Here is a 121,896-nt window from a genome sequence, read left to right as displayed (position 1 = left end):
CATGTAAGTTGATGTAACTCGTTCATATTAAGTTACTGGTACTTATTGTTTTGAGTTATCCCAATTTGGTACTTTGTTACTTAATTCACGTAATTGGATCATTTTCTGCACAATTAGCAGTATTCAAATATTTATTTTTGTAATCAGTGCAAAATTTTGTATACTATAGCACACCTCTAGAAAATTATGCTAACCTAGGCTAGTTTCATTTTCTGAGTTGTAACAACTCAATAAAGTAAGTGCAAATGAGTGCGACCAACCGGGCGACCAACATAATGATATCGAGTCAGCGTTACTCAAAATTGTACGCGTTGGCATTACTCGGAAAGTTGACGCAACGATTTACATCAACTTACTGAGTAATGCCAACGAACAATTTCTATGAGTGTAGAAAGAAAGATAGAAAGAAAGATAGAAAGAAAGATAGAAAGAAAGATAGAAAGAAAGATAGAAAGAAAGATAGAAAGAAAGATAGAAAGAAAGATAGAAAGAAAGATAGAAAGAAAGATAGAAAGAAAGATAGAAAGAAAGATAGAAAGAAAGATAGAAAGAAAGATAGAAAGAAAAAGAACGAAAGAAAGACCGAAAGAAAGAAAGAACGATAGAACAGAAAAAAGAAAGAACGAAAGAAAGACAGACAGACAGACAGCCAGAAAGAAATAAAGAAAGAAAGAAAACCGATAAACAAACAAAAGAAAGAAAGAATTTGATAAGTATACATATTATTATACATTTATTTATGCTTATACTCATGAGAGCGAATCTGATTTCTTGTGACTTCTGCCACATGTTGTTTCAACCCATTAGACCCGGATTAAAACCAGCTAGTAATCGAGGATCAATCCGGTCTTGCCTCTCTCTAAAACCAAGAACTTCCATCAATAAACTGGCATAGTTTTTCGGCCATCCATTCCACGAATGTTTTTCAAGCACCTTGAGCGCATCGTCCATAAAATCCTCTTCTTCTCCCGCTGGTCCTTTGATCATATGTTTCAGACACATCATACTGGTGGTACACATGAACACTAGGATATAACATGACCATCTACCCAGTCGTGGGTTCTCGCCTTCTCGTATGAAGTTGGTGAGGATGTCAAGTAGTCCCAGCAGTCGTGCCTTCTCCAGATTATCGCGATGACCACGAATAATTTCACTCAATGATCGCAACACTTGCACTTTCAAAGGAATTTGTTGGGCGTTGTCAGGCTTTGTCAGGATGTTCACCAAAGTCTCCGTGAATGATCCAGCATATTTAGCTGCTTCAGGTCCACCTTTTGAACAAAATAAAACACAACAATGAAGGATGCTTGTGACAAATATAGGCTAACAAATATACTCTATACAAATTGTATCTTGAAAATGTATGGGGTGTTTTTTTTTGGTGCAAATGAGTGCGACCAACCGGGCGACCAACATAATGATATCGAGTCAGCGTTACTCAAAATTGTACGCGTTGGCATTACTCGGAAAGTTGACGCAACGATTTACATCAACTTACTGAGTAATGCCAACGAACAATTTCTATGAGTGTAGAAAGAAAGATAGAAAGAAAGATAGAAAGAAAGATAGAAAGAAAGATAGAAAGAAAGATAGAAATAATTTCACTCAATGATCGCAACACTTGCACTTTCAAAGGAATTTGTTGGGCGTTGTCAGGCTTTGTCAGGATGTTCACCAAAGTCTCCGTGAATGATCCAGCATATTTAGCTGCTTCAGGTCCACCTTTTGAACAAAATAAAACACAACAATGAAGGATGCTTGTGACAAATATAGGCTAACAAATATACTCTATACAAATTGTATCTTGAAAATGTATGGGGGTGTTTTTTTTTGGCGCAAATGAGTGCGACCAACCGGGCGACCAACACAAATTTGATGGTTCTGATGATCTTTGTAGGCCTATAATTTTCATAGTAATAGAGTTCTGTCTTTTAGACCAGCCTCGTTATATAAGGACCAAACTTTTACTTTTCTGTCAAGGTTTAGTTTTGCATCAGGGTTAAACAGTTGCCAAACACTTTTTTGTCAGGGTTTATGGTATTGGATGGAGGGCAGGGCTTTTTGGGAGTAAAAAACCTAGGCTAGGTCAAAATAACTTTTTGAAAACAAGTGAAAGGGATTTTCCCCGATTTTGTTTCAAAAATAATCGGAAAAACAAACAAGGTACCTTCACATCAGTAGGCCTATCACTTCCGTCACATGATCATGAAAAGATGATTGGAATTAAATTAGTGGAAAGTGACAGAAATAAGGGAAGTTTCTTTAAAAAATGCATGTTTTTGAAAAATTCGCCACTTTGAATAACGTTTCATTTATAGCCTTTTTTTTAGAAACCTACTTTTTGGGAAACATGGCAGAAGAACATGTAAGATCGTTGTCACTTTATCAAAAACCATTTAGATTACCTGTGTATGCTAGATGCCCAATTTTCCTAAGAGCTTCAGCTTTTGTTTCTGCATCTGCGTACTCAGCCAGATGTACGGAGTGCATCATGATATCTCGCTTATACAAGTTGTTCTCGTGATCCCAGGGTTTGTCGCCAGATTCCCCATGAGATGCTATCGTTTGCCACGTCTTCTCCACGCCTTCACGAACTGCTTTTCTCATGGACTGAAACATTATCGATGTTGTTAACAACTTTGAAAAGGAATTAAATCAGTGCGAAAAGTAAAAATAGGAGTAGGACCCCAGACAAACAATGAGTAGGACTGCTTTTGTTTTGTTTCAATCTGTTTTCCCGTTACTAAGAAGCGCGCAGTTGTTACGCGTGTTGCTCTCGCGTGAAATGTAATTATTGCGTCAACGCTTCTTGCATGGTTACTGCGAGCAACTTCCCGCCGTGAAAAAATCGCGCAAATTTCCCCGCCATTGATGTTTAGCTCATGTCAATGCAGAAACGTACACTGACCATGCTGACGAATGAAACAAGCGACTGATTTTTTCCTGTTTATATCTTTCTAACACTTTAACAGAAATAATATGTAGGCTAAAACAAGAACTTTTTAAGGTTTTGGTCAAAAGCCAATCGGTCGCTTATCGCTGGTGTCTTGAGTATATATTACTTTATGGGACTGGTTGACCAGCATGCTGTCGTTGGCTGTTGTCATGGTATTCAAAAAATAATTGTAGTTTTTAATATACTAGCGGCACCCGTCTTTCGCGGTTCGTAATTTGCAAATGCATACACACCACCCTCCGAGTATTTATTGCGAACATTTTTACCAACTCCGAATTTATCAACGATTGATGAGTCGCTTCATTTTGCATTTAATTCATTTTAATCAACTTATTCTTCGTTGTCCCCAAATCTCTCCTTCTTTCCTCTGTTCCCCCTTCAGCTCACATCCCTCTTCTCTCTCTTTCCTCTAATCCGCTCTCTCCCTCTTTTTATCTGTCCTATAGTATCATGCTTCTAGTTCCTCTTCCTCATCAGCTGGTAACAAATATGTAAATGTGAAAACATAAAATGTTTAATTTATAGATTTATTTAGTTTCTTATAAATTTTGAAGTTTTTGGATTCACCATCAGATTGATGAGTGGCAATGAAGTATAAAAGTGATATCCGAATAAAAACTAAACTAAAATAGGGTGATATTTGCCTGGTTCCCAGCTCAAATCTGAATGTCATCTTCCACATATGAGATTATTATTTAAGCTTCCTTTTGGTACCTCTCAGACTTGATGATAAAAGGAGGTTTCGTGAATAAAAGTAAATGAGAGATTCTACATTTCATCACGAAAGGCCTGTATCGAGAGAGTAGATTGTAATTTAATGATTTTACCGACTGATAACGTGTCTATTTATATACCGCTTGTTTTCAATTTTATCTATATAGGTTCTGTTCCGTGAATCTATAGTTAAAAACCAATTATGTGTTACAGACATGTGAGAATTAGATTTCCCATTGACATGATTGAGTCGAAATCGACTTACTCAAGAATAAGTGTATTAAAAGACGCTTTTTATATATAGAACGTGATGATTTATGTTGGGTAGGTAATAGTGTCTAAGATAGTTTTATCTACTGCTTAAAGTTTGTACCTTATAATGTTAAAAATAAGACTATAATATAATAATCATCTTATACTCTTTCCCTCAATTTGTTTGATAATCTCCCCAATAAAAATAAAATTATGTAATCTTTGTGTACTTATCTGCATAGTTATATTACAGGTGAAACTGGTTATAAGCATGGTGAATAAATAAATAAATAAATCATCAGGACCATTCCATTTACCTGATATCAGCAGTAGATATGGGTATTGATAAACTACCTGATATTAGCAGTAGATATGGGTATTGATAAACTACCTGATATCAGCAGTAGATATGGGTATTGATAAACTACCTGATATTAGCAGTAGATATGGGTATTGATAAACTACCTGATATCAGCAGTAGATATGGGTATTGATAAACTACCTGATATCAGCAGTAGATATGGGTATTGATAAACTACCTGATATAAGCAGTAGATATGGGTCTTGATAAACTACCTGGTATCAGCAGTATAGATATGAGTATACTGGTAAACTACCTGATACCAGCAGTTATTAGATATGGGTATTGATAAACTACCTGATATCAGCAGTAGATATGGGTACTAGTAAACTACGTGATATCAGCAGTAGATATGGGTACTGGTAAACTACCTGATATCAGCAGTAAATATGGGTACTGGTAAACCACCCGATAGTAGCAGTAGATATGGGTAATGATAAACTACCTGATGGCAACAGTAAATGTAGGTATTGATAAAATCTCTGATAGCAGCAGAGGGCAAACTCATTTCAAAGATAATGTGTTTGAGGGCCAATTATACACCCATACCTTTACATTGCACAGCTTTTCAAGGAATAACTACAATATTGGTATGCGGGCCGCGTCTGGCCCGTTGTTTTGCAAGGTAATAACAACACAGAATATTGGTATCTTTAATCCATGTATCAAATCATCCATGCATCCATGCAGACCATGCCTATTTCCTATTCCAAACAAACCTAAAGAAAATACCGCATTTTTTGAAAAGAGGCATCCCGTACATGTTAGGTTAATGATGCACACACTTCATTAAACTAAATTCGAAAGGGCAATAACCGAAAAGAAAATGAACGCTACACAAAAATATTGATATCCAATGACAATATCTTCCTGTTATCGTGGTCTGTAATGAATTCAAATGATCATGCCATTACACCTCGTACATAAATTTGATCCGCCCCATGCTTTAAGGGACGTGCCCAAATGGCAATTCGTATTCACTACAAGTACAAGTCGAATAAGTTATGTGTGATCTCTTTATTATGCACTACATGCAATAGAAATCGGTAAATGTATGTTTCCCTACCTTAGTTATGTGTCAGTTTAGTATAATGCCCGCTAATGTGTGCAAAATGTTACTTGCATTGCATCATAATATTGGTTTTATTATTGTACCCATTTTTGTGAGCAAATTAATTGGATCATTTTTGTCAAATTGATCTACATGTGCAATATTGGTTTATTATTGTGCCCATTTTTTTGCGAGCAAAATCATTTACTGGGTGGGGATTTAATGTATCTTTTGCCTACCCAATTATTTACCTCCCTGCTTATCAATAACCATATCTACTGCTGATATCAGGTAATTTATCAATACCCATATCTACTGCTGATATCAGGTAGTTTATCAATACCCATATCTACTGCTGATATCAGGTAGCTTATCAGTACCCTTATCTACGGTTGATATCAGGTAGTTTATCAATTCTCACATCTACTGCTGATAACAGGTAGGTTATCAATACCCATATCTACTGCAGCTGATATCAGGTAGTTTATCAATACTTACATCTACTGCTGATAACAGGTAATTTATCAATAACCATATCTAATGCTGATACCAGGTAGTTTATCAATACCTATGTTTATTGCTGATATTAGGTAGTTTATCAATACCTATATATACTGTTGATATCAGGTACTTTATCAATACCTATATACTGATGATATCTGGTAGTTTATCAATACCTATATCTACTGCTGATATCAGGTAAATTATCAATACCTATATCTACTGCTGATATCAAGTAGTTTATCAATACCCATATCTACTGCTGATATCAGGTAGTTTATCAATACCTATAATATCTACTGCTGATATCAGGTAGTTTACCAATACATATATCTACTGCTGATATCAGGTAGTTTATCAATACCTATATCTACTGCTGATATCAGGTAGTTTATCAATACCTATATCTACTGCTGATATCAGGTAGTTTATTAATACCTATATCTACTGCTGATATCAGGTAGTTCATCAATACCTATATCTACTGCTGATATCAGGTAGTTCATCAATACCTATATTATGTATACTGCTGATATCAGGTAGTTCATCAATACCTATATTATGTATACTGCTGATATCAGGTAGTTTATCAATACCTATATCTACTGCTGATATCAGGTAGTTCATCAATACCTATATCTACTGCTGATATCAGGTAGTTCATCAATACCTATATTATGTATACTGCTGATATCAGGTAGTTTATCAATACCCATATCTACTGCTGATATCAGGTAGTTCATCAATACCTATATCTACTGCTGATATCAGGTAGTTCATCAATACCTATATTATGTATACTGCTGATATCAGGTAGTTCATCAATACCTATATTATGTATACTGCTGATATCAGGTAGTTTATCAATACCTATATCTACTGCTGATATCAGGTAGTTCATCAATACCTATATCTACTGCTGATATCAGGTAGTTCATCAATACCTATATTATGTATACTGCTGATATCAGGTAGTTTATCAATACCCATATCTACTGCTAATATCAGGTACTTCATCAATACCTATATCTACTGCTGATATCAGGTAGTTTATCAATACTCACATACTGCTGATATCAGGTAGTTCATTAATACATCTACTGCTGATATCAGGTAGTTTATCAGTACATATTTCTACTGCTAATATCAGGTAGTTTATCAATACTCACATCAATATAATTTAATTTAATAGTCTACTATTGTATCAATGCCCGGAACTTTCAATGATAATATCCACATCTACTGCTAATATTGTGCTGCTTGACACTGCGAACCTACATTGTGAGGGAGAGGAGGCGGGACTTATTTGCTATTTTCCAGTTATACACCCTTACTTTGTATAGACCCGGGAGAATTGCTTCATATCTATTTTCAATCATGATAATCTCAGACAAATATGTTTAGTTATTTGTCTCAGGCACAATACTTATCAAAAATCGCGTCTCGCTAGTTTGATACGCTCCTGTTTACCTTTCTTAAAGCCCCGAGATCCCATTGCATCAACATAGCCAGAATAAATAATGCTAAATTCAATACGACAACTCCCCCAAAGCAAAAATGAAACAAGAGGAACACGATAGAGTAACACATCTTTTGTAAAATCGCATTATTTTAATATTTTATTTCTTATAACTACAATAATATCAAAAAACCATGGCCATATTTTTGGCAAACATATTTCCATCAAGATATACTTGATGCAATTGATGCTACTGGTATTTTGATAGGATAAATGTGATATGCTTTCTTATCAAATTCATATAAATAGTAGATGTAAGCTATACATTATATATATACATGATATTTTGTAGTATTATTCTTTTGAGAAACTTAATAGTATGATACCCGATTATACTACAATAAAAATAAGAAGAATATGCTTGACAGGTGGTCTCTAGTTAGTTCTTACCACGATTTATACTTTACTCGCGGGCGATAGTTGTGTATTCGCTTACAACTAAATCGTTTCCTTATACTTCAAGGTGGGTGACCGGATTGACAATCTCAATCATCCCCACTTTTCCCCATCAAAATGCTGATTTTGGTATCAGATGAAAGCTCATATTTTTCTCATAAACAAATCGGTATATTTCCGAAGAAATCATCAAAAAACTGTCTCAAATATGGTACACCACATTGAGACTAATTAGGTAGTTTTTTGATGATATCTTCGGAATTACACCGAGTTGGAACTTCTAATTTCAATATGTTTATGAGAAAATAGGGCCTTTTACTTGCAATCAATATATTACATGATCATGATGAATAATGATTATCATTAATAAAAACACCGTAGACTACCAATATCGCGCTGTATAAATGGCGGTAATTCCATTAGGAATTAGTCACATTTGCCAAAAACATTTACATGTTCTTTTTGCATGAGTACTTAAAAGGGATGACATTTTATGTTATAAGTAAGTTTTAAAGAATTTGATTTTCCAAATATATCAGGTCACCTTTCTTTAAGATTATTTTAGTAAATAATCGTCTTCGTAAAACGTTGGCGCCATGTTTGACACCATCGCCAATATCGCGTGGCAAAAAGCGATACAACGACGTCATAGATTTATAGTCATTCATTAGTCGCTAGCGACGAACAAATAACTTCTTGACAAAAGAATGCTCATTAATATTTCTTTTGTCAAATCCCAATCACTTGTTCTTAGCGGCTGGAGTGTGAATACGGTCATGTGTTAAGCTTGTTTACGTGTGATGTTGTGAGCTTTTTCCATATCAAAATATCCTTGAAGGAAGATACACTGTGTACAGTACACCAGGCACTCACTATTATTAATACCAAGAAATCAGTAAAACAGAACTAACCAAATAAAATATTTTGACGCCATGTTATGTATATTCTGCTTGCCCTGGGAAAGTAAATCGCACAAATGAAATCAGATGCAACAAATTATGAACTTTTTCAGAATGTTCCCTATGTTACCAGCACCATAAATTTTTATTTTATTTTTGACACTTGAGCTTAATATCTAAAGAGACATAAATGTTATTAGCAACTTTTATAGTTGTTTAAGGGGGTACTACACCCCTTGATAAATTTATGACTATTTTTGCAGTTTTCTCAAAAACTAATAAAACACTGGTAACAAAAATTATACATATTATAGGGGCAAGGAATTCAGTTACTACACTGGAATTTCAGTTACTCAAGACAAGTAGTTATTGATTTATTGATCAAATATTGGTTTTCCCTCATTTTTGACTGTAACTCCACAACTATTGTCTATGCTGAAATAAAATTTTCAGTGCAGTAGTTGTAGTCCTTGCCCCTATAATATACATATCTAACTTGTCACCAATGCGCTATAATTTTTGAGAAAAATGCAAAAATAGGCTCAAAATTGGCAAGGGGTGTAGTACCCCCTTAAAAAGATACTTACAAAATAAGAATGCATAATTTTGTTTGTTGTTCAAAATTTATACAGACTACGGCAATAAGTTAGTGAACTAGTGTAAAATTTGGTGATTTTTGCTTCGTTGAGGCAGTAACGCAAACGTATTAGCAGTGTTGAATCGCATTTATGTACATACTGGATTACTGGTGCGTACAAAGAAAGCATATTGGTATGTACACGTTCGACACCAGTGCGTCAAAACGAAAACGTCACTACCTAAAGGAAGCAGTAAGGACTAAATACAATATATATAGTTCCAAGTAAGATGTGTAATATGACTTGGGTATGTCACAAAACTCCCGTTTACTTTTGAAGCAAGCAAGTTTCTTTTAGAAACTACAAGGCGTCTCTAAAAGAAGTACCGTCGAGTATTTTTATGCCACAACAAAACAGAACGGAATAGTGTATGTAATTGCATGGTAATAGCTAAAGTTTGACATTGACGCCCTTCCGTTTTGAAATTATAACAATTTGAAAAAATACCCAGTGGCTGATATACTTCATGCATACCTACATCAGTGACTGTATTGGGCTATTCGATTTAAAATCCACACTACCCATGTGGAAGATTTAGCTGAAGTCTTCCACGAAGGGAGTTTAAGTTTCGAATAAAATAGACAATTGAGTAATTTCCATTTCAAATACTCACTCCAGTTATATATAAGATATAGGTAAAGTCATAATACAGAGGGAGTGTGGGTTTCAAAATGATTAACCCTGACCAAATACATTCGAAAAACATACTCCCCCTGTGGCAGATATTCTAAAATCTTCCACAGGGGTAGTGTTAATTTCAGGTGGAATAGCTCATTGCATCCATGGACAGGATTCAAAATGAACTGTCATCGTAAAAGTCTTATATTTCAAGAACGATTTAGTCATTTTCAAAAATGTTATTTGCTTCAGGAATTAAAACACTAAAATCAAAATACAATATCCTACGGTGAAGTTCTGTCAAAGATGCCCTGTGGTCTTATATAGTGATAACTAAGCTAAGCGCTACGTAAAATAAAAACCAGTATTTTAATAGTGGAAAAATGAAGTGCATGTAAAAAATACGTGACAATCTGAGACTATAGTAAACGACATGGTATGCCAATGAACAGTGATTAGGTGACTGCTCAGTGCCAGAAGTGGGTAAGTGCAATAGCTGCCATGTCTAGCTACCATGTGTAGATGAATACAATATATACTGTGTGTACATTGCCAAATGTTCACAGGGCAGCTATTGCACTTACCCATCACTTCTGCCACTGAGCAGTCGAACTATGCTATCTAGTCCCTTCACAGACTTCGCTCCACTGTATGGTAAAATAGATCCGGAGGCCATAAGATTGGTAAAAATTTGTTCAATTACTGCCTTGACTATTGAACTATAAATATCGGATTCATGTAAAAGAAATGTTTCATAAAAAAAGAAAGAAAAAACATATTGTAGCTAAGTCTGTACATAATGGTATTACCATAAAAAAGAGCATTTGCTGATTCAAGTGAATTGATTGAATACCTCATTTATTCGTCAACGTACTTCTCAATATCAAGGCTTACTAGACGTGATGGGATGCCTGAGGTGCCGCTAGCACTAAATCAGGACCCATGTTATATCACATACTCGTATCCATTTTTAGATTGAGATAGTTTTAGCTCTGGAACTCGCCCGCTAGGTCATTGCCTTATTTGTGATGAAGAATATTTCATTTCTAAATGGAGTCAATTTTCGATCTTACATGGTGGGAAATACCTTCATATTTGAAAGTTCATGCCGTTACCGGGAAACTTGAAGCATATAGCTCCAATCGTACCTATGGACATCCTTAACAATCCGTGTTATGTTACCTTGAGTCGGGTAGGGGTCCTCAATGATTTACTGGGTACCCATGCTGGATCCGGGTTCCTGGTGGTAACCCCTATCGAGGCTAGTTTTAAGTTAAATATACCCCCTAATGGAACCAGATTTCTGTAAACATATACCCCTAACGGGACTACAAAAAATGTAGTTTTCGCCAGGAGTTCCGGTGGAAGTCCTCCTTGCTAGTGCAAAAATACGACGACAATTATTGTACCAGAAATTACTTTTGAAAGTCAAAATGGGCATGGGAGTCTCAAAACTAGTGTTATATCTTTCTTTTTTTCGGATCGCGGTACCCGGTCAGAATTCAAGTAGGACTATAACCCGGGCCTTTAGTTTATCAAACACAAAATTATATATATTAATTCCGAATACGCTTTTTGAAAACTAATAACAAAAATATTAACTTATTTGTTCACCCTGTACCTCTTCTGTTTTACCTGTCTTGTCACGGCGTTCTTGCTACAATAGCGTCATCACATCACATTTACAAACAGACAGATGATTACATTGGGAGCAAACAACACCTGTGGTCCCAGTCAGGTAAAACAAGAAAAACACCAGTTAGTTGAAAAACGTTGTAATCCTTCAATACCCGTTGTAATACAAAAATATTATTGTTGAATTCAAACAGCATTTACACAATGAAAACCATTTTCCTTCCTTTACCTGAAGTCTATAAAGATGAATATAATACTAGAGTCAACAGACGCTGAGTACAAGCCGCAATTTGACCCCTATAACTTGACCCCTGGGGCACGGATGGGGTCAACTGCTCTTGCATTGTGCTTAGGATGTCATAAGAAATATTCCTGGTCAATTTCACCTTAATCGGAACTTATACATGGATTTTGATTTTTTTTAAATTTTGATTGACCTTTTGACCCCCTTAATGACCTTTGATCTCAATGAAAAAAAAACCTTATGTACACCGACAAAATGCATTGTTCCAATTTTATTTAAAAAATTCTAACATGTTCACTTCTTGAGAAAAAAATTCTTGAAGTTATTCAGCTAAAAACAGGAAGTGACCCCTTAATGACCTTTGACCCCAAAAATAAAAATAGCATGCATACATCAGGGAACACTAATTCATGTATGTTGGTTATATTATTCTGGTCTGTTTACATTTTGAGATAAAATTTTTTTTTTTTTTGATAATTTTGGTTTTTGACCGGAAGTAACCCTTTAATGACCTTTGACCCCAAAACTGTAGGCATCCTAAAGACCCTGGCTAGTAGCAATGCATGTGTGCTAATGGCGACTCTCTGCTATGTAATTTGTAAAGACAGTGATTTTTAAATATTTTTTAGACTTTGACCGGAAATGACCCCTTGATGACCTTTGACCCCTTATCTGAGCACACCCTATAGGCACCGACTAAAGTCGAGTCACATGATATAACCATGTTCTCATCGCATGAAATTTGTGGAAGGAGTAGCATTTTTTGTGAAATCACATTTTTGACCATTATAGCTAGGTCAAAGGTCACAGTCAGGTCAAAGTCAAATGAAACGTTTGACCTAGTCCAGTGGTCATTTGGCTCAAGTATGGTTGAAATCTGTCAAAGCATAAGAGAGCTAGGGCGAAACGTGGCAAGTCACGCAAAATGTCACGAGTTGCCAGAAGAAGAAGAATTGGGAAGAGACAGAACAAGCCGACGTTCGTCGTCGGCTTGTAAAAATGTATCGCCTTGATCGCTGCATATTGACGAATAGCATGCTCCAACTATAAACCGCCCTTATGTATTATATTATACGGTACTACAGAAAGCGACGTTACAGATTGTGGGTTTTTACGGTGCGTGTCAATTTTGCCATGGTCGCTATCGATCCGCGCTCGGCGAATCGCGTAAAGTGCTTCATGGATTATATAGGGATAGGTTATAGTAGACTGTTATTCGGTATTTTGCACAACTCAATATTGCACAGTCTTCAAAAAACATAATTGAGACAGTGACATTAACTATTGCAATGTGATCTATTCTCACAAACACAGGAACATGATCAAACAACTCGGAGTTCTCGGATTGATTTTTATCAGAATCATACATAATTTTATATGTAGAAACAAGTTACAGCCATATCTATGAGGAACGTGATTGACAACTAAACAAAATGTAATAAGCAAGATGATACTGAGCTATTTTCTTCAAGAATTAATTATAGATTTATTAGTAGCAATGGTTTCCCTATAGAGAAGATCATATTTTGGTTCGCAGCACATTCCAATATCGAAAAACTTACAAAGATTAAAAAGAATGTGTTTGAAAAAGTTTACTCCTTTCCAAATTTGAGGTGGGCCGACAAGTTCCTGGTTTTTGCGGGAAAGGGTCATGTACATAAATGTTTACGCGTACCTTACATTCAATGCATTACCATGCCATGTGCCTTATATAAACGTTTGATATTATATCCTTGGTCACAGTCCCGCCGTAAGACGCATGGCGTTGAAGCAACATCTGAACCCGGCTCATTGACGTAAGTTTGCTCCGTAAAATAGTAAAAACCATTACCGGTACGCTTTATTATTATCATTACTCTACATACTGCAGCTTTAAACAAATCCTTATAGTCAGGAACATTATGCTATTCCATTTAAAATCTACAATATTCCTGTGGAAGATTTTGGAAATATCTTCTACATGGGGAGTATGAATATCAAAATGGAATGAACACATTAACAGATCCGTTTGAAACTCACCATCCCTCAGTGGAAGATTCAAATTGAATCTTTCTCAGAGGGTGTATTAAATTCAAATGGAGCAGCCTAATGTGCTAATTCCACTTGAAATTCATATTCCCCCTGTGGAAGACATTTCCAAAATCTTCCACAGGAGTAGTGTGGATTTTAAATGGAATATTGTAAGGCTTAGTCGTTTTGCCTTAAAACCACACACTGCAATTAGCGTAACCCGGAAGTCAATATTTTTGACATAAAAAGATTTATAAAAGTCAAATGATTATTTCAAAAAGTGTTAATTTTGAGAAAGAAACTGATAAATAACTTAACAGATCGCTTTAAGCGTCTTTTTGTAGGTGATACATAATAAAAGAGCAGATATTGAATAGAGAATTCAATAATGAAGATGCTTTAATAAGAAAAACAAATGTAAAGTCATCTTAAACGTATATAACTGTTGTACATTGCACCAATTACAATATAATTACAATTTATAGACCCGTTGCATATCCAAGATAGAACTCTTTTACATAAAAATTTAAGTAAAATATTAACATGTATATTAAAATAAAGCAAACACATGCCATTCTTATAATAATTATTATACATTGGATGTATTCACAATTTTGTTTTGCATACATTAAAAAAGACTTCCGGACAAAGGACCTGTCTGTGCAAGTTGATCATCACGCCTTCTTTACTGAAACACATCGTATATATTGCAAACGCGACTCAATCGCGGTGTCTCACTATCATGACTATGAGAAAAGCACGTATCAAAGCCCGTATATCTATTCAAAATCCCGTCACAGGAGAGTGATTTTGAATAGATATACGTGCGTACGATACGTATGTTTGCAAATCGCAACCTCTATATTGACTTCTCAACGTCACAGTTCTATAACATTCATTCAACACTTGGTTGTTTAAACTTTGACTCAAAGTTTTGGAATCTGAATGTCTGTACCGAAAACGCATCTATGAACATACAAGCACATTTGGGTTACAGAACCATGTCTTGGCCTAAATATTAGCATATTTGGTAAGGTGAGTGCAAAATAGTCGTATGTGTAATAGCGGCCTCGTGTGAAATTTCTGAAATTGCATTGGCAGAAGAACTCCAAAACTACTTTAATGTTTATTTCATGAGTCATTGGGTTTTGAGATTGTGATCAGGTGACTAAAGTTGCTTATAGAAGCATTGCCAAGTTCCACTACCCTCAAATTTGACACCTTAGAGTGCTACCAATTTTCAAATGACAAGAGGGAGCTATTCCACACACGACATTTTTGCACTCTAAAGACGATTTGAGATCCTAGTGTACGTGTCTGTATGCAAGTTTTATCTTACACTTTGATAAGAGAAGGAATAAAATAATATAATGAACATGACGAATGGAACCTTTTCCAGCCGCGTAACTCAGACACGTAAAGTGTGATATGATGGGCCCCATTTCTGTGGCGTGCTAGGAATTGTTAAGTAGGTATTAGAGTACATCAGCAACATGTTTGCAGGATATCAAATAACCTTGCACCTTTTTATTTTCCCGCCTCCAAGACATGATTGCGTCATTATACATAAACAACTTATACTTTGATCAGAACCAAATAGGATGATATTTGCCACTCTGATGATACAGAATAGTATAGATCCACATTAATGCGAATTAATTTGTACTTTCCCGACATGCATTACTTTACGGGCGTAACGTGGACGTGATACTTTAATGCGTGGTGACTGCGTGTACGAGGCCGGTCGACTGCAGATCCGTAGGAACGCTTTTCAATACGGAATACATGCTAACCTCATCGTGACATAATCCAAGCAGAAAAGTTCATTTCCCATTGAAAAGGCATTATCCGACGGATCTGCAGTTGATCATTCTGGCACGCTACGCTCTCTCAGCAAGACTTTTACAATCACTTGACAAGTGTACATTGATCTGGTTTTCGGAAGTCCATATTGGGGCACTCTACACAAGATATCAAATTCGCAATATGTGGACTTACTTTCTTGATCCAATCTTTCTTAATACAGTCGTGCATTACGCGTGGTTTATTCCCTTTGCATTGCGATCAAATACTTTTTGATATCATTAATCGTTGCCAGATTAGCGGCAGAACAAATTTAAGATTCATTTGGTTTGTAAAGTGTCGCCAAATACCTTTTAAAAATCCTTACAGCTTTTGACAAGTTCACCTTCATGCAATGCTGAATTATTTTAACATATGATCTCAACACAAACCTAAGACGTACCTCAAAATCAACTTTGACCTTAATCACCTTTCAAAATTGTGAACCAAAATTTGAGATGCGAATTAGGATCATAGGTAAAAGTATGAAGTTTACCAACACAGATGACCTTTCATTCAAAGATACACTACCATTACATTCCTATTGTGGCCGCATGTACAGGTACACCGTCGCCAAGTACGCCAAGGTACTTGGCTGGTACTGTGCAGTACCAGCCAAGTATCAGAGTCGAGTAGTACCAGTGCAGTACCACTGCTGGTGGGTCCTGTGCAGTAGCAGCATTTGTACTGTGTATGTACTCTGTGCGTATATCAGCCAAGTACCTTGGCGACGGTGTACCTGTGCAGGCAACCGCAATAGGAATCTTGTAGTGTACTTGAGTCCGGTACTTGAGTATCATGAGTGTTTTACAGGTGTGAGATCACTGTTTTATACCAAACACGTGATTTTTGCAGGGTATATTGGTTTAATAAAGTACAATTTAATCGTGTAAAAAAAGGAATTTTAAAAATTCAGTGAGGGCGTCTTCCTCAGCAAATGTTATAATATGGCTTTAATTCCAAATATCCGCTCTCTCCATTACTTCATTTCAATTTCATAACCAATGACAAAGGCTTCGCCGCCAGTTCCACTTCTGATTGCCTGCATTATGATTGTGTCTTGACGCACTCGTCTTGACACTGCACTGCTTACCATTGAGTATTACGAGAACATGGTGAGGAATGTCAAACTACAGTATAAGTTTAATCAATATAACCTGTATTATCACAAGGTTTTGAATTAAATCAAATACGGGAACTTACATTTTTTGCAACTTGCTACGTTGCGTCTGAAACCATCAGACTTTATCAGGCAACTGACCCGCTGGGCTGGTCATGTGACACTTTGAGACTGACGGCTAGGGATCGTCTTGATGGCCCGGTCCCATGCGTGAGATAAGTTGTGTCTCAGTCCCCCTTTCTTGTTAAGTGACGGCTGCTCTACTCTCTCCCAGATGGCTTCCTTGATGCCTCTCCTATGCCACTGTTCCTCCTTATCGAGAATCACTGCGTCCTCGGTGTCAATATTATGACCAGTGTCTTTAAGGTGAAGGTACACGGCGGAGTTCTGGGCTTCGTTTGTACAAAGTGTCACATGACCAGCCCAGCGGGTCAGTTGCCTGATGAAGTCTGATGGTTTCAGACGCAACGTAGCAAGTTGCAAAAATGTAAGTTCCAGTATTTGATTTAATTCAAAACCTTGTGATTTTAACGACTGGATGACTGAGAATATTCACTATGTTAGTGCTTATCTTGCCATAGAAATACAAATAATCATTAAAACAAGTCAAATACGATATATATGAGTACTGAAACACAAAATATGAAAATCTTGAAATGTTATGATACATTGTCATAAAATGCACACATTTGCAATATATACTTATTTGTCCAACACTTAAAAGATGGATTTAGAATTTGTTTAATAACAACAGCAATATACATTGTTCAACTCACTTTGTTCTTTGAATACTGTTCCCATAGAAATTTAAGCGTTTAGAAACATCGCTTATTAGTATTTTCCAAAACACTATGTAGTCTTTATATTTGAATGATCGGCTGTATATTATGGTAAATTGCTCCCATTCCTTTTGTTAAAGTGCGTTATAAAATACATTCTATTACCCCCACGACCCATTATTCAAAATCGCGCACTGTGATTTGTTGAAACGCGTCACGTGACAGACCATTAATTAGCGATAAAGTGTCAAGGGCAACGAACTTTATGTTCTTAGCCTATATCATCACAGCGCACAGCAAAGCGCACAGCACACCTGCTTATGTAGGGGAGAATGGAATGCCAGGGGTGTGTTATTGGAATGTGCATACGCTTTGGCTACGTGTAGGCGCTACACCTTGAGGTAAACAACTTGAAATATTTGGGCAAAAAATGTGATATTTTCTCTTTAAATCGCACTATTTTGTGGTAATAGAATAGAAATAAAAGGGTGCAGCATTATCCTTTACACGCAAATAATGTGTCCTCGGCAGTAAACTCGTTTAAATAATGGGTTCGGCTGCGCCTCACCCATTATTTACGTTTTTACTGCCTCGGACACATTATTTTCGTGTAAAGGATCATACATTACCCTTTATTTCTTAAATAAAATACACATTTGCATTTCCTTTACGATTTCAAAATAACGCTTCGAGAGCAACATTATTGATAAAGGTGGTTATGAATATCACAAAATGTGTTTATCGATGGATTGTGGTGTCTGAAATTAATTCGTAAGGTTCGTAATAGATAGGATATTATTCATCATTACACAATTGTTTTAACAATATTGTTGCTCTCAAGGTGTTTTTAAGCAATCATTGGTATATTGGTAAGTATATTATTGTTTGCAATTATTACATAATCAAAGAAATAACCAAAATACAATAAAGTCCTCATTTTCAGATTTGGCATTGTTTGATCATGATTTGCACTCAGTACCAAATCGACATTTGAGCGACGAAATTAGGCTCACATTATGATCAAAGCTTTTCCTGTGTGCCAATTGCGCCTTTGGCTTATGAAGGGAGATTGTGTACATAGGTCTTGCTTTATTTGTGAAAATTTCTGAGGGCACTTGACCCGTTCTGACCATTTCTCGATTCATTATTCCAAAGGTTTGACCTTAATAAAACACTTGAACAACAATTGGACGTTAAAATAACATTACGACATTACAGTACTGAATTACTACTGATGCATTTTTTCACAAATCAGTAAAATCACCAATCTTATATTATTATAATACCAATATATTTCTAGGCTTTGAAATAGCCATCAAACATAAAACTCTTCTTCAAATGGTTTAATCTTCATTCCATTAACACGTCCGTTGCTATTTTTGACTTCCAACTCAGCTCCATCGCAAAAGTACTCGTTACCGCCCTTGGCATCATCAGTGTCACTATCTTTACTCGATTTATCTCCTCTCCGTCTTGTCTTCACCCTAAATTTGTGATACTGTCTAAGAATAACAGATAGCACTAAAATAAGCAGGACGGTAAACCACAAAGAAACCAAAATAACAATAGATGTTGGAGTGATCGCACCAGTACATTTCATGCTATCCAAGTTATTGTTCTTCAGAAGTGTTCCTCGCATTCCAAGCGGATACGTACACGTTGCATCATCAAGGTCAGTTTGTTGCGCTTTTCTTGCAGTCTTTGGCATCCACTTGATACCGCAGTCGCAATCCCACGGATTCTTGGATACATAAAGTGCTTTAAGTTGTAGATCAATTATACTAATGGGGAGAGTTTTCAACTCATTGCCATTCAGATACAACTTATTTATATTTGTTCCTTTAAACGCATCTGGATGGATGTAACTGATCTTATTCCGTGACAAATCCAAAATAGTCAATCTGGACAGATTAGCGACATTTGGTACTATTGGTAATTTATTATTCTGCAAATACAATTCTTCTATACTAAAAAGAAATAAGAAACTGTAATATGTTATATTGATTAACACATTGTCCTGCAATTCTAACTTCCTCAAGAATCGCAGTCTTGAAAAAACGTAGCTGTCAAGTTCCAATATGTTGTTGCTGGCTAAATTTAAAATTTCCAATTTGTCCATATTGGCAAAACCTTCTCTGGTCAAATTTTCAATTTGGTTATCTTCTAGGCTTAACTCCACCATTCGAAGACCTGTGCCTTCACTAAACAATTGTTCAACAAATGACTTGATTTTATTGCTTCTTAAGTTGATATATTCTAAAGCAAGATTGGGACTAAAACATCCTCTGGGTAAGAAACGTAGCAAGTTCTGACTCAAGTCTAATTCTCGGAGACTTTGAAGTGGCGAAAAGGCAAGTGGTTTTATCTCTCGAATGCCGTTTCCAGATAAAATAAGTGTTTCCAGTACCGGGGCTACCCCAGGAAACGTATATGCTGGTATGTCAACATCAGGATCGTTATCAATGTACATTGCTCTTGTCATATCAAGAATTGACAGATTTGAAGCACCTGTAAGCCAACCATTGGGTAAATCACGTAAAGAATTCTCCGATAGATATAGTTCTTCCAAAGAATCAGCACATCTAAATACTCTACTGCTTATATTTTGCAAATTATTTCTTGCTATAGAAAACACTTTTAAGCCTGGCGTATGTCCTAGAAACCCATCGGGTAAACTGTCGATGAAATTACCATCAAGAAACAATTTGGTCAGATTTCCTAATCCATTGATATCATTTGGACGTAAAGTATATATTGCATTGTCCCGCAAATCAAGCTCCAAAAGTGTCAGCAACTGCAACACCGCCCATGGGATCAAAGAGAGATTGTTTTGACTGAAGTTGATTTTGCGCAACTTGTCCAAGTCTTTCAAACTGTTATTTTCTACAGTTGCTATTTTGTTTTCTGCTAAAGAAAGCAGCAAAAGATTGCTAAATTTGATAAAAGTATCATTTACAATAGTTGTTAATTCATTTCTTTCAATCAGCAATTTTGCATACTCCTCTCTGGGACCAAGTTTCTTTGGTATTTGTTTAAGTGATGAATCTGAACAATTCAGTACCTGTTCAATATCCTCACAGCGACAATATTTTGGGCATTTTGAAGATTCTCCAGGTGATGGCGGCGAAAGTGCAGTAAGTGTTCCAACGGTGGCTACCACAATAGCAATAAGCAGTTGCGTCGTCAATTTATAACAATATAATTCCATTTTGATAGACTGTAGTACGTACTATTACCTGGTGCAAGTCCAATATTATTATCTAGTTTATAGCTCCTTCAGCAGTATTCACAATTCCATCTAAAGACAATTTGGATCGTCAATTTATTCAGACAAATATGGCACGCATCAAGTTCAGAAGCACTCGATTATTTCGTATTCTTGTCGCACTGAACATGTGAATGAACGTGTAAAGAAGTGACTTTTCATCTCCGCTTACGCGATATTTAAGAAGTGAGATATAATGACAGACGTGTTTGGTGTTCTTTCGCAGTCAGCTTTTGCTGCACACACGGGAGGTTGCTTCCCGAATTACATTTTCCCTCTTATAACACTCCACTCGTGACAGTTAGAAAAAAGATGAATCCACATCAGTAGGTTTTCACAGACGCATTTACCTGTAAATGAAAACAACAATAAAAACATGTTACATTCAAATTATGCTCCCGTACACACGACATACTTAAAATGTTAGTAGATATTTTATGACTTTCGAATTACCTGTTTAATTAAAAATAAACAGAAGATTGATTGTTAGTCGGCGCATTACATGGTTAGGTTGACAACACCTTCTGCTTTTTGCTAATTATTAACACTGTGATGTGATGAGCATACGGTAGCTGTAGCACACGACATTATTTAGTCCATTTTTATTCCATCGATTGTAACTTGATAGCATTTTACTCCATATCTATTTGTCCTGCATGACACTGTCAACATCATATTTTCATCGGTTTTTGATGGTATAAACTTCTATTATATATTACAGCGTTGAAGCGCTCCTCACGTTTCTGTATATAGAGAATTTTGAATAGGTCATATTCTACTCGCGCGGGGTTTTCGACCTGCGTTTAATCCACAATTCACACCTCTCGTGCAACGTGACCGATATATGGGGGTGTGAATTGAAGTTTCCCAGTGGAAGTATGAATACTAATATCTTATTGCAATTTTGGTGTAATTGTGAACAACTTGATCACGTTTATTGGATGATTTTCAAGCGGATGAGCTAACAGAAGGTCAGGTTAGTTTGGATATTTGTCTCAACTACACAGATCAGGGGTGTCTATTCTTTTCCCAAGTTCTACCACGGTAATAACATCCTTCCCCAGATCATTTCCCAATTTGAATCCTACACATATGATATAGGGCCCATTTGAATAAATATGTAAATTAACTTATATATCAAAATGGTAAGCTGTAATCTTTTCTTATTACGCTAATAAATCACAGAAAATAAAATCCCCAGCGTTTGTAGGTAATGACACAAGGACAGACACGTATGGATATTCGAAGAACGACGGAGCCAGCACTAGCTACCATTGTTTGCTTGTATTTGTAATATTTATTTAAGAAATTGAGGCTAGTTTAATTTTGACACAAATTGCTTGTTATTAAAGCTTACTCCAGTAGGCTAGGCTCAGTCTAGGCCAGGCTCATTACCCATCTATGGCACAGGTTATGATTTTTTGCTTAGAAATTTAACGCCCGAGATATTTTTCGTTTAAATGGGGTCAACAAAAACGTAGTGATTTTTTATTCCGTCTAGGATCTACTGTAACTTGATAGCATTTTACTGCATACTTAGTATCTGTTTGTCCTGCATGACACTGTCAACATCATATTTTCATCGGTTTTTGATGGTATAAACTTCTATTATATTTACAGCGTTGACTCGTTCCTCACGTTTCTGTATATAGAGAATTTTGAATAGGTCATATTCTACTCGCGCGGGGTTTTCGACCTGCGTTTAATCCACAATTCACACCTCTTGTGCAACGTGACCGATATATGGGGGTGTGAATTGAAGTTTCCCAGTGGAAGTATGAATACTAATATCTTATTGCAAATTTGGTGTAATTGTGAACAACTTGATCACGTTTATTGGATGATTTTCAAGCGGATGAGCTAACAGAAGGTCAGGTTAGTTTGGATATTTGTCTCAACTACACAGATCAGGGGTGTCTATTCTTTTCCCAAGTGCTACCACGGTAATAACATCCTTCCCCAGATCATTTCCCAATTTGAATCCTACACATATGATATAGAGCCCATTTGAATAAATATGTAAATTAACTTATATATCAAAATGGCAAGTTGTAATCTTTTCTTATTATTACGCTAATAAATCACAGAAAATTAAATCCCCAGCGTTTGCAGGTAATGACACATGGACAAACACGTATGGATATTCGAAGAACGACGGAGCCAGCACTAGCTACCACTGTTTGCTTGTATTTGTATTTATTTAAGTAATTGAGGCTAGTTTATTTTTTTGACACAAATTGCTTGATATTAAAGCTTCCTGGCTAGGTTCAGTCTAGGCCAGGCTCATATCAAAACCACTGTCAGAGCAATAAGTGGGTAATCTTTTGTATGCTTCTCAGCTGACAACTCACTTCAAAGTACGCCCTCTCATTTTGTGCCCACCATATTTCAAAAAGGCTTATACAACTTAGAATTTGGAAACATATTGTTTTAATGGTAGGCATCAATATACTGATATAAGATTGTAAAACAGAACATGAAAAATTGGACCACACCTGTTTAACTGTTACATGTATATACGTGTTGCTAGTGATACCTGTAAAGGGGACCGACAGCTTAATTTCTCCTCCGAATGACGAAGCACTCTCTTTTCCGAATCACAATTAAATGAGAAAGTGGTGAATATAAATATGTGATTTTATTAATTTTTTTATACTTAGAATTTGGCAAAAGCCGGTAGAATATAACAAAATCAAGAATTCGTATACTGCACCTTATGCACTTTTTTTTGTCAATTTCAAAATTGAGATTTTATCGATTTGTTATCTGATTCTGTATGAAGCAACTGATTGTGCTATATAATGGAGTAATTACATTGCTTTCAATAGAATACATCTTACTCAAGCTAGACACTCTCATACGCAAAGGATTACCTTTCATATTAAAGTAGATTTTCCAACATCCGGTCGTCCATTACAAAATAATGTAATAGTATGTACACAGTTCAAAGAAGCATGGTGTACGGCTAGACAGTTAAACAAAATTGTGCTATTTAAAAAGGTATGCCACTGCATGCGTGTTTAAGTTATATATGTACAATGACATTTACGATGATGATTTAATGGAATTCAACTCCTACGTTCATATATCATGCATGCATGCCCAAAACTAGTGCCTCAATAGTTCCTTAACATAATAACATAAGTCATGACTAACCAAATACAATTTACTGCCTAACTACAAGATCAAGTCTTATGGTGTGTAGAGAACAACAGTTATTCTTTATCCACTCATATAGACTCTAAATACATGATCCACTGCGCACAATTAATTATAAATGAAGAATAATTGTGTTCTGCATATTTTGATATATCATTTGGCATGATGCGACTTTATTTCCAAGTTATATCAGTATGAATGAAAACGGAGCATTTCAAAAGTGACAAGATTTACTTTTTCATTCAACAATGTTGGTATAAGTTGAGGAAATCGTGTCGAATTAGGTATCAAAATACGCAGAACAAAATATATAGACTACTTTATTTCATGTCCATAAGATAATTGCTGTTGTTTTAAGTGTACGGATACTTTTTTGTGCAGTATCTATGAGTTTCTATGGCGACATAGCTTAACCCTGTTATGGTCCTCATATTGAGTGATGTTGTGATGTGCCCTTAGTAATTTAATTTAATTATTTCACTTTGTTTACAAACTGAAAGTATGTCATGAGAAATATGAGACCAGGGGAAGCACCTTGGAAGTGATCATGCAAGAGTCTGTGTGTTACGACATGTTTTTGGGGAAAAACTTTAAATGATGTAAACAAAGTGAATCAGAGTTAAAGGAGTGTTTCGTGATCCTAGCATCCTCTTTTTATGACATTTTTCAGTACATATCCACGAAAAAAGCCTATTCCCCAAATTTCAGTTGATTCCGAAGTTGCGTTTGCGAGTTATGCATGATTATGTGTATTACACTGCTCCATAGACAATGCGTTGTAATTTCGTTCTGGTGCACCAGAACGAAATTCAAATTTCACGATATCTTTGCAAAACGAATTAATCTGCAAGAAATATTTTGTACATAAACATTATGTAGCCAGAGGTTTCCAGTGATATAAAAATCTCAACTTTTTTTGAGAAAAGTGGGGGATGAGGCTGTGGATCACGAAATGCCCCTGTAAAATATCATAGGGGATTTTCCGTATTGCTCAATGTTCAGTGCATAGTTGCACCATCACGGGAAGCCCTGATAACAGATTGTGAAATGGACATGATTTTGGAAAATCCCTCAGGAAGTAGATGTGACAAAATGGTCTATTAATAGATTGGCAGTGAGAGCTTGAGTTTGCTGATTACAGAATGTCATGGGAGATTGTAAACTCCACATGTGTGTGATGGTCTTCGTGCTTCAAAAGGAAGTACATTTTAACCAGTTTGTATAGCCAATAAATTGAGCTATTTTGATACAGCAACGAAGGAGATTGCGAGCACACAAATGTGCTCTTCTTCATCAAAGGATTAAAGTTCTTCTGTCGAATTGCTGGAGTTTGCTGGGCTTATGAAAACCCCACATCTGTCAAATACAGCAGAGCTGAGTTAAAGAAACCTGTTCCCTGGAGAAAGAGCGATTGGTGAAAGAAACACCATTTTTGGAGAAAGCAGCGCAAGGAGATATATTTTTGGAGAAAGCAGCGCAAAAGTGATTGGAGAAAGCAGCACCATTTTCGTGTGAGAATTTCATACGCAAGGATATTTATAAACGCAAGTGTACACTGGACTTCGCTGATTTTCGCAGGACAAGTGAATAAGGATATATTACATCAGTCGTCCAGAACATTGCAAGAACTCTAGAATCACCAACAAGAAGACCGCTGGTTAAGTACTGATAAAATAAAACTGTGATTGTGTGATTTTATTGTTTATGCAATTATTGTTGTTATATGTACCAGTCATACTTTGTTTTCAATTAAAGACTTAGATTTTGTTAGCTTAATCAAACAGTGTATTTGTGTTGTGCATTCGTGTGAGTTCGGGTAAAAGGTGATTTTGGCCTTGAGTCAAGTACGACTCGTAACAATGTGCAGAAACATTTGACTACCTAACTATTCCAAGAAATTTCAAATGAGCATAAAAAGACCTTTTAATGATAAAAGCGCATGCTTTTTCGTGAAATGTCTCAAACAACTTCTTCTGGAAGCGCTGATTTGCATACTGCAGTTTCCGAATGGTTTCCAAATTATATTCCATTGTTTCCACGGGGGTGTATTATCGGGACAAGAAACTAACACAAGTTCGGATTTCGTCTCTTCTGACACGAAAACAAGTTTCTAACTTATTCATTTAACACTGCCAACGAACGCAAATGGAAAACAAGTCCAGGGGAAGGAAGTGCTCTTAAATTTTCCGATTTGGTATTTAATCGATTTTCAATCTTTTGTCGAATAACTAAATCAATCCTTTCAACTCAATAACTTCAATAGCTGACAGATTTAGAACCACCTTTCTAAAAAAAAGCGAAAATTTAAATCATTCGACTGAATAACACTGTTTATACTTTCAGTCATCTGGGAAATGTTCAAATTGTGATTAAATAAATCATGTCAACCAGAAAAACTCACTTTTTGGTTAGATGTTATCACCGATGTTGAAAAATAAGATAAAATGCTCAGAAAAGCTTGGAATCTTATTCCAACGATGTCAAATGTGTATGCTATTAGGCAATACATTAGGGGTAGCCTTTAATTAGATTTTGAAATCAGTCACCAAAAATCAAGAGTCAAACCAAAATCCATGTAAAAAGATGTTAAAATATTGAAATATTTCAATCGTTCAATTTAAGAGAGTGAAGTTCTGTAGTAACCATGGTACCGGATCTCTGTATCTCTTAAGGTTTACCCAGTGGAATTTTGTCAGTATTTGTTATGTAATTTTCGTGTTCTGAAATCATCCTTAACCTTTCCATGAATCCGTGATTATCCGTGAAATTTGACAGAAAGCGACATTCTGTGGGCGAAAGGAATATCCCGTAATAAGTAGAGAACAATTTAAACTCCAGTCGCAGCGACGAACCATTAAGTTTAAATTGAATGTTAATGAAACAGACATAAGAAGAACACACTCTTTCCTTTGCAATGTTAAATATAGCTCACTAGATAATCCATATTGCAGTTAGCTACATAAGGGTTTTATCAGATCGAACGTGTCAAGTCATAGAAATATAGGTATAGTAGAAATAGTAATGGGTTTACATAGGACATGTCAGGAATATATGCATCAACATTATTACTAAAGGGAAGTCGCAGATAAGAGTGTTCGTAATGCGTTTATATATGATGATTGTATAAGCTCTATTCGCAAGGATGTTATTTCTATTACAAGGAAGACGAATAGTCTACATGTTGCTCTAGTTATTCAATAACTCAGGAAGCTTCTGTCAATTTGATAGAAATTTATGAAATTGCAGTTGCAAATAGTTTCATGCATGCATGCCCAAACTATTGTCTCAAAAGTTGGTCGATCCTTCATGTAATTATTTCGTGTAATCTAATCCTAACTCTAACCCTAATCCTAACCCTAACCCTAAGCCTAATCCTAATCCTAACCCTAATTCTAACCCTAACCCTAATCCTAATCCTAACCCTAAACTAACCCTAATTATAACCCTAACCCTAACCCTAATTTCGTGTAAAATTACATGAAGGAATAACCCAAAAGTTCCTTAAAATAATAACATAAGCTGTGGCTAACCAAAGACAATTTACTGTAAAACTACAAATTTAAGTCTTAATTGTTTGTAGTGAACAACAATCCACTGCTCACAAAAGTATCCGTAGACTATTTTGTCGAAAGCAATTAGGGACAAATCGTTTTTAACTAAATATTCAGAGAATGATTGATAATTTTTTGTTCTTTTTAATCAATCAAATGGACGGCGATTCTCAATCTGTTAGCAATTGAAGTTAGGGGCCCTTATTTTGATTGACTATTCAGGATTGATTTTCATTGTTTTCTAAAGTTTTTGTGGAAAATTCCTTTCCAATTAAAAAGAAAAGAAAAGAAAATGTCCACAATAAAAAATTTGAAACCTCATTCCAACGATGTCAAAAGTGTATGCCATGACAGTGCATTAGGACTAATCTAAATTGGATGGTGAAATCAGTCAAACAAAAAGAGTAAGAGTCAAACAAAAAATCCGTCTATTTTTGCAATCTAATTAGATTGATTCCTATCATCAACCGTTAAAAGATTGAAATATTTCAATCGTTCAATTTAAGAAAGTGTAGTTCTGTATATAGTAACGGATCTGCATCTCTTAAGGTTTACCCACTGGAATTTTGTCATTATTCGTTATGTAATTTTCGTTCTCTGAAATCATCCTTATAACCTTTCCGTGATTATTGAAATTTGACAGAAAGCGACATTCTGTGGGCGAAAGGAATATCCCGTAATAAGTAGAAAAAATTTAAACTCCAGTCGCAGCGACCAACAATTAAGTTTTTATCCAATGAGCAGGATCGTTCATACCAAAGTAACATGAAACGCACCCTCTTATTGGTTATAAATTTCTGTTTGAATTGAATGAAACAGACATAAGAAGAACACACTCTTTCCTATGCAATGTTAAAAATAGCCTACTAGATAATCCATATTGCAATTAGCTACAAAAGGGTTTTATCAGATCGAACGTGTCAAGTCATAGAAATATAGGTATGATAGAAATAGTAATGGGTTTACATAGGACTTGTCAGGAATATATGCATCAACATTATTACTAAAGGGAAGTCGCAGATAAGAGTGTTCGTAATGCGTTTATATATGATGATTGTATAAGCTCTATTCGCAAGGATGTTATTTCTATTACAAGGAAGACGAATAGTCTACATGTTGCTCTAGTTATTCAATGACTCAGGAAGATTCTGTCAATTTGATAGAAATTTATGAAATTACAATTGCAAATAATAGTTTCATGCATGCATGCCCAAACTAGTGCCTCAAAAGTTCCTTAAAATAATAACATAAACCATAACTAACCTAAGACAATCTGTTAGCTATTGAAGTTTGGCCAATTATTTTGATTGACTATTCAGGAGTTAAATAATTTTCATTGTTATCCAAAAAGTTTGAAATCTCATTCCAACGATGTCAAAAATGTATGCTATGGCAGTGCATAAGGACTAACCTAAATTGGATGGTGAAATCAGTAAACTAAAAGAGTAAGAGTCAAACCAAAAATCCATGTATTTTTCAATCTAATTAGATTGATTCCTATCATCAACTTTTAAAAGATTGAAATATTTCAATCGTTAAATTTAAGAGAGTGTAGTTCTGTAGTAACGGATCTCTGCATCTCTTAAGGTTTACCCAGTGGAATTTTGTCATTATTCCTTATGTAATTTTCGTGCTCTGAAATCATCCTTAACCGTTCAATGAATCCGTGATTATTGAAATTTGACATAAATCGACATTCTGTGGGCGAAAAGAATATCCCGTAATAAACACAATAAGCTTTTATCCAATAAGCAGGATCGTTCCTACCAAAGTAACATGAAACGCACCCTCTTATTGGTTATAAATTTCTATTTAAATTGAATGAAACAGACATAAGAAGAACACACTCTTTCCTATGCAATGTTAAAAATAGCTTACTAGATAATCCATATTGCAGTTAGCTACATAAGGGTTTTATCAGATCGAGCGTGTCAAGTCATAGAAATATAGGTATTGTAGAAATAGTAATGGGTTTACATAGGACTTGTCAGGAATATATACATCAACATTATTACTAAAGGGAAGTCGTAGATAAGAGTGTTCGTAATGATTTTATATACAATGATATATGATGATTTTTTAAGCTCTATTCGCAAGGATGTTATTTCTATTACAAGGAAGACGAATAGTCTACATGTTGCTCTAGTTATTCAATGACTCAGGAAGATTCCGTCAATTTGATAGAAATTTATGAAATTGCAATTGCAAATAGTTTTATGCATGCATGCCCAAACTAGTGCCTCAAAAGTTCCTTAAAATAATAACATAAGCCATAACTAACCAAAGACAATTTACTGCAAAACTGCAAGTTTAAGTCTAAATTGTTTGTAGAGAACAACAATCCACTGTTCACAATCAAATGTACGGCCATTCGCAATCTGTTAGCTATTGAAGTTAGGGGCAATTATTTTGATTGACTATTCAGGATTGATTTTCATTGTTTTCCAAAATTGTTATGGAAAAATTCTTTCCAATTGAAAAAAGAAAAATTTAAAGAAAATTTCCACTGTAAATAAGTTTAAAACCTCATCCCAACGATGTCAAAAAGTGTATCCTATGGCAGTACATTAGGTGTAGCCCTTAATTTGATTTTGAAATCAGTCAACAAAAATCAACAGTCAAACCAAAAATCCATGTATTTTTCAATCTAATTAGACTGATTCCTATCATCAACCGTTAAAAGATTGAAATATTTCAATCGTTCAATTCAAGAGAGTGTAGTTCTGTAAAAAAAATCTCTGCATCTCTTAAGGTTCACCCAGAGTAATTTTGTCATTATTCGTTATGTAATTTTCGTGTTCTGAAATCATCCTTAACCTTTCCATGAATCTGTGATTTTTGAAATTTGACAGAAAGCGACATTCTGCGGGCGAAAGGAATATCCCGCAATAAGTTGAGCAAAATTTTAACCCATGTTGCAGCCACGAACAGTGAAGTTTTTATCCAATGAGTAGGATCGCTCTTACCAAAGTTACATGAAACGCACCCTCTTGTTGGTTATAAAATTGTGTTTAACTTGAATGAAACAGACATAAGTAGAACAAACTCTTTCCTATGCAATGTTAAATATAGCCTACTAGAAAATCAATATTGCAATTAGCTACAAAAGGGTTTTATCAGATCGAACGTGTCAAGTCATAGAAATATAGGTATGATAGAAATAGTAATGGGTTTACATAGGACTTGTCAGGAATATATGCATCAACATTATTACTAAAGGGAAGTCGCAGATAAGAGTGTTCGTAATGCCTTTATATATGATGATTGTATAAGCTCTATTCGCAAGGATGTTATTTCTATTACAAGGAAGACGAATAGTCTACATGTTGCTCTAGTTATTTAATGACTCAGGAAGATTCTGTCAATTTGATAAAAATTTATGAAATTGCAATTTCTGAATAAAGATGTGTTGGGCTATTCTATTTAAAATCCACACTACCCCCGTGGAAGATTTAGCTAAAGGCTTCCACAGAAGGAGCATGAGTTTGTAATACAATGGGCAATTGAGTAAGATACAGGTTCAAGTCATATTGCAAGGGGAGTACGGGTTTCAAAATGATTAATCCTGACCAATAACATTTGAAAAACATACTCCCTCTGTGGAAGATATTTCCAAAATCTTCCACAGGGGTAGTGTGGATTTCAATAGGAATAGCCCATTTATGTATATTGCTAAAATTTAATCTAAACATTGTTTATGAAATTAAACAAAAAAGAAAGACAAAGATGTATCATGCGTGAAGAGCTGCAGGTGAAATGGTCAAATGTGATATATAAGACCATAATTATAATTATTTTCCGAGACAGACTTTTATCTACTAGGCAGGCTTCATTAATAATAAGACCTTGTTATTTTATAAGAATTGCATAGTTTAATCGGTAGAGGACGATCACAAACCAAGAAAACGACACTTTTGAGGAAGTGAACAAAATACCAGAAACTCAGGCTTCTACCGTCTAAAGTGTTACTTCTACTAATTCACTCGCATTTGGTCTAGAATGAATATTTCCGGTTCAAAATAATAAGCATTTTACTTTCGACCAATAAACTTCATCGTTATTTTGGTTTGAAACATACGACCAATTATCAATTGCTACATCGCCAGCGATCGAAGCTTTAAAAAAGCCTAAAAATCGGCAGCCGCATAAAATGCAAAGCCGTCTCAACCATGAAGGGATGTAGTATCACGTTCCCTGTGTGATGGACTGTCTTACAATATTGGAAATGAACCAGGAAAATAGCTGGCAAGGTAAACCATGTGGACATGTCAATGGCTTTAACCTCAACGTCTCTGGTGTCCGTGCCCACGTCGAAACTGGACGTTGAATACATACATTGCAAAGAAGCAGAAATACATATTAAATCGCGCAAAGAGTATATCTAGCCAATAATTACCCAATGAAAACACAGAACACTACAAGAATTGATGGGCTAATGCTTGGTTATAGCTAGGCAATATCCAAGCTTATCCAATGTCTTCAACAGTGCATTGGGTATAAATGCTATCGCACTGCTCCGCCTTTCTATGATTTTTACCCTTCCTTTATTGTGTGTGTGATCCACAAATACATAAAGAGAAGAAACACAAGAGTTATATCAGTTGCAGAAACAGAGAAGAAACATGTAAAAATTCAAAGTTCAGACTTTCCGGAATAGAAGTCGTTATTACTCTGAGTTTCACGTGTCCAGACGACACGAATAGAGGAAATTTGGCTGGATAACCATCTCCTTGGAAAGGGAGAATTTACATTCCATGGTGTCAACAGCCAAACTATTCCAGAGTCGGCCTGTACTATCATAGATAATCAGAGAGTGCTCAACTGCACATCAGGAGCGTACTATGAATAAATGTGGCTGGACGCGGCGAATGAGCCGTAAACTCGGCAAACTTCATTTCGAGCTACAGGTGAAAATATATGCAAATCTCGTATTTTGGCGAAGTTGAGATTTTTGCAGATTTTAAATGTTTAAGCTTTCCTCTAAACACATACAAAGTTTTATTTTAAAGAAATAAGTGGAAATATGAAATAATCTACATTTTCTGAGGCCCATCTGATGAATGGTCATTATGCTTCCCTAACTTTGAACGTGTTTTTCTCGGTTTCGTGTTTTGATTCATGACAACCTATAACAAGCCATAACTTCGCTTCTGATTGTCATATGAAGTTCATTGAGGTGTCATTTTAATCCCTGAAACATGCTCTTTGCAAATATGCAAAAAAGTAAAAATGACCAGAGGGGGACTTTACGGCTTATTCGAGGTGTCCAGGCACAAATGTTGAGAAGAAACATGTATGTACGTATTTAATTCCGGTGTAAACTTACACACCTTAGGATTCTAGCAATAAAACATAGAAATTTACCAATCTTTACACAAGCTTGTATAGGAACGAACTTCACGGATGACAATTTCCGACCAGATATCACAATATTACCCACAATGCTCAGGAGTCGATCGAGACAAGAAATTAGACCAAATCTTAAAACCCTTTGTGTAAATCATGTTGCTGATTCTACTCTTTTTACACAACAGCTTGAAGATAGATCGTTTTCTATAGAAATTGGCGCATTACGGGTTAAATGGAACAAACGGAAATACCTTTGCACCACGATTATAAAATGATCCACCAGAAGTCTCCCTAGTTGGTGTGATTCGCATTTGTTATTAAAAGCTTATAAATTTATGAACCAGAAACACGAGGAAGAAATGATATCTCTAATGAATGCTGAAATATTTAGTAAGAAAAACATAGTAGCTGATACTCCACATAGTGTTCTTATAGTTTGACGTCTTATAAGACAGAGATCCTTAAATAATAGATAGTAAACACCTTTGAGTTTCATAATAGAGAGACTGCAAACTGTTTTTCCAGATTGGAAGGTGTGATCAGAAGGAGCTAAGAAGGAGAAGGGCTATGGCTGAATGCTTTACGGGACATTGACATCTTTTTTGAGCTGTTTTACTCGCGCGGTTGGTAGAGTGTCCTTTCCGTGTGTTGATAATCAAATTATACTGTGTATTTGGCGGAAACTTATCGATGGTGATAAGTCTGGATTTCGTGATCATTCAATGTCGCAAACATCATACCTTAAGGGTGCGTAAGGTTCAAACACACAACATAAATCGATGGACTGAACATTAGCAATTAATTGAATATTTATATTTTAGACTTGGCATGAGTATGCAGCAATGCTTACATATTTAAGATATTTTCAAGACATTGCAGTTAAATTTTAGTACTTTAAAAAATCCGCAACAACTTGAAACAACCAAACTATCATCATTATCACATTCCAAACTTTTAAAGTTCATTCCCAGTGAGATCTAAATAGCTAACCTGAAAACTATATTTGTCCATTATTGAGTGGTCCATCGCTGTCGTCGTCATATTTTTTTGAAAAAACCTTTGTGCTAATACTAACAGCAATGTGCTCTTACGAAAACATGACATTTTTTCAAATACCCCACAACTCCCGTTTATGCATACCGGCATATTGACATCCATCATTTTAGCTATTTTACTTGTGTAGTTGGTACACTGGCCCTTCCGTTTGTTGCTAATCAATTTAAGTTGTGTTTTTTTGGCGGAAACTTATCGGCGGTGGTGATAAGTCTGTATTACCTTTAGGGTTCATGACATTAAAACATAACACTAATTGATGGACCGAACATTAGCAATGAAGTGAATAAAACATAACGTGAATTGATATGGACGGAACATTGGTTATGAGATGAATGTTTATATTAAGGTGAGTGACCAGAACCACCCCATTTATTGCGCGTGTACATTTGAGTGGCGCTGCTCCCCGTTCTGCTCCTGTCGTTGTCATACTTTATGAAAAGATCTTTATATCAACGCTAAAACCAATGTATTCTTACCGAAAACATGACATCTTTGACAGAACACTGTTTCAAATTTCCGCAATTTCCGTTTATGCAGTTTTACTTGCGTTGTCGATACAGTGTCCTTTCCCTTTGTTGCTAATCAATTCATACTGTGTATTTGGCGGAAACTATCGGTGGTGGTGATAAGTCTGTATTTTTGTAATCATTCAACGTCATAAACATTATACCTTTAGGGTGCATGACATTAAAACATAACACTAATTGATGGACCGAACATTAGCAATGAAATGTATAAAACATACGTGAATTGATATGGACGGAACATTGGTTATGAGATGAATGTTTATATTAAGGTGAATGACCCGAACCATCCCTTTTTTGTGTGCGTGCAATAACTACCGCACCATCAGTTTGATCAGTCATCCGAGCAAGATACTTCTCCGAATCATTCTTAATAGACTTCGACCTCAAGCAGAGAGAATCATAGCAGAAGAACAGGATTCTGAAAAGGACGCAACACAGTGGAACAAATCTTTAAACTGAGAATTCTGAGTGAGAAATTCCGCACAGATCAAAAGCCACTTTTCCACAACTTTATTGATTTAAAAAAAGCATTTGACCGTGTTTGGCAAGAAGCAATGTTTGAAATCCTAAGAAAGTTCAAGATTAGTAATGAAATTGTAAATGCAATTGACACTGCATCTAAGAGTGCAGTGCTGTACTGATATATGGAATCAGTGAGTGGTTTCGTACCCGCGTTGGAGTCCGACAAGGTTGTCTACTGTCACTAACCATCTTTAACATCTTCCTTGAGTATATCATGATGGAAGCTCTTGGTGGATTCGCGGGAACAGTCAGTATTGGAGGGCGAAGGGTTACTTGTGATTCGCTGATGATGTTGACCTCTTGGCAGAACAACCTGAAGAACTAAGTGACCTCACAAGAAGGCTAGATGACAGTGCAAGGCAACTTGGCATGGAAATCAGCGTTGCAAAGAGCAAGGTTTTGAAGATGGGTCTGATGGAATTGTAGAAGTTCATGTTAGAGGGAAGAACTTGAAACAGTTACACAATTCAAATACCTTGGTGCAACCATCACAGATGATGCCAAATCAGTGCAAGAAATCAAAATCAGAATTGCTGTAACGACATCCTCACTAGCCAATCTGAAAAACCCATTTGGAGAGACAAGAACATCTCAATGGCAGCAAGAATGAGCCTCCTGAGAGCATTGGTAGTTTCCGTCTTCCTGTATGGGTGTGAAACCGGGAAGCTTAATGCCGAAATGGAAAAGAGGATTAACGCGTTTGAGATGAACTGCATGAGAAGACTCCTCTAGGTCCACTACTCTACGCATACTATACCAACAAATAAGTAAGGTCAAAAAGATCACGACCTGATACAGTCACTCGACTCGCTGATGAAAGATGGAGTACCATCTGAAAATTCCGAGGTAGGAATTAATTCCTTGTGTTTGGATCAAAAGTTTAAATCAAAATCATGATTTATACCAACACAGATGAACTTTCATGAAAGTAAGGGCAATGATGGAAAGTTTCATTGGAGAGCATGAACACCTGATCGCCATTGTGAAAAGAAGACAACTCCAGTGGTTTGGCCATGTGATCAGATGGAAGAACAGTCTAGCAAACACCATTCTGCAGGGAGGTACAGATGTGGTAAGGAAGTGAGGAAGACCAAAGAAGACGTGGATTGATATCATCAAAGACTGGACTTGAACTTTGACCAGCTCATACGATCAGCTGAGGACAGAGAACTTTGGAAATTATGCATCTCTAAATCCATCACTACGTCGCCCCAATGGCCTCCTAGCTATGGGATATAGATAGATAGATAGATAGATCAGTACACAATAATGCTTTATCATATTGACAAAGATATGACTTTACAGAGACTCAATATTATTTTCAAGACTGTACAATCAAATGTCAGTACTTTTTTGAATCCTCTACATCTTAAAACAACCACAAACTATCATCATTATCGTATTCCCAAGACGTCCTCTAATATGAGGTAATTGTGTTTGCAAGATGACCAAAATTCTCTGTGTGTTTCCCATGACATTTAAATAAATTGGGGAATACGGTATACTAATTGAGTGGTTCTACGTCATACTTTATGGAAAGATCTTCATGTCAACACTAAGACCAATGTTCTCCTTCCGAAAACATAACATCTTTAACAGAACACTCTTTCCAACACCCCACAACGCCTGTTTATGCATGCCGAGACATTGGCATCTTTTTTAGGTGTTTTACTTGCATGGTTTTGCTAATCAAAGTATACGCGTGTATATTGTCGGAAACTTATTGGTGGTGATAAGTCTGGATTTCAAATATTGATTCAAATATGACATAGGCTACATTATATTATATGCTATTATACTGTATAGGTCTATGCCTTCAGGGTGTATAACATATCATCATCAGTCGGCTGCGGAGCAGGCGACTACAAGCTTTCTCCAACTAATGCGATCTTGGGCAAGCGAAACAATTTTGTTTGGCTGCAGCATCCCTTCAGTATCTCCCAGGAGGTGCTGGACATACTGTAAGATAATGTGAATTGAATGACAGAACATTAACAATCAAAAAGAATATTTATCTTTTGAAACTAACTGACCATGCTCTTCGATTGGTATCAGCATACAACAATACTTACATGTTGGACAAAACTTTGATTTCCATAAATAGATTCAATATCGTTTTCTACCAGGTTGAATTACTTTGTTCAAATGCTATAAACCATTGTAAAACAGTAAAATATGACATAAACACAAACCAATCCAATACCGTAATCTTTTACGTTGTATAATATTTTGATGAGTAAAATTGCTTACAAGATGCACACGATCCTATGTGCATTCCATAAATTCCATTTTAGACAAATTCTTGACGCATTTTAATTTCAATTAAGGACTCATCCTTTCGTCATCCTGATTTATGGACAGATCTTGATTTCAACTTCAGTACCAATGTACTCTTACCGCACACTGGCCGCACGTGACAGAAGATACCCCAACACCTGTTAAGATCATAATTGCGTCATCATTGAGTCGTGGTTGAGGAGTTCCTATTTTCATAGATTTTTTTCTTAAATATTACCTCGTTTTCCATTATTTATCTTTATTTGTTTTTATTTATTTATTCCCATTATTGCCTCATTAATTTTTTTTATAAGATCCTAAAAGATCTTTAAAAGTAATATCATCCTCTAATTAATATTGCCAACGATATTTTAATATTGCATTAATTTACCCTTTCCACTGTAAATTATTTTGCCTGATTTATTCCATTGAAAAGGAATCGCAATCTGAATACTGTATGCCATAAGTTATTATAATTCAAGCAAACAGATAAAAATAAGACAACACCCTCAGTGTACACAGCAATTAGCGTATTCAACGCCATCAGAAATAATGCATCAAAAGCAATATAAAATCTACATATTTACACTAAGATATACAATATCATTTTCAGAAATCAAAACTACATTTACTATCTAAAGCATTACTCCATGTAACGAATTCTTTCCATCTAACTATATATATATAACTATATATATAGCCTAGCATGAGATACTTATTATATTGTTAAAAGCATTTTTAAGTGCATGCTGTGGTTTTTCAATGGACATGCTTAAGCGATAACGAATTTACAACTGCCGTTTTCCATAGCTCTCTGCACACCGGTGCGTCCATTTTCTAAATTGACTTGGTGATCGAGCTCATTTAGTCATCATTATAGACAGGGCAAGTGGATCAAGGTACTAATGCCCATGGCTTTATTGAACATCTTTATATAAAGTCTTCATTCTCTGCACAAATTGACACCTAAGCTTTATCATCACGTTTATATATAGGAAGACCTGGGGTTCTAGGGTTTATTGTTAAATTCATTTGTTTAATGCGAAACAAATCGTTTATTTTTCCATGGAGTCTAACGGCGCCTCTCAATAATATGATATGGAATGAACTATTGACAACTAAATTGGGTTCTTAATGCTATTATGATAATGACGAATTAAGAAACGGTTCGTTTTGATCTAAGTTTGTTTATCAGCTGCACTTATTTACATCTATGCCTGACGACAATAAACAAACAAACAAAAAACGTTTCAAAATATGTGAATGTCTATACTATGTGCAATACCCTTCTACTTCTCAACGTTTGCATATTTTTTCTCTTTTTTTCCAATTTTATTTGTATTTTCAATTAATATGAAAAACATTGTTGCAACAAAATAATCAAAATATCTTTTATTCAAGATGATGCCCAGAAGCTCTTGCTGCGCAAATAACATACAAATAATTTAATTTCTTTGTTCACACGAGTGACAGAATTAAAGTTTGATTAAAGACTTCCATTTCCATCCAATTTGATATAATTAATAGGTTACATGTTAATTAAAAAACACTAAATTGACACTAAGCATTACCATTTGGCATAACAATTCATTTCTTCCTGTAATTTTTAATCAAGCGAACCGAATTAATTCACTGCTGTGAAAGCCATCCCTTCCAGAAGAGAATCTATCAATTTTTAATGATCCATAATAGATGCTACGCATATACCGTAAACGTTCGCCTAATGGCGCTTTTGGATTCTTAGAAATGTGAGAGCGCCATCCTTGTAAAATCTCAACAGCATTAAGGATACGTGTATATTAAATTGAGCAACCTGGACATAATGCCTCAGAAAAAAATATCGTGACATGACCCAATACTTTAGGTCACTAGGTTAGTTGCTAGAGCAGCAGATGTTTTGGGGTTTCTTCAGGTATTCTTTCTCAAAGTGCCATTTGACTTAATTTGTAAATCGATTCATACGTTATACCTAACTCATTTTGGTAAATCTTTTTATAACATTGTAATTTCTTCATATTTTTTAATATTCTTCAGTTGAAAATTACACCCTGCTATTGTCTGACCCGTTAGCTCAGTCGGTAGAGGGTGCGCCTTGAATGGTGAATGGTTCTTGTTCGAATCTTGATTTCTGCTCCCACTTTTATGTAAAGAAGGGTCAAGAAATGTTTTTGGATTTTGTCCCCATTTTACGAATGAATATTGTGATTTTTTTTTAAATTTAATTTTAATTTTCTTATTTTTTTATAGATAAATAGGCACTGCGAACAAACAGCAACAAAAACCGCTGAAAAAATTTGCTCCACCTGCTACCTATCAATGCGTGATATATTCCACTACATTTAACAGTTAAATGACCTTTGAAAAATAGAACGGCCTCAATGTTTCAAATTGTGTAACTACATTACTTTATTCATTTATGCATTATAAATGATCAGCTATTTTTCTTTTATTAAAAGGATCGAACCCAAGTAGATCAGACCATTGATCATATAACTATCAGACCACGAAGTAGTTACGTAACTCCGTGAGGGTATCGGAACCAATCACTGTTTGTATGTCGATCATTACGATCACGCTATTTTGGTATGCCTTTTTTCTGTACTGATTGTTTCGATCGTGGTTCATTACTTGAGCGCGTGATCCCGTTGACATAGTAACATTACGTAACTTCGATACCGGGCTTCGATACTGAATAGTTGTTGAGTGCACATAATATGGAAAGCCATTGGGGTATTGTGTGCCTTCCAAAGCGCCTTATAACATGTTCTCATTGTGTTGTGGAATCCTAGCCAGTATTCAATGATAGCTATAGCCGGGGGGGGCACTCAACACAAATGACCATACGGGTATGCTCCCCGGAAAGACCCCCTTTTGATGTGCCCCCCCGGAGCTATAGAGGCCTTGCGTTTATCGATTGGCTCCAAACAAAGGATTTGAACCGGTTTCTTCCCCGTAATCATGGCGCAGTGCAGTCCATTCAATCAAATGTTGTCATCAACCTATTTGATCGTAGTGCATTTTGTTATGTGTGTGAGACAAACTGTCGCGGTAGATGTAATCATGCTTTTGTTGAATGCATTTGAGTAGTCCGCCATATTTACGGGATGATACGTCATATGCACAGCCTCTATTCAGTTGGTCGTTGTATGATTTTGTTCATTCACTCATTCAAATTTTATTTATATCATTTGAAGACTGAGCCTATTATGATACATCCTCCGTGGAACAGTTTCAAACAAATATAGCTAGGGATTATTGGGGCAGAGGTTATCTTTTGAATCCTCTTAGAGGGCTATCATTTTTTTTTCGGAAGGGGGGGTCCCAAATTTACAAAAAGTCTGCGTCAATAAAATTGCGCACCCCCTATTTCGGCAACAAAAATTTTATGATCCCAAACCCCAAAATTGTATTGAAATCAGTCTTTTGAATAAAATAACACACTTTCTGTGGTCATCGTGTGACTCCTACATTTTGGTCATAAAACATTTTATGACCCCCCTATTATTCTTTCCAAGACTTTATGACCCCCGTATATTTGGGACCCCCCTTTCGAATAAAATGATATACCTCTTATGACCACTGATGTATCGCAAGGACACTCGCGCGAATTGAAAGACTTGTCGCACACGACAGTTCGTCTCACACACATAACAAATGCTTATACAATCAAATAGGTTCATTACATTACAATATTTGATTAAAATGAAACGATAAAAGCAAAGCATGAAAAAAGACACATACAAGATAAAATAATAAAATTATATAAACAATGTTAAAGATAAAATAGAGAATAAAATTTCCTCAAATCAGAAAAAAAACATTGACATACATCATAATCTGTCAGAAATTACTGCATGAGATTCGAACCATCAATCTTCTCCACAAGTTCTCTTTATCCTCGCACTATAGTCTAATGCTCTACTCACTGGGCCACAACGTATCAGGTGAATGATTACCGCATTATCATGAACAAGTTTGTTCGATCTTGTTCATAATCGTATGTGTCAATAGGTTTCACCCTTTAACTACACGTACCCTTAATGATCAGTGATAATAGTCGGCTTTTACAGGGATGGCGCTCTCTCATTTCCATGCACTCCATAGCGCCATTAGGCGAACGTTTACGGTATAAGGTTTGTATATCGATGGGAACTAATAAAAGCAATAACAACAGAATAAATAAAAGGTCATGAGAGGTTACTGGGTTGATGGAGCACCTTCGTGTTTTGTGCTTTTTTCTTAAAAAACACTCTAGGTAATATGCGAGGTTTGGAACATTTGAAGTGTTTCTAGAATTATTGAATGGGTAACCAGTTGGTTATATTTTTGCAATAAATGGTAATTCGTAATGTGTGATATAAGAGAATGGGTTATTCCAGTTCCTGTGGAATACATGATCTTAATCTCCCACACAGGGATTTTAAATGGAGTCACTTTTTAAGGTAATCATGGTAGCCCCATTTTAAATTCACACTCCTTGTGTGAGAGATTAAGTTTATGCTTTTCACAGAGGTTGTGTGTATTTCAACTAGAATTGCTCATTGGATTAATAATATAGCTCAGAATAGGGCCAAAGACAGAAAGAAAATAATAATTTCAACTAAAATCTCACTATATGGATCATGATGATTAGTTTATATTGATGCATTTTTTGTATTTTGTTTTTATATAATATTATTTGTATGTGTGAGTTTAGGTGAGTTGCATTGGAGCATTCCGACAGTGCTCTTTTGCGCTTTCAGAATTACCCGGCAGCTCAGCAGACCTCAATTTTGTGTTTTGTTCCAGTTTTGTTGTATTGCTAGATAAAAAAATAAAATAGATGAATAAAATAAAAATGAATTAAATAAAATACTTATAGCAATAACAACAAAACAAATGTTATAACATATCAGAGACTGTTCTACATGTGATAATTATTTTTTGATTATTAATATAACATTGAAAATACCTGACATTAAAACCAAATGCAACAATGGAATGGACTTGCATGCTATGAAATCCTCACCTTTAATATCTCGCTTTGTCCTATGCCCAGTGAGGCTATCATTATGTGGGGAAAAACTCCATACATAAAAATACATTAAATTTCTTTATCGTTATAATGCTCTCAGCAGCTCTCAGGCAGAAATCATTAACAATATCGCGATCCATGCAGAGTGCTGATTCAGAATAACAATATGATGAATTTAATAAATAAGGTTAAAGTGTACTTAGAACCAACAGTTACAAATTTCCCATTATTTCTAACTTTTTAATTGAATGATAAAAATTGTACAAATGTATTTACCTCAAATTTACCTCTAATTTACAACAAATAGTCTCCAGGGACAAAAAAAACAATACAAAAAACAACAACAACAACAAAATAAAACAACAACAACAAAAAAACAAAAACACAAAAACAAAAACGTTTTATACTCATTTTAATTGAGAAATGGAAGTGAAGAATATGCGCTCTTCCCTTTAACTAGATAACTACACTGTAAAAAATATTTCATTCAACATTGAGTAAAAAGGTCACAGCTCAACAGTTGAGTAACAAATTACTCAACATTGAGCTCATCTCAACAAACGAGTAAAAAATTACTCAACATTAAGTAATTTTTTACTCATTTGTTGAGTTGTGACATATAATGAGCTCAATGCTGAATAATCTTTTGCTCAACTGTTGAGTTGTGACCTTTTTACTCAATGTTGAGTAAAATATTTTTTGCAGTGTACATTTTCCTACAGATAGGGCTCTATCACATTTTAATGCATGGATATGGAAATATATACGATAATGTAAGAAGTTTGGATTGACAGGTTGTCGAGAGAAAAAGAGGGAGAAGATTAAGCACCTTTACTGAATGTTAATTCCTATCAATGTGCTATCGCTAGTTAGCCGGCTTCTAACACTTTCTACTTTTCACTCCGGGTTCTCCATATCAAATATTTCATCGTGATGAATTTTTCATGAGTTACTAGGTGAAAGGCTAGTATAAGCTTCACCAGGCGTGAACATAGGAAAATCAGCAGCAGTGCTCGGCATTAAATGAAAATAGATGGCCGATCTTTGGCATTAGACGGCTTTCATAGGAATTATTTAGTATCAGTGGAGAGAAGGGAAGGCAAGAAGAACATGATTAAAGATACAATGGTTTGGTATTGTAATGTAACACTTGCAATCACACCTCGAACAGACAATAATTATCTACAAAAATGTTTGCACGCAACTGAAGATTTTTTTTCTTAGATTATATGGAATACATTTTTTCCCGTTTTAGATAAAATGCTGCAGGTGTTTTATCCATCTAGTAATTTTTTTTCAATTAAAGGAGGACGTTTTGATTTATTTCCTCACATCATCATTGTCTTAGGAATTTATTCAGTAAAGAACCAGATTGAAAATAAAGACAACAAACGACATCGGCATTTGTGGGACTGTTTTGGCCAATTTTAGTACAGCAGAACTCTGACCTATCAGGATTTTTTTGTAATTGTTGAAAATTGTCTAAAAATGGTTTACTAACATTTGCAAAAGCACAAAAATATTTTAATCTCAATTATAATATTTTGGTGTTTTTTTTAAACAGAAGTAAAGCAGTTTAAGCAATATTGAATAAGCACAAAACTACAATATTCCTGATGGGTCAGAGTTCAGCTGTACCAAACCATCCCACAATGCATCAGGAATTTGTAATTTACCTTTTCGGTAAATCCCATAATTCCTTGCGGTTAGACCCTAGATGTCGCCATTTGACGCCGATGCGCACATCGTTTAGCGTACATCGTTACTGCGCATTGTAAGTCACTGTGACGTCAAATGACGACATATGGGGTCTAACAGCATGAATTTTGGGATTTACCGAAATGGTCAATACCGATATCATTTTTGACGGTTTGTTGTGAGTTACGAAGAAACCAACGAAGAGTTTAATAATTAGGTCACGACCCCAAGGAAGAATTGGTAAAAGAAGGATGGCCCAATTTATAGTATCATCCTCTCACCAGAATAGAGCTATTTCAACCAGTGGAATACCTCTATTTTTGCTTTTTCTTGCACGTAGAAAATTACTCCAGCTAGAGGCTGTTTTGTGTGGATTTATTAACCCAAATAATGTGCGTTAACCCATTTCACACACGTCTTCAATAGAACCGTCAAATGTTCATTTGCTTCTAATTCAAAAAAGATTGATAACGCACACACATGAGGAATAGTAGGCGGGAAGTTGGGTCAAGGTCATTCGACACAGTTAAAACAGCATATATAACCGACACATCCTCCTTAAATGTGTAACATTTTAGCTGCCTCTTAAAATCAAACAAACCTCATAATTAATCAACAAAGAAACTAAACTCCACAGTTTAGGAGTGTGATTGAAGGCGGAAACAGCATTTTCAAGAGCAATTTTATGTGTATTTGCCCGCTAGTATGTTATTGACACAAATGTGGTCATTAAAGTAAAACCATACATAGAGAGGCCCCGGAAGCGGGAAACGCATAGAGGCCTTGCATGCGACGTATCATCCCGTAAATATGGCGGACTACTCAAATGCATTCAACAAAAGCATGATTGCAATCTACCGTGACAGTTCGTCTCACACACATAATCCTGCACTACGATCAAATAGGTTGATGACAACATTTGATTGAATGGACTGCACTCCGCCATAACTACGGTGAAGGACACCGGTTGAAAACCTTTGTTTGGAGCCAATCAATAATTTCATGCAGGGCCTCTATATTAGAATTATGCATATTAATGTAAACAGTGTAATCGGTGTGATGAAGACAGTAGTGTTCACATGAATTGGTTTGAAATATTGAACAATTATTACATTGACACAATCAATAACCAAGTGTGAATGTTTTCAAGAACTTTTCAGCTTGTGAAAATGTCATCTTACATTATTGTTGAGGCAGGTTTTTAGTAGCTAATATATAGTTGATATTTTCAAGTCTTAAGATTAATAGCAATAGATTGAAGTAATGTAAACGATTTGCACGTAAAAGAGTGATTCAATATTGCAATTGGTGCATCTCATCTTTTCGAACAATTTTTATGCAAAGCTTAATTATTTGTTCCATTTAAAAAAAAATAGATATGACATTGAAGCAATTATCTTTAAGATACGGGACCGGACTGCATCAAACTGGTATTACCCATTAGTTGCAATATGCTTGTTTCAAATTAAACATTATTTTAATGACACAATCAATAACCAAGAGTGAACGTTTCAAGAACTTTTCAGCTTGTGAAAATATTATCTTAGTAGCTACTATATAGTTGACTTTTTCAAGTCTTGGGATTATTAATAATGGTTTGAAATAATTGTAACAATTTGTACGCAACAGAGTGTTGCAATATTGTTATTAGTTCACGTGATCGTTCTGAATAATGGAATAATTTTAAGTAGAACTTAAATTTGTGTTTTCATTTTCCAAAATAAATATAATATAGAAACTACAATTGAAGAGCTTAGTTTTAAAACCTCTTACATCCACTTCAGAAAATTTGAGAAAACATTAATAAATCATCCAAAAAAAAATCATTGATATAAGGGGTCTGCAACAAAAGCAGTTTTGGCGGGATGCCTGGGTAGGATGAGCATCCCGCCAAAAACTGCTTTTGTTGCAGACCCCCTTATATCAATGATTTTTTTAGATGATTTTTGATGTTTTCTCAAAATTGCTCAAGTGGAGGTAAGGGGTTTTGAAACTAAGCTCTTCAATTGTGTAATAATACTTTGTAGGGTACAGAAACTGAATATTTTAATTGTCGTCTGCAGTCGCTATCGCCGGGATAAGTATAAATGCAAAAGCGACGAGCGATGCATCGCAAAATTCGGTGATTACCCATCCCAAAAGCGGTGCATCGCAATCGCTCGGCGATCTAGTATAAATTCAGCTTTATAGTTTCATGACCTGTCAAAACATTAAACTACAAATTAGGTAGAACTTGTGGACACACACTTCCTGACTGGACCGGACTCAAGCAAAATGCTCAAGCCACGGTTAAAATCCTTTATGAGCATGCTGGCCTGTATGAAGAGAAAACTTGCTAGAATGAAACATAATGAAGAGTAAAAAAGGAAAGGCAACTCCCGACAAATCAATGGTACAATTTTGCTCTTAGTCTATTGGTTGAGAAATAAGAATTGGGTATTGTTATTCCGTGCCCCAATACAAATTTTTTTTTTTGAGTGACAAATATTTTAATACACCCTGTATATACCTACTTCTAAAGTAATGAAACTGAAATCCAAAGGTTAGGAGTCTGATTGAAGGTAGAAACAGCATTTTCTAATAGCAATTTTACATGTAAAATTGAAATGATATAAAAATATTGTACATATAGTAAGCATATACACGGAGGCCCCGGAAGTGAAAAATACACATTAGATTCATGTATATCATTGTAAACAGTGTAATCGGTGTGATGGCGACAGCAGTGTTCACATGAATTGGTTTGAAATATTGAACAATTATTACATTGACACAATCAATGACCAAGTGTGAATGTTTTCAAGAACTTTTCAGCTTGTGAAAATGTCATCTTACATTATTGTTGAGACAGGTTTTAGTAGCTACTATATAGTTGATATTTTCAAATCTTAGGATTAATAATAATATATTGAAGTAATTAAATAAAAGCATCAGAAAATAGTGGTGCAATATTACAACTAGTTAAAATAAAAAGGTCATTCAGTGACAGCCGCGTTCAAAAAGGAGGTCAACGTGGCCGATCATCTCCATCACCTATTTTCGAATGTGTCCCCGTAACCATGGTAACTGTATAAAAACAAGGGCTTCCAATAAATTTATTTGTCTTCTATCAAGTTTGTGTTTCCTTTGTTTATTATGCATCTAGGTTAATCCGTGTATAATACCAATTTCTTCATTCGCTATTGAGTTTATTATTTTGTCGCATATAGCGCGTGACTCTGTTACCTACTTTATACACACAAATGCATAATTTATTTATCACAATGTCTACCCAGTTTTTCCCCCTACAAGCCGCCTCATCAAAACGTGGCAACAAGATGACGTTCAGTCCTTAACTCTTGGGGACAGGTTTGTGAAATATGCTAAAAATTTGTTCTTCTTTCGGTATATTTCAGTAACTTTTCATCCACAATATAGAGCATAAGGAGCTGCATACCGAACATATTTTGGAGCGGTCAATTGCAACTCCGTCTTGATGGGAAAAACAATCTCGAGATCAGCCTGCAGAATTTTCCCGAAAAGTTTGAGCGACTTTGTGCCGGTATTATGAGTCGTAGGAAGCTGACTCTCTTCTGCCAAAATCTTTTATTAAGGATCGACCCCATTGGAAATAAGCCTAAAACATTGGCTTTTGTGGGTTATCCTGGTTCCTAGTGTATTTTTATCATCGCTTTTTATATCTGCTTCGTTTTATTTGCCTAGTGACACATGTATTGCATTTAAAACTTGTAGTAATATATATATATATTTATGTATTTCCTATTTTTATAATGCTCTGTTTTGTATGGAACCAGATAAAATCCATTAATCAATCAATTAATCAATCAATCAATCAATCAATCAATCAATCAATCAATCAATCAATCAATCAATCAACCAATCAATCCTCTGGACATTACACTTATGAGTAGTAAGCGTGAGACATATGCTACAGCTGCAAATAGATGACATCTACCTGAAAATCATAAGATCAATTAGCCGTAAATTAAAAACACCTTAAAACAAACAAACAAACGAACAAATAAGCAAGCAAAAACCGGACCTTTAAAACCATAAGAACATACGTACATGGTCTTCCAGCACAGGTTTTTGTAATCATGGCAACACGCGCACTCACACATCAATATTATCTATACATCAGTAGCAGCTTTAGACTATTCCCTGGTGACAGAGAGTGGTACATCTTGTAGCTTTTAAAGAAAACAACTAATGGCGTATATTGGCATTGAAATGTGGCAAGTATGAGGGTAATTGACGGGTTGCCGAGACAAAACAACTTGAACTACATAAGCTAAGCGTTGATAGACATGATGCTTTATAGTCAAGAATGGTTTATCTAATAGTGACGGAGAGACGATGTTTCCTTGTTCCTTTGACGCTTGCGATAACTCCTAAGTTTCAATGAGAACTATTGGTATTTGGTATAAGAGTGCTTTGAATGTAATGATGTTTTGAGAGTATAGTGTGTTTACCTGATAGAACACATAAAGGGTATACGATGCATTGTTGGTTGAAGCAGCAGAAAAAAGTAGTTCACAGCATCTTGCGAATGGTAGTGAGCTTTAGCAAAAATTGCATTGCTCAATTCATAGCGAGCGTGTAGAAGAATTCAAATATCACATATATACTTTTGTAGGTCCTGTGGTTCTTGAGTTATGTTGTAAAGAGGGCTGAAATAACAACACTTTTGTAAAACGTACATAACTCATTAACAGCAATAAATTAAGCAAGTTTTCAAAGTATATGATTTGTAGAATGAACTTTTGCAAAACATCAAAGTGTTATTTTTCAATAATATATTGATTCAGATAATGAAAATCGATTTTTTTTGGCTGCTTCGACCAACAACACCTCGTATACCCTTAAACTGTATTTTGTATAATAAGCAAAAGTTCTTGGATTTAATATTTCATCAGTTAATTATGCAGCTTTGAAACGCGAAAACAAATATTACGAGCATACACAGTGACTCAAACCATATAGGGACTAAACGGCCCTTTAAAAGAACAACAGATATTATGACTATCGAAGAAATAGAAAGCAGGGTAAAAGCGTAATGTGCAGTTGCTACGGGTCTATAATTGGATCTCTAAATACATCCATGCAAGAAATATATATAGGCGATAAACCCTTCTCGGTTTCAGGTCCTTACCCATGGAGCCCCACTTCCACATCAAGCAAGAGATGCAAGGTTTACTGACGTTTTTCAATAGCTCTTTTAACAGCTTGTCTAAAACGTCTCAAATGTATTACTCATGTTATTACTTGAATATGTGAATGCAAGCAATTGTTAAAATTTATTATACATTTAAACATTCAATATGTTTGTACAATTCAATGAAATCAATCAAATAAGCAAATCCCGAAAATTAACCAGTGTACTAAAGGTGGTTCATGTTGATCGATGTGAACATTTTTTTATTTAACAAAACACAATATAATCTGCAATTCTAGACTTGGCAGTACCTAATATGCGCAAATATTATTTTTAACATTAATTGTCCTTTCTTTATAAAAAATATTCATCCTCTTCTTCTTGTGTATTTTTATGGTAATTCTTTAGAATGTATATTTGTGTGAAAATTGAGGGCGCTATTTATACATTTTAAATTTATTCAGTCAAATAATATGACTTATTCTTTTCACTGTTTGATAAATTTTTTTAAAATTTTTCTTATATTGTGTTGTAATGGCAGTATACAATTGTCTGCCCCTTTTGAATATGTAAACAAGATTTAAGAGCAAAAGTGTCATCAGTGTTCGTATTTAATTAATAATTAATCATTAATAATCATTCTACTTTTACATGCATCAAACAACAGGTTGGTACTCCAGGTGGACTACAGCGATCAAACAAGCCACCCAAATGACATAGCCCAATATGGGGGCCATCCCGCCGTGCATTCATTTTTGCAAAAGATTTTTACCAATATACCACATGATCTGGGAAATGTGGAAAGCCCACTGATATATGTTTATTCGATGCATATACATTGTTTTTCTGTTGGAAAGATGACAGAATGAGTATTATCTAAAAAATGGTGAGAATCTATGCATTATTGTTTACTATACTCTGATTGGACTGGAGTACCTGATCTGGATCATTATTACAATCCAGATCAATGTGTATCGATTAATCGTATAAATAGCCACAATGTTGAGAGCAACTAACTGTACCAGGCAACTAGGTACCCGACTATCGCATCTAGGTTATGCAGGCTAAGCCAACACAGAGATCCCAATGTGTCGGTTTTGGCATACTCACAATATCGCGTACTACTTCTTGAGTAAACACACACGTAATGAAGATCGGTTTATACCTTATCGACAGACTTACCTTTAGTATACGTTAGTGACAAACCTTTGGCTTATTGCCATCTCAATGGTACAATTTCAACGAGTCCCATCGCGTACCAATGACTGAAGTATATAATTTCAACTCAATTTAGAAAGGATATGTATATTTATATTTAATTTTTGATGCTTCATATTATTTTGTTCATACAATGAGTATATTGCAATTTAGTACATATGAAGCAACATTGAAAACCATCAATCAAACGTTCGGACCAATATTGTATTGAAGGAATCGGACAGCCTATATGCAACAAGAACTATATAACGAATACATCACAAAGGCTTGACAGCTTGCTCCAATTAGGGTTTTGTCATAGGAGCATGATCAGGTCCGTATTTATAAACGTAATAATTCACGTAAATGGCGTTTACAAGAAAGAACAAAAAAGTCACTTTTAGGGACGTATTATTATAGCTTCTACAGTCGTATTGAAATAATGACAAAACATTATAACTACAAGCTTACGTACGTTACCTTTTTAAGGAGTCTTAGGAGCGTGTGACATGAAATTAATACGGTCATTCATAGAGTTGCAATTTACATTTTGGACGTCGTGACATTGACAAAGAAGCTAAGGTTTTCATGTCTTGCTTCCGTAGCCTATGTTCCTATCTAAATCACGACGTATTTGCTTTCAAATTAATGGCAACATTCAAGTACTGATAAATCAAACCTGTCATAAATAGTAATGAAGGCCTTGTACTTTGGAATTGTAAAAGGTACTTTATTAATGTACTGTACAGCAGTCAACACACGTGTAGACTATATATTTAAAATTCATTTCTCTTGACCCAAGGTTTTTTTCAACTTGAAAGTGAAATAATTTCTATATGTAGGTCGTGAACATACTATCATCAAATGCAATATTCATATCGGTCAACAATACTCACGTATTTATTTAACTACACGAATAACAAGAAAGCGGTAGCCCTTTGTTTGTTCGACAATCCACTAGTTCGACATTAAATGATTAAACCTGACCAATTACATTTGAAAGACATACTCCCTCTGTGGAAGATATTTCCAAAATCTTCCACAGGAGTAGTGTGGATTTCAATTGGAAAAGCCCAATTCTCTTTCATTAATGAGCATGATGAGCATTGTACATGGTTGTTGGTTGTTTGATTGTGGTCATCCACCTTATCCGGATGTTTAACACGTCTTTGTCTTTCTTTCTGATTGTGTTTCAAAAAAGGAATCCTATACCCGTCCTTACGTACGAACTTTTCGTTTGTGTATACGAGGGGGTATCAAAAAGTTTTAGAAATTGCCCAGAAGTGAAAAAGCTATATCAATGAAATTTTGTCAGGGCAATCACTGGTCCTTATGTACATTATGGTGCAAAAATGGTCTCATAAGTATGTTTACTTTTTTTACAGGAGCTAGATGTCACTACCTGCCTATGTAACCGCATAACCAGCAAAATGGAGAAAATTAAGGCATGCAGCATGATTAAGTTCCATTTTAATGGTTACAGTGCCCAGAAAATCTGTGATGAAATAAAATTCCTTTTCCAAAAAGCAACAGTGACATATCACAATCACCACCGAAGATAACTTTCATTTCATCATCAATTTTCTAGGCACTGCAACCCTTCAAAAGCAGGATCTTAATAATGCTGCTTGCCTCCATTTTCTCAATCTTGCAGTTTATGCGCAGTAATTGGGGCAGCGGGTTATTGGCATCTAGTACCACCTGTAAAAAAAGTAAACATACCTATCAGACCATTTTTGGACCATAATGTACATAAGGACCACTGATTGCACTGACAAAATTTCATTGATATAGCTCTTTCACTTATGGGCAATTTCTAAAACTTTTTGATACCCCCTCGTAACTATGGCCTCTTCCATTTTTGCGGGTTTGCGGAGACCACGATAGGCCACAATACAAGATACCATTATGCCTTTAATAATGATCTATTATCAGGTATTAAAATGAGCAAAAAGACCAAGAGAGCACGTTATATGACACAATCATTCATATGCATGCTGTGTGGACACTTTAATTTCAATGAAAAGTCACTCGCAACCTGTGAGTAAAAGTATATTTTTCCATAATTGTATTTAATTTAAGTCTATTTCGTGATTCTAACATCCTCTTTTTATGATATGTCTCTGTAGATATCCACAAAAAACTTACCCCAAAATTTCACTTGATTCCGATTGTGCGTTTGCGAGTTAGTCCCATAGATCACCTTGTCTGTCAAGAGAACATAAATACAAATTTGACAATTTTATGCTTATGAATGAATCTGCAAGAAATGTTTTGAACACAAACATTATAAAAAAAATCACATTTTGTTTTTAAGTGGCCAAGGGGATGAAGTTGTTGATCACAAAATGCCCCTTTAAGTCGAAACTTGACTGATATTTAGCGGACAGATACATTATTTATATCCGAGAAGATGTCAGATCTATCTTTCTTTGATTTCAAACAGTTGTTTGTCTTTATAATCTTACTTGTCTGACAATCCGTATTATCAATCACCATATTTAAAAGTAGAATATTGTGATGAATTGGTTATCTTGTGTTGGGTAGTTTATTTGTGTGTCATTGTTGCGGTGATCACCACTAAATGGAAATGAGATAGCCAATTTACAGTAGAATATCAGTGTTTTTGACTGAAAATCCAAGTTTGAAAATCAAAGGGTTATACCCCCATTTCTGTTTATTCCTGATTTAGCTTTTGCTGACCTTGAACTTACACAAAAAACTTCGACACTCAAAAGTATAAATATGACGTTATTATCAGGCTTTCAATATAATTACAAAGTTCACAGAAGGCTATAATCTTATTAACAGTAAAGAACATGTATAGGTTTAGTAGCTACTATAGTTGATATTTTCAAGTCTTATGATTAATAGTAACGAATTGAAGTAATTTAAAACAATTTTGCACGTAATGAGAGGTGCTAAAATTGCGATATAGTCAAAGTGTTATTCAGTGACAGCCGCGTTCAAAAAAGATGTTAATAATGGCCGATTATCTCCATCACCCATTTTCGCAAGTATGCCAGGAAAATATATAAAATACATAAAATCTAGAAAATGTTTAGAACTATAACATCAATTAAAACCTTTAAATTATTTGTCTTCTATGAATTTTGCGTTTCCTTTGTTTATTATGCATCTAGGTTAATCCGTGTATGATACCAATATCTTCATTTCCTATTGAGTTTATTTATTTTGTCGCATATAAAGCGTGACTCTGTTACCTACCCAGCAACCACAAAAACGTTTTAAAAACGTTTTAAATAAGTTTTATTTTGGCCTTTGGTTTAGGTAAAAACGTTTTAATAACATTAAAATGTCGGGTAATATAAAGGTCATGATAACGTTTTAAAAAAAAAAAAAAAAAAAAACACTACAACAATATTTTTAAATGTTTTCAAAAATGTTATTGTAAACTATTTTTGCAAACATTTTTGCCAAATATTGTGTCAATACTTAAATAACATTATGTTAATATATTTGAACCCAGCAAGCACAGAAATGTTCTTAAAATGTTTTTATCAAAACCTTTTAATAACATTTAAATGTCGGGTTATATAAAGGTCATGAAAACGTTTTTAAAACGTTATTGAAAATATTTTGGGCAAACATTTTTCGCAAAATATTTTTTCAACTAAAAATAACATTCTGTTTAGAATGTTTTGTATCAAGTTTTCAAGAATGTTTTTGGAATATTATTAAAACGTTTTTATACCATTTATATAACCCGACATTTAAACTTTTTCTGTAAAACAGTTTTGTTTGCTGAGCAGTAGATTATCAAAAATGTTTTTTAAGGTTATGAAAACGTTTTATACTCTTAATATACCCTTTATATAACCCGACATTTAAACGTTTTCTGACAACCTTTTATAACCTTTTGCGAATGATGTCGAAAACGTTTTGTGTTTGCTGGGTATACACACAAACCATACATAATTCATTTATCACAATGTCTACCCAGTTTCTGCCCCTGCCAGCCGCCTCATCATAACGTGACATTAGGACAACATTCAGCCCCTTAACTCTCTGTGGTAATGTTTTGAAATATACTAAAAATATTTCTACTTGCAATATGGCAGCAATAGGGGAGGTTGCATGCCGGACATGTTTCGGAGGGTCAAAATTTTGTCCCCTCATTTTGATTCAAGGAAGCTAACCGTTTCCCCTGGACATTACACGTATGAGTATTAGTGTGAAATCTGTAAAAGATGCAAAGTGTTAAATTTGACTTAAAAAACCACAAGATCTGTGTAAATTAAACAATCTTGTATCAAAAACGGACATTACAAACATACAAACCTAGCGTTGTCTTACTCCTTGCGGAGAGTTAAGGGGCTAAGTCTTGTCCCCTCTTGCTCCCCTGTGGGATGATGGCCGCTCTGATGTTTAAGGTATTTAGGCATTTGTTTGTATTTTTAGCCCATTTTTGACTATTTAAGCTCCCCCTTAAAAGTCATGGTCTCCTAACACAGGTTTTTGTAATCATGGCAACACGCGCACTCACACATCAATATTATCTATACATCAGTAGCAGCTTTAGACTATTCCCTGGTGACAGAGAGTGGTACATCTTGTAGCTTTTAAAGAAAACAACTAATGGCGTATATTGGCATTGAAATGTGGCAAGTATGAGGGTAATTGACGGGTTGCCGAGACAAAACAACTTGAACTACATAAGCTAAGCGTTGATAGACATGATGCTTTATACTAGTCAAGAATGATTTACGTAATAGTGACGGAGAGACGATATTTCCTTGTTTCTTCGACGATTGTGATATGGGAAATATTGGTATTAGGTACAAGAGTGCCTTGAATGTAATTTTACGATTTATCGGCAAGCTGGATACTGTAAAGCATGTATAATAAGAGACCGATCGTTATTTACGGCAGGGGGAATGTGCGTTTTAGAAAAAAATATCGACAACAAAATTGTTTTACCGAATTTCTTCATTTAAACTTAACAATCATGACAATCCCTCTCCTGGTTTAACAAAACATTTCACATTCCTCCTTCAAGACCCCCCCAATAAAAATTCAGGTTCCCCAGCAAAATGCTCATTCCCCTGTCGTAAATAACGATCGCTCCCTAAGCAAGGTTTTTGGTTACAATATTTTATGCGTTCATACAACAGCCTTGAAACGGGGATACAAACATTAGAAACACACACAGAGACAGACGCAAACTCAAATCAAATCAAAACTAAAAGCATTGACAACATTAATGACTCTTTAAATGAATTCTCGTTTACAGATATAAGAATATATAATAAATGTAGAGCAGGCTGATACGTCATGTACATTATTGTATCTCTCATCCTACAGGTCTATAATTGGATCTCTAAATACCTCTATGCAAGAAATGTATATAGGCATGTAGGCGATAAACTCTTCTCGGTTTCAGGTCATTCACCATTTCCACAGGATGCAAGAGATGCTAGGTTTGCTGACGTTTTTCATTAGCTCTTTTAACAGCTTGTCTAAAACCGTGGCATATGTATTACTCATGTTATTACTTGAATGTGTGAATGTAAACAATTTGTTGAAATCCATCATACATTTGGTAAAATGTACTTCAACAGACAATATGTGTTGTACAATATGTTTTGTACAAACTAACCCAAACAACCAAACCAACCAACCAATCAATCAATCAATCAATCAATCAATCAATCAATCAATCAATCAATCAATCAATCAATCAATCAATCAATCAATCAATCAATCAAACAATCAATCAAACAAACAAACACCACCAAAACATTTTAAAATGTCCAGATCATAAAGCGTATGTCATATCATGTCCTAGTGCCTATATGTATATTGTACAAAATTTAATGTCATAAGTTAAAAAGAAGTTGTTTTTAAAGGAAAAAATAACAATGTGGTAATGGTGCTTGGTACTCCAGGTGGACTAAAGCCACCAAATGACTTGGAACAATATGGGTGCCACTCATATTTTTACCAATAGACCACCTTCTCTGGATGTAGTTGCACCTTCTAGGGTTGTGGGGGAGGGGTTTGAAGCCCACTGATATTTATATATTTTGATATACAAAATATAAAGTTAAATATTCCGTCCTAGTGTACCCGAGGTTAAATGCTGAGATCACTTATCACATTGAGTATTATGATATTCTTCAAAATGTGATATTCTTAAAATGTTTTAGCAAAAGTTTGTCAAATCGTGTACCCATTGATGCTCTTAGAATCGACTACGTCGTAATAAAAATGAACTGGGCCGTGAACATCAGATCGGATTACATGGTATTTTCAAATAAAAGTGGAGTTTAGCCGATAATTGTTCTTTAGTTGCTACAATCTAAGATCCCATGGATGTAAAATTGTCACCCTCGGATTCAGAATCTGTGTAGTGTCAGGAAGGATAAACCGTAGAGAGGTCAAACTATATATTTTTTGAATGTGGCAAAAGGAATATGTTGGGTTAATTTTATTTTATTATAGCTTCTACTGTCGTATTGAAATAATGACAAAAACATCATAACTACAGGTTCACGTACGTTACCCTTTTGACAGTTTTTAATTTTTACCCCTATGGAAACTTTGACCTGAGAATTCTTGCAATTTTTACCACCAAAAGTGCAATAACACCATGATACTGGTAACAGCGAAATCATCAAAGAATATAATAGAAGGAGAAAGTAAGGACCCCACATAATCTGATGGATAAAATGGCATTCAAAATCTACGATATCAGCACACTTTGGAACCAACTAACTTTACCTCTGTCATTTGTCGGCATTCGAAACCAACTCTGTCGTGAGTGCTCATGCGATCGTTAGTCCCTTATCGTTAAAATCGCACTAAATTTCAGAACGCACAATAGGTTAAGACAACCCACAGTAAAACAATTTATTGATGCATAATACTTTTCCTGTTGTAAAAATGACACGAGTAAGAATTCTTTTATATTCAGGGATTTATGCATGGTATTTTTCCTATACTCTGATTGGACTGGACATGGGTACCTATGACCGTAATGTACGCAGTGTCACAAAATACACGCGTCGTGACGCATTGGGTACTTGGTCGTGATACTATTTACAACCCAAATAAATATGTAATGATAACGTCGTATAGATAGGCACAATGTTTAGAATAAACTATACCAGGCAACCGTGTGCCGACTATCGCATCTGGGTTATATAGGCTATACCAACACAGAGATCCCAAATGTGTCGGTTTTGAGTAAACACACATGTTATGGCGATGGGTTTATACGTCAAACGTTAGCTAAAATTGATTGGTCAAATTTCAACGAGTCCCATCGCGCGCTAGCGACAGAAGTTTGAACTCAATTTAGAAAGGAAGTGTAGTTCAATTTTTGAAGCTTCCTATTATTTTGTTCATACAATGAGTACATTGCAATTTAGTACATGAAGCAACATTGAAAACCATCAATCAAACGTTCGGGCCAATATTGTGTTGAAGGAATCGGACAGCCTATATGCAACAAGAACTATATAACCAATACATCACAAACAAAGGCTTGACAGCTTGCTCCAATTAGGGGTTTGTCATAGGAGCATTATCAGGTCCGTATTTATAAACGTAATAATTCACTTAAATGGCGTTTACAAGAAAGAACGAAAAAAGGCACTATTAGGGACGTATTATTATAGCTTCTACAGTCGTATTGAAATAATGACAAAAGCATTATAACTACAAGCTTACGTACGTTACCCTTTTAAGAAGTCTTGAAAGCGTGTAACATGAAATTAATACGGTCATTCATAATGTTGCAATTTACATTTTGGACGTCGTGACATTGACAACCAAGCTAAGGTTTCCATGTCTTGCTACCTTAGCCTATGTTTCTATCCATAATCACGAAGTATTTGCTTTCAAATTAATGGCAACATTCAAGTACTGATAAATCCAACCTGTCACACGGACGTCCTTATTGACTAGTAATGAAGGCCTTGCACTTTGGAGCGACACGAATGGGAAAGTTCGCCTTACTAAATGTAGTATACAGCAGTCAACACACACATAAACTGTACTTAGAATTCCTTTCTCGTGATCCAAGGTTTTCTCAACTTGGAAATTGAATGATATCCACGTGTAAATACTGCCTGCTCGTGTGTATATTTAAGTAGTCCCTATACAAATAACAAGAATAAGGTAGTCTTCCGTTTGTTTGGCACTAAACTTGCTCGACATGCTAAATCCTAAACTTGATTGACCATTTAAGTGATCCGTTACGATTTGCGGATGATGACGGGTTTGCGGAGACCAACATACAAAATATTGCCTTAAATAATAATTATTAACAGCTTGATCTATATTATCATGATTATTGGGTATTACAAAGAGAGAAAAAAGAAAGACACGAAAACGCGTTACATGTCATATCCAATCATATACTTGCTGTGTGAACTCTTTAATTGTTGATGAAGTCACTCGTAACCTGTGAGTAAAAGTATAATTCTTTCTTAATTTAAGTCGCATCTTGACAGATATTTAACGGATAGATACATAATACATATCTGGGAAGATGTCAGATTTATCTGTCGTTGATTTCAAACACGCTTGTTCTCATAACCTCTATTGTCTGACACTGACAATCTTTATTATCCATCACCATATTTAAAAGTAGAATTGTAATATTCTGATGAATCTTGTGTTGGGTAGCTTTATTTGTGTATTTTTCGTTGCACACCGCTAAATGGAAATGAGGTAGTCAATTATTTCCAGTAGAATATCAGTGTTTCGAAAATGGAATTTGCAACGTGATTAAAACATACAAAATGTTTGAAAGAAAGAGTCCTGTTTATTCCTGATTTAGCACTTGCTGACCTTGAACTGGATAGGTTCGAAACATGTTTATAACAATACCCCATAGCATAAATCGTACACTTCCGGTGTATTTACCACAATTCACCACCTTTTTGTTCATACCATTTAAACAAAACATATCTCGAGCGTTAAATTCTACAGGGGTAGTGAAAAACTATGAGCTTTTTTTCTGATACCAATGAAGTATGTAAAATTCATTGTAAAATGTAAACAGTTGCAAAGTACTTTCACCTTCATGATAGTAAATATCCTGTCATGGTCGGGAGTCCATCATAATGAACAAATTACTAAACATATTAATTATTGCTTAATGCCGGCTTATTGTAACTTTTTACCCATCATGATGTATAGGAAAATACCATCAAATTTCCATTTCTACTTTATACTGTATTAATGATTAACTAAAAACTATATAAAGTAAATAAATATCGTTTGAGCTCCAAACTCACGGTAACATCCAAGGATTAATGAATTAAACATTTTGATCAATATGATTTGTTATAAACGCAGACAGTTGCAGGAAACATAAAAATTATTGAATCAAATTGAAATATAAGATCAAATACTTTATCTATGATTCTTCTGAGTCGGAACCAAATTTCAAACGACGGAATGAATTCTTCTGCTAGAGTGCTATAAAGGATATCAAATTGTATTCTTATCACGTCTTCTTGTGTGACATCGACTTACATCGTTGGCATACCGAGCAATGTTAACAAAATATACTATAAGAAAAATATACTGCTTAAGAAAAAAGCTAATTTTCAAAATGTGTCGATATAATTCATAACAAAAAAACACGTTTGTATATTTCCTTTTGTATCAGATTTTGGTTGTTTTTGGTAGAAGGGTTGTCCGAAATAATTGTAAAGTACATTTTGCATCTTTAAATGTTATTGATATGATATGAAAGACATGTGTTTTAAATGTGCTATTGATGTGCTCACATGCTTATGCACTCGTGAACTTAATAATATCAAGAAGTATTTTATGCTGACAGTGATAGTCTTTCTCGATCATTCATGTTACATTTTGCATTATTCTATTTAGTATTTTACATAAAGCATATGCCTCTATATTACTGGTGTGTGAAATAAATACAAATATCACACGCCTCTCCATGCAGCGGTGTGAAATGTTTCTACCTCTCTCAAATTTCAGGTGTTTAAGGCAGCCAGTCTGGAACCGAAACATTGGGAATGATAAATCTATAAGTAATATTAGAGCAATTCCTGCTTTGTCAGGCCTGTGGCGGGATGGATAGCATTAGGATGCCAAATACAAAGCAATTTTATTGCATACGAGTTGCTCAATTATGTTCCAAGAGATACTATAGCTTTTCTCTTTTCCGAGTTTCAGCATTTATATAGTTTATATAGTTTTATTATAATAATCATAATCCGTGACCTGTTTATGTATCATTTAGTCATGATGATGATTAACATATATATTTTCTCCTTTTTCTACTGCTTCTCTCCTACTGCTTTTTTCTGCTGCTACTTCTTCTTCCTCCGCTTTTTCGTCGTCTCCTTCTCCTTTTTCCTTCCTTCCTTCTTTCTCTTTTCATTCTTCTTCTTCTTTTTACGTTTTCTTTTCGGTCTTCGTCTCCATCTCTTTCCTCCACCCTTCTCCCCTTCTTCTTCTTTGTTCTTCTTCTTCATGTTGTTCTTCTTATTTTTCTTCTTTTTCAAAATATCTTCACTATAATAGCCCAAGGCCTCGGTCTCTTCTATTATTTGTATCAATGTACTCTTTAAATAGGTCGGTCTTAGATGAAGTCCGTTTCAGAGATTCCTAAGTATCGTTTGGATGGAATATTTGGATGAATAGTCACGCTTTAGAAATTCTATTATCATCTAACACGTTGAAATACCAGGAACACCTGTTCCTATACTTCAGTATTATCATCACGTGAGCCTTAATCTGTTTGCTTATGTAGACTTAGTTCTATACAAAACACCATTAATACTAAATTGCATTAATTCGTTTTTTTATACTGATAAGTATGACAATAATAACCTATTTAGTTTCTTCCAAATGATAAAAAACTCTTAAACCCAGATAAGGAGTCCTAGAATATAAGATATTCATAAGTAGGTCATACATGGCATATAATCAACTCAATAGAAATTATCTGTCAGGCACTAAACAATTCAAACCAGGTCAACAATTTGTAGAGTTAAATATGAGTTTTAATAGCACACTTCTGTAGCAATCGAATGATTCCCTTAAGTGACATCATTTGCTGCTATAAAAGTGTAAATGTGTTTTTAACATTTGAAAACATTTGAAGGATGGGTAAACGTTACAGTAAAAATACAATAAATCGCTCGACATACATAAAAAATGTAATAGTCTTTCCGATGGTGCGACACACGAAGTCGTGTTTAACTGTGATGAAGACTTATAAAAAAAATCCCCATTCCCAGCCCAGGAGTAGTACAATTGATTTCTGATATGAAATTTAGTTGGCACCAAGTCTCTTACCAATTTTATAGCCATTTGATGCTGTTATCGACTTGGTAACTGTAGTACTAGTCCCTTTTACAGCGAGCGGCATTCACATTCTAGTATTTGAACCAGGTGTCTGATCGCATGAATGCAACGTTAACATTAGTCACTTGCATGTGGTTTTACTGCATGAAATGAAAAGTGCTTTTTATTTCCCCATTGCAAAACGATGTCAAAATGATTGCTTCTTTGTAAATGACAGTCTTTTTTTTAAAGTACACTGTTCAACATTTTAGAAACACATAGATGTATCCATACGTAAAGATGACATTTCAATGGAGGCATCGCATAACAAAATCATACGGTTTAGCACTTTTAACATCTCTTTGAAATGATTAACTCTTGAAGACGTCAATATCGGTTTTTGAGTTAAATATGCCACTGTTTAGGAGTTAATGTTTATTTTCTATACCCATAAAATCATTTAAATAATACCATATAAGATGGGGACAAATATAACAACTTAAATCTCTCAGATTTGTAAGAATCGAAATGAGAGGAAACACTTGTGTTTCAAAGCGTTAAAACAACACTTCCACACCTTACACGTGACGCTTGAAATTTGGCACGTTTGAGTGTTTTATAAAAGTTTGTACAGACATTTTACTGCCCTACTTAACTAATCTACTACATACTTATTCTGTAGTGGCGTTTTATCAGTTGGTTTTGGTATAGTCCACTTAGCCTCAGTACACTTGGCTGCAAAAAACATATGTGTACTGCCACTAGGTTACGCAACCAGGTGAAACAGGAGGTAATTCAAATTATCACAGCAGCGTATCAGTGCATATCAATATATGCAGCACCCTTGTGACACATTAGAGTCCTCGTCACTGAAATACGAAACATGGTTGCGTCTTGAGATCAATCGTGTCTTTTGAAATTGAAAAAAGTTATATTCTACGAAAATGCCTGATTTGGTGCAAATTTGTTACCAAATCATAAATAAGGGCTGTAGAAAGAGAGGACGACCTGTAAAGACTTCGTTAAATAAAATCAAAGGCTGGACTGGCCTAGACTTTCATCAGCTCATCAGATCTTGTATCGCAAGAGCTATCGGTATGTCGTTCCAACCAAAGAGGTTTTAAATAGAAATAGAGTCGCAATAGATTATATAATCTTTTGTTCGTTTGATGCCGATTAGAAGTTGCGACAGGCTATTCATAAAAGTGGTACCATTGTTTCGAATAAAGGGGTTCCGCCATTTAATTGGTCACTGACCCGGCATCATATTAACGCTCTACACAACAGGCGAGTATCAATAAGTGACCACACTACAGTCATGTGTAAGGGCAGTCATGTGTAAAGTGGTACCATTGTACTCAATGTATCCCAAATGTGTGCTTGTGTGGGTCTGAAGACTATAAGGAGGCTTTAGCTGTCGATGCAATCATCTTTACCACCCACCTGACGATAGGTGTTTCATTTAAATAAATTGAATGCTCTTGGTGATCGATTACACATTAGAATGTATGAAGGCTGCCATTTCCAGTCCATATATCTATATTACACTATAATGGTAATCGCTATACGTATAGGGCCTACATGTAAGTATAAGTATAGGCCTATAGGGCCTAAAGGTTGTTTTTAAGAAATTTCCATTTAATTTTATTTTAAGAAGGAGATTGGTATAGAAATAGTGGCGTACCCAAAGAGGGGAGGGGGTTGGGGAGGGACAGATTCACCTTTGTGAGAGGTCTTGGGAGGGGGGAGGGAGGAAGAGGGGAGGAGTGGATATGGAGAATGAGAATGAGGGCTGGAGGAAGGGATAATAAAGACAAGTAGATAAATAGAAATATAAGGAAAATTATGGGAATGAGAGAGGGAGGGTGAGAGGGGACAATGAGAGCGAGGGAGTGATAAAAGGTAGGCCTAGGAAAGAATAAGTACAGAGAAGGGAAAAGAAAGGAATGATAAATACATTTAATAATAATTATTAGGCCTATATAATAACTAAACACATAACACCACTGGGCAGCCATTCGACGATGTCAATGCCTTTATTCGTTACGTAATTAAAACGCCCAGTCACATGTATTTCACACCTACCAAACACAACTCACCCAATTTCGCAAACTGGACGTTGAATGTACACTCTCATGAATATTGATTGGCAACATTTTCCAATATGTCAGCGCTCTAATCGGAAACAATAGAACAATAGACCCTGCAGAGCGTTGGTTCCAACGGTCTCCAAGCAATGGGGCATAGATAGATAGATTCCAAGACTATTTGATTTGAAATTAATATCTGTGTCGTTTGTGGAGAAATTGTGAGGTGTTTTAGAGATTTAAATTTGGTCAATAATATTACGAAACATATTGTTCTTGGAATCGTCTGCGTTGTATAAAAATGAACCGGGCCGCAAACACCAGATCGGGTTAGATGTGTTTTTAAAAATAATAGTGGATTTTGGCCGATTATTGTTCTGTAGTTGGTACAAAATAAGTTTCCGTAACAATAAGTTAAGGCGATCCGCACTAAAAACAAGTTATTGATGCATATTATTTTTCCTGTTGTATTGTTAAAGAGTAAGAATTCTTTTCTAATTGGTTAGGATTTATGTACGGCCTTTTTTCCTATACTCTGATTGGACTGGACAGGGGTCCCTATGACCGCAGTGTACGTAGTGTCACCAAAAAAAAAAAAAAAAAAAACGAAGAAGAAGAAAAAAAAGAAAGCGCGTCGTGACGTATTGCGTACTTGATCGTGATCATTTTTACAACCCAAATAAATGTGTAATGACAATGTCGTATAGATAGCCACAATGTTGAGAATAAACTATACCAGGCAACCATGTGCCGACTATCGCATCTGGGTTATATAGGCTATACCAACACAGATCCCAAATGTGTCGGTTTTGACATACTCACAAGCTACACACAATCACGTGCTATATCTTGAGTAAACATATATGCTATGGCAATGGGTTTATACGTCAAACGTTAGCGAAAAAGCGATTGGTCAAACCACAACGAGTCCCATCGTGCGCTAGCGACAGAAGTTTCAACTCAATTTAGAAAGGATGTATAGTTAATTTCATTTTTTAGAAGCTTCATATTATTTTTGTACATACAATGAGTTGGTTGCAATTTAGTACATGAAGCAACATTGAAAACCATCAATCAAACGTTCGGGCAAATATTGTGTTGAAGAAATCGGACAGCCTATATGCAGCAAGAACTATATAACCAATACATCACAAAGGCTTGACAGCTTGTTCCAATTAGGATTTTGGTATCAGAACCGTATTTATAAGCGTAATAATTCACTTTAGTGTTTACAAGAACATTAAAAAAAGTCACTTTAAGGACATATCATCAGAGCTTCTACAGTCGTATTGAAATAATGACAAAAGCATTATAACTACAAGCTTACGTACGTTACCCCTTTAAGGAGTCTTGAAAGCGTGTGACATGAAATTAATACGGTCATTCATAATGTTGCAATTTACATTTTGGACGTCGTGACATTGACAAACAAGCTAAGGTTTCCATGTCTTGCTACCTTAGCCTATGTTCCTATCCATAATCACGAAGTATTTGCTTTCAAATTAATGGCAACATTCAAGTACTGATAAATCCAACCTGTCACACGGACGTCCTTTTTGACTAGTAATGAAGGCCTTGTACTTTGGAGCGACACGAATGGGAAAGTTCACCTTACTAAATGTAGTGTACAGCAGTCAACACACACGTAAACTGTATTTTAGAATTCTTTTCGCGTGATCCAAGGGGTGTTCAACTTGGAAATTTAATGATATCTACGTGTACATATATTCCCTTTACAACAAGACTCGCTTGTTTATTTTAACTAGGGTCTCTACGAATAACAAGAAAAAGGTAGCCTTCCGTTTGTTTGACACTTCACTTACTCGACATGTTAACCCTGAGTGAACATTAAAGTGATCCGTCGCGATTATCAGCTGATGACGGGTTTGCGGAGGTCACAATACAAAATAATGCCTTTAATAATAATTAACAACCCGATCTACATTTTTTTTTTTTTTTAAAGGAGAAAAAAACCAACAACACGGAAACGCGTTACATGACATAACCAATCATATACATGCTGTGTGAACTCTTTAATTGTTGATGAAAAGTCACTCGTAACCTGTGAGTAAAAGTATAATTCTTTCATAATTTAAGTCGCAACTTGACAGATATTTAACGGATAGATACATAATGCATATCTGGGAAGATGTCAGATTTATCTGTCTTTGGTTTCAAACACGCTTGTTCTCATAACCTTTATTTTCTGACACTGATAATCTTTATTATCCATCACCACATTTAAAAGTAGAATAATATTCTGATAAATCTTGTGTTGGGTAGCTTTATTTGTGTGTCATTTTCGGTGCACACCGCTAAATAGAATTTTCCAGTAGAATATCAGTTTTTCGAAAATGGAAAGTGCAACGTGATTAAAATAATACAAAATGTTTGAAAGAAAGAGTCCTGTTTATTCCTGATTTAGCACTTGCTGACCTTGATCTGGATAGGTTCGAAAACATGTGTATAACAATACCCCATAGCAAAAATCATACACTTCCGGTGTATTTACCACAATTCACCACCTTTTTGTTCATACCATTTAAACGAAAAATATCTCGAGCGTTAAATTCCACAGGGGTGGTGAAAAACTATGAGCTTTTTTTCTGATATCAAAATCTCAGTTTAGATGTAGGAAAATGGGGTGGGGATGAGGCTATCTATCAGATAAAGGATCTTTAAACATGATTAATGAAGTCTGTAAAATTCATTGTAAAATGTAAACAGTTGCAAAGTACTTTCACCTTCATGATAGTATATAAAGCTTTCTTCTTATACTAAAATCTCAGTTTAGATGAAGGGAAATGGGGAAGATGCTGTCGATCAGATAAATGACTTTAAACATGATTAATAAAGTATGTAAAATTCATTGTAAAATGTAAACAGTTGCAAAGTACTGTCACCTTCACGATAGTAAATATCATGTCATGGTCGGGAGTCCATCATAATGAACAATGTCATACAATTAATGATTAAACATATTAATTATTGCTTAAAGCCGGCTTATTGTAACATTTTACCCATCATGATGTATAGGAAAATAGCATCAAATTTCCATTTCTACTATACTGTATTAATGATTAACTAAAAACTATATAAAGTAAATAAATGTCGTTTGAGCTCCAAACTCACGGTAACATCCAAGGATTAATGAATTAAACATTTTGATCAATATGATTTGTTATAAACGCAGACAGTTGCAGGAAACATACATGTTATTGAATAAAATTAAATATAAGATCAAATACTAGTACTTTATCTATGATTCTTCTGAGTCGGAACAAAATTTCAAACAACGGGATGAATTCTTCTGCTAGAGTGCTATAAAGGATATCAAATTGTATTCTTATCACGTCTTCTTGTGTGACATCGATAAACTTACATCTTTGGCATACCAAGCAATGTTATCAAAATATACTATAAGAAAAATATACTGCTTAAGAAAAAAAAGCTATTTCTCAACATTTGGCAATAAAATTCATGATAAAAACGGTAGCTTTTGGTCCGAAATTGTAAAGTACATTTTGCATTTTTAAATGTTTATTGATATGATATGAAAGACACGTGTTTTAAATGTCTATTGATCTGTTAATGTAATCACATGCTTCTGCACTCGTGAACTTAATATCAAGAAGTATTTTATACTTACAGTCATAGTCTTTCTCAATCATTCATGTTACATTTTCTCTTACTCTGTTTAGTACGGTATTTTACATAAAGCATACGCCTCTATATTGTTGTTGTATGAAATAAATACAAATATCACACGCCTCTCCAGCGGCGTGAAATGTTTTTACCACTCTCAAATTTCAGGTGTTCAAACCAGCCAGTCTGGAACCAAAACATTGAGAATGATAAATCTATAAGTAGTATTAGAGCATTTCCTGCTTTGTCAGGCCTGTGGCGAGATGAAGCCAAATAAAAAGCAATTTATTGAATGCGAGTTGCTCAATTATGTTCTAAGACTTTTAGATACTATAGATTTTCCTCTTTTTCGAGTTTCAGCATTTATAGTTTAGTTTTGTTATAATAATCACAATCTCCGACCTGAATATGTGTCATTTAGTCACTAACATATAGATCATCTTCTCCGTTTTCGACTGCTTCTCTCCTACTGCTTTTGTGATCTTCCTCTTCTTTTCGTTTCTTCTGCCTTTTCTTCTTCCTCCGATTTTTGTCGTCTCCTTCTCCCTTTCCTTCCTTCTTTCTCTTTTCATTCCTCTTCTCCTTGTTACTTGTTCTTTTTTGGTCTCCCTTTCCTTCCTCCGTCCTTTTCTCCCTCTTCCCCTCTTCCTCCTTTTTGTTCTTCTTTTTGTTCTTCTTCTTGTTTTTCTTATTTTTCTTCTTTATCAAAATATCTTCACTATAATCCAAGACCTCGGTCTCTTATAGTATTGTACCAATGTACTCTTACTAAAATAGGTCAGTCTTGCATGTTTTGAAGATTCCTAAGTATCGTTTGGATGGAGTATTTGGATGAATAGTCACGCTTTATAAATTCTATTATCATCTAACACGTTGAAATACCAGGAACACCTGTTCCTATACTTCAGTACTATCATCACGTGAGCCTTAATCTGTTTGCTTAGATAGACTTAGTTGTATACAAAACACCATTAATACTAAAATGCAAATTGGTTTTTTTATACTGATAACACACTTCTGTAGCAATCGAATGATTCCCTTAAGGGTAGACGAGGTATTGTTGGTCGAAACAACCTAAAAATCGATTTTCATTATCTAGATCAAAATATTATTGAAAATTAACACCTTGATGTTTTGCAAAAGTTCATTCTACAAATCGTATACTTTGCAAACTTGCTTAATTTATTGTTGTTAATGAGTTATGTACGTTTTACAAAAGTGTTGTTGTTTCAGCCCTCTTTACAACGTAACTCAAGAACCGCAGCACCTATAAAAGTATATTTGTGATATTTTAATTCTTCTACACGCTCACTATGAATTGAGCAATGCAGTTTTTGCCAAAGCTCTCTACCATTCGTAAAATGCTGTGAACTACCAAATCACAACAGTTTAAAATAATTAATAACCTTAAGTGGTACCATTTGCTGCAATAAAGATGTAAATGTGTTTTTAACAATTGAAAACATTTGAAGCATGGGTAAACGCTACAGTCTTCGCCATGATGCGATAAACAAAATTTTGTTTAGCTGTCATGTACATTAAAAACATCCCTATTACCATCAATAAAGGCTTGATAGCTTGCTCCAATTAGGGTTTTATCATAGGAGCAATAATTATTTAAAGGAGTATTTCGTGATTTTAACATCCTTTTTTATGATATGTCGCTGTAGATATCCACACAAAAACTTACCCCAAAAAGTTCAGTTGATTCCGATTGTGCGTTTGCGAGTTAGTCCCATAGATCTTCTTGTCTGTTAAGAGAACATAAATACACATTTGAAAATTTTGTGCTAAGCGAATGAATCTGTTTTTAAAAGTTATAAACACAAACATAGTAGCCAGAGGTTTAAGATGGTATAAAAATGTCACATTTTGTTAGGGGCCAGGGGATGAAGTTGTTGATCACAAAATGCCCTTTTAAGTTGCAACTTACAGATATTTAGCGGACAGATACATAATTTATATCCGAGTAGATGTCAGATCTATCTTTCTTTGATTCCAAGCACAGTTGCTTGTCTTTATAGCCTTTATTGTCTGCCAATCCGTATTATCAATCACCATATTTAAAAGTAGAATATTGTGCTGAATTGGTTATCTTGTGTAGGGTAGTTTATTTGTGTGTCATTGTTGCGGTGCTCATCGGTAAATGGAAATGAGATAGCCAATTTACAGTAGAATATCAGTGTTTTTTAAACACTTTGATTAAAAATCCAAGTTTGAAAATCAAAGGGTTAACCCCCGATTTATGTTTATTTCTGATATAGCTCTTGCTGACCTTGAACTTACACGAAAAACTTAATTAAAAAGTTCACGAAAGACTATAATCTTATTAACAGTATCTGTATTGGTTTAGTAACTACTATTGTAGATTATGTTCAAGTCTTAGGTAAACCATTTGTACTTAAAGGAGAGATGCTAATATGCTATTATATAGTTAAAAATAGTCAAGGGGTTATTCAGTGTGACAGTCGCGTTCAAAAAAGGAGGTCATGATGGCCGATTATCCACGTTACCCATTTAAGTAAGTGTGCCCGGAAAATATATCAAATACATAAAAACTAGAAATTGCTTCTATAAAATCAATTAAAGCCCTTAATTTATTTGTCGCCTATGAAGTTTGTATTTCCTTTGTTTATTATGCATCTAGGTTAATCCGTGTATAATACCAATTTCTTCATTCCCTATTGAGTTTATTTATTTTGTCGCTTATAAAGCGTGACTTTGTTACCTACTTTATACACACAAAACATGCATAATTCATTTATCACAATGTCTCCCCAGTTTCTGCCCATACCAGCCGCCTCATCAAAACGTGACATTAGGACAACATTCAGCCCCTTAACTCTCCGTGGTAGCGTTATTAAAATATAAAACATTTGTTCTTTCAATGTGGCAGTAGTGGAAGAAGTTGTATACCGGTAGTTTTTTGAAATGTACTAAATATATTTGAAGGGGACACATTGTAAATTTGCCCTGATAATATCAAGATCAGCGGGCAGAATTTCCCCCCAAAATTTTGAGTGATTTTGTCCCCGTGTTTCTTCAACAGTTGCGATATGAGAAATATTGGTATTAGGTACAAGAGTGCCTTGAATGTAATTTTACGATTTATCGCCAATTTTATGGTTTTTTGGTGTATTTTGGCCTACTTTATATAAAACATCGTAATTTTGAATTATTGAATATGAGTCATAAAGCTGGATACTGTAAAGCATGTATAATAAGCAACATAATTTTGGTTACAATATTTTATGCGTTAATACAACAGCCTTTGAAACTCGGACACAAACATTACGAACACATATAGACACTCAAATCAAAACAAACTACAAGAATTGGCAACATTAATGACTCTTTAGATGAATTCTCGTTTACAACAGATATAAGAATATATAATAAATGGAGAGCAGGCTGATATGTCATGTACAATTGTACCTCTCATCCTACGGGTCTATAATAGGATATCTAAATACCTCTATGCAAGAAATGTATATAGGCATGTAGGCGATTTCAGGTCTTTCACCGTGGAGCCCCACTTCCACAGGAAGCAAGAGATGCAAGGTTTGCTGACGTTTTTCATTAGATCTTTTAACAGCTTGTCTGAAACTGTGGCATATGTATTACTCATGTTATTACTTGAATGTGTGAATGTAAGCAATTGTTGAAATCTATCATACATTTGGTAAAATGTACTTCAACATACAATATGTACAATATGTTTTGTACAAACTAACCAAACAACCAAACCAATCAATCAATCAATCAATCAATCAATCAATCAATCAATCAATCAATCAATCAATCAAATTGAGTTTTATTATAGCTTCTACAGTCGTATTGAAATAATGACAAAACATTGTAATTACTAGCTTACGTACGTTACCCTTTTAAGGAGTCTTGGGAGCGTGTGACATGAAATTAATACGGTCATTCATAGAGTTGCAATTTACATTTTGGACGTCGTGACATTGACAACCAAGCTAAGGTTTCCATGTCTTGCTACCTTAGCCTATGTTCCTATCCATAATCACGAAGTATTTGCTTTCAACTTAATGGCAACATTCAAGTACTGATAAATCCAACCTGTCACACGGACGTCCTTATTGACTAGTAATGAAGGCCTTATACTTTGGAGCGACACGAATGGGAAAGTTCGCCTTACTAAATGTAGTGTATAGCAGTCAACACACACATCTAGACTGTATTTTAAACTATACCAGGCAACCATGTGCCGACTATCGCATCTGGGTTATATAGGTTATACCAACACAGAGATCCCAATGTGTCGGTTTTGACATACTCACAAGCTACTCACAATCACGTGCTACATCTTGAGTAAACATACATGCTATGGCAATTAGTTTATACGTCAAACGTTAGGAAAAGGTGATTGGTCAAATTGCAACGAGTGCCATCGCGCGCTAACGACAGAAATTTCAACTCAATTTAGAAATGATGTGTAGTTAATTTCATATTAGAAGCTTCATATCATTGTGTACATGCAATGAGTAGGTTGCAATTTAGTACATATAAAGCAACATTGAAAACCATCAATCAAACGTTCGGGCCAATATTGTGTTGAAGGAATCGGACAGCCTATATGCAGCAAGAACTATATTACCAATACATTACAAACAAAGGCTTGACAGCTTGCTCCAATTAGGGCTTTGTCATAGGAGTATTATCAGGACCGTATTTATAAACGTAATAATTCACTTAAATGGCGTTTACAAGAAAGAACAAAAAAGTCACTTTTAGGGACGTATTATTATAGCTTCTACAGTCGTATTGAAATAATGACAAAACATTATATCTACTAGCTTACGTACGTTACCCTTTTAAGGAGTCTTGGGAGCGTGTGACATGAAATTAATACGGTCATTCATAGAGTTGCAATTTACATTTTGGACGTCGTGACATTGACAACCAAGCTAAGGTTTCCATGTCTTGCTACCTTAGCCTATGTTCCTATCCATAATCACGAAGTATTTGCTTTCAACTTAATGGCAACATTCAAGTACTGATAAATCCAACCTGTCACACGGACGTCCTTATTGACTAGTAATGAAGGCCTTATACTTTGGAGCGACACGAATGGGAAAGTTCGCCTTACTAAATATAGTGTACAGCAGTCAACACACACGTAAACTGTATTTAGAATTCCTTGCTCGTGATCCAAGGTTTTCTTAACTTGGAAATGTAATGATATCCACGTGTAAATACTGTCTGCTCGCGTGTATATTTAAGTAGTTCCTATACAAATAACAAGAATAAGGTAGCCTTCCGTTTGTTTGACATTAAACTTGCTCGACATGCTAAATCCTAACCTTGATTGACCATTTAAGTGATGATGATGGGTTTGCGGAGGCCACAATACAAAATAATGCCTTTAATATTAAATAGCAACCCGATCTATATTCTTGGGTATTACAAAGAGTGAAAAAAGAAAGACACGGAAACGCGTTACATAACATAACCAATCATATACATGCTCTGTGAACTCTTTAATTTTTGATGAAAAGTCACTCGTAACTTGTGAGTAAAAGTATAATTCTTTCATAATTGAAGTCGCAACTTGACAGGTATTTAACGGATAGATACATAATACATATCTGGGAAGATGTCAGATGTATCTGTCTTTGGTTTCAAACACGCTTGTTCTCATAACCTTTATTTTCTGACACTGATAATCTTTATTATCCATCACCATATTTAAAAGTAGAATTGTAATATTCTGATGAATCTTGTGTTGGGTAGCTTTATTTGTGTATCATTTTCGCTGCACACCGCTAAATGGAAATGGGGTAGTCAATTATTTCCAGTAGAATATCAGTTTTTCGAAAATGGAAAGTGCAACGTGATTAAAATATACAAAATGTTTGAAAGAAAGAGTCCTGTTTATTCTTGATTTAGCACTTGCTGACCTTGAACATGTGAATAACAATACCCCATAGCAAAAATCATACACTTCCGGTGTATTTACCACAATTCACCACCTTTTTGTTCATACCATTTAAACAAAAAAATATCTCGAGCGTTAAATTCTACAGGGGGAGTAAAAAACTATGAGCTTTTTTTCTGATACCAAAATCTCAGTTTAGAATGATGAATATGAGGGAAGAGGCTGTCGTTCAGATAAAGGACTTTTAAACATGATGAATGAAGTATGTAAAATTCATTGTAAAATGAAAACAGTTGCAAAGTACTTTCACCTTCATGATAGTAAATAAAGCTTTCTTCTTATACTAAAATCCGAGTTTAGATGAAGGGAAATGGGGGAAGATGCTGTCGATCAGATAAAGGACTTTTAAACATGATTAATGAAGTATGTAAAATTCATTGTAAAATGTAAACAGTTGCAAAGTACTTTCACCTTCATGATAGTAAATATCCTGTCATGGTCGGGAGTCCATCATAATGAACAATGTCATACAATTAATTATTAAACATATTAATTATTGCTTAATGCCGGCTTATTGTAACTTTTTACCCATCATGATGTATAGGAAAATAGCATCAAATTTCCATTTCTACTATACTGTATTAATGATTAACTAAAAACTATATAAAGTAAATAAATGTCGTTTGAGCTCCAAACTCACGGTAACATCCAAGGATTAATGAATTAAACATTTTGATCAATATGATTTGTTATAAACGCAGACAGTTGCAAGAAACATACATGTTATTGAATAAAATTTAATATAAGATCAAATACTAGTACTTTATCTATGATTCTTCTGAGTCGGAACAAAATTTCAAACGACGGAATGAATTCTTCTGCTGGAGTGCTATAAAGGATATCAAATTGTATTCTTATCACGTCTTCTTGTGTGACATCGACTTACATCGTTGGCATACCGAGCAATGTTAACAAAACGTACTATAAGAAAAATATACTGCTTAAGAAAAAAAGCTAATTTTCAAAAAAACCGTTTGTATATTTCCTTTGTATCAGATTTTGGTTGTTTTTGGTAGAAGGGTTGTCCGAAATTGTAAAGTACATTTTGCATCTTCAAATGTTATTGATATGATATGAAAGATACGGATTTTAAATGTTCTATTAATGTGATCACATGCTTCTGCACTCGTGAACTTAATATTAAGAAGTGTTTTATGCTTACAGTGATAGTCTTTCTCGATCATTCATGTTACATTTTGCATTATTCTATTTAGTGTTTTACATAAAGCATATGCCTCTATATTATTATTGCTGTGTGAAATAAATACAAATATCACACGCCTCTCCAGCGGTGTGAAATGTTTCTACCACTCTCAAATTTCAGGTGTTTAAGCCAGCCAGTCTGGAACCGAAACATTGGGAATGATAAATCTATACGTAGTATTAGAGCATTTCCTGCTTTGTCAGGCCTGTTGCGAGATGGATAGCATCAGGATGCCCAATACAAAGCAATTTTATTTTATTGCATGCTCAATTGTATTCCTTTTAGATATTTATAGTTTAGCTTTATTATAATTATCATAATCCCCGACCTGATTATGTGTCATTTAGTCACTAACATATAGATTATCTTCTCCATTTTCGACCGCTTCTCTTCTACTGCTTTTGCGCTCTTCTTCTTCTTGTTGTTTCTTCTGCTTCTTCTTCTTCCGCCACTCTTTCGTCGTCTCCTTATCCTTCCTTCTTTTTCTTTTCGATCCTCTTCGTCTTCGCCTCCCTCTCCTTCCTCCGTCCTTCTCTCCTTCTTCCCCTCTTCCTCCTTTATGTTCTTCTTCTTGTTTTTCTTATTTTTCTTCTTTATCAAAATATCTTCACTATAATCCAAGACCTCGGTCTCTTATAGTATTTGTGTACTCTTACTAAAATAGGTCAGTCTTGCATGTTTTGAAGATTCCTAAGTATCGTTTGGATGGAGTATTTGGATGAATAGTCACGCTTTATAAATTCTATTATCATCTAAAACGTTTAAATACTAGGAACACCTGTTCCTATACTTCAGTATTATCATCACGTGAGCCTTAATCCGTTTGCTAATTATAGACTTAGCTGTATACAAGACACCATTAATAGTGAAATGCAAATTAGTATTTTAAACTGATAAGTATGACAACAATAACCTATCTATTTTCTTCCGAATGATAATAAACGCTTAAACCTAGATAAGGAGTCCTAGAATATAAGATCTTCAGAAGTAGTTCAGATATGACATATAATCAACTCAATAGAAATTATCTGTCAGGCACTAAACAATTCAAACCAGGTCAACAATTTGTAGAGGTAAAGATTGGTTTTAATAGCACACTTCTGTAGCAATCGAATGATTCCCTTAAGTGACATCATTTGCTGCTATAAAGGTGTAAATGTGTTTTTAACAATTGAAAACATTTGTTAGCATGAGAAAACGGTACAGCGAAAATGCAATAAGTCGCTCGACATACATATAAATATACTAGTAATATAATAGTCTTTGTGATGGTGCGATAAACGAAATCGTGTTTAACTGTTACGAAGATTTATAAAAAAAATCCCATTTCCATCCCGGGAGTAGTACAATTGATTTCTGATATGAAATTCAGTAGGCACCAAGTCTCTTACCAATTTTATAGCCACTTGATGCTGTTATCGACTTGGTAACCGTAGTACTAGTCCCTTTTACAGCGAGCGGCATTCACATTCTAGTATTTGAACCAGGTGTCTGATCGCATAAAATGCTACGTTAACATTATAGTCACTTGCATTAATTATGTGGTTTCACAACATGAAATAAAAGTGCTCTTTATTTCCACATTGCAAGGCGATGCCAAAATGACTGCTTCTTTGGCAAATAACAGTCCTTTTGTTGAAGTACATTGCAAAAAGTCCAGTGTATAATAATAAACTGCTCAAATAAAGAAAGTCCGCAGTTATGTAACCTGTCCTACACCAAAGCCTGATCTTTTTATGACAATTTAATTGATAAGGTCGTGTGCAGAAGCTTGTTAGCTCAAATTTGATACTAAATTTGCTACCAAACACTCAAAAGTGCCAAAGATTGATACCAGTTTATGGCATTTAGTGCATTTTCAAAAGTTGCAAATCAAAACTATGCACGCGGTCGAAATTGCTCAGCGGGGTAATGTGGTCAAACTTGCTTGCCCACGATGGGCCCTGTCGACTATCCCAAGTGCGCGCTTTATTCAATTGTTAATTTAAAACGCATGGATTGCTACAGTGCTTTGCTGATGAATACTAGGGCACATTGCGATCGATATGACCTAGCGGTTGTTTTGGGCTATCAATGGTCACGCTCTGCCATTCACCTCTACAGATCCGCGTGGTCTGTTTTCAATTTGCAATTTTTGAAAATGCACCAAATTTCATATACTGGTATCAGTCTCTCTGAATTTACAGTGTTTGGTAGCAAATTTGGTATCAAAATGGAGCTAACAAGATTCTGCACACGACTTTATCAATTAAATTGTCATAACAAGATCAGGTTTTGGTGTAGGACAGGTTACATGACTGCGGACTTTCTTTATTTGAGCAGTTTACATAGATGTATCCATACGTGAAGATAGCCTTTCAATGGTGGCGTCACATAACAAAATCATACGGTTTAGCACTCTGCCAACTTGTTGAAATGAGCAACACTTGAAGACGTTAATATCGGTTTTTGTGTTAAATGTGCCAAGGAGGTTTAGGAGTTAATGTTTATATTTAATGTGATTACGATGGGGACAAATATAACAACTTAAATCTCTAGGATTTGTAAGAATCGAAATGAGAGGAAACACTTGTGTTTCAAAATGTTAAAACAACACTCACACACCCTATACGTGAAGCTTGAAATTTGGCACGTTTGAGTGTTTTTATAATTTTTATAAAAGTTTGCACAGACATTTTACTGCCCTACTTATCTACTCTGCCACATACTTATTCTGTAGTGGTGTTTCATCAGTTGTTTTTGATATATCCCACACAACCTCAGTATACTTGGGTGCAAAAACACATGTGTACTGCCAATAGGTTACGTCGGCCTCTTAAGCACACGTGTACTTTAAATTTACCTGAAAATTTACCTGAAAACCTTAAAAATATCTGGCAGCAGTAGCGTAGCCAAAAAATGAAAGAAAAAGTGCCCTCTGACAAAAAATGAAAGAGAAAATCAGGAGGGCAAAGGAAAAGAAAAGGGCAAGGAGCCCTTTTCTAGCAAAAAATTCAGGGCCAAAATAGTGTAAAATACAAAATTTTTGAGCGCTACGCGCGCACATTGTAACAATAAAGCCCTTTTTAAGCCGGATAATGGGCAAAAATAGCGTAAAATATCATTTTTTTTCACGCTACGCGCGCACATCATCCAAATAAGGCCCTTTTGTATTGTATGATGCAACTGCAATGGTTTTCGTCTGTGCCCCCAAAATTTTATTTTGCCCCCCCTGACCAAGAAAGCTGGCTACGCCCCTGTCTGGCAGCACCGTTGGCAGAAATGTCCCGTCAAAATCTTGTATAAAACTACGTAAATTACAGCAAGAATCCCGGTGGGTTCAGTCTTCACTGACAATGTGTACGCATGATGTTCCAATTAGGGGTACTTTTCAAGAAATGTCCGCGGAATTTTCGAGGACAAAATTGTTCGCGATTGTCCAAATTAGGGGTGTTTTGGAGCAAAATTGTCCTTGAAATGGAAAATAGGGTGTATTTCTATGACTTTCCTCCGCGTTTTACTGCTACAGTTTTCGTTATTGTCCTCATTTCCCCGTGAAATAGGGGGGAAATTCAAAAGCGTCCTTGAAATGGTAAAAATAGGGGTATTAATTTCGGGAAAATGTCCTCGATTCCTCGTATTAAGGGGGTGAAATGAAAATGCATCCTCAAAATGATAAAAATAGGGGAGGTATTTGGGGGCAAATTTTCCTTGATTTCGCGCAAAATAGGGGGTAAAATTGCTGCAAATGTCCTCGATTCCCCGTGAAATAGGGGTCATTTTCAAATCCTGGAACGGTCATACGTCCTACCTTTAAATACAAACTGAACCCACCGGGGCAAGAATATGATGAAAATATGAAGCTGCGTGTATTTCAGTAGATACCCTTAAAATATGAATTAATGTTATTACGAATCATGTTATTCAATACATCTTTTAGTATAAAGCTGTGAACAGGTTGTTCGTCTAATTCTTTAACGTATGATAAAGCTGGGATTAAATCCACTCCTTAGAAACACGTCTATTAGAACTTTATAAGACATCTATTCATACCATATGTTGTGTTTTCTACCATTCTGTTAATGGAGTAACGTTACAATACCGACGAGAGGAAATTGTGACTCGAAATCCGGAAAATTATGTTTATTCCTTTTGGAAAACATAGAACAGAAAAGAAACGCAATTTCGTCATTGCATTACCTATGGGACAATTGAGCAGCTTAATGTGGGAGTTACTCTCCCAAGATATATGACAGATCATAAAAAGGTCGATAATTATACACAATTACAAATATCGAAACGTGATTTCGTAAATGTCACACACCACTCCATTTTTGTTAAAGATGCATCTTCAACAGATATATAAAAGCTTCATATATTAATTTCAATTTGTCACCTTTTCAGGTATTTTATATTTTCTATTAATTTGATGTTTTGTCTGCATCAATTTAGAGGCAAAACACCATATGAACAAATTGGACCACCCAATTGTATGTGCTGAGGTCCAGTAATGAGCAGAGTTAATGAGGCATGATATTAATGATTAAAAATATTAGTTATCGCTTAATGTGTCAGCTTATTGCAACTTGTTACCCATCCTATACAATAAATTGCCATCTAATTTTCATTTAATTACTTTGTGTTAAAAATGCAATATATATAAGATTAATGATTAACTAAAAACTATATAGAGTAAATGAATGGCATTTGAATTTCCAACTCACGGTCATATCCCATGATTAATGAATTAAACATTTTTGATCAATATGATTTGTCATAAACGCAGACATTTACAGGAAACATAAACATTATTGAATCAAATTGAAATATAAGATTAAATACTTTATCTATGATTCTTCTGAGTCGGAACCAAATTTCAAACGACGGAATGAATTCTCCTGCTAGAGTGCGATAAAGGATATCAAATTGTATTCTTATCACGTATTCTTATGTGATATCGATAAGCTTACATCTTTGGCATACCAAGCAATGTCATGGAAATATTACCATAAGAAAAATATACAGCATTAGAAAAAAAAAGAGAAAAAAGCTTAATCTCAAACATGTTGCAATATATTCACACAGAAACCAATTTGTGTCATTTCTTATGTATTAAACCATTGCCGTGACGTCACTCTATTCAATTTACTGTTGATTATTATCTACGAATCAACACTTTTCTGAACGAATCAACGGTTAAGTGTGGATTCGTAAGTACGAATCCACCGAATCTACCGGGGATTGAACCCGGGTCGCACGCGTGAGAGGTGTCAATGCTGACCACTACACTATTGCTACCTTGTCGATGATTCACGTAACAATACTTAGTTAAGTCTGCCATTGACGTATCGTAGTAAAATCATGGAATTTTTTTTTTTGAACACAAATCATGAAAGGTTTGTCTTTACCATGTTTATTACACTGAATTTGGCAGTGAATGCTTTATTGAATTCACCAATTAATTTAATTTACAAAAAAAAAAAAAAAAAAAAACCACGGAATCGAACCCGCAACATGATAAAAGAATACATTTACATAGGTCTAACACAGAAAATCTAAACATCCAGCGCCTTAGCCTGTTAGACCACGGAGGAATTCGATGAATCAACAAGTGGTTTTAAAGGTGTTAAAATAACAAGTGAGGTAATATAAATCGATTCAATGCCGCATTAGTGCATGTTCTTAATATATACAAATATAATGCTGGAAGTGAATGAAATATTTTAAATAAATGAATAAAAAAATATATGAAAAGATGAATAAATAAATAATTAAATAAATGAGAAAAATGAATATATAAAGAAAGAAAGAAAGAGAGAATAAATAAATTTAAAAAAGAAAGAAAAGAAAGAAAGAAAGAAAGAAAGAAAGAAAGAAAGAAAGAAAGAAAGAAAGAAAGAAAGAAAGAAAGAAAGAAAGAAAGAAAGAAAGAAAGAAAGAAAGAAAGAAAGAAAGAAAGAAAGAAAGAAAGAAAGAAAGAAAGAAAAAATAAATAATGTATCCACTCTCTGGACCTAGTCATGCAATAAATATTCATGCAGTAAATGAAATAATAATAATAATTTCAAATAAATACAATAATAATAGATCAATAAAAAAATAAGTGAATAAAAAATAATGAAAAGATGAAAAAATAAATACTTAAAAAGAAAGAAAGAAAGAAATTGAAATAAATAAATAAATAAATAATTAATTAAAAAAATGTATCCACTCTCTGGGCCTATTTATATTTGGGGCAATGGTTTAAGTCAGAGAATACACTCGAGTATTGATTCGTAGATCCCAATCCACTCGCTATCGCTCGTGGATTCGGATCTACGAATCAATACTTTCGAGTGTATTCTCCTTAACTGAGATTTTAGTTGCCCCTTGTAGTAGGAATGTCCAAAAATGCATCATACACTTGCAATGCATCTTTGAATGTTTATATTGACATAAAAGACTAATATTTTAGATGCTCTATTATTAGTGAGCGCATGCTTCTTCACTCGTAAACCTAAAAACAAGAAGTATTTGGATATGTCAGTGACAGTCTTTCTGAATCCTGTTTTATACTTTCATATTCATGTTACATTTTGTATTATTCTAGTTCGTATTTTACACAAAGCATGCGCCTTTATCATTATTATTATTATTATTATTATTATTATTATTATCATTATCATTATTATTATTATTAGTGTTATTATTATTATTATTATTATTATTATTATTATTATTATTATTATTATTATTATTATTATTATTATAGTATGAAATAAGCAAAACTATGGGGCTCCTTTCTAGCGGTGTGAAATGTTTCTACCACTCTCAAATTTCAGATGTTTAAGCCAGCCAGTCTGGAACCGAAACATTGGGAATGATAAATCTATAAGTAGTATTAGAGCATTTCCTGCGTTGTCAGGCCTGTGGCGGGATGGATAACATGGGGCTGACAATGCCAGATACAACTCAATTCTCTCTATTGCATGCGAGTCGCTCAAAGACTTTTAGATGCTATGGTTTTCTTATTTCCTTTTTAAATCTTCAGCATTCGATAGCTTAGTTTTAGTATAATGGTCATAATCCCCGACCTAATTATGTATCATCATCTTCTTCTTTTCTTTTTCGTTTTCTTGTGAAATAAAATAGCTTCAGAAGTAGGTCAGATATGACATATAATCAACTCAATAGAAATTATCTGTCAGGCACTAAACAATTCAAACCAGGTCAACAATTTGTAGAGGTAAAGATTGGTTTTAATAGCACACTCTTTTAGCAATCGAATGATTCCCTTAACTGCTTAAGTGACATCATTTGCTGCTATAAAGGTGTAAATGTGTTTTTAACAATTGAAAACATTTGTTAGCATGAGAAAACGCTTCAGAGAAAATGCAATAAGTCACTCAACGTACATACAGGGTGATTTAAAATGAACTGTACCCAACTTTACCCATTTTTTATATATATTCGTGGATATTGTACATATCAAAAAACTATCATAGAAAGCAGTGATAAGTGTTCTGTAGTAGAAATTTTGAATTTTGATAATAAGTGGTTTTAGTCAGAAGATATCGCATTTTCAATTTATCATCCCATTTTTAGACCAACACATGGAACTAAGTTTATCCGTGTTCTCTACACGCAGTAACAAAATTGGTGTGTTTTATAAAAATGTACTTTTCTTCAAAACCATTTGAGGTAAAGACATAATTTTTTCACCAATAATAGGAAACATAATATCCTGTTAGAGCTTACAAACACAAGTTATTTAAATGTCGGTAAGTATTTAATTTTAATTTTTGAATTTGGGTACAGTTCATTTTAAATCACCCTGTATAAATATCATCGTCTTCGCCATGGTGTGACACACGAAGTCGTGTTTAACTGTCATGAAGATTTATAACAAATCCCCATTCCCATCCCAGGAGTAGTACAATTGATTTCTGATATGAAATTCAGTAGGCACCAAGTCTCTTACCAATTTTATAGCCACTGGATGTTATCGACTTGGTAACTGTAGTACTAGTCCCTTTTACAGCGAGCGGCATTCACATATAGTATTTGAACCAGGTTTCTGATCGCATGAATGCAACGTTAACATTAGTCACTTGCATGTGGTTTTACAACATGAAATGAAAAGCGCTTTTTATTTCCCCATTGCAAAACGATGTCAAAATGATTGTAACAATCTGCTTGACAATCTGCTTTGACAATTGACAGTCTTTTTGTTGCAGTAGATAGCTAAAAGTGTCGTTTAACACTTTGATAATACATTCTGTAGATTTATCTACAGTATGGATTCCATATGTAAAGGGGAAATATCTTTGGAGGTGCCACATAGCATACCTGTACGTTTTTCTGCCAACTTGTTTAAATTATATTAATTAACACTAGAAGACGTTAATATCTGGTTTTAGTATTAAATACAAGAAATTAATGTTTATCTGTAATACGCACGACATCATTTGTATTTACACGTGTGTATATAAGTTTACGATACGATGGAGATAAATGTAACTTTTAAAAATGACATCTCTTAGATTTGTTACTATCGAAATGTGAAGAAAACATGTTAATTCCAAGTGTTAAAAGAGCACCTCCATACCTTACGTTTGAACATGGTGAAGCTTGAAATTTGGCACGTTCGAGTGTTTTATAATAAAAGTTTACGCAGACATTTTACAACGTATAAACTACTATTCAAACCTGCTCTACCACTTACGTACTCCGTAGTGGTGTTTCATCAGTTGTTTTTGATATATTCCACCCAGCCTCAGTACACATGGCTGCAAAAAACATTTGTGCACTGCCAATAGGTTACGCAATCAGGTGGAACAGAAGGTAATTCAAATTATCACAAAATAGGCAGTGTACCAAAGCATTTTAGCACCCTTGTGACACTTTAGAATCCACACTATTAGTATTAAATAACGAAACTTGGCAGACAACTTGAGAGCAACCATGCCTGTTGAAATTTATTGCGAAAAATTATATTCTCTGAAAATGGGGTGCAATTAACTTTGTTATCAAATCATAAATAAGGGCCTATTCCAGGACTATTTCAGTTGAAATTATCCAGTGAGCAGATTGGAGTAAGTCGCAAATCGCAATTGTGATTATCATGTACACAGTAGTATATACATGGACGAATCAACTTCCTGGGCACTGGTTTGGTAAGCAAACCACATAAGGAAATCAACAGAGAGTAATGAACAGAATACGATTCTTAACAAGGACAAACATAGTCCGACAATGCAGGTCTTCTAATATCCCTTTATCAAGGATTGCCTTTGACTTCTTAAAAGGACCATCCCTTAGCAAGGATTGGCCCTTGAATAGCGTAATAAAGATTGACATCCAAGAAATTCGATATTATTTACTACTCAGGAAGGTATTGGTTGAAGAGAGCTACCTTTAATGATGACCGTTAAAAATACCAAGATTTTTGAAATATGATATTGATCCTTTGATTAATTCCTTTCCAAAAGAATATGCATTTCCGTAAGAATATGAACAATTTTGATAGTTTTCCCGACAGTTTTCACGGATCAGTTTCTTTTGCTGTCGGAAATTTTAAAAGTGTCAAAAAATTACATATATCTTTCGAAAATAATGTACACCCAACGGCTTCACTCAACATCTACACACCCTCGCCCACCTTACCCCGTCCATAAAAAGGTAGGAATGGACCCACTGAGTATATAGCTCAAAATGTGGTCCCATACAACATAAGAATCTGATAGTGTATTCACAAATGCGTCGATATATCAGCAGCATGGAATTCTAATATATTTCCAATCCAGGGATTGTTGATCGATTACTGGTTGTCTTTTTGATAAGCCTCGCTTACATCTAACCAATCACGTTCGTTATAAATTTACCAAGTGATAAAAACTATCCATGAAATTATCATGAGATACGGTGCATTTTACATCCAGTACGACACATTTAATGCATCGGTATTTATATGTTTATGGTGCATTTTTAATTTATGAAAGAAAATCTCTGCGTTGCTCTGTTTTAGGAAGATAAATCTTTGAATCTTACAAAATGAATGTATATGTCACGTCAGCTTTATTGAGGGGAGGGAAATGTATCGTGTCGATTTGTGCATATACTCTATGACATGTGGTACAGCGTATAGTGTTGATATTATATTGTGTATTTATTTCATAGTTTTCTATATTCGAAAGTGGGGGTTTAAATGTGATAAAATATTTTCTATTAGCGACATGCCATTACTATGATTACAAGCATCACTTACTGAAGCAAATACACAATTTACGCGATGAAAACACAACCATGAAACTGCTAATAATCAAAATTATATATCCAGAAGCTATCACTTGTTGGGAGTGGGCGTGGGGTATGTGGGGTGGGGTGGCGGTTGTATGTGTATTTTTTGGAAGATACCCTTCAACATTCGAAAATCCTTAGCAAGGAGTGTAACTCAAATATGAAACGCATCATGGAGTCTATTTAGATTCGATGCAGAAAATCCAACGTTATGAATAGGGACGACGGGGCCCACTATCTAAGTCACGTATATGATATCCTCTACTGAGTGACAACTCTACAACTACACCACATAAATTCGCCCAGTCCCATTTCCCAAATATGAAATTAAAAAAAAGTGAATTTCAGTTTGGCAGAGGTGGGACTCGAACCCACGCTGCAGCAGCATACAGATTCCCAAGTCCAGCGCGCTAATCCATTGGACCACATGAGTTGCTGATAGCCAGATTGAATTTTAAGCATAGGCTATAGGCAACTCCAACATTTCTCGGGTATAGAATAGAAATACAACAATACGTGTATTGTGCTGCGCACAATACATAATATCGATTTTGACTGCATCGTGCATGGTATATCGGTCCGTGCAATGTATAGATGAGTTGACCTCAATGTTTATCAACAAAGGCAAGGGACCGGCATATCTTTATGCTTGAGTGAACCCCATGCAACCACTACACTGTTCAATAGTCTTATTGTGATGTGGCGGGAGTTTTAAAAACACGAGCCCTGAACAAAATATGATGCGCGCGCATACTGCCAGGCAAAAAACAATGGAAATTGTGATGATGCGTGCGCATACTGCCAGGCATTGACGTCAGAAGTCAACTCATATATAGGGAGTCTGCCATCTTCTTGTAGACCTGTAGTCCCTGGGGTATAGATGTTGGGTTCCCCCCAGTTTATTCAGGTTTTTCACATAGAACCCCCAAGATGTTTTTAGAAAATGGAAGATTAGATTACCATAAAAACGATACAGTAATCTTTATCGGGGTTCTATGTAAAAATTACATAGATTTTTCATCATTTTTTGAGCGTTTATTTTCACTAAATTCAAAAAAATATTTTGACGTATATAAAATTGAAATAAAATTCTCCCCTCCTAAACAACACCAACTCTACCACAATTGGGTATCGCGAATCGTTCTACATATTGTGCAGTTAATATTCATATAATTATTCCTTTATACATAGGATGCTTCAGCTTTTACACACAAAATATTTCAGCGAAAACCCACCCACTCGGCTATTTTATAAAGATACTCAGACTTCCCTAGAAGATGCAATAACAAGCATTAAAACCAAGTTGTTTTTAAGCATTTTAAAAACACTTTGGCCCGATGGCGAAGGCCGCTGTGTCTACAACCTCGTCCAACCGGAAGAAGTGATCATCAATCAATATTCTGATGATGCTTTTCGATCATGATAAGCGAAACTGTAAAAATTAGTGAGTAAATTTTGGTTTTTGTTTAGAAGAATGTTCGCATTTATCCTTCAACATAATTTATGCAATTATCATAATAAGAATGACGACATTAAAGATCTCTTAAAGGCAGGAACAGGTTGCTCATCACATTATCTTAACCAATTATAAATCTTTGATAGATTCACTTGGTAGAAACATGCTAATGTACACACTTGTACCCAATAAAACGCCTACCATATGTTGTGTTTTGTACCATTCTGTGTAATGGAGGTAACATTATTACTAAAATAAGATGAGAGGAAAATAAGACGATATAAGGTACGCACCTTTAAAATTTAGTCAACTACATCCAAACCTTACTAGAAATCACCAAATATGTTTATTCCCTTTAGAAAAAATAATTAGATAATTCTGTCATTACATTACTCGACGGAGAAATTTAGCTGGTTTATGTGAGTGTTAATCTCTCAAGATATACGACAGATCATAAAAAGGTTGATAATTATAAACAATTACAAACACCATAACGTGATTTCGTAAATGTCACACACCACTCAATGTTTTTAAAAGATGAAACTTGAGCAGATATTTAACAGCATCGAAAAATTAATTTCAATTGGTCACATTTTCAGGTTACGTTCTTGTTATATATTAATTTGATATTTTAGAATAATTAAGTGAAGAAGTATATAAATAAATAAAAAAAAATAAATAAAAAAAAAAAAAAAAATAAAAAAATAAATAACAAAAAAAAAAAAAATAAAAAAATAAAAAAAAAATAAAAAAATAAAAAAATAAATAAATAAATAAAAAAATATAAATAAAAAAAATAGATAAGTAAATAAAAAATAACCAGTCAAAATGTCCTTTAAAAAGTTATCATGGTTATTGTCGCATTAAAATATAATGGCATTACTTTCGAGGCAAAATATTTATATCTACGTCTCATAAACAATGTTTGTTGGGATCAGTATCATCGAAACATTCGGTGACCATATTTACGACTTAATTTAGATAGATTATTCGTCATAGGAATATGAAATACATTATGACCTAAACATTTAAAACGATAACACAGAAACAGACCCAGTTAGCTGTAATCAATATTTCGACAGCTATGATACAGAGAAACCAAATCAATATACATTGCCATGTTAATACACAACATTGGCTTATCAAAGAAGTTGTTAAATCGGTGCATTAAGGCAATAACACTACCAATCACTTATCTTAGAAGCCTGTTATAAAAATATCGAATGATTTCTATCTTAAGGTTTTATGTTAACTTTCCTTGGAGCACCTAGACTAGAATCGATAAAACAATTCAAATTCAAAAGTCCCGAAAGTCATTACAATTTAACCATAAATACGTCATGGTAATGTGCACATCTATACTGCGCATAGTTAGACGTGCGCAGTAACGAAAGTCGACAACGATGTGCGCATCACCATGGCATCGCAAATACTGTCAAGATTTACCGAAAAGGGCTAGAATGTGTTTTTCACCTGATTTAAAATAATTATGGATATAAAGTCACTAATTAGTTTCACTGAGTTTGTGTTATTCTTTGAAAACACACACACTCACAAAACTCATTCCCATCAATCGCTATTTATCAGTAATTTGTATCCGATATCGACACCTCAATATTATGACACTACAAACTCGCTACTAAGTTTTCCAGATGCTAGATCGTCCAGGAAGTGAATATTCTACGCACGCCTAGGACTACTGTAATCTTCTGTTAAATGGTATCAAACAAAACGATCTGAATCGTTTAAAGAAGCTCCAAAACAAATGTGCCTGGCTGATTTACCAACAACCAAAATCTTGCCATATTTGCTCACTGACTTGCACTGCGTCGAGTTCAAACTTTTCCGGGGTGGGTGTGTGTGTGTATAAGTCATTGAACTGTCCTCAGCACATGACATGAAAGACTGTCTAATGGTGAAAAAACCTCGTCTTGAGTCAATAACCACCCGTTCTTGTCACAGCTTGAACCTTGTGGTCCCCAAGACACATAAATGTGCTGGAGACAGAGTCTTCTCAGTGGCTGGCCCCAGAGCTTGGAATAATCTCCCAAATCATATTCGTAATTCTCCAACAGTTAAAACCTTCAAAATCTGCTCTCAAAACCCATCTGTGTCAGATTTCCTATGTTTAGTTTATCTTGCTTTTGCTGCTTTGTTTTTATTTTGTGCTTTGGGGGCACCGGGTCTGATGGTGGGTGGGGGCACAAGCCGTTTTTCGGCAATTTTCCTATGGGATTTTTAAAATTTCAGATCGATGGGGGGGTGGTGCTATGACGCTACGCCACTGGGTTAATGTAATGTAATAATATAATGCATATGGCTAGATATCATCCTAAACACCCAAACACACACCACCCAATTGCACCTCAAATCCAACCCACACTCCATCGCACATAAACACACGTTACAATAATTGGAGAGAAAACAAATCGATTCAGCTGCTACAAAATCAATCTATTATGTTTAGCCCTTTTGTAAAGCTGCATGTAGGGCATGGCGTAATTGAAGAACTTAAAAAAACGTCCATGATGGCGGGTTGACTTCTTAATATAGATCCCGGGCAATTTTAGGCTCAGTAATAATTAAAAACATTTGATGTCAATTGATGGAGCGAAAATACGTTCAACACCTGCACCAAGCTGTCAGTAGTTTTTAATATGAACCTCGCTAACTTATGAACCTAGAGTGTGAGAGAAAATAGGCGGATGATGGGATCATGACAGAGCACAGACAGTTTAAAGCAAGATCCTTAATATATACCTCTAGGTCTGTGCGGTGAAAGTATTTATTCTGAATTCATACATTATAAACTGATGCCAAACGTATATAATGGGACTTGTCTACAGATGAAAAGGAACCACATTACCTAGGTCTTATGCCATCACAAGTTTGCCTCAGTGTATTTACTTTATTTAAAGCAGCAATTCAACCACAGATCATAAAGGAGGAACACTTTATATGAAAAATGCATTTAAATGTATTTGACTTACGTGAACTAGTGTAGTTGTGTGAGAGATGTATATACATAAACTGTTGTAATAGTATATCATATTTATCCCAAGGTCATGGGTCTCCATATAAGATATCATTCTGATGTGCTACTTTCCAAGGTCAGGCATAAGTGAATGACAAAATGATGACAACGTAATTAATTATTTAATCGTGACATCCGCGGCCATCATGATAATATTATTGTGATACAAAACAGAGAAATGGCGGTGCTGCAGAATGGTGCTCCAATACAAGAAAATTGTTCATTTTGGGTGAAAAGCATGAAAATTGGTACAAAGGTAGCTTTTTGCATGCTAATCAAATTTTGATCCGGGGCCATCTCAATTTCTGTCCCAAAATCCAATATGGCCGCCAAATTTAAAATGGCCGCCACTATTACAGTAAAACGATACTTTTATGGTTTAAAAGCTTTTACTGAGCTTAAATTTGACACAAATGATATCTAAATGTATGGTCTGGCATCTATACTTATGTGTCACATAAAACTATGCATCTAAAATCCAACATGGCCGCCAAATTCAAAATGGCTGCCGTTATAACAGTAAATCGGTACTTTTATAATATAAAAGCTTTTACTGAGCTTAAATTTGACACAAATGATATCTTAATGTATGGTCTGGCATCTATACTTTTAAATCACGTAAAAATATGCATCCAAAATCCAACATGGCTGCCAAATTCAAAATGGCTGCCGGTTACTTATGAAGTCAGTCATTTTACAGAGGATTTATTTGGAACTTACAATGGATTCAAAGGAACAGTTTGTCGTCTGTACTTACTGGCCTAATAAAAACAAAATTCAAAATACAACATGGCCGGCAGATTCAAAATGACACCACTATTACAGAAAATCACAGTACTTCTAATTTTGATAATCTTTTACGGAACTTAAATTTGAAACTTATGATAGTCAAATGCACAGTTCAAGTGGCATCTTTACTAATTGGCTACACAACAAAATGCTTTGAAATATGGCCGACAAATTCCAAAAAGGATTCAAATGACTGATTTGCATTTGCAACTGGCCTAAACTGTAAAGAACGTCATTACCTGGCAAGTTCAATTAAAACAGAGCATAAAAAAGACAGGTAGCTTAAAACATCTGCCTTCATTTTTACTCTAAATTGACTACCTCTAATTACCGTTGTTCACAGTCCCCATGACATTTACAGTACGTAGTACATGCGACTCCAGTCTTTACACATTTGCACAGACCAAGGCACCCTATGATCACATTGCAGCCGCACTTGATAAGTTCTTGGTAAGATTTACAAGCTTCAGGCAGTGTCATCCACAGAGGCTGCCACAAATTAGAGGTCTCTTTTGTCTATCCCCACTCAGCTGGGTCCGGCAACCCTGGGGCGCGTAATAAGGCTTGACCCCAGACATAAGCAGCATGAAATGTTGCTCTTTTCATATGCTTGAAGAGCGCTGCCAAGGTTGGTGGGATACACTCAACTGACCTTCCCTTCTGAGTGAAGAGTTCTCTGCGTGCATCATCAACACTATTAGAGGAACTTGCTCTGTCTCTGGTCGTACATAAGGAAAACAAACCGCTCAATTGTCGGCATGTGATCACTCAACTCCTGCTCTGATGGTGGAACTCTACTGAGAGCTGCAAATGAGTCTACAACATCAGTGAAGATCTTGCTCATTTGCCATGTCGTTTTCTTTCCTCAGTTAAGAAAGAAGTATGCCTGATCGCAACCGGTGAACCCATGAAACATAAGTAGAGACATAGATTTCTTTGGTCCTAAAGTCTGGGCAATGGCGTGAGCTGGTATGAGTCTGCAATTCTTATCTTACCTGTGCCAAATAATACCCAAAGTTCAGTAAGATTAATTTGGGGAAACAAAGCTGTACACAATACAACCACATCTGTGTCCACAGTACGTATCATGACTGGCTGGCATCCAGTAGCAGCAGCGTCAGCTGCATGCAACAGAAGCCTGGTATCCGCTTCCTCGTGTGTACAAGGAGACAAGCGCCCTGTTTCCTCATGGGGTATTCAGTGTGGTCAATTTGCCAAAAGTAGAGATTACTTTCCCTTCAGTGTGGATTGTTACAGACTGTTGAGCCAGGAAAGCAAAGAGTTCCATCTTGTTTTCGTCGATCCGTAGAAAAGCTTGCCAATTACCTGGTATCTTGGTGTCTGGCTGCACACGTCTCCTTGTACCTTTTCCACGCTTCTGTCTTGTCATTGCCTTGAGACTATTTGGAATGTATTCATCATCTACTCTGTTGGCATTCCTGAGCTGGGACTGCACAAACGGCAAGAATACAAGCTCTGAGTACTCACTAAAGGTTTTTGCTGGACCAGGCTTCAGTATTTTAACGATTGCAGCACCATCAAGAAGAATAGCGTCTACATCGGGGACCTCTTCAGGTGGAGGAGGATATGTTTCTTGGAAACATCTAAGTAGGTCTGCCTTTGTTCCTGAATGCAGATTTCCAAATTTGGATAATGATGGTGTATAACTCTGATTCTCATGACGGATTTGGCATGACACGTACAGCCTGAAAAAAAGGGCACAATTCTTCTTCAGTGATGTAATCTTCTGCTTCTCATCAGACTTCGTTGCAGGTTGAGGGCAACTGAACAGTTGATATTTATTCCGTTTCAGTGGACTGAACAATGACTCCGTTCTGTTGTGAAGGCGCGATTCTACAAAGCTGGTGTGCTGTTCTTTTCCTAGCTTCTGTACGTTGCGAACTGTGTGCACTACTCCATCGTATACTATGTCCCTTGTATCAAGAACTAAGAGGTCATTGATCTGTTCTTCAAAGGGGTTGTCCATCTCTTCCATAGTATCACAGAGCGATTTCACATCTTTGGTTAATGTACCTTGCACAGACTTCACTTGTTCATGATGTTTGACATCGGGTCCCTTAATCTGCTTCGTCTTAATGCTTTCTACTGTCTCTTCGAATATGACTCGCGCCATTTCTGGTCCTGCTACCATCCAACGCATTAATTAAGATGGGTTCTCTGTTAGCCCTACGGCACCACCATCACATTTCACAACATAATTATTCTGCTCGTGTGCATGGTCAAGAGGACAGCAACTTCAGGTACATCAGGTTCCTTTGTGTGAAGAACCGGCGGGAAGTATACTGGTGTAATCTTCAGGAAATTGTGCCATTGTCTTCTGTTTAGGGTGACTGTGCTGAACTTCAGGCATATCTCGTTTCTCCCCAAGAATATTCTTGCTTTGGTGTTGGAAGAGGGATATACCAGTCCCGTGAAATGAAGCTCGGGCTGTTGTAGAGGTAGGGTTATGGTCTATATTATCAACTGCGGCAGTTGTGAAAAGACCATGGCGAAGATTTGCTGGACAGACAACATGTTCAGCTTCATATCTTGAACACACTTCATTGCCTAAATCCTTTGAAATGGACAGTACTCGATCATATGATACGGAGACTCCAAGATCGTACATCTTGTCGATCAATCCACGCTTCCGTGTTCTGGCGTGAATTAGAAGTCCTATGTAAATAGGTAGGGGTGGTTCATGATCCACGCTGTGGTATAAAGATGTTGAGCGTACCCTGCGTCGAATTATGAGATTGTAACGCACGAGTTGGGAGACACTGAGCATCGCTTGAGTATCAGTAGCATTGCTAGATTTTTGGACTATACAGGACCCGTCATTATCACGCCAACTAGGGTCATTAAAGATTGTGGAACAGATTGTTGTTGACAATCTTTAGAGAATGAGCCGGAGAATTCAGATTTGTCATGCTTCAGCATGTCCGTGCGAACTAAAGTATGGTTCACTCTTACTTTCCTTTATTTTTATCTTTTCTGCACGCTTCAATTTAGTGGTATTTGTACTTATACTTGCATTGTTTGTGCCACTTGGCTACATTGGACTTCAGGGTTGCAGCAATTCCTGTTCCGTCATCTAGCGCTTCTAAATTCAAACTATCTGGAAGTTCCCCTAGTTCTTTATAATAAATAAATAAATTTTGGATTTATAGGTAGGGGTGGTTCATGTAAACTAGTAAATTACTAGTAATTACTAGCGATGTTAGCATACACCAAACCAATACCATAATCAGGGTCTTTATTATCACCTGGCCATCGCAGTGTTTCGTTAGCAGCTTTTTGGCACAAAATGCATTTGTTCCAATCTATTGGCTCTGACAATTCAGATGTTGAAGGCATTTCTAGAAGTTGCCCCTGATCTAATAGTCTAAATGAGTTTTCCATGGTAAGTATTTTTCAGCCTTTAGAATACTGTAATTCGCTCTCTCTATCTCTCTCTCTCTCTCTTACATGTTTGTGGGTGTACACTATGTTTTATATAAGTTTACTTTCATACCATAGCGAAGAAAAACATTACTTTTTACATTCATTTCATTGTCAAATGGACGAATTTGGCAGCCATTTTGAATTTGGCAGCCATTTTGAAAATGCAAAAATATTCAACCTACTCTATTCTAGAGTATTTTGAGTGGCAATCAGAGAGAAATAGCTATTCCAAGCTGATATCCATGATCAGTTCGACATTTTTAGGAAAATTGGATGCCATTTTGAAAATGGCCGCCATTTTGAAAAATAGGAAAAATTTCAATTGGCCCCGGATCCAAAATGAATCAGTATACACTACAGTACATCTGAGCCAAATTTCATGCTTTTCACCCAATTTGAACAATGGTTTCACCATTCCGCAGTGCTCAATCATATGAGGTCAGCTAAGATCATAATCATCAAATCGAGTTAACAATAGCAGCTAATAGCAAAGTTATCTGCATTAAACATTATACGGAACAAAATATGTACAAAATGAACAAAGATCACTATATACTATGGTTAATCATATTGTTAGGACAATATAGGTTAGTGTATAAAACGGTGTGAACAAACAACATTTTAAAAAGCATCTTTTAAAAGCAATTCTTTAAAACTGTTCTTTCTGACGGGGTATCAGACTTATTTCGCTTTCAAAAATATGTGTATTCTATGAGATCAAATAGTGTGTTTTACCATGGCAGAAATAACTTCATAAAGCATTATCCATGCTATTTCTAGCATATTTCTGTACAAATGTGAGCCTGGACCACTATTTATTATACGGGTAGTGTATTTGTTGTTCGGACCGTATTTGTTCTACAAGCACATTGTAGTGCATGATTTCCAGAAGTATTCGCTTCATTATTTTGGATTTCCCTACGTGTTTTTGTCCATATTAGTTTTGTGTCTATATAATTATACTACCGGTATTATGATTAATTCAGCTACTTTCTTATATCATTTCCCATGTTGATAGACAACATACCAACCATGCACCCTGTATAATGCCAATATACTGCAAAATTAGCATTGGGATGGGTTGGTTCTAATATCATCTATCATAATTATTGGACAAAATTTGACAAATTTTGCCTAAATGTTGTCCAACATTGATATAAAATGTTTATTGGTCGAGTTATGCGTTTTAGCCAAAATTGGTTAAATTTTGCCCAATTGAAATTTCAAAAAAAAATTTCATACAACTTTTACGATTTGAACCAACAAATGCTCACTATCGGGAAGCATTATAGAGCATTAGATAGCATTAGATATTTATTACATTATTTGAACAAAAAATAAAGGAATTAATCAATTTCAGAAATAATTCTGTAATGATTTCCATATAGATGTGAGCAACCTTTTTAATCAAAATCATACTCTCGTGCTCTCACCATTGAGGTGTAACCTCTACAAACAGTGTATGTTAGAGGTATAGGGCATTTCCTAGTTAACGTCACTGTGTGAAAAATAACCGGCCAATATACTTTGTACTCTCTGAAATTCTAGGAAATATAGTTTTGTAACATGTCCTAAATTTTAAGCTAATTTAGATATTTGGAAATATTCGCACTTTTGTGTTTTAGTAAGTAGGGCACGGCATTGCCTGCAAAATTCCCTGTGTAAATCGAATGCAACTTTTAGTGACTATCACTCACTTGTAGGTCGCTCTCTTCCGAAGGGCATTAAAGCTAAACCTGTTGACGGACATTTTTGCACTTGCTGTCAATCAAGTCTAATTTATACATTACATGTAGGCTAAAAACTGAGTATGTGGGGCATCTGCAAATGTTCGTACCTCCCTGATATGTAAATGACAGATGACAGCAAAAACAGCTCCAATATCTGTCCATAACTTGGGTGGTCAGTGTAGCGAGTCAGGGAGTTCAAGTGGGTGATTATTGATTGGCAAGTGCCATATTTGGGCATAAGTGCAGTCCACCATTAAATGTGGAGGATAAACTAGACTTTTATCGATTGATATTGCTGGAGTAGTTTTCTGTTAACCAGGTTTAAGTACTTCAAAGGTCGAATCATGTTTGCTGTGCAGTATAACTGCACTTTGTGAGCCTTTCTTTTCAGACCGTTTCTGTATTTGCTTTAACCTAGACTTCTCCGTAGTCCATTTGCCCATTGTGCATACTCTTGCTATTACATTTAAGCATAAAACTCTGATTTGTATTAATTTGTGTACAATGATATATTTTCACATCTGATCTTTTCAGTACTCCCTCTGTTTGTTAGCTTAATTTGTACTCGGGCTTTCGCGATCAATAAACTTGTTGATTTCAAAATTTAGTTGTTCAGTATTGAAGTGAGCAAGTATAATTATATGTTGCATTCAATAACATAGGCATAGGAGCTAATAGCAAAGTTATCTGCATTAAACATTATACGGAACAAAATATGTACAAAATATGTACAAAATGAACAAATATCACTATATACTATGGTTAATCATATTGTTAGGACAATATAGGTTAGTGTATAAAACGGTGTGAACAAACAACATTTTAAAAAGCATCTTTTAAAAGCAATTTTTGAAAACTGTTCTTTCTGACGGGGTATCAGACTTGTTTTCGCTTTCAAAAATATGTGTATTCTATGAGATCAAATAGTGTGTTTTACCATGGCAGAAATATCTTCATAAAGCATTATCCATGCTATTTCTAGCATATTTCTGTACAAATGTGAGCCTGGACCACTATTTATTATAAGGGTAGTGTATTTGTTGTTCGGACCGTATTTGTTCTACAAGCACATTGTAGTGCATGATTTCCAGAAGTATTCGCTTCATTATTTTGGATTTCCCTACGTGTTTTTGTCCATATTAGTTTTGTGTCTATATATACTACCGGTATTATGATTAATTCAGCTACTTTCTTATATCATTTCCCATGTTGATAGACAACATACCAACCATGCACCCTGTATAATGCCAAAAGACAAAGCATCTGCTGCTTGAAAATATACTGCAAAATTAGCATTGGGATGGGTTGGTTCTAATATCATCTATCATAATTATTGGACAAAATTTTTGACAAATTTTGCCTAAATGTTGTCCAACATTGATATAAAATGTTTATTGGTCGAGTTATGCGTTTTAGCCAAAATTGGTTAAATTTTGCCCAATTGAAATTTCAAAAAAATTGTTCATACAACTTTTACGATTTGAACCAACAAATGCTCATTATCGGGAAGCATTATAGAGCATTAGATAGCACTAGATATTTATTACATTATTTGAACAAAAAATAAAGCAATTAATCAATTTCAGAAATAATTCTGTAATGATTTCCATATAGATGTATATAGCAACCTTTTAATCAAAATCATACTCTCGTGCTCTCACCATTGAGGTGTAACCTCTACAAACAGTGTATGTTAGAGGTATAGGGCATTTCCTAGTTAACGTCACTGTGTGAAAAATAACCGGCCAATATACTTTTGTACTCTCTGAAATTCTAGGAAATATAGTTTTGTAACATGTCCTAAATTTTAAGCTAATTTAGATATTTGGAAATATTCGCACTTTTGTGTTTTAGTAAGTAGGGCACGGCATTGCCTGCAAAATTCCCTGTGTAAATCGAATGCAACTTTTAGTGACTATCACTCACTTGTAGGTCGCTCTCTTCCGAAGGGCATTAAAGCTAAACCTGTTGACGGATATTTTTTGTACTTGCTGTCAATCAAGTCTAATTTATACATTACATGTAGGCTAAAAACTGAGTATGTGGGGCATCTGCAAATGTTCGTACCTCCCTGATATGTAAATGACAGATGACAGCAAAAACAGCTCCAATATCTGTCCATAACTTGGGTGGTCAGTGTAGCGAGTCAGGGATTTCAAGTGGGTGAATATTGATTGGCAAGTGCCATATTTGGGCATAAGTGCAGTCCACCATTCAATGTGGAGGATAAACTAGACTTTTATCGATTGATATTGCTGGAGTAGTTTTCTGTTAACCAGGTTTAAGTACTTCAAAGGTCGAATCATGTTTGCTGTGCAGTATAACTGCACTTTGTGAGCCTTTCTTTTCAGACCGTTTCTGTATTTGCTTTAACCTAGACTTCTCCGTAGTCCATTTGCCCATTGTGCATACTCTTGCTATTACATTTAAGCATAAAACTCTGATTTGTATTAATTTGTGTACAATGATATATTTTCACATCTGATCTTTTCAGTCACCGTACTCCCTCTGTTTGTTAGCTTCCCAAAAATGTACTCGGGCTTTCGCGATCAATAAACTTGTTGATTTCAAAATTTAGTTGTTCAGTATTGAAGTGAGCAAGTATAATTATATGTTGCATTCAATAACATAGGCATAGGAGCTAATAGCAAAGTTATCTGCATTAAACATTATACGGAACAAAATATGTACAAAATGAACAAATATCACTATATACTATGGTTAATCATATTGTTAGGACAATATAGGTTAGTGTATAAAACGGTGTGAACAAACAACATTTTAAAAGCATCTTTTAAAAAGCAATTTTTGAAAACTGTTCTTTCTGACGGGGTATCAGACTTGTTTTCGCTTTCAAAAATATGTGTATTCTATGAGATCAAATAGTGTGTTTTACCATGGCAGAAATATCTTCATAAAGCATTATCCATGCTATTTCTAGCATATTTCTGTACAAATGTGAGCCTGGACCACTATTTATTATAAGGGTAGTGTATTTGTTGTTCGGACCGTATTTGTTCTACAAGCACATTGTAGTGCATGATTTCCAGAAGTATTCGCTTCATTATTTTGGATTTCCCTACGTGTTTTTGTCCATATTAGTTTTGTGTCTATATATACTACCGGTATTATGATTAATTCAGCTACTTTCTTATATCATTTCCCATGTTGATAGACAACATACCAACCATGCACCCTGTATAATGCCAAAAGACAAAGCATCTGCTGCTTGAAAATATACTGCAAAATTAGCATTGGGATGGGTTGGTTCTAATATCATCTATCATAATTATTGGACAACATTTTTGACAAATTTTGCCTAAATGTTGTCCAACATTGATATAAAATGTTTATTGGTCGAGTTATGCGTTTTAGCCAAAATTGGTTAAATTTTGCCCAATTGAAATTTCAAAAACAATTGTTCATACAACTTTTACGATTTGAACCAACAAATGCTCATTATCGGGAAGCATTATAGAGCATTAGATAGCACTAGATATTTATTACATTATTTGAACAAAAAATAAAGCAATTAATCAATTTCAGAAATAATTCTGTAATGATTTCCATATAGATGTATATAGCAACCTTTTTAATCAAAATCATACTCTCGTGCTCTCACCATTGAGGTGTAACCTCTACAAACAGTGTATGTTAGAGGTATAGGGCATTTCCTAGTTAACGTCACTGTGTGAAAAATAACCGGCCAATATACTTTGTACTCTCTGAAATTCTAGGAAATATAGTTTTGTAACATGTCCTAAATTTTAAGCTAATTTAGATATTTGGAAATATTCGCACTTTTGTGTTTTAGTAAGTAGGGCACGGCATTGCCTGCAAAATTCCCTGTGTAAATCGAATGCAACTTTTAGTGACTATCACTCACTTGTAGGTCGCTCTTTCCGAAGGGCATTAAAGCTAAACCTGTTGACGGATATTTTTTGTACTTGCTGTCAATCAAGTCTAATTTATACATTACATGTAGGCTAAAAACTGAGTATGTGGGGCATCTGCAAATGTTCGTACCTCCCTGATATGTAAATGACAGATGACAGCAAAAACAGCTCCAATATCTGTCCATAACTTGGGTGGTCAGTGTAGCGAGTCAGGGATTTCAAGTGGGTGAATATTGATTGGCAAGTGCCATATTTGGGCATAAGTGCAGTCCACCATTCAATGTGGAGGATAAACTAGACTTTTATCGATTGATATTGCTGGAGTAGTTTTCTGTTAACCAGGTTTAAGTACTTCAAAGGTCGAATCATGTTTGCTGTGCAGTATAACTGCACTTTGTGAGCCTTTCTTTTCAGACCGTTTCTGTATTTGCTTTAACCTAGACTTCTCCGTAGTCCATTTGCCCATTGTGCATACTCTTGCTATTACATTTAAGCATAAAACTCTGATTTGTATTAATTTGTGTACAATGATATATTTTCACATCTGATCTTTTCAGTCACCGTACTCCCTCTGTTTGTTAGCTTCCCAAAAATGTACTCGGGCTTTCGCGATCAATAAACTTGTTGATTTCAAAATTTAGTTGTTCAGTATTGAAGTGAGCAAGTATAATTATATGTTGCATTCAATAACATAGGCATAGGAGCTAATAGCAAAGTTATCTGCATTAAACATTATACGGAACAAAATATGTACAAAAATGAACAAATATCACTATATACTATGGTTAATCATATTGTTAGGACAATATAGGTTAGTGTATAAAACGGTGTGAACAAACAACATTTTAAAAAGCATCTTTTAAAAGCAATTTTTGAAAACTGTTCTTTCTGACGGGGTATCAGACTTGTTTTCGCTTTCAAAAATATGTGTATTCTATGAGATCAAATAGTGTGTTTTACCATGGCAGAAATATCTTCATAAAGCATTATCCATGCTATTTCTAGCATATTTCTGTACAAATGTGAGCCTGGACCACTATTTATTATAAGGGTAGTGTATTTGTTGTTCGGACCGTATTTGTTCTACAAGCACATTGTAGTGCATGATTTCCAAGTATTCGCTTCATTATTTTGGATTTCCCTACGTGTTTTTGTCCATATTAGTTTTGTGTCTATATATACTACCGGTATTATGATTAATTCAGCTACTTTCTTATATCATTTCCCATGTTGATAGACAACATACCAACCATGCACCCTGTATAATGCCAAAAGACAAAGCATCTGCTGCTTGAAAATATACTGCAAAATTAGCATTGGGATGGGTTGGTTCTAATATCATCTATCATAATTATTGGACAAAATTTTTGACAAATTTTGCCTAAATGTTGTCCAACATTGATATAAAATGTTTATTGGTCGAGTTATGCGTTTTAGCCAAAATTGGTTAAATTTTGCCCAATTGAAATTTCAAAAAAATTGTTCATACAACTTTTACGATTTGAACCAACAAATGCTCATTATCGGGAAGCATTATAGAGCATTAGATAGCACTAGATATTTATTACATTATTTGAACAAAAAATAAAGCAATTAATCAATTTCAGAAATAATTCTGTAATGATTTCCATATAGATGTATATAGCAACCTTTTTAATCAAAATCATACTCTCGTGCTCTCACCATTGAGGTGTAACCTCTACAAACAGTGTATGTTAGAGGTATAGGGCATTTCCTAGTTAACGTCACTGTGTGAAAAATAACCGGCCAATATACTTTGTACTCTCTGAAATTCTAGGAAATATAGTTTTGTAACATGTCCTAAATTTTAAGCTAATTTAGATATTTGGAAATATTCGCACTTTTGTGTTTTAGTAAGTAGGGCACGGCATTGCCTGCAAAATTCCCTGTGTAAATCGAATGCAACTTTTAGTGACTATCACTCACTTGTAGGTCGCTCTCTTCCGAAGGGCATTAAAGCTAAACCTGTTGACGGATATTTTTTGTACTTGCTGTCAATCAAGTCTAATTTATACATTACATGTAGGCTAAAAACTGAGTATGTGGGGCATCTGCAAATGTTCGTACCTCCCTGATATGTAAATGACAGATGACAGCAAAACAGCTCCAATATCTGTCCATAACTTGGGTGGTCAGTGTAGCGAGTCAGGGATTTCAAGTGGGTGAATATTGATTGGCAAGTGCCATATTTGGGCATAAGTGCAGTCCACCATTCAATGTGGAGGATAAACTAGACTTTTATCGATTGATATTGCTGGAGTAGTTTTCTGTTAACCAGGTTTAAGTACTTCAAAGGTCGAATCATGTTTGCTGTGCAGTATAACTGCACTTTGTGAGCCTTTCTTTTCAGACCGTTTCTGTATTTGCTTTAACCTAGACTTCTCCGTAGTCCATTTGCCCATTGTGCATACTCTTGCTATTACATTTAAGCATAAAACTCTGATTTGTATTAATTTGTGTACAATGATATATTTTCACATCTGATCTTTTCAGTCACCGTACTCCCTCTGTTTGTTAGCTAACAAAAATGTACTCGGGCTTTCGCGATCAATAAACTTGTTGATTTCAAAATTTAGTTGTTCAGTATTGAAGTGAGCAAGTATAATTATATGTTGCATTCAATAACATAGGCATAGGTGTACTAAACTTTTATTGTCTCTAATTATATAAACTTTTTTATGACCATTTACTATTGAATACTTTAATTCTTATAAACATCAGTATAATTTTGAGTACAACGGAATGCGTTCATCATGATTAAAAACATATTCTTATTTATCAAAAATCGACTATGGCATAGTCTAGCTTTAACTACCAGAGGTAGAACTTTTTGAATGACCCTCATATGTATACTAATACGTTTACATTAGAATCTGGAAAAGTAACACTACCGTTATTATGCTTATTCAGCTACATGTACTTTCTTATTGCACTTCTCCATGTTGAGCGCTAACATACTAACCAATATGCACCCTATATAATACCAAAAACACTACCATCCACTATTTGAAAATATAAAGGAGTATATTTTAGGGATTGCTATTGAGTTGATTGTTACTCATTCTATGTTATATTCTCTCTACAATAGTTAATGCAGTTTGTTTTAGCTTTTTGTAAGTCGCACACATGGGTTCGTATTGTCAGAAATTCGATCCACCTGGATATTTTAATTACCAGATGATGCCTATCTGAAAGGAGTTACAAGTTCAATGTTGATTGGTGTTCAAGCGTGAAAAGATGTTCAGATTTCGGGAGATAAAACTTTTATCTAAACAGAGATTCCCTCTGAAAGAACAAATCACGGTTTAGAATCCTATACACTTTTCATATTGCATAACTGTATGAACTGTCGCAAATGTTTTAATTATCTTCTAAATTTAGAACATTTAATTATCACGGAATGAACATGTTCGATGAAAGGGAAAATATGACTTGTAAAAAATGTTACAATATTATGACAGTTTGAATTAAAATTTAGTTCTAATTACATATTATTTCACGCAAGGGTAGGTAAATTGAAATGTAATATGAAAACATGTGGCAAAGTACATGAAGTACATTGGTATATTACCATTGCTACCGTTAAGGCGGGTCAGAGGGGAGAATGAACCAGCGTTTACACTCTAATATGGAGACAAATAAAGCTGAAACACAAGAGGAATTGTATAGGTTCTAAAGGATGTCCCAATGCTTGATATAAGGGAATGTCATGTCCGCCCCATGTGCATGATTTTTTTCGTTTGACATTAGTGGTCTTAACTCAAGAACAGCAAGAAAAATTAATATAAATGCAATTAGTCTTTTCGAAGTATGACGTGCACAATAGGAAGGCAGTATTCAACCTGGGTAAAACCGGGCAAATTCAAATGCAAATTCAAAAGCCTTTGCCCACTTCGTGCAGCGCCATCCTATTGTGTCCGCCATATCTCGAAAAGGCAAATTATTGGCTTCATACAAGATCAATATATTCATATTAAGAAGTACAAATGCATTATTTTAGTTAAATGGCCGAAACTGGAAAAATATGCCTCGTGCCACCCTACTAGCCTTGATGCTGCCAAGGTGTGTAAATAGGTCTAAATATATGAACATTATGAACATCAATAACATTAGCTGTTATCAATAATGGCCCTTAATAAAACGTTCATATATTTGATTGCTATATGAATAGTTGATTAATTTATAAAAAAAGAGTTATACCTCTTTATACATGGATCAATTATTAATGTGTGTCAACAATATGTTTTTGTTATTAATACACAATAAAATACGAAAATACACATTGTCAGATAGCATTAATACAGCACATAGGAAACTCATTTCATTTATCCTTGTTCTTTGCTACTTACAAGTCCATTTTGTTAAGTATTAATCAACTATAATATATTACTTTCGATAATATAACAACCCATTACCAAATAAGGTAAACAACCATCTCTTGTTTGAATATGTAAAACATTATAGCAATATTTTAAGACACATGACTTGACATACCAAGTTAAGTATTAATACACTATTATATATTACTTTCAATAATATAATAACCCATTACCAAATAAGGTAAACAACCATCTCTTGTTTGAATATGTAAAACATTATAGCAATATTTTAAGACACATGACTTGACATACCAAGCTGGGTCGATGCTAATATTGAAGAATATGCAGCCAGCTACCGATGCACTTGATGTCATACGACTGGCGTAGTCTTTAGAGCGTTAGTTTAATGAGATGCATATAAAAGTTTAATGCCAATTCGCTATACTTGGCGAACGCGCCATCCCATGAGAGCGATACTGTATAGAACAATTTCTGTAGAGGAATGGTAAGTGTAGTTCTTGATTCACAACGATTCATGAATAATGAATAGATGTATATTAAAACGCAGCAAAAATCTAATTGGAGTCTACCTGTTTTGAGGCAAATACATGCGACGAAGTTATATATAAGAGTTGACCGTGAGAAGGAAATAGGTAGAGAGTGAGGGGAGAGAAAGAGGTGTTTGGTGTGTGTGGGTGTTTGGGTGTGTGGGGGGATGGGCAGGGGGAGTGCGACGTAGGGGTGCATTCGCGTGTGAAATGCATTTGCAATATTCACTTCCTGGAACATAATCTTGTTAACGTACACTAGCAATAATTTTGATGTTTCATTTAATTGCTTTGCCGATCCTAAAATGGTAATTAAAACGAGCTGGCAATGGTTGCAGATGCAAGAAAAGTGCGCATTATTTGGACAACATATTGTAAGACAGTGTTAAATATCAAGCGATTTAAACAATATTTTATGTTTCATAAAAAGCAAAATGGAATCAGAAATCAGACGATAGAAAAAAGTATCTATTCTCAGAACAAAAAAGAAAAAATATCACAAAACAATGTTTGTACAGTTCGCACCCACATTAAACCATTGGACACTTAGGCATAATGATAAACTAATAATTGTTGAGCATTTTAAGTGCTTTTGCATCTCGCTCATCAACCACAAAATTAGTATAATCTTTATGTTTATGTATTGGACCGTAAGTCCCAAATATTCAACATGATCCAGGTGCATTATTGTCATCGAGTATGTGATTGAACATCGTCTACTGGAAACTACGCGTAAAGTGATCTATGGATTCTTCCGACCGATATGAATTTCTTCTTGAATAATAAAGCAATTTTTAACACGTACACTAGAAAGATTTTCCCGCTCAGTGGACAAATTAATTTTTATTATATTGAATGTATTATTCATATTTTCTTAATTTTTAATGCAACGCCTCGCTTATTTCATGCTGGATTAACACATTTTAACCTACGATATTAAAACCAGAAAAGAAAGTTTGAAATAAAATGTAAAATAGTAACAAAATGAGCCGAGTTGGTGAACTACACAAAGTAATAATGGCAGAGTCAATATTTGACTCGGTATTCTGAAGTTGTATTACATCAGCTCGACAAAAACTCCTGATCACTATGACCCTAGACACACCTTATATACAGTAGCGTAGTCAGTGGGGTGGCAAGGGGGGGGGCAGAGTGCATATCGTTCCAATAAAGGCTCTCTAAAAACAAAACCGGTATATGTATTGTATGATGCAACTGCAATTTTTTTCGCCTGTGCCCCAAGATTTTAATTTGCCCCTCCTGACCAATAAACGTGGCTACGCCCCTGCTTATATACCAGAACCTAGTCAACGTACATATAATAACCATTGTAGCTAGGATTGGCTGCCCGACCGGGAGACTGGGACAATTAACAATAAGTTCTTTGCCCGGGTTTTCAAGTTATAGCTCAATTTTACACGAAAAACAGATTTAGACGTTGCGGGGCTCGAACATGTTCAGCGCCTTATATTCTATCTAGGAATTATGAACCTTCAGATATGATCCTTCACTGAAGTGATCTCAACAATATATCATCTTAGCCCCCCCCCCTCAAAAAAAATGTTTCCTCACAAAGCTTTGGATTTAAAGATAACATCAAGAAATCCGAAAAAGCCAACACAAAAACATGAAATAGCGTAATGATCCCATAAAATATTATGCAAGATTCCCCAGAGTTGCAGTGACGGAAATAAACCGGCTGCTAATTTCATCAAGTACCTGTGATGGAATTTAGGCTGATTTTTATCCATTCTGCCATATTTGTTTTACATGAGGAGAAATACATGAACCATCTATGATAAAACGCAACATCAACATAAATTTCACATGCGTATAAAATTAACATAATGTAATATACAGAAAATTAATATCTGTATTTGATTAATATTAAAGGTGTTTTTTGAAGATGATTGCAGATATCTCAATTAAGTGGTAGACGTTATATTAATAGGTTGATCGAAATATTAAAACATGATTGCCATCTGTTAGGTAGTTTTACGGTGTGAATACAATATGATGGATGTGAGAGTTAAACTGAAATGACAAAAATTGTCTACCCCCAAATAAAGCATTCACAATATCACAGAGAAAAGTCTCGGTCACAGGAGAGGTAAATAAATCAGCCATAACGGAGGAAAACCATGTAATAGGTTGGGAAGACGCAAAAATCAGAAACAAAGAGCAAAACAGAATACAAAGACAGATTAAGGAAGCCATCTTGATCCGGCAAGAGGGGCCAACACATTCAACCGAGACGAAGGCAACCACTTCTTACATATACCCGACATTTGCGACCAATTACTCCACTCCAAAACGCCACCAACGTCGAGTTCCAACAGGAAATAGACAAAGAGTGTGAGAGTTGATCAGTCGATGAGAAAGTACTACGATGTGTTACGAAACGTCATTGAGGTATGTGTAACATCTTTATACAGAAATACTTTTGGATTTGTATACCAGAACTTTTGTAAATAAGAAAACTGATGCTCTTAACTCAATATTGCTCTATTTCGTAGCTTGCTGATAAATGAATAAGACACATTTCTAAAGATCTTGTAGGTTCAATCAATATCACTCTAGGATAAGTATTATCACCCGGTAATAAAAATGGACGCTGGTTATTCTGTCCACAGGAGTACAGTTTCACATTTTGTTTATACCGCACAGAGAATACTTCAAGATCATCTACCATGTATAGCCTTCAAAAGTGCGACCCTGGCTAAGGGGCTTGTTTGTGAGGGGCATTCATCCGAGGTCTGTCTTTTTTGAATCCATGAGTATGGTAGTTTGACTTTATATAGCACACAGTTGTTCAAGTTTATCAGAATGCATCAACACATGAACCTTGCAAACAGGTTTGACAAGATTAAATCTACGCACGACTGTCCACCCGGGAATGTCTTAAATCGTCTTGGGACCGTGTGTATATTTATAATCTAAGTAAAAACATGATCTGTGGCTGGGTTCCGGTCTTGGAGGACGTGGACTGTGTCTAATATTATATATAGTGCTAAGCTACGTCTATGTTAGAATATTAAATATATCAAAACTGCAATCGTCGAGTATAGATACGGAAACAAAAAGGAGAAGGGCCTGCTTTCTAGATTATTTTCCTTTTAGAATTGTCTTCTTTTTTGAATTACTGACATCATTCTACAGACAGTGTAAAAAGATATCAGACTAAGAAGGAAAAAAACATCACTTGACTCTATCTAATAAAACCGGAATGGTTATCCTCCCCGAATCATTATTGACACTGATGTATCAAGGAAGAACGCGAGAAAACTTGGCCTCGGGTAAACAGGTATTGTCCGCGACATGTTCCCTGACGATGATAAACATGCCAATACGTGTTTAGACACAACCAAAACATCAAAATAGTACAGTTCTGGTTGGTGTGTTTCGTCCTCTTTGTTCCATTACATCTTTAATTTAATGCAGTTTGTAGAAATTTATTGCGCAATATTGGCCAACGTGTTTGGAAACTGGGAACTTTTAATTGTCAAAATGATTGTTCCACAACCATGCGTGATTTTGATTGCATTGTATTTTATAATTTTTTTATTTTATATTTTATACATTTGGTATGTTTTATAATAATTTAGTTATTTAGTTATAAATTCATATCCAAAAATTAGCGGATAAGTAATGTTTATTTGACCGGCGTTTCTTAGATAAACATTATTAAACGGTAAAACCGTTGTGTGCGTGTATTTTTAGAAGATTCGCAAACTATAAATTAGCGTAAAATGAAGACGACATTCAACATCTCCTAATAAGTAGACAACAGGTTGTTCATCTAATTATTTCAACGTGGTACATCTTGGATTAACGCATCTGCAACCAATAAGACTTATTATTACCATATGTTGTGTTTTTATCCATCTATTTTATAGAGTAACGTTACAATATACCAAAAATAAATTGAGTGGGAAACAAGGCGATATAATATTCTTTTAAAAATTAGACAACTACATTTAAAACCTTACTAGAAATCCCAAATATGTTTATTCCATTTAGAAAAAAGACAGACCAAATAAGAAACGTAATTCTGTCATTACATTACTTTACAGGGCGATTTAGCAGGTTAATGTGGGAGTTACTCTCGCAAGATATATGACAGATTACAAGAGGTCGATAATTAAATGTCACACACTATTCCATTTTTGAACTTGAGCAGATATATAGAAGCATCGAAAATTTAATTTTTTTGCTTACTTTTTTACTTTGTTTAAACTTTGATATGTTGGTGTAATTGTACAAATAAATAAATAAATAAGTAAATAAATAAATAACCAGTGTTAATTCCCTCTAAAAATATCAATTCGTTCAAAAATGTTATTGTAGGATTTTAGAATAATAGCATCACTTCCTAACCAAAATATTTACATATACGTTTCATAAACAATGGTTTCCTGGATGAGCATGATCACGATATTCGGTGCCCATATTTTACGACTTAATTGTGCTTCCCTGGAGTTGTCACAACGACACGATAGATTATTCGTCAGCTAGGAATATGAAATACTTTATATAGCTGTAATCAATATTTCGACAGTTAAGAAACAGAGAAACCAAATCAATATACAATGCCTCATTTCAAATATATAGTTTTAGTTTTGGTTTTGGTTTTGGTCACGTGGTTTCCTATTGTCCTGCCTAACCACTTGAATCACAAGATATCGAACTCATTGTTTCTACCTTTTGTTTAAAACTAAACATTTGTGGCAGGTAGTTTCGGTTTTGGTTTCAGTTTCTTATAAGTGGTGTGACAAATAAAATTACAGGATTTTCGAGTTACCTGATCTAAGTATACAAAAGAAATGTTTAAATTTCGCAGTGCAATATTCACGAGCAGAGAAGTCGAACAAAGCAGTCTACATTTGAAAGCATTGATTTAGTTTGAAAGCATTGACAAGAGACTACGAAATCAGCCTAAGCTGATTTCACTGTGAAAATATATAGACCATCGAAATATTTGCATTCGACATTACAAAAGGGGCAACTATTGTAATTGTATAGGTGCTATAAACAAAATCGATTCATGTCCTTAATCCCATGTACCAGAATCGATGGAAGGCCATTATATGACCTCTAATAACCTAATAACCTAATGACTTTTACTGAAGCAATTTTACTGCAAAAAGTAGAAGATAGAGGGGAGAAGAGATGTGTGATGTGTGTGTGTTGTTGGGGGGGGGGTTGGAGGGCAAGGGGATATGGGCCGGGAGAGAGAGAAACATAGGAAAGAGGGCATTGGAAGTGAAAGAGAGGGGGGAGGAAAGCTCGAGATGAAGATAGCGAAGGTAGGGGAGGAGGAGGGGGAAAGGGGTAATTTAGGGAAGATGTGGTTATATAGGGAGGGGAACCCCCCTCTTAAAGAGGTATGGGTTGTGCTTCCCGGGTATATTAATCTAATTCATAATCAAATCATCTCCATGCATCGTTTATGTTTCATACAAACAAACATATCCCCCACCCCACCCCATCCTTCAATATACGCGCATGTATATGATTTCTAGGCCTACATGTAGAACTCGTGAGTGTAATATGCCACCTACCGTCGACAGAGAGCATCAACTGTCGTCCGCGGGATAGATTTCCGATATCAATCATGATAATAATTATGTTAGCACAATAGGCTATTGTATACTTCTGGTTATATACCCTATACTGTGTCCTCCCAGCATAATAGTGTTATGATTACAGACCAGATCAGCTCTACTTTTTAATCCCTTGATTTTTGGTTTCTGAACAAAAGAGAAACCAAAACTATATATTTGAAATGAGGGATTGCCAACTAGACATTTCCATGTTAATACTAATGCCTTACACAACCTTGGCTTATTATAGAAGTTGTTAACTCGGTGTATTAAGGCAATGACACTACACATCACGTATCTTAGAACCTTAAAATAATATAGAAAATATCTAATGCGTTCTATCTTTAGGTCTTTATGCTTATTTCCCTTGGATCACCGCTACTAAATGCCTTAAAACGATACGTCTCCTAGGCTTTTTTAGCTCCCTCGTCGACAATCCAATAAAAGACACAACAAACTCGCTATTAATGTACGTTTTCCAGATCGTAGATCGTCAAAGAAGTGAATATTGTAATTACACGTGATACGCACATGGCTACATATCTACCCCAAATACATGCTCCACCCAATTACACCTTAAACCCAACCCACACTCCATCGCACACAAACACACGTGCAATAATTGGAAAGAAAACAAATCGATTCAGCTGCTACCCAATCAATCTATTATGTTTAATTCTTTTTTGCAAAGCTGTATATAGGGCATGGCGTAATTGAAAAACTTAAAACGTCCATGATGGCGGGTTGAGTTCTTAATATAGATCCTGGGCAATTTTAGGCTCAGTAATAATTAAAAACATTTGATGTCAATTGATGGAGCGAAAATACGTTCAACACCTGCACCTAACTGTCAGTATAGTTTTTAATATGAACCTCGCTAACTTATGAACCTAGAGTGTGAGAGAAAAGAGGCGGATGATGGGATCATGACAGAGAATAGACAGTTTAAAGCAAGACCCTTAATCTATAATACCTCTAGGTCTGCACGGTGAAAGTATATTTATTCTGAATTAATACATTGAAAACTGATGCCAAACGTATAAAATGGGACTTGTCTACAGATGAAAAGGAACCACATTACCTAGATCTTATGCCATCACAAGTTTGCCTCAGTATGTTTACTTTATTTAAAGCAGCAATTCAACCACATCATAAAGGAGGAACACTTTATATGAAAAATGCATTTAAATGTATTTGACTTACGTGAACTAGTGTAGTTGTGTGAGAGATGTACATACGGATAAACTGTTGTAATAGTATATCATATTTATCCCAAGGTCATGGGTCTCCATATAAGATATCATTCTGATGTGCTACTTTCCAAGGTCAGGCATAAGTGAATGACAAATGATGACAACGTAATTAATTATTTAACCGTGACATCCGCTGCCATCATGATAATATTACTGTAATACAAAACTGAGAAATGACGGTATATAGGAGCTCTTTTCGCTTACTAAATATTAATCATATGAGGTCAGCTAAGATCATAATCATCAAATCGTGTTCACAATAGCAGCTAATAGCAAAGTTATCTGCATTAAACATTATACGGAACAAAATATGTACAAAATGAACAAATATCACTATATACTATGGTTAATCATATTGTTAGGACAATTTAGGTTAGTGTATAAAATGGTGTGAACAAACACAATTTTTAAAAAGCATCTTTTAAAAGCATTTTTAAAACTGTTTTTTCTGACGGGGTATCAGACTTGTTTTCGCTTTCAAAAAATAGGTGTATACTATGAGGTCAGTAAAGACGATATATCGTTAAATAGGGTGTTTTACCATGACAGAAATATCTTCATAAAGCATTATCCATGCTATTTCCAACATATTTCTGTACAAATGTGAGCCCGGACCATTATTTATTATACGGGTAGTACATTTGTTGTTCGGAACGTATTTGTTCTGCAAGCACATTGTAGTGCATGATTTCCAGAAGTATTATTTTGGATTTCCCTTTAAAATGTTATTCCAAAGATTCTGAAGTGTATGCGTTTTTGTCCATATTAGTGTTGTCTCTATACTACCGGTATTATGATTAATTCAGCTACTTTCTTATATCATTTCCCATGTTCTTCTTCTTCTTCCTATATACGTGCATACCTCAAATTGAGTATTGTCGCACGGGCTTAACGTGCACAGTTTTTTACCTATGCACGATCCTGGAACCTAGGATTGATTGCAGATATCAGAACCGGGGATGGTCCCCCTTCTCTAAAGTGCACAGGGTTTGACTCTTCCTGTACACGGGACCAACGGCTTTACGTGACTTCCGAATCACGGACGAAGCACATACACTACCTTTATCTGCACGTGATAAGCAGTGTATGGGGGCGAGAACAAATTCTTGAATTAAATTCTGAAATTAATAACTGAACTGAATTGAAGGATTCCTGACCATATAGGAACTTTTTGGGAGGGAAGAGAATTTTCACCTAAGGCAAGCCCAAGGCTCGAACCCTCGTCGATCGTATCTCCCGGCCGGCAGCGCAACGCCTTAACCACTCGGCCATCTCGCCCTATTATGATTAATTCAACTACTTTCTTATATCATTTCTCATGTTGATAGACAACATACGAGTACCAACCAATATGCACCCTGTATAATACCAAAAGACAAATGCCTCTGCTGCTTGAAAATATACTGCAAAATTAGCATTGGGTTGGTTCTAATATCATGTATCAAAATTATTGGACACAATTGGACAAATTTTGCCTATAATGTTGCCCAACATTGATATAAAATGCTTATTGGTCGAGCTATGAGTTTTAGCCAAAATACAAAAATTGTTCATACAACTTATGTGATTGTAACTTATGAACCAATTAATACGACTTGAACCAAATGCTCAGTATCGGGAAGCATTAGATAGCATTAGATAGCATTAGATATTTGAATAAAAATATAAATTAACCATTTCAGAAATAATTCTGTAATGATTTCCACATAAATTTAGATGTGGGCAACCTTTTAAAATTAAAATGAGCCTTTCTTTTCAGACCGTTTCTGACGTACCAAATCTGTATTTAATTTGCTTTAACCTTGACTTCTCCGTGGTCCACTTGCCAATTGTGCATACTCTTGCTATTACATTTAAGCACAATTGTATTAATTTGTGTACAATGATTTGTATTAATTTGTGTACAATGATACACTTTCAGTCACCCTCTGTTTGTTAGCTTCACACAAATTTACTTGGGGCTTTCGCGATCAATAAACTGGCTGATTCCAAAATCAGAGTTGTTCAGTACCGGTATTGCAGTGAGCCATGATTATGCCAAGATGTGTTGCATTCAACAATATAGGCATAGGTGTACAAAACCTTTACTGTCTCTAAATTATATAAACTTTTTATGACCATTTACTATTGAATACTTTAATTCTAATATACATCAGTATAATTTTGAGTTCAACGGAATGCGTTCATCATGATTAAAAACATAATATTTATCAAAAATCGACTATGGCATATAGTCTAGCTTCAACTACCAGAGGTAGAAATTTTAAATGACCTCGTATGTATTCTGTTTACATTAGAATCTGGAAAAGTAACACTATCGTTATTATGCTTATTCAGTTACTTCCTTATTTCACTTCCCATGTTGAGCGCTAACATCCCAGGAAACACAAAACGTTTTCGACATCATTCGCAAAAGGTTATAAAAGGTTGTCAGAAAACGTTTAAATGTCGGGTTATATAAAGGGTATATTAAGAGTATAAAACGTTTCTTTCATAACCTTAAAAACATTTTTATAATGTACTGCTCAGCAAACAAAAATGTTTTACAGAAAACATTTAAATGTCGGGTTATATAAAGGGTATAAAAACGTTTTAATAACATTCCAAAAACATTCTTGAAAACTTGATACAAAACATTCTAAACAGAATGTTATTTTGGGGAGTTGAAAAAATATTTTGCGAAAAATGTTTGCCCAAAATATTTTCAATAACGTTTTAAAAACGTTTTCATGACCTTTATATAACCCGACATTTAAATGTTATTAAAAGGTTTTGAAAAAACATTTTAAGAACATTTTGTGTTTGCTGGGTTCAAATATTTTAACATAATGTTATTTAAGTATTGACACAATATTTGGCAAAAATGTTTGCAAAAATAGTTTACAATAACATTTTTTGAAAACATTAAAAAATATTGTTGTAGTGTGTTTTCATACAAAACGTTTTAAAACGTTATCATGACCTTTATATAACCCGACATTTTAATGTTATTAAAACGTTTTTACCTAAACCAAAAGCCAAAATAGAACTTATTTAAAACGTTTTTAAAACGTTTTTGTGTTTGCTGGGATACTAACCATATGCACCCTGTATAATGCCAAAAACAATACCATTCACTATTTAAAAATATAAAGGGGTATGCCTTAGGGATTAATATTGAGTTGATTGGTACGCATTCTATGTTATATTCTCTCTACAATAGGTAAAACAGTTTGTTTTAGCCTTTTGTAAGTCGCACACATGGGTTCATATTGTCAGAAATTCGATCCACCTGGATATTTTAATTACCAGATGATGCCTATCTGAAAGGAGCTACAAGTTCAATTTTGATTGTTGTTCAAGCGTGAAAAGATGTTCAGATTTTGGGAGATAAAACTTTTATCTAAACAGAGATTCCCTCTGAAAGAACGAATCACGGTTTAGAATGCTATACAGATTTCATATTACATAACTGTATGAACTGTTGCAAATGTTTTAATTATCGTCTAAATTTAGAACATTTAATTATCACGGAATGAACATGTTCGATGAAAGGAAAATATGACTTGTAAAAATGTTACAATATTATGACAGTTTGAATTAAAATTTAGTTCTAATTACATATTATTTCACGCAAGGGTAGGTAAATTTAAATGTAATATGAAAACATGTGGCAAAGTACATGAAGTACATTGGTATATTACCATTGCTACCGTTAAGGCGGGTCAGAAGGGAAAATGAACTAGCAGCGTTTACACTCAAATACTGAGACAAATAGAGCTGAAACACAAGAGGAATTGTATAGGTTCTAAAGAATATCCCGAGGCTTGATATAAGGGCATGGGATGTCATGTTTTTGTTTGACATTAGTAACCTTAAGGGTACGCGAGGTAATATTGGTTGAAGCAGCCAAAAAAATAAAAGATTTTCATTGTTTAAATCAATATATTATTGAAAAATAAAACTTTGATGGCTACATACAAGATCAATGTATTCATAATAAGAAGTACAAATGCATTATTTTAGTTATATGGCTGAAACTGAAAAAATATACCTCCTCATATCCCACTCGCCTTGATGCTGCCATGGTGTGTAAATAAGTCTAAATATATGAACTATCAAGAACATTAGCTATTATCCATAATGGCCCTTGGTACAAACACAGTAACAATGACATACATTAACAAAACGTTTAAATATTTGATTGCTATATGAATAGTTGATTAATTTTCAGAAAAAGAGTTATACGTCTTTATACATGGATCAATTATTAATGTGTGTCAACAACATGTTTTTGTTATTAATACACAATAAAATACGAAAATACACATTGACATTCATCTATCCTTGTTGTTTTGCTACTTACAAGTCCATTTTGTTAAGTATTAATCAACTATTATATATTATTTTCAATAATATAACAACCCATTACCAAATAAGGTAAAAAACATCTCTTGTTTGAATATGTAAAACAATATAGCAATATTTTAAGACACATGACTTGACATACCAAGCTCGGTCGATTCTAATATTGAAGAATATGCAGCCAGCTACCGATGTGCTTGATGTCATACGACTAGTGTAGTCTTTAGAGCGTTAGTTTAATGAGATGCATATAAAAGTTTAATGCCAATTCGCTATACTTGGCGAACGCGCCATCCCATGAGAGCGATACTGAATAGAACAATTTCTGTAGTGGAATGGTAAGAGTAGTTCTTGATTCACAACGATTCATGAATAATGAATAGATGTATATTAAAACGCAGCAAAAATCTAATTGGAGTCTACCTGTTTTAAAGCAAGTACATGCGACGAAGTTGCAAAATATATAAGAGTTGAACTTGAGAAGGAAATAGAGAGCGAGGGGAGAAAAAGATGTGTTTGGGGTGGGTGTGTGTGTGTGGGGTGGGGGGTGTGTGTGGGGGTTGGGGTGTGTAGGGGGATGTGAGACGTAGGGGTGCATTCGTGTGTGAAATGCATTGCAATATTCACCTCCTGGGCCATCTACAATCTGGTTAACGTACACTAGCAGCAATTTTGCTGTATCATTTAAATGCTTTGCCAATCATAAATGGTAATTAAAACTGGCTGGCAATGGTTGCAGATACAAGAAAAGTGCGCATTATTTAGACAACATATTGTAAGACAGTGTTAAATATCAAGCGATTTTAACAATATTTTGTAAAATAAAAAGCAAACAAAAAGGAATCAGAAATCAGACGATACAAAAAAGTATCTGTTCTCAGAACAAAAAAGAAAAATCACATAACAATATTTGTACGGTCCGCACCCACGTTAAACCATTAGACATATAGGCATAATGATAAAATAATAATTTTCCAGCATTTTTAAATGCTTTTGCACCTCGCTCATCAACCACAAAATTAATGAATTGCATACCATGCCAAGTATAATCTTTATGCTTATGTATTGCACCGTTAGTTCCAAATATTCAACATGATCCAGGTGCATTATTGTCATCGAGTATGTGATTGAACATCGTCTACTGGAAACTACGCGTCTATATAATATAAAGTGATCTATGGATTTTTCCGACCGATATGAATTTCTTCTTGAATAATCCATGCAATTTTTAACACGTACACTATAAAGATTTTCCCGCTCAGTGGACAAATTAATTTTTATTATATTGAATGTATAATTCATACTTTCTTCATTTTTAATGCAACGCCTCGCTTATTTCATGCTGGATTAACACATTTATCCTAAGATAATTAAAACAAGAAAAGAAAGTCTTGGGGTTTGAAAAAAAATGTAAAATAGTAACAAAATGAGCCGAGTTGGTGAACTACACAAAGTAATAATGGCAGAGTCAATATTTGACTCGGTATTCTGATCACTATGACCCTAGACATACCTTATATACAGCAGCGTAGCCAGTGGGGTGACAAGGGGGGGGGGGCAGAGTGCATATCGTTCGAATAAAGCCTCTCTGAAAACAAAACCGGTATATGTATTGTATGATGCAACTGCAAGTTTTTTCGCCTGTGCCCCAAGATTTTATTTTGCTCCTCCTGACCAAGAAACGTGGCTACGCCCCTGCTTATATACCAGAACCTAGTCAACCTACATACAATAACCATTGCAGCTAGGATTAGCTCCCCGACCGGGAGACTGGGACAATTAACAATAAGTTCTTTGCCAAGAGGATTTTCAAGTTATAGCTGAATTTTACACGAAAAACAGATTTAGACGTTGCGGGGCTCGAACATGTCCAGCACCTTATATTCTATCTAGGAATTATGAACCTTCAGATATGATCATTCACTGAAGTGATCTCAACAATATATCATCTAAGCCCCCCCCCCTCTCAAAATGTTTCCTTACAAAGCTTTTGATTTAAAGATAACATCAAGAAAATCCGAAAGAGCCAACACAAAAACTTGAAATAGCGTAATAATCCCATAACATATTATGCAAGATTCCCTAGAGTTGAAGTAACGGAAATAAACCGGCTGCTAATTTCATAAAGTACCTATGATATAATCTAGGCTGATTTTGATCCATTCTGCCATATTTGTTCCACATGAGGGGAAATACATGAATCATATTTTATAAAACGCAACATCAACGCAAATTTCACGTGAGTATAAAATATATAATATCCAGAAATCTGTATTTGATTAGTATTGAAGGTGTTTTTTAAAAGATGATTACTGATATCTCAATTAAGTCGTAGGACGTTATATTAATAGGTTGATCGCAATACTAAAACATGGTTGCCATCTGTTAGATAGCTTTACGGTGTGAATACAATATGATGGATGTGAGAGTTAAACTGAAATGAAGAAAATTGTCTACCCCCAAATAAAGCATTCACACAGAGAAAAGCCTCGGTCACAGGAGAGGTAAATAAATCAGCCATAACGGACCACATAGCAGAGGAAAACCATGTCGGGTTGAGAAGACGCAAAAATCTGAGACAAAAAGCAAAACAGAAAACAAAGACACATTAAGGAAGCCATCTTGATCCGGTAAGAGGGGGTCAACACATTCAACCGAGACGAGGGCAACCACTTCCTACATATACCCCACATTTACGACCAATTACTCCACTCCAAAACGCCACCAACGTCGAGTTCCAACAGGAAACAGACAAAGAGTGTGAGAGTTGATCAGTCGATGAGAAAGTACTACGATGTAGGACGAAACGTCATTGAGGTATGTGTAATATCTTTATACCGAAATGCTTTTGGATTTGTATACCAGAACTTTTGTAAATAAGAAAACCGATGCTCTGAACTCAATATTGCTCTATTTCGTAGCTTATTAAAGATCTTGTAGGTTTAATCAATATCACTCTAGGATAAGTATTATCACCCGGTAATAAAGATGGACGCTGGTTATTCTGTCCACTGGAGTACAGTTTTACATTTTGTTTATACCGCACAGAGAATACTTGAAGATCATCTAGCATGTATAGCCTCTAAAAGTGCGGCCCTGGCTAAGGGGCTTGTTTGTGAGGGGCATTCGTCCGAGGTCTATCTTTTTTGAATGCATGAGTATGGTAGATCGGCCTTATAGCACACAGTTGTTCAAGTTCATCAGAATTCATCAACACATGAACCTTGCAAACAGGTTTGACAAGATTAAATCTACGCACGACTGTCCACCCGGGAATGTTTTAAACCGTCTTGGGACCGTGTGTATATTTACAATCTAAGTAAAAACATGATCTGCGGCTGGGTTCCGGTCTTGGAGGACGTGGACTGTGTCTAATATTATATATAGTGCTAAGCTACGTCTATGTTAGAATATCAAATATATTAAAACTGCAATCTTCGAGTATAGATATAGGATACAAAAAGGAGCCTGTTTTCCTTTTAGAATTTTCTTCTTTTTTGGAATATTACTGACATCATTCTACAGACAGTGTTAAAAGATATCAGACTAAGAAGACTAAGAAGGAAAAAACATCACTTGACTCTATCTAATAAAACCGGAATGGTTATCCTCCCCGAATCATTATTGACACTGATGTATCAAAGAAGAACGCGAGGAAACTTGGCCTCAGGTAAACAGGTATTGTCCGCGACATGTTCCCTGACGATGAGAAACATGCCAATACGTGTTTAGACACAACCAAAACATCAAAATAGTACAGTTCTGGTTGGTGTGTTTCGTCCTCTTTTGTGCCATTACTTCTTTAACTTAATGCAGTTTGTAGAAATTTATAGCGCAATATTGGCCAACATGCAAACTGGGAACTTTTAATTGTCAAAATGATTGTTCCACAACCAGTCTCTTGGGTGGTTTGATTGCCTTGTATTTATTGAAAACATCATCAACCTAAATACAACGATTGCTTTGGTTTTAGCCTCAGATAGTTGCTCTCAACTCCCAATAACCAAGTATAATGTTCCCAGGTTAATGACCAATCATGTTTTATAATAGTTATAAAGTCATATCCAAAAATTGGTGGATAAGTAATGTTTGTTTGGCCGGTGTTTCTTAGATAAACATTATTAAACGGTAAAACCGTTGTGTGCGTGTATTTTTAGGAGATTCACAAACTATAAATTAGCGTAAAATGAAGACGACATTCAACATCTCCAAATAAGTAGACAACAGGTTGTTCATCTAATTATCTCAACGCGGTAAATCTTGGATTAACGCATCTGCACCCAATAAGATACTTATTATTACCATATGTTGTGTTTTTATCCATCTATTTCATAGAGTAACGTTACAATATACCAAAAATAAATTGAGTGGGAAACAAGGCGATATAATATTATAACTTTAATTAGACAACTACATTTGAAACCTAACTAGAAATCCCAAATATAATTATTCCCTTTAGAAAAAAGACAGACCAAATAAGAAATGTAATTCTGTCATTACATTACTCTGCGGGGCAATTTAGCATGTTAATGTGGGAGTTACTCTCGCAAGATATATGACAGATCATAAGAAGGTCGATAATTATAAGCAAAATTACAAACACGAAAACGTGATTTCGAAAATGTCACACACTACTAAATTTTTGAACTTGAGCAGATATTTAGCAGCATCGAAAAATTAATTGTAATTGGTCTAATTTTTTGCTTACTTTTTATTTTGTTTAAACTTTGATATGTTGGTATAATTATGCAAATAAATATATAAATAAATAAATAAATAAATAAATAAATAAATAAATAAATAAATAAATAAATAAATAAATAAATAAATAAATAAATTTCTCGTCTTGTCGTCTGACGATCGCCTTTAGGCGTGAAACTCAGAGTAACGACTTCTATTCTAGAAGGTCTAAACTTTTAAAATAAATAAATAAATAACCAGTGTCAATTCTTTCTAAAATGTTATTGTGGGATTCTAGAATAATGGCATCATTCCGAACCAAAATATTTACATAATACGTTTCATAAACAATGATTTTCTGGATGAGCATGATCAAGACATTCGGTGCCCATATTTTACGACTTAAATTTGCTTCCCTGGAGTTGTCACAACAACACGATAGATTGTTCGTCAGCTAGGAATATGAAATACTTTATATAACTGAAATCAATATTTCGACGTTAAGAAACAGAGAAACCAAAGTAATATACATTGCCAACTAGACATTTCCATGTTAAAACTAATGCCTTACGCAACCTTGGCTTATTATAGAAGTTGCTAACTCGGTGTATTAAGGCTATGACACTACACATCACGTATCTTAGAACCTTAAAATAATATAGAAAATATCTAATGCTTTCTATCTTTAGGTCTTTATGTTTATTTCCCTTGGATAATCACTACTAAATTCCTTAAAACTACGTGTCCTAGGCTTTTTTTTTAGCTCCCTCATCGACCATCCAATAAAAGACACAACAAACTCGCTACTAATGAACGTTTTCCAGATCCTAAATCGTCCAAGAAATGAATATTCTAATTACACGTGATACCACACGGCTACATATATACCCCAAATACATGCTCCACCCAACTACACCTTAAACCCAACCCACACTCCATCGCACATAAACACACGTTACAATAATTGGAGAGAAAACAAATCGATTCAGCTGCTACAAAATCAATCTATTATGTTTAGTCCTTTTTGCAAAGAATGCTGCATGTAGGGCATGGCGTAATTGAAGAACTTAAAAAGTCCATGATGGTGGGTTGACTTCTTAATATAGATCCGGGGCAATATTGTGCTCAGTAATAATCAAAAACATTTGATGTCAATTGATGGAGCGAAAATACGATCAACACCTGTACCTAACTGTCAGTAGTTTTTAATATGAACCTCGCTAACTTATGAACCTAGAGTGTGAAAGAAAAGAGGCGGATGATGGGATCATGACAAAGCATAGACAGTTTAAAACAAGATCCTTAATCTATACCTCTAGGTCTATGCGCTATACGTATTTATTCTGAATTCATACTTTAAAAACTGATGCAAAACGTATATAATGAAGCTCGTCTACAGCTCGCAATCATAATGTTGCCTCAGTGTACTTACGTTATTTAAAGCAGCAGGAGCTTTCGATTTCAACCACAGATAATAAGAAAGGAACATTTAAAATACAAGAAGCAGTAACATTGTCAAATACAATAAAGGAAGCAGGATCCTAGTGAAAGTACAGATATAATATTGAAGGGAGCACGGTGGCCTAGCGGAACGGGCACTGACTCATAATCAAAAGGTTGCGGGTTCGAGCCCCGGCGACGCCATCGTGTTGTGCCCTTGAGTAAGGCACTTTATCTCGATTACTCCTCTCCACCCAGGTGTAAAATGGGTACCGGCATTTTTAAATGCTGGGAAGGTAACAGACTCGCTGTAGAGGAGGTGTAGCGATCCCCCTATAGCAACATTACATGGAGGAGTCTGGCTCAATCGCCAATGAAAGAGAGATGGGCACTCCGATCACTGTTTATACAGGATCGACTCCTTTACCTTTACCTTTCTAATATTGAAGTAAGCAATCCTTTCCGCCCACAGGGTCAATACAGAATAAATATTTACTTCCAACGACAAGTATCAATACAATCTTGACAATACTTGTATTATATAGAGGTCCTGGGTTCAACCGTCTTTAAATTGCACCCACGCA

At 35.1% G+C, this 121,896-nt stretch overlaps 2 protein-coding genes across 2 annotated transcripts; both read right to left on the bottom strand.

The window, feature by feature from the left end:
• Positions 1-795: 795 nt before the first annotated feature.
• On the bottom strand, positions 796-2,619 carry LOC140172221 (armadillo-like helical domain-containing protein 2). The gene is made up of 2 exons (XM_072195531.1): positions 2,406-2,619; positions 796-1,271 (listed from the first exon to the last, which is right to left on the bottom strand). Exons 1-2 carry the CDS (start codon positions 2,617-2,619, stop codon positions 796-798), a joined length of 690 nt encoding a protein of 229 aa, XP_072051632.1.
• Positions 2,620-18,183: 15,564 nt separating this feature from the next.
• On the bottom strand, positions 18,184-69,086 carry LOC140171652 (podocan-like). The gene is made up of 3 exons (XM_072194942.1): positions 69,023-69,086; positions 52,454-52,513; positions 18,184-21,150 (listed from the first exon to the last, which is right to left on the bottom strand). The coding sequence occupies exon 3, from the start codon at positions 20,741-20,743 to the stop codon at positions 18,851-18,853; it is 1,893 nt and encodes a 630-aa protein (XP_072051043.1). The 5' UTR covers positions 20,744-21,150; positions 52,454-52,513; positions 69,023-69,086; the 3' UTR covers positions 18,184-18,850.
• Between the last annotated feature and the right edge of the window lie 52,810 nt (positions 69,087-121,896).

This window comes from Amphiura filiformis, chromosome 15, assembly GCF_039555335.1.
Source record: "Amphiura filiformis chromosome 15, Afil_fr2py, whole genome shotgun sequence".
In the NCBI taxonomy this organism is placed as follows: Eukaryota; Metazoa; Echinodermata; class Ophiuroidea; order Amphilepidida; family Amphiuridae; genus Amphiura; species Amphiura filiformis.
This window is presented reverse-complemented; position numbering and strand designations above follow the sequence as displayed.

Coding starts and splice junctions, on each gene's coding strand:
- LOC140172221 (XM_072195531.1), bottom strand. CDS start 2,619: ATGTTTCAGTCCATGAGAAAAGCAGTTCGTGAAGGCGTGGAGAAGACG. Junction 1,272..2,405: donor TGGGCATCTAGCATACACAG/GTAATCTAAATG, acceptor TTTGTTCAAAAG/GTGGACCTGAAGCAGCTAAA.
- LOC140171652 (XM_072194942.1), bottom strand. CDS start 20,743: ATGGAATTATATTGTTATAAATTGACGACGCAACTGCTTATTGCTATT.